Here is a 102,953-nt window from a genome sequence, read left to right on the forward strand (position 1 = left end):
ATTTGGTTAGGGGTAAGGGTTCTGTTCGGGGTTCGGGTTTCGAGTTCGTGTTCCGGGTTCGGGTTCGGGTGTCGGGGTTCCGGGTTGCGATGTTTCCGGTGTTCGGGTTTCCCGGGTATTTAGGGGTTCGGGTTTCGGGTTTCGTGTTGGGGTTCGGGTAGGTTGGGTTAGGGTTCGGGTTCGGGCCGGGTTCGGTCGGGTTCGGGGTTCGGGTACGGGTTCGGGTTCGCGGTTCGGGTTGGGTTCGGGTTCTGGTTCGGGTTCGGGTTCGGGTATCGGGGGTCGGGTTCGGGTTGCGGGGTCGGGTTCGGGTTTCGGGTTCGGGTTCGGGGTTCGGGATTCGGGGTTTCGGTTTCGAGGGGTCGAGGTTCGGGGTTCGGGGTTAGGGTTCAGGGTTCGGGTTTAGGGTTCGGGTTTCGGTTCGGGTTTCGGTTTCGGGTTGTCGGGTTTTCGGGTGCGGGTTCGGTTTCGGGTTTCGGGTTCCGGGTGCGGGTTCGGGTTAGGGTTCGGGTTCGGGGTCGGGTTTCCGGGTCGGGTTCGCGGGAGGATTCGGGGTTTCGGGTTCGGGTTCGGGGTTCGGGGTCGGGTTATCAGGGTTTCCAGGGTTCGGGTTCGGATTCGGTTCGGGATTCGTGTTCGGTTCGCGGGTTCGGGTTCTGGGTTCGGGTCTGGGTTCGGTAGGGTAGGGGTCGGGTTCGGGGTGGGTTCAGGGTTCGGGTTCGTGGTTCGGGTCGGTTACGGGTTAGGGTATCAGAGGATTCAGGGATTCGGGTTCGGGTTCGGGTTAGGTTCGGGTTCGAGGTTCGGGTTTGGGTTGGTGGTTTAGGGCGCGGGTTCGGGGTCGGGTTCGGGTTTCGAGGTTCGGTTCAGGGTTCGGGTTTCGGGTTCGGTTCGGGTTCGGGTCGGAGGGTCGGGATCGGGGTCAGGGTTCGGGTCGGGGTTGGGTTCGGGTTCAGATTTATGGTTCGGTTCAGGGTTCGGGTTCGGGTTTCGGGTTGCGGGTTCGGGTTCGTGGTTCGGTTCGGGTTCGGGTTCGGTTTCGGGTTCGGGTTGGGTATCGGTTCGTTTGGGTTCCGGTTCGGGTTCGGGTTCGGTTCGGGTTCGGGTTCGGTTTCGGGTTGACTTAGGGTTCCGGGGTCTGGAGGTAGGGTTCGGGTTAGGGTTCGGTTTCGGGTTCGGGTTGAGGTTCGGGGTCGGGTCGGTTTGGGTTCAAGGGTTCGTTCGGGTGGGTTCGTGTTCGGGTTGAGGGTTTCAGGGTTCGGTTCGAGGTGGGTTCTGTTCGATCGGGTTTCGGTTAGGGTTCGGGTTCGGGTGTCAGGGTTCGGATTCGGGGTTGTCGGGTGTCGGGTTCGGGATTCGAGTTCGCGTTCGGTGTTCGGGTTAGTGAGTTGTCGGGTATTAGGTTCGGGTTTAGGGTTTAGGGTTTATTGGTTTCGGTTCGTTCGGGTTCGGGGTTCGGGTTCGGGTTCGGGTTGTGCGGTGTGGGTTGGGGTTGGGTTGGGGTTGGGGTTCGGAGTATGGGGTGTCGGTTCGGGTGCGGGTATCGGGTTCGGTTCGGGTTCGGGTTGGGGGTTGGGAGGTTGGGGTTGGGGTTGCCCGAACCGAAACCCTAACCCGAACCCGAACACGAACCAAAGCCCGAACCCGAACACAAACCCGAAACCGATAACCCTAACACTACCCATAGCCCGAACCGAACACAGAAACATAACCCTAACCCTAACCCTAACCCTAACCCTAACCCGAACCCTAACCCGAACCCTAACCCTAAACCCTAACCCTAACCCTAATCCCGAACCCTAAACCCTAACCCTAACCCGAACCCTAACCTAACCCGAACCCGAACCCCGAACCCTGAACCCGAACCCCGAACCCAACCCTAACCCCGACCCTAACCCCTAACCCTAAACCTAACACGAACCCCTAACCCCTAACCCTAACCCTAACCCCGAACCCTAACCCACCCTAAACCCTAAACCCAACCCTAAACTAACCCTAACCCTAACCCTAACCCTAACCCGAACCCTAACCCTAACCCTAACCCTAAACCCCCCCTAACCCTAACCCTAACCCTAACCCTCTAACCCTAACCCTCTAACCCTAACCCTCTAACCCTAACCCTAACCCTCTAACCCTAACCCTCTAACCCTAACCCACTAACCCTAACCGTAACCTCGAACCCTAACCCTAACCCTAACCCCCCTCAACCCTAACCCTAACCCTAACCCCTAACCCTAACCCCTAACCCAACCCCTAACCCTAACCCCTAACCCCAACCCCAACCCCAACCCCAACCCTAACCCCTAACCCTAACCCCTAACCCTAACCCCTAACCCTAACCCCTAACCCCTAACCCTAACCCCTAACCCCTAACCCCTAACCATAACCCTAACCCCGAACCCGAACCCGAACCCGAACCCCGAACCCGAACCCGAACCCGAACCCAAACCCTAAACCCTAAACCCTAAACCCTAAACCCGAACCCGAACCCTAACCCGAACCCTAAACCTAACCCGAACCCTAACCCGAACCCGAACCCGAACGCTAACCCGAACCCGAACCCGAACCCGAACCCGAACCCGAACCCTAACCCGAACCCGAACCCTAACCCGAACCCTAACCCTAACCCGAACCCTAACCCTAACCCGAACCCGAACCCTAACCCGAACCCGAACCCGAACCCTAACCCGAACCCGAACCCGAACCCTAACCCGAACCCGAACCCGAACCCTAACCCGAACCCTAACCCTAAGCCCGAACCCTAAGTCTAACCCGAACCCGAACCCTAACCCGAACCCGAACCCGAACCCGAACCCGAACCCTTAACTCGAACCCGAACCCGAACCCGAACCCCGAACCCGAACCCCGAACCCGAACCGGAACCCCGAACCCGAACCCCGAACCCGAACCCCTAACCCTAACCCTAAATCTAACCCTAAATCTAACCCCTAACCCCAACCCCTACCCCGACCCCTGAACCCCGGACCCCGACCCCGGACCCCGAACCCCAACCCGAACCGAACCGAACCCTAACCCGAACCTAACCCGAACCCGGACCCGAACCCAGGCCCTAAACCTAACCTAACCCTAACCCGAACTCTAACCCCTAACCCGAACCCTGAACCCGCACCCCCAACCCGAACCCTAACCCGAACCCTATCCCCTAACTCTACTCCTACCCCTACCCCCTAGCCCTAGCCCTACCCCCTAGCACTAGCCCCTAGCCCTGAACCCAAACCCCGAACCCGAACCCATCCGAAGCCGAACCCGAAACCGAACCCGAACCCCTAACCCTACCCCGAACCCCAACCCTAAACCCAACCCCCACCCCCACCCCCACCCTCACCCCTCAGCCTCACCCCTAACCCTAAACCCTAACCCCAACCCGAACCCTAACCCCGAACCCTAAACCTGAACCCTAACCCCGAACCCGAACCCCTAACCCCGAACCTTTACCCCTAACCCCGAACCTGATCCCAAACCCAAACCCGAACCGAATCTGAACCCTAACACGAAATTCCCCTTCTTCTTTTTTCTCTAAGTCCTCTGTGGTCTGTGTTGGTTCTAAAACTGATTTACTTCAGCTCCAAGTACTCCAATTGGACACAGGAATTTGAACGCCCTCATGTAATATCCTAAGTTCCCTTCCTACCGTTTCCCATATCCTTACATCTAACGTTTCTAATGTAAGAAACCAATCACAATGTGTCTCAATAGTCTGAAAAAGCTCCAAAAGCTGTCTTTCACTTGTTTTTGCACCCCCTTTTTTAAGGACTTGTCCTAACAAACAAATGTAAGGACTACAGTTTCCTGCAATTACCTTATTTCCCATGTTACCCTGTAAATACCTGAGAGAGGGAACGTATCCGCAGGATTTCTTTAGCGTGGCCACGCAAAATTCCTCCCTTCTTCTCAGGGCTCCACAGCACTTCCAGTGAACAAAAATTCCGCTGTCGTCACGGTCCTTCATTCCTCGTGCCCGCCTGTCTGCCCCACGTTGGGCCCCACTTGCTGACACCAGCTCAGCAGGATGGGGCTGAAGAACAGGCGCTGTGGGACTTGAGGAAAAAAGTTAACACAAAACAAGACACAGAGACATTTATCTGAAGTAAAGGTGGGAACCGGGGAACTCAAGGTCTCAGGGACCAAGAGCACTGCCTTAAGAAACCACACTGCTTTTATTGTGTTTTTTTAGGGTTATGTCACGTGAGAAGGAGGTTGTAGGTGCAGGATATGGGGAGGGGGTAAATTATTTTAAAAGTCACATAGCCAGTTGCTGATTAAGCTTTTACTCTGACCTTTAGGCATTTAACAATCATTGGCATATGAGGAAGCATATCTATGCATCTAGAGAATCACCATTGTGCTTCTGCCTATCTGCGGCAACCCTAGATTTGCTAATGCAAATCCAGCTAAGGACCCCTCATAAAGCCCTTGGGGCTATGGGGCTCCTTTTATTCTTAAGAGGACCTATCGTGCTGTGCAAACGGTGTGCCAATCTGCACAGGTCCGGCGTGCCTAGACCAACGCATTGTCCTCATTCAGCTGACCCTATGAATAACATGCCTTTAGGTCTTTGTTCTTAAGCATAAGCCATTCACCATCACAGCGACTGTTTTTCAAGCAGGAAGATGGAGTAAAGTAAAGCAGGACAAGATAGAGTTTTCAGCAAAGACGCTAAGACAATATTGTAGACACGTCTCTCGACAACTAAACAAACCGCCCCGCCCCGCCCGGGAACCAGGCTGCCCATCCACCCACAATGCTGAAGGGACACACCTGTGCCCTCGGCCTGACCGGAGGCGTCTTGGAGCCGAGAGACCCGGGTGCCCAGAAAACAACCCCAAAGCTCTGGGTGCTGGGTGTGGCTTCCGCCCAACGCATCGTGCACGCTCCCCACTCGGAGCCTGGACAAACCGCCTGGGAGCTGCGCCTGGGGCCGGAAGGGCCTCTGGCGCCGTCTGGTGGACACCTTCTCTCACAGCAACACTCAGGCGTTCCTCCCGTCTCTGGCTCAGCTGACCCCAGGGCTGCTTTGGACTTGGGCAAGACGCTGGCACGATTTCTTCACCCCACCCCCACCCCGCCCCCGACCCACCCCACCCCCGCTTGCTTTCCGTCCCAAGAAGTGCCCAGCCAAGTGGCCTAAGTCTTTCTCTCTCTCAAGGATTTCAGAGCCCTCAGGCCAACCTGCCCCCAGGCCACTCCTTTCAAAGACGCAGCCCCTCCCGACCCACCAGGTCCTGACAGCCTTCTTCCTTTGTCATAGGGTCCTGCCCTTCTGTCTTTAGGAACAGCGCGGTGTGTGGAGGGAACCGTGGACTTCACCTTCACTGGCGCCCTGGTATGCCTGCCTTCCTACAGCACAGCCTTGTTGGTTTCCTGCGCGCTCGCTGGCTGGCTTTCCGCCCCCGCCCTTCTCTCTCTCTCTCTCACAATCTTTCTCATTTTATTGACCCCACCTGAAGCGTGTTTGGCTTGTCTGCCCTTTCAGCGGTTTTCACGCCAGGGGGGTGCCCCACCCCACCCCCAAAGACAAGGAGGGCCCTTGGACCCAGGGGGCCAGGAGGGATCTCCGCGGGAGCTTTCTTTCCATCCACCTACCAGCCCCAGTTCACGCGACCTGGCTGTGTCGAGCCGGCCTTCCTACCGGGTGTTTACCCAGGGGTGTGGGGGGAGAAACAGGCTCCCAAGGAAAGCAAACGATGGCGTTTCGGGAGACCACTTGAGACAAGAGGCCCAGCGATGGGCCCAGCTGCTCCCCCAAATAGGAGCCTTTTACCACCTTCCACGCACCACCTGCACGCCCTTGATCTGGATCCCAAAGCCAGGGTCAGTGCAGGGTTTCAAAGGGACCAGCTCAACAACAGACCCGACCCAGCAGGCCCAGATACATCCCAACAATAACACCTCTGAAACATGGGCAAGAGGCCTGAGGCGACTTTTCTCCCACCACCAGCTCCACAGAGGGCAGCAGGCGGCGGAACCAAGGATCCCCCTCACGCCTCAGGAGAGAAGGGCCAGGCCAGTCTCCTCGGTGGGACCAAGGCCCATCTATCCCAGTGGCCATGCGTAGGTATGCTGAGACCAGCTCAGCAGGATGGGGCTGAAGAACGGGTGCTGTGGAACTTAAGGAAATAACCCAAAACAAAATGCCAACACAAAACAAAACACAGAGATGGTAAAGGTGGGAACCCGGGGGACTCAAGGTCTCCGGGACCAAGAGCCCCGCCTCAAGAAACCACACCGCTTTTACTTCACTCTTTTGATGAGATCACATGAGGAGGGGCTATGGGTGGGTAGTCAAACAAGAAGATTGGAAAAACATGTCTCGAGACAGTGGCTGATCAAGAAGATTGGAAAAACATGTCTCACGACATCTCCCCCTTTTTGTTTTTACAGGAGGACAAAAACAGATCCCGCAACTTCCTTTCTTCACTACTTCCCGAATCGCTTGCTTCCCACATCTGTAGACAGAACGCAAGTCCAAGTTAAGTCTCACGTAGAACTCCTCGGGCTTCTGCCGTGTGTAGACTGACCAGCTTCCAGGGGTGGCCAGAGCAGGGCTTAGCGTTCTCTGGCGATGACGACGGGAGTCCCTGGAACTTGACCCTGAGGGGATTCTCGAGATGCTGCACAGCCTCCCAGGTGTCCATGTCAGCCGCGGATGCAGACTTCATGACTGTGGTGTGGCAGCGGAGGGTGGTTCCACAGGGTAATAACTGTAACCTTTATAGCAGTTGGGGTTCTATGCGACCCTTAAGTTACAAATGTTAATCAATAGCCACATCAAAGAATGTATCAAAGCCCATATTCTCAATCCCCACCCCCGAGTTGGAGACTCTAACTGTGGGAAAGGGGGCGACGACCACTCTAACTTCTTCCTGCTGAAAAGGGGCGTCACTGGGGAGAACAGTTAGGTATCCACTCATGGGATGGTCAAGTGGGCCTTGATACATGACTTTGGATACCCCTTCTATCAACATTTAAACATTGATAGCTCTTAATCAAAGCTTTACATTTGACTGACATACACTACCATTTTGCTAAAATGTGAGGGATTGCTGAGCAGCTATGTTGTGAGCCACATGGGAAGTCCTCCATTGCCATGTGAACTGAGGCTTTAACCTCTTACAAAATATGTCTCTCTAAAAGAGGAGTTGGACTCTGGAACAATAAGAAAGGCTTGGAGAAAAGAGAATGGATTCCCAGTCACAACTCAAAGATTGTGTAAAAATTTTGTAGCCAGCTTGCCAGAAACATGAATGTGGCCCAGGGTTGGAGAGAAGGACTGAAAAGTGGCTCCATATTCAGGAGGAAGTCAATAGGCTGTCTTCCTACATTTAGAGTCACTTAAGACTCCTAAGTGGTGATGAGGACAGGAGCCACTATGGAAACATCCCATCAGTCCTGACCCTGGGCCCGAGGGGTCCACCCCAGAGACCTTCCTCTTCAGGGGCGGCCCCTCTTCCAGTGATCTCTGAGTCTTGGGGCATTCCCTCTTTTCCACAGAGGAAACAGGCTCCGGACATAGGTCTCTGCCCTAGTCCTCTCACCTTGGAAACTCCCAGGTTGACTCCCTGTAGCGCCGTAACTAGAGCCTCAGCCTCTTCTCTGTCTCTTTTCTTGTTCTCCTTTCATTCTTCCTGTCCCCGATTATAACATATTTGAGTTGCTACTCTGAGGAGGTGCTCCAGGCTCTGATCAGGGCCAAAAGCCAATTTTTTGGAGCTTTCTCCATATATCTGGCACTGATTGAGCTATGAATTTATCCTTAAGAATTATTTGGCCCTCCATTGTTTCTGGGTTCCTTGGTAAATGTTTTCTCAATGCCTTGCTGAGTCTTTCTAAGAACGTTGATGGACTCTCTTGTTCCCCTAGTAAACCTCCAATAGTTTTTAATGGGATTTACTCATGAGGCTTTTAATCCCTCAACTACACAAGTAATAAAATGATTTCTATACCAGTTGTGGTTATCTCCCTCATCAACAAACCAACTGGGATCACTCATAGAAACCACTTGACACCCTGTGGGGAATTTTGTTCTATCTCTTCTAATATATCTCTATCTTGGTTCCCGGCAGCACTAGTGACTAGAGCCCAGACATGGACATGCACGCGTGGCCATCCACAGATGAATGGATTCAGAGGCAGCGGTCCCTGTACACAATGGCATACGACTCAGTCAGGAACCAGAACAGTATATGCCACCTGCCACCACAGTGATGGAATGAGAAACGCTCATAGGAAGGGACATATGCCTGAAAGAGAAGGACGCATACCTTTGGCTACCCCTTCTGACTGGCATTTAAGCCATGACACATATGAACCTTTCAACAGAAAAGTAACTCCAGGACTGGATAACAGACTTGAGGGTGCCAGAGTGGAGGGTGAGCACGTGGGAAGGTCTGGGATTTGTGGGGTGAGAGATGCAAAGCCTTGCCCATGGGGTGGGTAAGCCATGAGGTCCTGCGCTAGAGCACAGGCAACTAACTGTGTCTGACCCCTTGTTTTGGAGCAAGTTGGAGGATAAAGGGAGAGAAAGGTTTTGTATATACACGTTCCACTAAATCTCGCTGCTGTTAAAGAGACAGAGCACCGTAAATCATCTCTGACGGTAATCAAGCATGATAAGAAATTCCAACCCAAAAGGACCAGCTCAGCGTTCCCCAGGGAAGGGGTCTGGGTCCAGAGTCTGGCTTCTCAAGAAAAGAAGGGAAAAAAAAAAACATAAACAGGCAACCTGACTCTGTTGAACCTGTCAAGATTTCTTTGCAGTGTGACATCCAACCTGACGTAATGACCTATGTTGTATGAATTTCTTTCTATATTCACCCTTTTATTTTTTTTACATACCTGTTTATTTTTCTCAACCCACCTGGGGCAAACAGATACTGTCTGGCCAGTACTTGAATCCATGCCACTGCTGTTACTACCTCAGGCTCTTATTTAACCCCTTCCTCCACCACAGGGATAATGTCACAAATTCTTATTATATCCTTCTCTCTCGATTCCCTTAGCTACACTGTAGAAATTTGTATCTGTGTGTATTGACATCTTTCTCAATTGAGCTCATTCTTTGCAATATCTGTTTTTATTTATAAATTTATTTGGGTGCCACCTTTGACACTGGGATGTTGTCTGGCCAGGGTTGGACCTCCCAATGCAGATCTGACCACAGCCACAGCAGTGACAAGACAGACTCCTAAGAAAGGCAGCCATGAGGGATCTCCCTGAGAGCTTTCTTGGTATCAAAGAACCCTGCTTCATCGGACCTGATTTCTGTCAGGCCTCCATTCCCTCCAACCTCTGGAGAAAAAACAAGCAATCGGATCCCACTGACTCTGTCAAGATTTCGTACCACTGTGACTCCCAACCAGGCTGCAAATCCACATCAAATGCTGAAGGACACCTGTGTCCCCTGCTTGACATGAGGCATCATTGAGCAGAGAGACCCAGGTGCCCATAAAATACCCCAAAACACTGGGTTCTTGCTGGGGTTTCCACCAATCACATCATCGACCCCAACTCTGAGCTTGGCCATGGAGCAATGGAGCTGCACGAGGGTCCAGAATATACTCTGGCGCCATCTTGTGGACTCTGCTCTAACAGCAACTCCCAGGCTCAGCTGACCCTCCGGGGCTTCATTGGCCTTGGGCAATATGCTGGTTGGATTTCCTTCCTCTGCCTTTTTTCTATACGTGGTAGTGCCCCACAAAGTGGGCTTTTCTCTCAAAACCTTTCAGAGCACTGAGGCCAAGCTACCTCGCCAGGCAGTTCAAAGACTCAGGTCCCCACCCATCACGTCATGACAGCCTTCATCAACTTTTCATGTGTTCATGCACTTATGTATTTATGAATGTAGGTGTGTATATATGTAAATGTTGATTTATTTTCTTATATTTCCTACTTTGATTCATTCATACATGTCTCTCCTTTTCCTTCATTATTCTTTCTCTTTCATTCCTTCTTTCTGCTTTTCTTCCTTTTTTTCTTACTTTATTAAACCTACCTGAAACATATGTGACTTGTCAGCCCATCGACGGATTTCAAGCCTCAGAAGATTCTAAACATACCGCAGGGACAAAGACAGATCCTTTACCCAGGGGCCCAGGAGGGATCTCTGGAAGAGTTTTCTTTATATCAATCTATCAGACTTGATTCACCAGATCTGGCTTTTCATCAGGTCTTCATACTGTAAGGCGAATGCAGAGAAAAAGAGAAAAAGCCAGGTGTTCAGACAAAGAGAAGGAAATTTGTTAGAGGGAAAGGAGAGGGTGACTGACCCTGGGAAGAGCCAGTCCCCCTACTTCTGCCATGGCTTTCTTATACCCCATGGAAGGGAAATTGGTTCCCTGAAATGGGGGGGTGAAGGTTAGTTGATCTTTCACCTGCAGCTGGACTCTGGTGGTCTCGTAATCTTGAGAAAGCTGGAGGTGTGTGGTGTCCCACGGGAGGGGTGGTCTCGTCGTCTTGGGAAAGCCAGAGGTGTGTGGTGTCCCATGGGAGGGGGGTCTCGCAGTCTTGGCAAAGGCTGCACCCGTGGTGAAAACAGGCAGAGAGGTGCTCGGTCCCGCGGGTCGGCAGAAAGAGCCATTGTAACAATGACCCCGTGTAGCCCCTCACACATACCAGGTTTATTCAGGAGACCTCTGGAGAGAAAAAGCCCAGGGAGGAGCACAGCTTCTCCCCAGAAGATCACCATTTCACCACCTTCCATTCACCAGGTCCCAAACCCCAGTCAGGCGGGGGGTTCAAATTACCTGCTCAACAGCTGATACCACTCAACAGCAAATAAGACAACAATCCAATTGAAAAATGGGCAGAAGACATAAATAGAAATGTATCCAAACAAGACATACACATGGCCAACTAGCCCATGAAAAAATGTTCACCATCCCTCATTGTTGGAGAAATGCAAACCCAAACTACTGTGGGGGACCCCTCACACCGGTCAGAATGGCCATCATTAGTAAGTCTACAAATAACAAATGCTGGAGAGAATGTGGAGAAAGGGTACCCTCCTACACTGTCGGTGGGAATGTAAATTGCTACAACCACCATGGAAAACAGTATATAGGCACCTCAGAAAACTAAATATAGAAGGACACTTTGACCCAGCAAACCCAGCATTGGGCATGTAGCTGGACAAAACATTCCTTGAAAAAGACACATGCACCCCTGTATTCCTTGCAGCACTATTCACAATAGCCAAGAAATGGAAACAACCAAACATCCGAGAGATGAATGGATTAAGAAGAGGTGGTACATATACACAATGGAATACTACTCAGCCATAAAAAAGAACACAATCATGCCATATGCAGCAGCAACATGGATGGAAAAGGGGCATTCATCCTCAGTGAAATAAGTCAGAAGGAGAAAAACAAATACCATGTGATATCACTTATATCTAAAATCTAACAAATAGCAAAAATAAACCTTTTCATAGAAAAGAAACCCATGGAATTGAAGAACAGACTTGTCAAAGGGGAGGGGGAGGGAGTGGGGATGACTGGGAGTTGGGGGTTCATAGATGCCAACTATGGCGTCTGGAGCAGGTAAGCCATGAGATCCTGCTGCATAGCACAGGCAGTGCTATCTAGCCACCTGTGATGGAACATGATGGAGGATAAATGGACAAAAAGGATGTGTGGATGGAGATGTCAGCCTGGGTCACTTGGCTGTGGGGGAGACATTGACAGAGCACTGCAAGTCAACTACAATGGGAAAGGAATCATTAAAAAAAAAAAAAAAAACCACAATTACCAGCTGAGGGCTCACTAGAGACGGTATCTGGGTCCAGCCTCCTGCCTCTCGAGAAAAAACAACAGGCCAGGAGTTCCCTTGGTGGTGCAGTGGTTAACGAACCCGACTAGGAACCATGAGGTTGCGGGTTCGATCCCTGCCCTTGCTCAGTGGGTTAACGATCCGGCATTGCCATGAGCTGTGGTGTAGGTCGCAGACCCGTCTCGGATCCCGCGTTGCTGTGGCTCTGGCGTAGGCCTGGGGCTACAGCTCCGATTCAACCCCTAGCCTGGGAACCTCCATATGCCGCGGGAGTGGCCCAAAGAAATAGCAAAAAGACAAAAAAGAAAACAAACAAAAAAACCAGGCCATCTGACCCCACTGAACCTGTCAAGATTTCTCACTGCTCTGACACACCACCAGGCTGCAAATCCACATCAAATGTTGAATGAAACATTCCTGTGTCCTCTGCCTGACCTGAGGCATCTTGGGCCAGACGGAAAACAATCCCAAATTTCTGGGTGCTGCTGAGGCTTCCGACAAATGCATCATCATCCGCATCTCTGAGCCTGGACCCCGCTGCCTTGGAGCTGCACGTGCGTCCGCAGGAAGGTACTCTGGCGCTGTCTTGTGGACATCGGCCCTAACAGCAGCTCTCGTGCCTGCCTTCCTCCTGTCTGCTCAGCTCTCCTGGGGGCTGCACTGGAGTTGGGCAGGCCTGCGGCTTTCCGTTGAGACTTCCTCTCCCTCTGAACGCCATGAAGTGCCCTAGGAAGTGGGGGATTTCTCGCTCAAAACCTCTCCGGGCACTCAGTCCAACTTACCCAAGGCTATTGTGTGAGTCCCCTCTGCTGTAACCCTAACCCCACCCACTATGCTGTGGAAGCCTTATTTCTTCCTTCACATAATAATCACCTGAAGTGATTATCTCTGGTGTATGAGTTTATTAATTTCTTACATCTGTATTGATTTATTCTCTGATTTATTTTTCTGGACCCACTTGTGGCATGCAGATATTGTCTGGCCAGGAACTGAATCCACCCCAGGGCTGTTACCACCCCAGGCTTGTACACAAAACCCTCTGCCACCACAAGCATCATGGCCTTTTTCATGGTTTTCTCTGTCAATTCACTTAGCTACTATGTAGGGATATCTATATGTATGTACTGACTTCATCAATTTATCACCTTCTTCAAAATATTTACTTTTCTTGATTCATTTATTTGGGTGCCACCTGCAACATCAGGGAGTTGCCCAGTCAGGGTTTGATCTCCCCATGCAGCTCTCACCATAGCCACAGCTGTGACAGGGACAGACTCTTAAGGAAGCCAGCCACGAGGGAACTCCCTGAGAGCTTTCTTGGTATTAATCAACCCTGCTTAATTCATCAGACCTGGGTTCGGTCAGGCCTCCTTCCCTGGCGCAGTCACTGAAAAGGGAGACTCGTGTGGGAAGGCAAGAAAGACATTTCACTGGGTCTCATGGGCAGAAAAAGCACAGGGATTAGCACAACCACCCACCACAATGCCACCGAAGTCCACCGTCCATTCATCAGCACCAGCCTCTATCCAGAGAGCTAAACCCTTGGCAGTCAGGGGCTTGAAAATGGACAGTTCATGATTCAAAACAGAGGCTGTGTGGGTTCTGGCTCCCGCCCTGGAGGAACACAAGGCACTCTGAAACCCAGCGGATGCCTCAAGCATTATAAACCCACTACCACCTGGCCAGACAGCAAATGCACATTAAATGCTGAAAGGACAGCTGTGTGCTCTGCCTGACATGAGGCGTCTTAGAGCAGAGAGTCCCAGATGCCTGGAAAACAACCCCAGATCTCTGGGTGCTGGCTGGGGTTTCCCACAAACACATCATCAACCCCAACGCTGCGCTCCGACATGCAGCCTTGGAGCTTGCCCATGGGTCTGGAAAGTACCCGGGCGCCATCTTGTGGTCATCTGCGCTAACAGCAACTCTCAGGTGTTCGTCCTCCCTCTGGCTGAGCAGCCCCCGGGGACAGCTTTGGCCTTGGGCAACACACTGGTTGGTCGGCCTTCCTCCGCTTTCTTGAAATATCAAGAAAGTGGGCTATTTCTCGCTCAAAGGCTTTCAGAGCCCTGAGGCCACCCTACCCGATGCCACAGCTTTTAAACACTCAGCTCCCGACCCATCATGTGCTGACAGCCTTCTTCAATTTTTCATATATTCACGCAGGTATGTGTTTTTGAATATATTTGTTTACATGTGTAATTACTGATTTATTTTCTTACCTTTCCAACTATTATTCATTAGTTCATATGACCTTTTTTTCTACCCTTCTTACATTCTTTCTCTTTCTTTTTTTCTCTTTCACTCTTACTTTATTTATTTATTTATTTATTTTCTTTTTAGGGCCACACTCGCTGCATATGGAGATTCCCGGGCTGGGGGTCTAATCAGAGCTGTAGCTGCTGGCCTACACTAGAGCCACAGCAATGCCAGACCTGAGCCAAGTCTGCAACCTACACCACAGCTCACAGCAATGCCGGATCCTTGACCCACTGAGCAAGGCCAGGGATTGAACCCACAACCTCATGGCTCCTAGTTGGATTCGTTTCTGCTGTACCACGATGGGAACTCCTCACTCTTACTTTATTGACCCAACTGGAAGTGTGCGTGAATTGTCTGCCCACTAATGGATTTCAAGCCACAGAAGTGCCCAAACCCAGCACAGGGACAAAGATAGAGCCTTTACCCAGGGAGCCAGGTGGGATCTCCAGGAGCTTTCTTTATTTCAAACTGCCGGCCTTAATTCACCAGACCTGGCTTTCTACCAGGTGTTTGCACCAGGTGTATATAGAGAAAAAAATGAGGCTCTTGTGGGAGAAAAAAAGAAGGGAGTTACAGGAGACCTCTTGAGAGAAAAAGCCCAATGATGAGCACAGCTTCTCCCCAAAAATGTCACCGTTTTGCCAACTTTCCATTCCCCAGTCTCAGGCTCTTTACACAGATCCCAAACCCCAGCTCAGGCTGGGGTTTCAAAATTCCCAGCTCAACATCTGATACAACTTAACAGCCACAAAATCAATAACCCAATTTTTAAAATGGGCAAAAGACATGAATAGACACTTCTCCAAACATGGTATAGGGATAGCCAACCAGCAAGAGGAAAAAAAATGCTCACCATCCTTCATTATTAGAGAAATGCAACCCAAACTCAAACCGAAACCAGAAACAGAACAATAACCCAAGGCTGAAGCCAACCTCGAAGCTCAAACAGAAATGAGACCCTGAACCAGAAAACCATACCAAGCCCGATCTAGAACCAAATCCCTAACCCTAACACAAACCCTAACCGATAACCCTAACACTAACCCATAGCCCTAACCCTAACCCATAAACATAACCCTTACTCTAACCCTAAGACTAACTCTCACGCTAAGCCTAACCCTCACCCTCAACTTTACCATCAACCTCACCCTAACCTTAACCCTTAACCCTAACCCTAACCCTTAACCCTAACCCTCTAACCCTAACCCCTAACCCTAACCGTAACCCCTAACCCTAACCCTCCCCTATACCCAGACCCATACCCTAACCCTAACCCTAGCCCTCCCTTTCTGAAATCAGATGCAGTGATTACATAATTTCTCTACACACATAATTGAAGTATAATTGCGTGCTTGTGTTTATCTATGCAGTTTTAGTTACAATAGAGAATTAAAGATAAATGTGTATTAATGAAATAACACATAATTTAACAAGTAACTTGACTTCAATTACACTAAGAAATCAAGTGTTTTCTCAAATTTTCCCTCAGTGTAGATTTAAGAAATAACAAATAACATTCAATACAATGCAATCTTTATTTTTAATGTCTTAAAATGAAGATAAATCAGTTACTTTGGGTATAATTTGAATCATTGTGGTGACAGCAATCCTGGTACATTTGCTGGCAATTCAGAAACTCTGGGACAGGAGGTTCAGTTTTCAAAATGTCAGAGAATTTTTGGTGAGGTTCTGAATACCTGTGAGAACAAGCTTTCCTAAAACCACATGTTTGTTATAACCCACAAAATAGAACGTGTCCTAAAGACATGCAGAAATAACTTGTGTTGGAAGTAGATGAGTCATTTTGCAGCTGCCCCTGAACATGGCCTGATTGGAACACTCGTGCGAGAGAAGTTCAAGGGCAGAGGGACCTCGGTGCAGCCCTCTAGGACATTAAATCCTAAGACCCCATAAATGCAACATTTCTTGGCTTGGCTACTGTAACAAATACAGCACACAGGGCTGCTTAAGCAACAGACCTTTATTTCTCACAGCCTTGGAGGCTGGAAGTACCAGGTCAAGGTGTCAGCAGGGCTGGGCCCCTGGAGGTCTCTCTCCTTGACGTGTAGATGTCTTCCCTGCGTCCTCATACGGTCGTCCCTCTGTGTGTGTCTGTCACCTGACCTCCTCTTTCTACAAGAATAGTAGCCACATTGGATTATAGCCCACCATAGTGACTTCATTTCATTCTAATCACCTCTTTTTTTTTAAATTTTTTTCCTTTTTAGGGCCACACTTGTGCCATATGGAAATTCCCAGGCTAGGGGTCGAAATGGAGCGGCAGCTGCTGGCCTATACCACAGCCACAGCAACACCAGATCCAAGCTGCATCTGTGACCTATACTGCAGCTTGTGGCAACCCCAGATACTTAACTCACTGACTGAGGCCCAGGATCAAACCTACATCCTCATGGATACTAGTCAGGTTCATAACCCACTGAGCCTCAGTGGTAACTCCGATTAATTACCTCTTTAAAGACCCACTCTCCACACTTAGTCCCATTCTGAGGTCCTGGGGGGTCAGGACTCAACGTGTAAATGTTGAAGACAAAATGCAGCCCTCAGCCACGCCCATAACACAAGACTGCCTGTCTTTCCTGGCCCAGAGATGTTACACCCCCGAGGACAGGAGGTGGGGCAGGTGGCCTCACAGCGCTGCCTGAAATCAGTTTGGGTGGAGCCAGGACAGTTCTGAACTTGGGCCTTGTTCATCCTCCAACAGCATGAAAACCACTGCCCCTGAACAGGAGCCCAGGGAGGCAAGCCATCTGCAGTTCTGGTGAAAATGGTGAACACAAAAGTGTGTCACTTTTTCCCCCTGTTTTTTGGCCACCCCACGGCATATGCAATTCCCAGGCCAGGGATCAGATTCAAGCCACAGTTGTGACCTATGCCACAGCTGCTGAAATGCTGGATCCTTTAACCCACTGTGCCAGGCCAGAGATTGAACCTGCATCCTGGTGTTGCAGAGACACTGCCGATACTGTTGTACCACAGCAGGAACTCCTATGTCACTTTTTATTTTTATTTTTTTCGTCTTTTTGCCTTTTCTACGACTGCTCCCGCGGCATATGGAGGTTCCCAGGCTATGGGTCGAATCGGAGCCATAGCCACCAGCCTACGCCAGAGCCACAGCAACGCGGGATCCGAGCCGCGTCTGCGACCTACACCACAGCTCACGGCAACGCCGGATCCTTAACCCACTGAGCAAGGGCAGGGACCGAACCCGCAGCCTCATGGTTCCCAGTGGGATTCGTTAACCACTGCACCACGACGGGAACTCCACCTATGTCACGTTTTTAACACAAGTAGTTCATTTCAGATTTCATCAACAGGAAAGGAAAGTCAGGGCAGATTGGGTTGCGACGGCCACTCTGTCCAGGACTGGGGATGTTCCCCAGAGCAAACCCTGTGACTCCTTCCTGGTGGGTACGCTTTCTCAGAGTGGCCAGAGCTGCTTTTTTTTTTTCACTCCAGTTGTTGCAGGTCTTCATCAAACCTTAGAAACTGTTTATACCTCTCTGTTAACAGAGTGTCTATCTGTCTGTAGATTTTATTTCTTGTTTCTTTTTATGGCCACATCTGTGCATGTGGAAGTTCCCAGGCTAGGAGCTGAATCAGAGCTGCATCTGTGACCTATGCCACAGCTTGTGGCAATGCTGGTCCCTTAACCTACTGAGCATGGCCAGGGATCAAACCTGCATCCTCACCAACACTATGCCAGGTTCTTAACCCACAGAGCCACAATGGGAACAGTCTGTACATTTTACTATTAATACAGGGTATTCTGCCTGACGACCTGATCTGCCCCACCCCACCCCCAGTAAATACCTTTCTATGGCACTGACATTTGGCAAAGTCATTAAAGGCACAGGAGTGAGAGAGCCAGGTTCTGGCCACTAGACCACTTGGGAACTCCTAAAGGCATTTTTTTTTCTTTTGTCTTTTCTATGGCCACACTCATGGCATATGGAAATTCCCAGGCTAGGGGTCGAATCAGAGCTGCAGCCGCCGGCCTACACCAGAGCCACAGCAACGCAGGATCTGAGCCACGTCTGCAACCTACACCACAGCTCACAGCAACGCTGGATCCTTAACCCACTGAGCGAGGCCAGGGATCGAACCCACAACCTAATGGTTCCTAGTCGGATTCGTTAACCACTGAGCCACGACGGGCATTTTAATGTTTATGTATTCTTAGTTACTTATTTGAAACTAAAAACCAGTTTGATAAACATTTCTGCATACCACACCCCTCGACACACACACATTTGCAGGTATACATCTTCAGAAAACGCAAAGTAATCTATAGTGACAGGAAGGAGATCTGAGTTTGCCTGGATGGGGGAGAATGGGAGGAAAGTTCTAGGAATGAGGGTATTGATGGAATAAAAAATCATATTTTAAGGCAAGACAAGTGATGAGGGAATGTTCACATATTGAGGTCCGGGGATGTCCTTCTGGCTTATACATGAGGAAACTTGATGTCACGTCCGTGTGTGGCCTCTCAAGCATACATTGTATATTTGCTTTCATTTTTTTTTTTTTCTTTTGTCCTCTTGGGCCGCTCCTGCAGCACATGGAGGCCCCCAGGCTAGGGGTCGAATCGGAGCTGCAGCCACCGGCCCACACCAGAGCCACAGCAACGCGGGATCCGAGCTGCGCCCGCAACCTACACCACAGCTCACGGCACTGAGCACTGAGCAAGGGCAGGGACCGAACCCGCGACCCCATGGTTCCCAGTTGGATTCGTCAACCACTGCGCCACGACGGGAACTCCTATATTTGCTTTAATTACGTTTTTAAGAGAGAGGAGTTAGGGTTAGGGTCGACTGGAAGTAAAGAATGTTAAACACTAAAGAATAAACCCTTCCTTCCTGGGCCGGTGCTTGCCCTTCAATGATAAGACTCACTTCCAAGTGTCAAGGCCATACTGACGTGTTGCGCATGCACTGGTTTGTGGGCTTTCAGAAATGTATCTCTGATTAGTTTACTGTTCTTTGTCCTGACAAGATATAAAACTGATGAAAACCATGCTTCGCCAGGGCAGTTTCTCAGATTAATCCAGGAGACTGTCTTCTGGGCTACAGTCCTCATTTTGGCTCAACTAAAACGCCTCTCTGTTCTTATTATAGATTGTTTATTGATCATTTTCATTGACACAAGAAAAATGTAAACAAACTTTTCCTCTGCCCTTCGGCCTCCTCCCTCCACGAGTGTGCATTATGCATCTGAATTATGTATTTTTTTTTTGGTCTTTTCTAGGGTCGCACACACAGCATATGGAGGTTCCCAGGCTAGGGGTCTAATTGGAGCACCAGAGCCACAGCAATGCCAGATCCAAGCCGCGTCTGCGACCTATAGCACAGCTCACGACAATGCCAGATCTTTAACCCAGTGAGCGAGGCCAGGGATTGAACCCTCAACCTCATGGTTCCTAGCTGAAATGTATTAACATAACCTCCCTGCTGGAAGAAATAACTGCTCAGCCACAAAGATCTTGGGTTTTTTCCCTTCTGGTGACAGCCATGTAACTCCTTAGAAAATAGCATTCCTTTCTCAGCCCTGTAAGGGGTTGCAGTGACCCACCACTCACCTTGTATGTGAAGCCATGTTTGGTGGACTTTATGGACAATGCCGCTTTGTCATTTCCTTTAAAGATAATGACTGGTGCAGAACAGACTAAGTCAGATAACCTGGGGAGATGCTGGGCCACACCTAAAGGAGGTTCTTAGCTTAAGTAGTTTCTTATGACATGATTAATGTCACTAGCTATACTGTTATGTTACTTAGATTCTGCCTATCTTATAATATTGCCGTTTCTTGCATTGCCAGATTTGTGACTGAGTCCTCCATAAAAATAATGATGAGGAAGTACCTGAAACAGGTGACCAAATACATTTTGTTCTCTAAGATTGCAACATCGTAAGAATTCCCGTGGTGGCTCAGTGGAAATGAATCCGACTAGTATCTATGAGGCTGCAGGTTGGATCCCTGGCCTTGCTCAGTGGGTTAAGGACCCGGTGTTGCCATGAGCTGTGGTGTAGGTTGCAAACGCGGCTCAGATCCCTCGTTGCTGTGGCTCTGGGGTAGACTTGGCAGATTCAGCTCTGATTAAACCCCTAGCCTGGGAACCTTCATATGCCGCGGGTGCAGCCCTAGAAAATGCAAAAAGATTAAAAAAAGAAAGAAAGGAAGGAAGGAAGGAAGAAGGAAAGAAGGAAAGAAAGAAAGAAAAGGAAAGAAATAAATGTTATCCTTAAAGTTTTATGGTCATGGTAAATAAAAGAAAATTGTAATTATCTATTTATAAGCATGGACATGCTGAATGATCAATGAGGCTCTTAGGCATCAGTGTGCATTGCACTGGAATAACATTCTCTGAGTGATGTGGAATGAAAGAAAATTGCGGTGGGGGGGCAGGAAGTTGGTCAAAGGCGCTATGTCCTGTGTGAGTCCAACCGAACGACGTGTTGGGGAGGGCGGATTATAGAAACACTAAGAGGATGGTGTTGCCAGGGGCTGGGGGTGTGGAATGGACAGAACGGAGCACAGAAGATTTTTAGGGCCGTGAAATACCCTGTATGATACTGTAACTCTGGATACAGGACACTACGCATTTGTCCAAATTTATATATATTGACTTGATCTACACACACACACACACTAACCCTATTATATTGGGATATACATACCTCCCGATAATGCACAGCCCAGGAGAAAACTAACCTAGGAGTTCCCGTCGTGGTGCAGTGGAAACGACTCTGACTAGGAACCATGAGGTTGTGGGTTCGATCCCTGGCCACGCTCAGTGGGTTAAGTATCTGGTGTTGCCGTGAGCTGTGGTGTAGGTCGCAGATGCGGCTCGGATCTGCTGTGGCTGTGGCTGTGGCTGTGGCGTAGGCCAGAAGCTGTAGCTCCGATTGGACCCCTAGCTTGGGAACCTCCATATGCCACGAGTGCGGCCCTAAAAAGCAAAAAAGAAAAAAAAAAGAAGAAGAAGAAGAAGAAAGAAAGAATCTTAATTCCTGGAAGCCCTAACAAGGGTTTAGGTCTTGATTTCCAAAATATACAAACAGCTCATATAACTCAATATCAAAAAACAAACAACACAATCAAAAAATGGGCAAAAGCCAAAGAACACATACAAATGGTCAACAGGCACATGAAAAGAGGTGCTCAACATTGCTAGTTATTAGAGAAATGCAAATCAAAACTACAACGAGGTATCACCTCACACCAGTCAGAATGGCCATCATCCAAAAAAACCGCAAATAATAAATTCTGGAGAGGATGTGGAGAGAAGGGAACCCTTCTACACCTTATGGACAAAATCACTAGGAATAAATTTAACCAAGGCCAGGGAAGACCTGCACACTGAAAACTCTAAGACATTGATAAAGAAATTGAAGGAGTGCCCATTATAGCTCAGCAGTAACGAACCCAACTAATATCCATGAAGATGCAGGTTCGATCCCTGGCCTCATTCAGTGGGTAAGGATCCAGCACGTTGTCATAAGCTGTGCTGTAGGTCACAGATGTGGCTCAGTTCCTGCATTGCTGTGGCTTGTCATGGAGACTGAAAGCTGCAGTTCTAATTCACCCCCTGGCCTGGGAACCTCCATATGCTATAGGAACTGCCCTAAAAAGCAAAAGAAAGAAGGGGGGAAGGGAGAGAGAAAGAGAGAGAGATAGGAAAGAGAGAGGGAAAGAGAGAGAGAGAGAGAGAAAGAAAGAAAGAGAAAGAAAGAGAGAAAGAAAAAAAGACAAAAGAGAAAGAAAGAAGAAAAGAAAGAAAAGAAAGAAAGAAGAAAAGAAAGAAAGAAAGAAAGAAAGGAAAAGAAAGAAAGAAAGAAAGAAAGAAAGAAAGAAAAGGAAAGAAAGAAAGAAAGAAAGAAAGAAATTGAAGACACAAATAAAAACATATCCTATGCTCATGGAAAAGAAGAATAAATATTGTTAAAATGTGCACCCTACCCAAAACAACATAAATATTCATGCAAACCCTATCAAAATTCCAATGGCATTTTTCACAGAAACAGAACAAGCAATCCTAATACTTGTGTGGAACTACAAAGGACCGCACATAGCCAAGGCAACCCTGAGGAGGGAGAACACTCTCGAAACCGGGAGAAAAGGGGCGAGGAAAGAGAATAAATATTGGGCGGGCCAGTCTTCACTGGGGCCAGAGGGATTCGAAACAACAGATATCCAGGCCCCATCTCTGGGGACCCTGCTTCCACAGGTCTGGACTGTGTCAAAGCCCAGGGCCAGCACTTTTAAACATCTGTCCAGGTGACCTGGCAAGCATCCAGAAGACACTGAGTTAAAGAAGGTGATGGGTCCATGTGAGCATAGTGGGAGAAAGGGCTGTCCCCTTGACCAGAACTCCTTGGGCTTCTGGGGACAGGAGGGCCTCAAATTTGCAATCCCGCTCATGCGGCCACGTTGTTTTGTCACAGACGACCTCATTACACGTTATTTCTCCTCCATGCTTGGAGTTTTGTGTATACGTGGATATATCATCTATGGATTTCATCTCATGTCAGCAAAAGGGACTACACAATGCTTGTTATAAACAGATGCCTAAGTGAATGACAAGCTCTGAGTGCTCAGAGGACACAGGACAAGGGTCTGTGACAGACTCAGGGCCAGCTGGAGGCAAATGAGGGGCAGGGTGACAAGCAACGCCGTGGTGACCAATCTGGAAAGGTTGAGCCGGGGGGCTGGTGGAGGTGGGAGGTGGAAGTCAGTGCTGAAGAGGAGTCCCTAGGGCCAGGTAGGGGCTGAATCCCTGGGTCATGCAGGCGGGGAAGGGCCCGTCCTGCAGAATGCCATCAGCCACCAGGTGGCAGCATGGGACAGAAGAGGGACCAGGACACCTGCGCTGTTTTGGGGGTACTCTGGTTAGATGATACAGCCCACTTTCTCCATTATAGCCTTGCACTGCCCCCCGCCCCCGGACCCTAAACTTCCCTGGACTGGACTGACAACAGAAGGAAGCCCAGTCTCAGGCTGCAACCCCTCCTCACTTTGTGCAGCCACATGGCAATCCCACCAGGCCCCAGGGACGGCCCAGGGCCTCACCCTCAGTCACTCTCAGGCCCTTCCTCCATCCCCTGAAGGCTGCTGCCCACTTCAGGCTTCATGTGGCCCTCGGCCCATCTGCCAACACCTATATCTACAGGCCCGAGGAAGCCCTCCACCTCTCGGCACCCAGCCCTGCCGCAGGGCAGAACTTCAGGCTGTCTCAGGGCTCAGAGCCCAGTGCCAGCCCACAAAGCACATTGAGAAGAGGTCCCACCCCAAAAGAACGAGCCTGCCACCCTCAGCTACAAGCCAAGCAAGGCCAGAGGCCCTCCCCTCCCGACCAGGCTCAAATCACCCCTTTACCTAGGTCCTCTCACCCCAAATGGTTTGCCAACCACCCCTCACACAGCACCCCAGGCCTCTTGCAGTTGGCACCCACTGCTAGGCTGGGGGTAAGAACACACCCTCAGCTTCCCTACCTGTGCTCTCACTGGCCAGGCCCTGTTGGGCAGGTCGGGCCCGCCCCCAGGACAGGTGCGTGTGAAGCATAAAGCCGGCCCAGGCAGCTCCGGAGGAACCTCCACAGTCCACCATGAAGGGGAGCAGCACTTTCCTGCTGGTGGCCCTCGGCTTGCTTTGCACCAGTGGTGAGTCTGTGCACCGATAGGTGCTTGCAGCACATTTAGGGGCGGGAGGGGACCGGCCAGCGAAGCTCGAAACTCGGGCACTGGGCCGTGAAATGACTGGTGCCCCCCTTCCCAGGCACTCCGAGCAGAGAGGCAGGCAATGATCCTGGTGCCCTTCTGACCCCAGTCCCCATGCGACCCCACCCCGACCCCGGAACAAGCCCAACTGGTCCCAACCCCACGCCAGCTCTGACCTCTGTCCCAGCCCCAGTGTCACCACCAAGCCCAGCCCAGGCTGACCCTGATCCCAAGCCAAGCCCCGGGTCAGCCAGCCTCCTGCGGAGGAGAAATTCCCATGCATCAGGGGCTTGGCTTTCCTTCCTCAGTGACCCCGGGGAACCCGGGGTGGAAAGAGGCAGCTGAGGTCAGGGTGACGGGTGGGGTCTGCAGGCAGGCGGAGTTGGGGGATGTTGTGGAGGAAGCTCTGGGGGCAGGTGAAGTGGGCACTGATGGGGAAGGCCTGGAGACCCCTGAGGTTGGAGCACTGGGTCTGGGGTTGGGGTTGAAAAGGAGCCCTTCTGTCCTGATCTAACCCCCATCCCCCAATACAGGACTGGCCACAGGGGAGGACAACAATGAGTTTTTCATGGACTTCCTGCAAACGCTGCTGGTGGGGTCCACAGAGGATCTCTATGAGGGGCCCCTGGGCAAGTACGACGTCAATGCAGATGCCAAGGCAGCGCTGACAGAGCTCAAGTCCTGCATAGATGGCCTGCAGCCTGTGCACAAGGCGGAGCTGGTCAAGCTGCTGGTACCGTGGGCAGGGGGGCACCCCATTCCCGAGAGGCCTATAGCCCTAGCAGGACACACAGCCCTACTCTTCAGGGCCTCCGCCAAATGCCATAGCCCCTCGTGACCCACGCAGTGCAGCAACCCCATTCCCCGCCACCCCACAGACACCCTGAGCTGCCTCAGGAGCAGAGGTGGGCATTCCAGGCCCCACACCTGCAGAGCAGCCCTCTGCCTCCCCCTGCTGCACATACGTGCCCACACACGTGTACAAAGCAGCATGCAAACACACAAGTGCACACTGCTTCCCCAGCTGCTAGGCGAGGGCTGCCTGCAATGTCCTGGAGCCCGCTGTCCCCCAGAGGCAGGCCTGGGCCTGTTTGCCTAATGGAGCTGTGGCTCTGTAGTGACTGAGCACTGGGCATGGGACCCCCAGCCTCTTGGCCCACACATGTCTGCCTTCCAGGTGCAAGTGCTGGGCAGTCAGGACGACGCCTAGTGGACCCCAGTCGTGGCTCCAAGTAGCCACAGGACCAGCTACACAAGCGGCCATGGCGACGCCACCTCTACCACTTCCCGAGGCATGAATTTATCCTCAAGCCACTCATCCAATAAAGCCTCCTGTAGTCCAGGCTCTGGCTCCTCTCTCTCCCCACCCTCAGGGACACAACTCCACACTCACACAGACTCACATACGTAGGGTCGTGTGAGCGGAGCACACACGTACAAGTAACCCCACGTAGACAGCAGGCCCACCAACAGAAATCCAGGCAGACGCCCTTGTAGGCAGGTGGACAAAGCAAGACAGATGGACAGGGAGGTGTGTGGTTGCAGGGAGGCATCAGGACACGAGAAGGTCACGGAGGCAGCAGTGGGAGGGAGGGGCAGGGACACAGAGCAGGGAGGCATTAGCACCCCTAAAGAGGAGGCAGCCAGGGCTGAGGGAAGGGTCTGGGCATGGGCGCGCTGAGTCTGAAGGCTACCCTTTGTAGACAATAAATGTGCACAATATACCCATGACTTGGGGCCGAGGGGTTGAGAAGTCGCCAAGGAAAGAGGCAGAACCCCAGCGGAAGCCCCTCGAGGAATTTGCTGATGAGGACACTCGGGGTCCAACAGAGTGGGCGCAGCCAGCGTGGTGCAGAAGGGAGCACAGGGCTGGAGAAAAGTCCCTCAGGAAAGCGTCAATTCCCACTCCCCAGCCAGCACAACCCCACAGCGATCCCCAACATCCAGAGCCTTCCTGCACCTGAGCCTCCACCAGAGGCAGGGCTGAGTCAGCTCTGCCCCAGTGACTTTCACTCCTTGGCCTCTCTGGCTGTGGGCCCCGAGGCCTCACTGTCCCCAGTCCATCCACGCCCCTGTCCCGCACACTAGCTGTCCCCTTCCTGCCATCCACACCTCTGTCCCACACACTGCAATAAGGAGCAAAGCAAAGTCCCAGGGCCCGAGCCATGCACAGCAAGGGTGGGGGCCTTTGGGCTGAGGCCATTGTCTCCATCACACAGACGGTGATCTAGAACCTACCATCCCAAAGAGAACATTCTAGAGCTCAGGGACCCCTCCCCAATTCTCGAAGCCCCCGAGGAGAGAGGAGAGAGAGGGAGAGGGCTTCCTCTCCATGTTCCTTTTCTGGAACTCCCTGGCACCGAGGCCGGTGTGACGGGACTGCCTCTGAAAAGTCCCGGTCCATAGCCTGTTCTGGGCACCGCTCCTGGACCAGACAGGTGAGAGCCCCTCCAGAGCGGCCCCATCCCCGCCCAGGGCACAGTCTTATCCAGGAAGTTGCCCACCTTTCCCACCACTCTTGGCCAAGCACACCCAAGGTCTTCTGAGCAGGAGGAACCAGCCCAGACCCCCTTAGATTCATGGCGGGTGGTCCGTGAGTGCTGAAAGTGACAGCATTCGCGGCCTTGTAAGTGAGGGTGGATGATCCTACTGCTGGCGGTCGGTGTGGCAGAGCCAACTCACTGCTCTCAAATCCAGGCCCCAACTCGAGATCCCACTGAGGAGGCTACAGCCTGCAGTTCTGCCCATCGCAGGGGGTGGGGGGGTAAAGGCAGGGATGGGGGTGGCGGGCTCAGGCCTCCCAGCACCTGGTCACTCTCCCATCCATGGACAGAGCCGGTCATGGCCGAGGAGGTATGGGTGGGCACCTGGAGACCCCATCGCCCCCGGGGGCCCATCATGGCCCTCTACAGCAGCCCTGGACCCAAGTACCTGATTCCACCCACCACGGGTAAGCGCTTGGGAGCCTGGGGTGTGGAGGGGCAGAGAGGGGGCAGGAGCTCCGCCCCTGAGGTGGGTCTGAGGTGGGTCTGAGGTGGGCCTGAAGGGGGCTGGGGCTCATCTCTGACCCCCAGCCCATCAGTGCCTCTGGCGTCAACGGGGGTGGGGGGAGAAGCACAGTCTGGCTGCAGGCTGCTCAGAGCCTCTGCCCCACAGGCTTTGTCAAGCACACGCCCACCAAGCTGCGTGCACCAGCCTACAGCTTCCGAGGGGCCCCCATGCTCCTGGCAGAGAACTGCTCCCCAGGGCCCCGCTACAGCGTGAACCCCAAGATACTGAGGACTGGCAAGGACCTCAGCCCCGCCTACTCCATCCTGGGGCGCTACGGCACTAAGGCCACACTGACCCCCGGCCCTGGTGAGGGACCCTGGCCCCCAGCCCCAGCCGCCACCCTGGTAACCACCACAGCCCTGGGAGGCGAGCGTGTGAGGCACGCAGCTGTCCTCGGCCCCCCGACCCATCTTTCTCCTCATGAAGGGTTCCAGCAGGCCTGAGTGAGGGGACTGGGCCCCAGTGCAGCCCCTGAGACCCTAATGCCCACCTCTGACCTGGGCTCTTCTCGGCCCACATCAGACTCACCCTCCCTCCTCAAAAGCGGCCCCCGTCCCCCTACTCTGCAGCCAGCATTTCCGTCCTGGACACCCCCTGAACAATCCCAGTCACCACCCACTGGGTCCCAGAGGCCCCACACCCGCACCGTCAGGAGGTCCTCCTCGAGCTGCCTGAGCAGGACCCAGCGTCTGTGCGGATGGTCCTCGCCCTCCCAGCGCCCACTCCGTTCCTCCCCCACCACCCCAGGCGACTACTTCCCAGAGAGATCTACCAAGCACGTGTTCGATGCAGCACCCAGCCACTCCATTTCCGCCCGAACCAAGACCTTCCGAGTGGACAGCACCCCAGGTCTGAAGCAGCCCTGACGGCCCGTGGCTGACCAGGTTGGGGAGCCCGGGTAGGGCCGGTGAGGGGGGCCAGACTGCTGGCCAGCCTCCTGGAGGTGGAAAGCCCAGGGACGAAGCCAGTGGAGATGCTGGGCACAGGACTCTGCCCAGCCTGAGTCTCCACGCTCGTGCCCTCGACAGGCCCCGCTGCCTACATGCTGCCCATGGTGATGGGGCCCCACACTGTCGGCAAGGTCTCCCAGCCCTCCTTCTCCATCAAGGGCCGCAGCAAGCTGGGCAGCTTCAGCGATGACCTGCACAAGGCAAGGGTCGCCCAGCTGGGGTAGAGCATGGCTAACCACCCCCCGCCCCGCCCCCGAGAGATGGCCCATCTGGCCCCTTCCCCCAGAACCTCGGACCCACCAGCCAGACCCCCATCCTCCTGAAGGCCAGCAGCTCTTCATCCCCTGGGAGCCACAGGTCTGGCCCCACCCTACCCCCACCGGGTTACATTCCAGCCGTGGGGAGGGGCAGACAAGGGACCAAGAGGCCGCGGCTCATGCATAGAGATGGATAGTGCTGAGGAGCGAAGAGCAGGGAAGGGGTTCTGGGCACTGCTTAAAGGGCAAAGAGCAGTCTTAGGTAGGGCTGCATTCAGGAAGAAGCTGAGGAGAAAAAGAAGCTGTGACATGTTTCGGGGAGGAAGGTTCTTGCTGCAGAAACAGCCATTGTAAATGCCCTGAGGTGCCCAGGACCTGGAGAGACTGGTAAGCTGGAATCATAGCACTGCTGAGCTCACCCAGCCCAGCCCATGGCCCTTGAGTCCCACAGGACAGGGTTCCCAGCTGGGAAAAGGACAAGCCTGGAGCTGGCACAGACCGGGGCGTCACTGCCACGGTGAGGCTGAAGGGAGGGTGACGTCTCACACAGAGAAGGGGTCCTTCAGCCCTGGGGTGCTGTTCCACAGCATGGCCATCATTTGGAGATAGAAGAGGCCCCTGACACACAGACACACAGCGACTTGGCGCCCGAAAGCCACGGTCTGATGCTGGCTCCTGCCCTCTGTGTTCCCACACCCTGGCAGGCCGAGCCTATCTGAGCCTCTTTCACCTCCCAGACCCCAGGTCCTGCAGCCTACCGTCAGACCGATGTCCAAGTGACTAAATTCAAGGCTCCACAGTACACCATGGCTGCGCGGGTGGAGCCCCCAGGCGACAAGACCCTCAAGCCAGGACCAGGAGCCCACAGCCCTGAAAAGGTCTGGCAAGAGCACGGCCCAGTGGGGTAGGGGTGACATGGCCCAGAGAGGGTGGTGTGGGGAAGGGCCTGTGAGCAGGCAAGGGTCATGGTGTCCAGGCACCCTCAGAACACTGTGCATTCTAGCTGCAGCCCTTTCCTCAGCTGGCAGGGCCCCCTGTCCCCAGTGTCCGCCAAGACTAGTGCTGCTGAGGGCTCACCACATACCAAGCCCTGTGGTCAAGCCTGGCAGTGTGGACTTCCTGCTGGTCACTTTGGTCCCGGGCTTAGGAGGTATTGCCCCAGTGAGGGCAGAGCCTGCAGGGGGACGGGGGTGTCAGGTCCTCACAGCCTCTCCTCTCCCAGGTGACCGTGACCAAGCCCTGCGCCCCCATCGTCACCTTTGGCATCAAGCATTCTGACTACATGACACCCCTGGTCGTGGATGTGGAATAGTCCCGGCCCCGCTCCACCAGTCACCCTGAGCCTCTGCATGTCATGTTCCCCCAACAGCAGATTCCCGGGGCTGAGGGCTCTGGGTGCCTCCTCCACCAGCCGGGCTGCAGCTGGCCTGGCCCTGCAGGGCAGAGCACACTTGTTTGGACAGTTGTGACCAGTTATTTTTTCTATGCTACCTTCCCTTTTGCTAAACTTGTTTCCTGCTGAGCCTGGATATGCAATAAAATCTGATTCCATTAGTAATGGGTGTCTCTTGGGGGATCACCAAGATTTTCCAGAAAGGGGCCCCCATAGGCTACCACCGACCCGTGTCCGGCCCCTCCTAGCTTCCAGGGCCTGGGTTCTGACAAGAGAGGAGGGCTCAGGAGCCTCAGACACTGCCCTTAGGATTCTGCCTTGAGCCCTGCCCTCTACGTGGCTCTATCTGTCCCCTCCCATGTGATGTCCCAGTGCGGCTCTCTCTCCCCTGCTGAGAGTCCCTCCCCTGGAATCTAGAACAGCGTCTGGGACCATCCCAAATGGAGATGCGACGTGACTCGTGAGGCCAGGCCATGTGACACACACAGAGCTCCCACCTGGGTACCCCCTTCTCTTTGCTCACCTTGACACCAGGAACCATGTCGTGAGGAAGCTGAACACATGATAAGACAGTGAACATGGCTGGGCCCCCAGCTCACACCAGCGGTGACCTGCAGATCTGTGACTGAGCCTTCACGTGATGGCAGCACCAGCCTCTCACCTCTGAGAGGAAGCCTTATCATAAAGCAGAGACAACTGTCCCCACTGCGCCTGTCTCAAACTCCAGCAGCGACCATGAGACATAAATTACTACTGCAGGGGTTCCTGCCGTGCCTCAACGGTTAACAAACCCGACTAGCATCCAAGAGGATGCAAGTTCCATCTCTGGCCTCGCTCCGTGGATTAAGGATCCGGCGTTGCCATGGGCTGTGGTGTAGGTTGCAGACGTGGCTTGGACCTGGTGTTGCTGTGGCGTAGGCCCACAGCTGTAGCCGATTCAACCCTGAGCCTGGGAACTTCCAATGTACCACAGGTGTGGCCCCAAAAAGACAAACCAAAAAAAATTTTACTTCCGCAATTTCAAGTGACTGAATCTGAAAGTGACAGTATACGTCAGATGCTGCGTGAAGCACAGGAGGCTATGGACAAGGAAGGGGTGACGAGCTGGGATGAAGGGCATTTCCAGAGGGTGCTCGGGAGTCCGAGGCTAGCTCTCAACGGAGTCCAACCTTCAAACCAGCGCTAGGCAGGTGGCCCTGTCACCCCTGTGGGACTTTAGTCACGAAAAGGCAGTGACGCCACCTTCCCCAACTTAGTCACAGAAACCTGGGGAGAAAAAGGTCCGGCAGCAGGACGTAGTGAGTCCACGCCTGCCCCCCGCCCCCCGCCCCAGGGGATGAGTAAGGACGGGAGCAGGGCCCGAGAGAAGGGGAAAGAAGCCACGTGGAGACCACCGTGCCCAGGGCAAGGCTGTGGACCAAGGTCAGTTCCAGACAAAACTCTCGGAGGCCCTGAAGGAAATGCAAACACCAAAGACTATGTGTTTACTTAATCGAGAATCTGTTTATTCCAAGTTTTTACGACCAAATGCCTTGTCCTTGACTTGGGGCCCCCCCTCGGCACAGAGGACCCCAAGGCCTCTTCTGTTTTAGTCTGAAGGGCCACTTAGCAAACCCCACTTATCCACAGGAGGAGGTGCTGAGTGCACAGGGCTGAGCAGAAGGGTGCAGGCCCCACAGAAAACCCTGCCGACATGGTGGCAGCAGCATTCAGGAACTCAGCCTAATGCAACAAAAAAGTAAACCAGACAGAAACAAAAACCCAAACCCCAAAATAGCTGGAAGAGCTGCCAAGAGCCATGGAAATGAAGTGGGGAGGCAGAGGTGGGGACCCAAGGAAAGAACACAGCAACCAGAGGTCTCGGAGGGGGCAGAGCACTTCTTGAGACAGTCATTCTGAAAGGCAAATCCTCAATTCCTGGTCTGCACTGGCAAGACAAGTGGGCACAGCAGGTAAGAGCATCCTGGGGGGAGCAGCAGCCATGGCTGAGCCATATTCTCAGGAAGCCAGGTTAGCAGGCCCAGAACAGGCGGCTGCCACACTCAGGTCTGATGTGTCTGCAGTGCCTGTGGTGACCCGATGGAAACACGACACGGCAGCAGCTGCTGAGCTTCATGAACAGTGGGCACATCCCTGTGACAAATTTCAACATGAGATGAGCTGACGGCTGAGCCGAAGCCATGGAGGCAAGGAAGCGGACCTCACCGAGTGAGAAACAAGCACACACTGGAGGGATGGAGGCAGTAAGAACAGAGCGCTCGGAAATGAGAAGGTAGCACGCTCCCCTTCCAGAAGGCTGAGGCCCAGCCAGGCACAGTGGAAAAGAGAAGGGCATTATGGTGGGTGTGAGACAAGCCAGGCCTGCTCGGTGGAGAACAAAGGAGAGAGAGAGGAGGAGCAGGAGCAGCAGGGCCAGAAGGTGAGGTGCCCAGGGCCAGAGACCAGAGCAGGGTGGGGTGGCAGGAGCCCGAGAGGCGCAGGCTGTGGCTGACATACGACCACATGTGTATGCGTGAAGATGGCCGGTGAGCCGGTAGCCCTCAGAGAGTGAAGGGGAGTGACCAGGAAGACAGAGAACTGGAACAAAAGACAGGAAGGACAGAGCTGATGACTCGTTTCTTACAGGTGTCTTCATGGGAAGACACTGAGATCTCACAGCGGGGTAGAAAGACCCATTGGTGTGGAAGAAACTGCAGTTCACTTCGTGTGAGCAGGAGACTGACCAGTGGGCACTGAGGGCCCACGGAGAGATGGGCAGATACTGTAGGTGGAAGGGCCAGACTTGGTGGAAACTGTCCGCGGACCCTCAAAAAGCGACCTACAGATCCTATGAAAAGCCGTTACCTGGAAGCCTCCAGGCTGTACCCACAGAGGCCCCTGCTCACACCCTGCCTGGCTCTGACATGCCAGATGAGCCTGTTTCTAGAGATCTGGGCTCCTGGAAACGTGCCTCGGTGCTGGACAGACCCTGAATCCTGAGAAAAGGTCAGTTTCTGCTCCCGGACACAGGGAGACCAGGAGGACCTGGGCCCGCGTCTTCAGCCAATGCTACAGTTCACTTCTCCACGCACAGCCACTGCCCTTCCCTGAGGGTCGGGCTCCAGCCATGGGGTTGGACGGCAGGCAGACACCTCTCGGCAGGACCCTTGACTCTTGCTGGTCCACCAGTACCCGGCAGCCCTGGCCAGGAGCAACAGCCATCTCTGGTTCAAGGACTCTTGGCTGAAAGTGACAGCAATGATTCGAGGTTTACAGTCACACCCCTTCCTGTGTCGGCTCTGGGCACCTCGAATACCAGACGTGGCCTTATCCAGACCAAGACCAAGCAGAGAAGCCTCAATACGTCAGAACCCTGAGGGCTGGGGGAAGGGCTGCTGGTCACAGGTGGTCACGTCCAGGATTCCCAGCTGCTCTGCTCCAACCTGGCTCTGCTAGGGCTTCTAGCACCCAAGATGGCAGAGGAAGCTGGGCCTTGGTTACCCAATGGGGATGGGCCCCTTGCACACATGGGACCACCTAACATGAGCTTACTGGGTCAGAGGCTCCCAGCCACACAGGAAAAAGATTCCTAAGCCAGGCTCATCACTTCGAAGGGGTATTTTGTAGCTAGGTCTTCTGGAGCCCAGGACACAAGGCAGAGGAAGACCCTGGTTGTCCCAGGTACCTACAGAAACCAGCTCCCACCGGCTCACGTCCTTGCCCTTGACAGGAGGTAGGAGAGGATGAAGAAGACCACGATCAGGCCCATGGCCACACCACAGAGAAGCTTCCGGTTGTCTCGCCCAGATCTCGCCATTGTGGAAAAGCGCTTCACACTCCCCGTGAGGAGGCCCGTCACACTCGTGAAATCCGAGTCCTAAGGGAGGAATCCTAGCACGGTCACACGGGGCAGCAACTCCACAGTACACACACACGTGGGGGGTGGGGAGGTGCCTGCAGGGCAGGTAACGGGGGGCCGAGAACACCGCAGACCCTTACCATGCCGTCCAGGTACCGGTTCTGGTCTTCCACGTCCCTATCAATGTCCAAGGCCAGCTGCTCAGGACACAGAGGGGACAGGGTCAGGCCAGGACAAAAATAAGGGACTGTTCCTAACCCCCCACAGCATCAGCAGAGGTCAGGAGATCCAAATGTCACCTGGGCCAGCACAGGTGAGTGCTGCCATGTACGGGACAAAGAGAGAACTATCTGGACCCCTTCCAGGCCTCTACCCTCCCTCTGACGCCCTCCTCCAGAAGGCCCGATGGAGGTGAAAGGAGAGGACCACCACTGACCGACTTGAGCCTGGTGACCTTGGAGGCCAAGGTGTCTGCCATCCGCTTGTTCTCCCGGTCTAGAATCTCCTCCACAGCGCCGGGGCTCTGAGCTGTGAGAAGAGACAGAGAGGGGGTGAGAGTGTGCACCCACCCACAAGCACCCTCTTGGCCTCTGCCCTCAGGGCTCTCACTCCAATTCCATCTGGTCCAGGGGGACTGGGCTTTCCTGTGTCTGCTGAACAGGTCCTGCCCTAACCCAGGGTCCAAAGCGTGAACTTCACACACGAGACAGCCGCGTGAAGGACAGCCTGCGAGAGCACTTGTTCTGTGTAGGCATCCAAGCCCGGATGGGTGGGCAGCACCTTCTGCTACTCTGTGGCAAAACCTGTACCATCCCCTCTGGATGGACTGGTATGTCAGCCCAGATGTCACCAGCGACGTAGAGGGGACCTCTTCTCAGAGAAAACCAGTAAACTCTGGCAAGGACTTAGGAAAAAGTCATGAACAGAAGCTGAGGTCGATCTCACCAGCAGGGCAGAGATCTGCTCAGCTCTGCATCCTACACAGAGCCTTACACAACACCCAGAGCAGTGGTTGCTGAGACCTGGCCCAGGACAGGGGCTGGGACTTATGACTTGACTTGGTATAACCATCCTATCAAGTGGATGAGAACTGCCTCCCCAAGTTCACAGGCCAGATTTGCCGTGGGCCAGATGTCTCAGGGAGGGTCATCTAATAGGATCACAGCCCTAGAAATCATGGATGTGTAAAGATCCCATGAGGTGTTAGCATCCTGCCAACCAGCGGAAACAAGCATCAGCATCCCACTTCGCAGATAAGAACAGGGGTTCCCAGAGGGCAAGTGGGCCACTCCCAGCCCCAGACCGTACGAGGCCTTCTTGGGCCATCACGCGCAGCCCTCACTCCTTGGGGCTGGCCTCCGGAACAGTGGACCAGCCCGTCTGGCTGAGGTCCCGTGCAGAACAGTCTCACGAGGGCGGAAGGGGTGGGGAGAGCGGACATCCGGACCCCGCAGCTTCACCGAGAAGCCGGGCAAGACCGCCCGAGGGCCTCACCCACGCCGCCCTGGCTCCGCCTGTTCTCAGTGTCTGCCGGCCAAAGCCACCCAGAGAGGCGGGGGCGGGCGAAAGCGACTCCTGCAGGCAGCGGCATCGGTTCCAGCACCGCCGCCACCTGCCTCCGCGCCCCAGTGCTCACCCCGAGCCCAGTCCGCCATCGCGCCCAGCACGGACCCGCAGAGCTACAGCCTCCCGGGATGTGGCGCAGCCGTCGGGGAGGGACTTCCCGTCCCGCCCCTTCCGCCCGGGGCCCTCCAACTTCCGGCCGAGCGGGAGAGCGGGCGGGACGGAAAAGAACTGACGTTTCCTCCACCGCCTGCCTTGTGAACAGGGCAGCTGGTTCGCTCCTGGGACTGCTGGAAGGTTATCGTCTTTAATAGCATTATGGTGCCGACAGACAATTCCGCAGCCATTCCTGCCGAAGGCGGTGTCAAATCCTAACTGGAAAGAGCTCACGGCCCTTTCTCAGGCGAGAGAGGCTCCTCGCAGCGACACGGCCCGGGGTCCGAGGCCCGCCCGGCTGCGGTGCGGTTAAGGCGAGGACTCGGTGTGAAGCACCCTCCAGATGCTGCCGGCGGGATAAAGAGGGGATCAGTGCCTGGAACAAGCGAGCGCTGCAGAAGTCTCAGGGATGAAGCACTTGAAAGAAAACGGGAAACCAGGAAGAAGAGTGGGAGCGTGAGGGGAGTTAGGGGCAGGAGGAGCCGGTGCTGCGACCTTGCACCCGGGCACTGACAAGGGGCCTGGCACAAAATAGATGCTCAACAAAGGCTTGTTGCGCAGTGGGTGGAGTATATGTTATTCACCCACTGTAATGGAGCATTCACTCTGTGTCGTTTAGTGCTGACAACCCACCGAAATGGGACCTTTTATCATCTCTGCTTTTCAAAAGAGGGAACTGGGTCCAGGCCAGAAGATGTGTCTGCTTACACAGCCAGGAAGTCCCTGCACATGATCAGGCTCTGCCTTCATCCTGACCTGGACCTTCCCTCCCCACTCTCCCCTGTCTCTCAGCCCCAACAATGATCTCTTTCTCTCTCCTACAACGGCCATTCCCACCTTTACTCTGCCGGCTCCTTCGGCCTTGAATGAACTTCCCCCAGGTCCCTTCCTGGCTCACTTCTTCCTCTGGTCTCAGCAAAAGCGACACTTATTCAAATCCCCTTGCAGCCCATCGGGCCCCTTTTTCAATCACAGCACTATGACTGCTTAAAGTCTTCCCGTTTTCCCGTTTTTGTTTTCACCTCTGCAATATAAGCCCCACGGAGGCAGGGACCTGTGGGTTCTGTTCACCCACATCCTGGTTCCTTGCATGCTGTAGGCCCTCAAACGCCTGCTTAATAAACAAAGTGGTCCCGGGGCTGCAAAGTCCTTTCCACTTCGTCTTTCCTCGGAACATCTCATTCGTTCTGTACATCAAGAGGGGTGTAGTGTGGGTGTAATAGCGGGGTGAGAAGCTAAGGCCCTCTCCCGCAGGGAATTCCGGCTCAAGAAGCAAGGGTCACTGCTCGGAGCCGGAGCGATTCAGGCCCGTGGTCGGATAACCACTGAGTCGGACACTGAAAGCCAACGTGACTGGACATCAAAGCCTTTAAATTCCCGAGGGCTCTTCTAGGCCTCTCCACTTTAAGGCGCGCGCAGCCCGGGCCCCCGCCCCGCGCGGCGCCGCGCGCAGCCCGGGCCCCCGCCCCGCGCGGCGCCGCGCGCAGCCCGGGCCCCCGCCCCGCGCGGCGCCGCGCGCAGCCCGGGCCCCCGCCCCGCGCGGCGCCGCGCGCAGCCCGGGCCCCCGCCCCGCGCGGCGCCGCGCGCAGCCCGGGCCCCCGCCCCGCGCGGCGCCGCGCGCATGCCCCTTCCCGGCCTCCCCCGCGCGCCGAGCTAGGGCGGGGCGGGCCGTCTGGGGCCCAGAGCCTTGGAGCGAGGTACCTTCCGCTTCCTTGGGCCGGGGTCCCGGGAGCGCCATGGAGCCTCGGGCGGTAGTGGCTGCTATAGAGACGGGGGAGGAGGACGTGGTTATGGAGGCTCTGCGCGCCTACAACCGGGAGGTGAGCGGGAGCTATGGACGTGGGACGCGCAGGGAGGAGGTGGGGCTGGGTGGGTCCCGCGCGCGTGGCCGGCGGGGAGGGCGTGAGTGGTGAGCGTGGCGGAAGGCTGAGGGTGTTAGCGAGCACGGCGGGGAGGGGCACCGAGTCTTTGAAGAGTTGCTGGGGGTGCCGTGGGGAAAGGGAGCCCTGTCTATTCAGAGCGGTGTCTGCGGCCTTGGAGCTCGGATTCTGCTTCGGTGGACCTGTGCCTCCTAATCTTCTGGGTCTGTTTGCAGAACTCCCAGAGCTTCACGTTTGACGATGCCCAACAGGAGGACAGGAAGGTGGGTGCTTATCAAGGGTAAAGGGGCAGGGACGGGTAGCCCAGGTAGAGGGGCCTGATGGAACCGCTCTATTCCCCTGCCCACAGAGACTGGCGGAGCTGCTGGTCTCAGTCCTGGAGCAGGGCTTGTCACCCTCCCGCCGAGTCATCTGGCTGCAGAGCATCCGCATCCTGTCGAGGGACCGCAGCTGCCTGGACTCGTTCACCAGCCGCCGGAGCCTGCAAGCGCTTGCCTGCTATGCTGGCATCTCTGCTTCGAAGGGGTCGTGTCCTGAGACTCTGGACATGGATGTTGTGCTCGAGTCCCTTAAGTGCCTGTGCAACCTCGTGCTGAGCAGCTCCGTGGCACAGGTGCTCGCCGCAGAGGCGGGGCTAGTGGTGAGGCTCGCAGAGCGAGTGAGACTGTACCGCCAGAGCAGCTTCCCGCATGACGTCCAGTTCTTTGACTTGCGCCTCCTCTTCTTGCTAACGGCGCTTCGCACTGATGTGCGCAGGCAGCTGTTTGAGGAGCTGCAGGGAGTGCACCTGCTGACCGAGGCACTGGAGCTGACACTGGGAATGACCCCTGGAGAGGGACCCCCGGAACTCCTTCCTTCCCAGGAGACCGAACGGGCCATGGAGATCCTCAAAGTGCTTTTCAACATCACCTTCGACTCCATCAAGAGGGAGGTGGATGAGGTGAGGGCTGGCCTCAGCCTTCTGTTGGGCTTAACAACTAGGATGCTTCCGGGACCTGCCTTTCTGCCGGGTACCCTCAAGTTTCTGGGTGTTGGACCAGGAGGACATCTGCACAGCAGCGCTTGTCAGGAGGAGGCAGGGAGGTGCCCGTTCCGTATAAGGGCATCGAGGAATCAGAGCGCGTATCTGGCTCTTGCAACACCAGGAGTGCTGTGTGGTGTGGGGGCAGGCTGTAGGAGATTCTTCGGGGGCGGGGGGGGGGGGGCGCGAGAGCACAGAGTGACTTCATCCCAAAGGGACCTGTTGATGTCGCTAACCAGGAGAGTGCTCTTAAGGTCACATAAGTGAGGCTGAGCAGCCAGGTGTGGTGAAGGAGATGCATGGCCTGCATGAGGTCTGGCCGTGGGCCAGGCAGTAGATGTTCAACAGGCAGCAGTGGGGGTGAGTGGCACTTTCTCTCACAGGCACCCCTTTCTCTTTGGTCAGGAAGACACTGTACTTTACCGGCACCTGGGGACCCTGCTGCGGCACTGTGTGATGGTCACTGCTGCTGGAGACCGCACAGAGGAGTTCCACGGGTGAGGGTGGTGCCTGTTGGGCACACCGGGGCGGGCGTCTGCTCTCAGGTCTATATGGTGGTTTCCAGCCCTAGAGAGTCTTCATCCAAATGGGTGGGACCAGGCATTGGTGTGTTTCCACAGAGCTGCAGCACTTAGAACACACAGCTAGGAGAAGAACTGTGAGCTCAGGACAGAATGTGCCACTGGACCTTGAACACTGTGGTATCCATAGAGCAGTGTGGTTGTCACTTTCATTTTCTGTGACCTATGCCTGGGCGGGTCCCAATTTGGACTACCTGTTGTTTCAACCCAGGTGTGTGGGAGGTGGGACGTCTGCAAGGAGGGCCTCCCTCTGCTGTGGTACTTGGTGTTACTCAGGCCCCTGATACTGGTTCGGGTCATGTGTGATCCCAGCAGGTGGCAACAAGAGTTGCGCCTGTGCTGGGGGCCTGGGTTTACCCAGCCCTCCTTTCCATGTGTCCCCAGCCACACAGTGAACCTCCTGGGGAACTTGCCCCTCAAGTGTCTGGATGTCCTTCTCACCCTGGAGCCACACGAAGGCTCCCTGGAGTTCCTGGGAGTGAACATGGATGTGATTCATGCCCTCCTCAGTTTCCTGGAGAAGCGTCTGCACCAGGTGGGCAGGAGGCCCTGCTATGGCTCTGGCCCAGGCTTTCCCAGGCAGCTGTGGGCACTGCTTTTGTGCAGTCTGCACTGGTAAGGGGAGATCAGCTCCCCAGTGGGATTCAGGCAATGCCTCCAGCTGCTCCAAGGTCCAGCCAGGCAGGAAGCCAGACAGAATGTCCTCCTTGAAATGTAGGCAGACTGTGACACAAACAGAAGCAGGTTTTCAGAGACTAGCAAAGTATTTGTTTTTAGGTCTCTTTGTGGATCTTCTTGAGTGGGACCAAGAAGCCGCTGGTCCCTGCTTGTGATGCTAGACTCGCAGTGTCGCTCTACACAAGCAGCTCTTGGTGATGAGCAGCGGCTGTCCTTTGGTCTCTCTAAAGGGACCCACAGGATCTTCCAGGCAGAGGCTCCCTGACTCCTGCGGCCGCACCGTAGAACGCGAACTAGCCCTTCTGGGAGTTTGCAGATGTCATGCGAACTACAGAGCCTGACAGACTCTGATTCCGTAGAGCTCTGTTTGTGTGCTCATGCTACGTTAGCAGCTTTCAACGCCCTGTTTTCCCCACAGCTCTGGTTTAAGGGTGGGGAAGTTAGACTCAAGTTGAGTGATTTTCCCCAAGTCACAGGGCATGTGGATGGCCTCTTGAGTTAGTGTCCATGCCTGTCCCTTTCAAAGCTCACACAGACACCCACTGCCCGTTCTTGGCCCCGAGCACCTGTGGCCAGGACCATCTGATGCAGGTGTGTCACCCCCCTGGCTTGAGTCAGGTGGGGCACAGTCCTGGTGACAGACTCCTCTGCAGACGCACAGGCTGAAGGAGAGCGTGGCCCCTGTGCTGAGCGTGCTGACGGAGTGTGCCCGCATGCACCGCCCTGCCAGGAAGTTCCTAAAGGCCCAGGTATGAGGCAGAGGGGCTGTGGCCATGCCCTGGTCAGAGACCCTGGCCACTCCAGGCCCAGCCTCAGGGGCAGCTGCCTTTCCAGGTGCTGCCCCCGCTGCGGGATGTGAGAACCCGGCCGGAGGTGGGGGAGTTGTTGCGGAACAAGCTGGTTCGCCTCATGACGCACTTGGACACCGACGTGAAGAGGGTGGCCGCCGAGTTCCTCTTCGTCTTGTGCTCTGAAAGCGGTGAGTAGGCGCCAGCCCCTCACCTGCCACCCTCTAGCCCTTCCCCAGCCACGTTTGCACACTGACCTCTGTCCTGCCCCTTAGTGCCCCGATTCATCAAGTACACAGGCTACGGGAATGCCGCCGGCCTCCTGGCTGCTAGGGGCCTCATGGCAGGGGGTCGGCCTGAGGGCCAGTACTCAGAGGATGAGGACACAGACACAGACGAGTACAAGGAAGCCAAGGCCAGGTGCGTGTCCCCACATCCTTGGGCTCCTCTCCCTCAGACCCTGGCCCTGGTCCCACCCCAACTTGGACCTGCAGGATGGGCAGGACAGGTCGACACAGTTAAGACCTTTCGGAATCAGACCCCTGTTCTGAAGGGACAGATATCCTGACATGGGGGTGTTCTGTCAAGAACACAGAGGCTGAAGGGCACCGAGCAGTCTGGGGGGCCGGGCTGACCAGAGGGCAGGAGTCGGTTACCTGCTGCCCCCGGAGGGAAATCTCTTCCGCAGTTGCCTTCTTTTCCGCACCAGGAAGATGGGTTTCCTGCTGTTCGAGTCCCAGGTGGGAAGATACGGGCCTCCACCCACCCCATGCAGCCCTCTCTCCTGCCGGGAGAGTCAGCGCTGCTTCCCCACGCCCCTCTCTTGTGAAACAGCATAAACCCCGTGACTGGGAGGGTGGAGGAGAAGCCACCCAACCCCATGGAGGGCATGACAGAGGAGCAGAAGGAGCATGAGGCCATGAAGCTGGTGAACATGTTTGACAAGCTTTCCAGGTACGTGGCGTGGCAGGGAGGAACACCTGGCTGGGACAAAGGAGAACGGACCCACGTCCTGTCTTGTGACCCTCAGGAGGCGGGATCAGATCCTGGCAAGGCTGCATCACTCTCTGACATCACCTGTCCTGGAGGACATTCTCCGGTGAAGGGTTAGGGTCGAGATCAGTATTATGTTCACTTTATACTCAGGAAAACCGAGGCCCGAAGCAATTGCCTAAGGTCCCAAAGCTTAGGTAGCCGTTGGGATTCAGACCTGATTGACAGAGTTCCCACCCAGGCTTCCCCAGTAAACAGGAGCAGCTTGGTGGAGCAGAATGTCAGAGTTAAGGATGAGCAGGACCCCTGCCTCACCCACCAGGCCCCTGCCCCAGCCCTACCATGCCTTACCCCCAACCCCCGCCCCCCCCCCCCCCACAGGCACAGAGTCATCCAGCCCATGGGGATGAGTCCCCGGGGTCAGCTCACATCCCTGCAGGATGCCATGTGTGAGACCATGGAGGGGCAGCTCTCCTCGGACCCTGACTCGGACCCTGACTGAGAACGGCCACTCTTCTGCTCTTCAGAACTGGTGCTGCCTCCACGGATGCCCTTGGGGCTGGGACCTGCGGAAGCCACATCCATCCCTCCCTCCAGCTTGGAGACCCTTTTCCCTCTCCTCCAAAAGTTGTGCTTACGATTTGCCTTTGGTCCGTTTCCTCCTCTCTAGGATTGCGAGGGTCTTGTCGCGCTCTAACTCTAAGTGGTGTCTTTTCGGTACCTGAGGGCAGGGCTTCACTGAAGGCAAAACCCAGCGTTTGTGAGAGTGGGCGCTGAGAATGGGCGCATGCAGACACAAGCACGTCCACGGTTGTCATGCCGGCCCAGAGCTGGTGCTGGGCAAGTGCCACGTTGGGAAAGACCCTGCTGGAACTTCATGTGCTGATGTCAGAAATCTACTTCCCGTGTACGCTCGGCTGTTTTTGTGCCTGCTGAGTGCAGGGCTCGTAGCCTCTTGTATTCTCGGTCCCGGCTCAGTGCCCAGGTTCTCACGGGCTGTGACGAATTTTGACCCTTCCTGCTGGCTTAGACTATAAATACATGAAGGAAAATGTCCCCCCTTGAAACCATAAGTCTAAATTTCTATCTTGCACCACAGAGCTCCATGGAAACATCATTCTGGAATAAAGAGTTCCAGGCAAGAACGTGCACGCGCGTGTGTATGTGTGTGTGTGTGTGCGCACGCACACGCGCGCATGTGTGAATATACGTGCAAAATATCAAGTAAAGGCATGGAAAGTGGAACTAGAATTCACACATTTCTTAGAACTGAGCACTCTTCCCAGATGAGCTCGTGGGTCTTGCTCTCGGAGGAGTGAGGCCTCCAGGTCTCATGAGGAGTCTGGAGAGTTCAGTCTGCTCCAAGGGGTCCGATGGGGAGACAAGATGCCAGGAAGGAGGGAACACTGGGAGCAGGAGCCGGGCCTGGGGGCAGCCCCAGAAGGGCCTGCACTAAAGCAGGGAAGATCACAGTAGGTTCAGCCCAAACAGCAGTGTGGCCCGAGCGCAGGTCAGGGAGCCCAGCGGGTGACCAGGAGCACCCCCAGTTTCCAGGTGTCTTGAAGGTTAATTTTAGCCGCATTATTGGAAGGCAGCCTGATGGGGGAGAGTGGTGACAGACAGAGCAGCTAGAATGGTCTGGAAGAGATGAGTTTCTGGGGCAGAGGTTAATATGAAAGGCAGCAGGGTAGAATGAACAGGATGGGATGACCTTCAGGAGGGGAGCTGGGCGCCCTGGAGGCCCATGGACTTGACCTGGAAGAGGGCACTCTGCCCGTCTTGGATGAATCCAGGAACGAGTGTTCTCAGTCCTCAGGCTGTCCCGTAGAAGAGAAACACCCCCATGCTCCCCTTTGCACACTGTCATCACTTGCGTTCCCTTTGAGGAAACAAAAATGAAGACGTGCCCACTTTCTATATTAAAATTTATTTCATGCCAGAAAGGACAAACTTAAAAATGAACCTACTAAACAGACCAACGTGCTAGAAAACCCAAGCACATTACCTGGGCCCCAGGCACACACCTGGGTTGTGCCTGGGTCTTTCCAGTGGACAGATGCTGAGCCCGCCCTTCAGATAGAGTCCAGTCTGGGGTTCCAGTCCGTCTCTGAGTTCAAGAAGGATCACCGTCAGAAGAAAGCTTTTGGCATTAAAAGCTTCAGCAGAGTGAAGAGTCAGGCCAGGCAGCTCTTTTGCCCTATGCCTGGGTGACCCAAATGCACAGAGCATACAACCTAGAAGGACACTCCAGGGGCCACCTCAAGTTGCATGTTCTGGTTCAGCCAAAATTTGTAAATGTGCCCAAGCTGTTCTTCAGACACAAGGCGTTGTTGGAAGAGGGCAGTGACTCCCACGTAACCACTTCTGGTACAGCCCTCCTATTTGTCCCAACCATCAAACTGGAACACAAAGGAGAGAGGAAATCAGTTACCTGAAAGCACACCTGGGCAGATCTCAGAGCCTTGAATTGAACTCCTCTATCTGCAAATATTGCTGATCGACCAAATCAAGACAATGCCAACAGGACTGGGTGGCTAAAGGAAGGGCCTTGGTTACATGCTCATCTAGTGCTGGCCTGTGTGCTCAAGAATGTTCTCTGTTTGGAAGAGTAACCCAACTTAGACTGCAATTCATCCCCTAGTGTTTACTCTTGGATAGCAACTTTTTTTAAAGAGTTTCCCTGGTGGCACAGTGGGTTAAGGATCCGGTGTTGTCACTGCAGTGGCGCAGGTTTGATCCATGGCTCAGGAACTTAGGCATACCATGGGCATGGTCAAAAACAAAACAAAATAAACCCCTAAAAGCATAACCCACTTTATACAAATTTCTGTGGAACTAGAAAAAAGCGGCACAGGTCTCATCCTATAGGGCTAATTCCAAAAGTCCATAGAAGCCACCTGAGTTGTCCCGCTGTCACATGGAAGCGGGAAGGCAGGCCAGGGGGTCTGGCCGAGGTCTCTACCGCCCTGTGAGTGAGGCATCTCTGCTGTTCCTCTTGAGAGGTAACATGTAAGCTTGTGTCAGCTGGACTCTCTGCTTCCACTAAGTGACCCAGCAAGGTGACTGGTATTTGAAGGTCTTTATTTCTTCCACATAATGCGATGAGAAATGGCACCAGCCTACATCTTACCTCTAAGAGCCAAGCCCTGAAAGGCAATGATGTCTAACACTGTGAAAACAGTAACTGCCAAGTCTTGTATCCTCACAAAGCCTCGTATTCGTCTCGCTTTGGTTCAACATGGTAAGAAATCAGGCTGTGACCAGAGGCTGGGGCTTTTGGCAATGGAAGTGAGGACAGGGCTGACCCAAGGCCCTGAGCCAGTCACAGCCAAAGGGTGGAGGGTTCGCAAGGCAGCAAGAACACACAGCACTCTGGTGAGGTCCACGGTGGGCAGTGTTATACCTGGCTGTAATCGGCCACAATCCTCCTTGAGACAACTGAACGTCAAAGGCTTAATGCTGCCTCCTGTAGAAGATAACCCCTCACGTCAAGGCTACACATGCTAAATGATTCGCGTGGGAAATCCTCTTCCACACCTTCACTCACTGACGGGTTTGACGTCTATGGAGATCAGAGCTCTTTGGCTTTCTACCCTTGGCAGATGATAATAAGTCAACTGCTCTCACACTGATTCTCTTCTAAAAGCATCAGCCTCACAGGTTCAGAGAACTTCAGAATCCCATCTTAGCCTGGAGTTGTTTGGTGCTCCTTTAGTTTATGGTAAAAAAGACAGCTGAAGGGTGATGACGACAGAACAACAGCCACATCTGCCCGGACCCTTGTCCCCGCTCTGGCACACAGAGCAGGCACAAAGCGTCCGTTTCTTCATCTCTTCACCTCATCACAGCACCTCGTTCACAAGCACAGAGGTGGAAGATGGACCAGACAGTGCCTGATACAGGGTTACCAGCTATGTGACCTATTACTGTGGCTCCATCCCAGGTGGACCGACCCCGCAGCAGAGGAAACGGCCCTCCTGTGACTGCTCAGCAATCCGTACCTTTCCAGTCTCCTGCTGGATGAGGTCCTGCATCTCCTCGGTCCAGCCCAGAAGCTCCACCAGCCTTTTCACACCATGAACCAAGTCCCCCAGCTGGACCACATCCCTGCCCCGAGGATGCCTCGCCAAGGTCCCCACCAAGTCCCGGTTGATGAGCAGTCGGGGCACTGAGCTCCGCACAGCCTCAGACAAGCTGGCAAAAGGTTCCACCTGAAAAAGTGCCCACACGTGAGTAGCACAGTGCCCACCCCCGGGCCCTCAGGATGTTTCTGCCACAGCCCCTGAGGCCTTGGAGGTCTGTGCTATGACTGATAGTGAGACCATGGATTCAAAGAAGGCCCAACACTCTTTCTACTTCTTCAGTGATGCTCCCTTGCTCTCTCCTCCCGAGCCACCCTCTCATCCGCACTCATCTTTCTACTCCTACACCTCCTGGCTCCTGCCCGCCTCCCTGCTGAAGTTGGTCTGGGCTCAGCTCCAGCGACTACACCTCGTCTTCCTGTCCCCTCCCAGCCACACGCATCTCCTCCCAGCTCACTACTGACACAACAGCTCGTCTGTCTGTTCTCGCTCCCTGAGAGCAAGGGCCTGGTCCGTAGGAGAGGGGCCCACTGGGGTTCCTGACATACCCACCAGAACAGAGCCTGGCACAGCGCTGGCTGGGCCTCTGGCTGGCTGGGGCCCCGAGCACAGGTCTTTCTGGCCCCTGTCCCCTTGGTGCCTACATCCAGTCAGAGACAGCCCATTTCTGGGTCTCATCATGCCCTTTGGGAGCTTCCCGAGCTTCAGATCCAGATGCATCCCCCAGGCACCCCCCATGCAGACTCCTCCTCACTAGCAAATGCCCTGAACCCTCACAGAAGAGACAGACACCTCCCTTTTCTGTCCTGAGTGACTCCAGCCTCCAAATCCAGCCATCCGCTCTCCTTGCCATGTCCCACGGCTGCACAATCGGACTGCACTCAGCCTCCCAGGCACCTGCTCACCTCAGCCCCTGGTCCCGAGAACGACTGGCTACATCCCTAGTCTCACTGCTTCCACACAAACTCTGTCTGCGTGATGCAACCTGGAAGGCCTTCATCAGCCTCACATCTCCCGCGCCCCTGCCCTGACATGTTGGGGTCACCTCCAAAGCGGAGCAGCCTCCCTCTGCCCCGTTCTCCTGCCCAGGCTGCTGCTCCCTAGGCCCAGGACAGCCCTTCCTCACACAGCGAGTCCACTCATCTGACAAGGCAGGGCCCCCGTGTCCCACCAGCCCCGCCTGCTTTGCCCCGGCCTGCCAGCCTCCTCCCCACGTGCCTGTGCACCACTGGGCCTGCTGACAAACCTCCAGGGAGGTCCCGAGGATGAGCAGCAGATCTGCCATGGGGAAGTCAGCCAGATGCAGCAAGAACCTCGGGGGCAGCGGCTCCCCAAAGAACACGATGTCGGGCTTCACGACGCCAGCACAGACCCGGCAGCGCGGCACGCTGTCCACCATCACGTCGGCCTGGGGCGACAGGGGGAGAGCGGGCCCGAGGAAGCCGTCACAACACACCTTAAGGGGAAAAGGGAAAACTCACACAGGCAGACCAGCTGGGACAGTAGTACAGTGGAGCCCCTTACGTGGCGAACCCAGATTCAGCAATTACCGGCATCTTTCCGGTTTTATTTCACATAACCCGCCAGAGCTGGGGAGGCTGCCGTATTTGAAAGCAGATCCTGGAGTCACACGACGTCTGGCACATGGATCGCTAAGCCCTGCACCTGGGGGCTCATCACAGATACTCAGGTGCTGAGGAAACACAGCTGACCTTGAACAGCACAGGAGCTGGGGCACCAACCTTCTGCGCAGTCACGAATCTGCACAAACTGGGTTATGAGCGGCTCCTCCACGCGTGCGTGTTCAGCCAACCGTGGATCAGGTAGCTCGGGTGCCCCGCCTTGTGTCTTTTTAGGTCCTCACCCGCAGCAGACGGAGGCTCCCGGGCAAGGGGTCCAATCGTAGCTGCAGCTGCCAGCCCATGCCACAGCCACAGCCACACAGGATCCGAGCCACATCTGTTAACCCACTGAGCAAGGCCAGGGATCAAACCCGCATCCTCACACACACTAGTCAGGTTCATTACGGGAACTCCATGGAGTGCCTATTTATTGAAAAACATCGGCATCTAAGTGGACCCACACAGTTCAAATCCATGTTCAAAGGTCAGCTGTCCTGATTACATACTCCTCAGAAGTACTCTTTAGGTATCTGCTCTACAACAGGCATGTTTCAATGAAAATGATGGTTTAAAATTGGTCCCTTATTTCAGCTGAAATGATCATGATATCATCTTAGCCCTGGAAGACATTCAGTTTGACTTCAACTCACTGGCTGGAGTTAAGAGTAACATTTTCTGCAGAACTCCTCCTTGCAGGCCAAAGCGAAGTGGATACAAGCCATAGCATTACCTGCGACATCGGGATTGACGCTTGGGCTGGACATAGAGGAGGAAACTAAGGGAGAAGTTTTAGTTTGTCCTGCTAAGATAAACCTTTACAGTTCACTGGATTTTTTGCAGGCTGAACCCTGTAAGCACCGGCCAGAAATAACAGACAAAAGAGATGGACTCTTCAGAGACTTCAGATATTATCAGATACAGATTAAAAACTACGTTATGTTTTCTTTTGTCTTTTTGCTATTTCTTTGGGCCACTCCTGCGGCATATGGAGGTTCCCAGGCTAGGGGTCTAATCGGGGCTGTAGCCACCGGCCTACACCACAGTCACAGCAACGCCAGATCCGAGCCGTGTCTGCAACCTACACCACAGCTCACGGCAACGCCGGATCGTTAACCCACTGAGCAAGGGCAGGGACCGAACCCGCAACCCCATGGTTCCTAGTCGGATTCGTTAACCACTGCACCACGACAGGAACTCCCTGTTATGTTTAAGTTTTTAAAGAGACAGGTTTGAAATATCTATTGGAGATAGAAAGCCATATAAAATAACGTAGTGGGTTTGAAAAAGAACCTGATAAGGAGTTCCTGTCATGGCACAGAGGAAACAAATCCGACTACGAACCATGAGGTTGCGGGTTCAATCCCTGGCCTCCCCCAGTGGGTTAAGGATCCAGCATTGTCGTGAGCTGTGGTGTGGGTCACAGACACGGCTTGGATCCTGTGTTGCTATGGCTGTGGGGTAGACCAGCAGCTGTAGCTCCGACTGGACCCCTAGCCTGGGAACCTCCATATGCCATGGGTGCGGCCCTAAAAAACGAAAAGAAAAGAAAAGAAAAAGAACCTGATAGGACTTCCAGTAATAAAAAGTAGAATACTGAAAATTAAAGCTTAGTGAAGGGCTTCACCCTCTATGACAGAATGGAATATTGATAAACTGGAAAGTAGATCAGGAGAAAGACTCAGAATGCAGCACAAAGGGGAGCAAGGTGGGACAAAGAGAAGCGTGGCCAAGGGCTGTGGGCAGAGCGTGAGATGTTCTCAGAGACGTTTAACCCGAGGTCCACAGAGGACAGGAGGTGGGTGGAGCATTCACTGTCTGAAGGCATCATGACTGAGAATTTTTAGCAAACATGAAACATCAAACCACAGATTCAGAAAGCTCTACAAATCTAAAGCAGAATAAATAAAAGGAAATCCATATGGAGACACGCCACATTAAAAGTGCAAAACTCCCAAGACAAAGAGAAAAAAATTTTTAATTTGTAGACAATAGATAGCAACAAACTGAATCTCAAGTTTATATGGAGAGCAAAAGACTCAGAATGGACAACACAGGAGTTCCCGTCGTGGCGCAGTGGTTAACGAATCCGACTAGGAACCATGAGGTTGCGGGTTCGGTCCCTGCCCTTGCTCAGTGTGTTAACGATCCGGCGTTGCCGTGAGCTGTGGTGTAGGTTGCAGACACGGCTCAGATCCCGAGTTGCTGTGGCTCTGGCATAGGCCGGTGGCTACAGCTCCGATTCAACCCCTAGCCTGGGAACCTCCATATGCCGCGGGAGCGGTCCAAGAAATAGCAACAACAACAATAACAACAACAAAAGACAAAAGAAAAAAAAAAAAGAATGGACAACACAATACGGAAGGAGATGATCCAAGAAAGAAAAATATAGTAAGTCAAACTCCATTATAAGTAAAAGACAATGTCAAGAGGATGAGATAACAAGTCACAGAGTGGGAGAAAATATTTACGAAAGATGTATCTGATAAAGGACTATTATCCAAAATACACAAAGAATTTGTTTTAGCCCACATCCTTGGCATATGGAAGTTCCCACCTGGGCCACAGCAGTGACAATGCTGGATCCTTAACCTGCTAGGCTTCCAGGAAATTCCACAAAGAACTCTTAAAACTCAACAATAAGGAGTTCCCATCGTGGCACAGTGATTAACGAATCCGACTAGGAACCACGAGGTTGCAGGTTTGGTCCCTGGCCTTGCTCAGTGGGTTAAAGATCCGGTATTGCCCTGAGCTGTGGTGCAGGTCGCAGACACGGCTCAGATCCCGCGTTGCTGTGGCTCTGGCTAGGCCGGTGGCTACAGCTCTGATTAGACCCTTAGCCTGGGAACCTCCATGTGCCGCGGGAGAGGCCCAAGAAATGGCAAAAAGACAAAAAAAAAAAAACTCAACAATAAGAAAATGAACAACCCAGTTAAAAAATTGGCCCAAGACCTCACTAAAGAAGATATACAGATGGCAAATGAGAATATGAAACAAGTTCACCATCATGTATCACTAGGAAACTGTAAATTAAAACAACGAGATACCAGTACACACCTACTAGAAAGGCCAAAATCAGAACGCTGACAGCACCACGTGTTGATGAGGATGTGGAGAAGGAGGACTCACATTCCCTGCTGGTGGGAATGCAAAACGGGGCAGCCACTTTGGAAGACACAAACATAAGCATACTCTTACCCCGAGATCCAGCAATCATGCACCTTGGCATTGACCCCAAGCAGCCAAAAACTCAGGTCCACATACAAACCCGCATATGGATGTTTAGAGCAACTTTATTCATAACTGCCAAAACTTGGAAGCGATCAAGAGCTCCCTCAGTAAGTGAATGGACAAACAAACGGTTCCATCTAGACAACAGACTATCACTCACCCTTTAAAATAAAAGCGCTATCGGGCCATGAAAAGACACGGAGGGGCCTTAAATACACGATGCTAAGTCAGAGAAGCCAATGAGCAAAAGGCAGCACACCGTATGATTCCAACTCTACGACATTCTGGAAGGGCAAAAGTATGGAGAAAGTAAAAAGATCAGGGGTTACCAGGGGTTGGGGCAGGAAGGGGAGATGACTGACTGATTGGTGGGTGCAGTGTTTTCCTTTGGGGTGATGAAAATACTTTGGAATTAGAGGTGGTGGTTGCACAACTCTGAACATATTAAGTACCAATGAACTGTACACTTTAAAAATGTTAACTTCAGGCAGTTCCTATTGTGGCTCCGTGGGTTAAGAACCCGACTAGTATCCAGGAGGATGCAGGTTCGATTCCTGGCCTTGCTCAGTAGGTTAAGGATCTGGGCTGGTGTTGCCGAGAGCTGCAGCATAGGTCACAGATGTGGCTTGGATCTGGAGCTGGAGCCGCAGCTCCAACTGAACCCCTAGCCTGGGATCTTCCATGTACCACAGGTGTGGCCCTAAAAAAAAAAAGGTTAATTTTATGTTATGTGATTTTCACTTCAATAAAAAAATAAAACACAGGATCCTGCGCCACATCGATATTTCAGAGTTTCAACTTGCTTTAGGATTTTCTATTCTATCCTACTCGACTTCAGAAAACTCGTTCTACTCACAAACACTCACAGAGGTACACAGGGATGTAAGCAGGGACTATCACTGGCTTCTGGCTTGTTCAATGGCTGCACCCAGAGCATGCGGAGATTCCTAAGCCAGGGACTGAATCCAAGCCACAGCTGCAGCAACACTGGATCCTTTAGCCCACTGTGCTGGGCAGGGGATAAAATCCATGCCTCCACAGCAACCTAAGCGGCTGCAGTTGGATTCTTAACCCACTGCACCACAGCAGGAACTCCTACTATATTATTTTTAATAGTAAAAATCACAAATATCATGAATATCCCCAAACAGGTAAAGGACTAAATTAAATGCTCTCTAGTGACCAAGAACCGTAAGCAGAGCTGCAGTTACTGGCACAGGATAGTCATGAAACTGCTCTGCAACAAAGCAAACTGTACAGTGTTAATCCTAATGATCCCGTTACCGAAAAAGAATGTAAATGTATGTGGGTGTAGGTGCACAGAAATTTGCATGTGTGCTACTATACACACACGTTTCTGTTTTTCAGGCCTGGATCACGACACAGCACACAGCCAAAAGCTGACTACGGGAACTAGTTGAAGGGAGGTTCATTTTTCCCTACACATTTCTATACTGCCTTAATTTTTTTCCCATCTGCAAAGATCCTATTGCCCAGTCAGGTTATATTTATAGGTACCAGGAGTTAGGACCTGAGCATTTTTCAAAAATTGAAGTGTAACTGATTTACAACATTGTGGGTTTGTTTTTTTTTTCTTGGTCTTTCATCTTTTTACAGCTGCACCCATGGCATATGGAGGTTCCCAGGCTAGGGGTTGAATCGGAGCTATAGCTGCTGGCCTACACCACTGCCACAGCAACATGGGATCCGAGCCGTGTCTGTGACCTACCACAGCTCACGGCAACACCAGATCCTTAACCCACTCAGCAAGGCCAGGAATCAAACCTTTGTCCTCATGGATGCTAGTCAGATTCATTTCTGCTAAGCCATGACGGGAACTCCCAACATTGTGTTAGTTTCAGGTATAGAGCAAAGTGATTCGGTTCTACATACGTGTGTGTGTGTGTGTGTGTGTGTGTATCCTTTTTTGGATCCTCTTGCACTATAAGCTATTACAAGATATCGAACACAGTTCTCAGTGCTATACAGTTATTGTTTACATTGCCTTAATTTTTTATAAACACATGTTACTTTTCTAATGCAAAAGCACAGAAAAATATTTTCACGGTATTACCGTTCTGTTGTCCTTCTGACATGTGCGTATAAACTACTTCCCCATATTACTCGCAATGAGAAGTGCAGAAGGGAGAGAACCGTCAGTGTCACAACTCACCCAGAAGTCCTCCCCTGGGAAGGGTCTTCGGCAAACGGTGCAGGTGGCAGAGGCAAAGGATCCATGAGCTTCAACCAGCTTTGAGGCAGGGATGCCAGACGCTGGAATCCAAACCAAAGCTAAGTGCTGCTGTCTCTGGGGTGGGCGCACAAGCCCCTTAGCATAACCTCTGGGCTCGGGAGGCCCCCCAGGAGGAGTCAGCCCTCAGGGGAAGCCTGATGTCCCTGGCTCTATCACCTACTGATGACACCCCACTGATCAGAACGAGCACAGGGATGAGGCTTTGATGTGAAGCCAAAGCAGAGTTAAAACAAAGCCTGTGAAAACAGTACACAAACAGGTGAAGTTTTACATCCAACACCAACGAGACCGTTTTCAACTCTACAGACACCAGTAAACGTGAGAAAATAATATAGACTTCCAAAAACTGTGGAAAAACAGACAGGAGGTAACATACCAGGAACGTTATGTAACCACTAGCAGCTTCTGAAAGGCCGCGGGTCCTGGCTGCAGCGGTTTCCCGCCAACCCCGTAACTCTGCGTATGACAAAGCTCAAAGCCAGATTTCCCGCAAGGCCAGCCCTGCTGCGTCCCTGGGGGGGGGGGTGGGGTGGTCACTGCTGCCTACGTGGCTCCAAGCTGTAGAGTCTTTCAAGCAAATAAACTTTCCTGAGGTCAGGAAAACCCCTTTCTTCAAATCACAAGACATTTGCAGCCCACTGAGCTGCTGCTAACTTGCTCAGAGCTGACTGTTAGCACCAGTCAGTATCACTGCATGCATGAAAAAGGCCCAACAACGGCCTCTCTGGGGTACACGGCCAGAGGTCGGTACGACCCATGAATCACTGGTTGTGGCTGCCTTCCAGTCCAAAAATCAGCGCATACCATGTTTGATGATATTAAGCAGTTATGAGTGATTTCTTTGTGTGATAACAATATTGCGGTTGTGTTTTAAAGGCCTTTATCTTCAGCAAAAATATCAATTGCTGAATTTATAGATTAAGTTTATAAAGGGAGGGGCGTGCTTCAAAACAGTCAGGGGTGAGAGAGGAGGAGGGTCGGGCACAGACTGTACGAAGACTGGCCGTGATGAGGTGAGAAGGTACGGTGATGAGGACATGAGGGTTCGTCACGTTCTTCTCTGTGTTTTACCTGCGCAAACGTTTCCATAATGAAAATTTAGAAAAATACATCATCGGATCAGATCAGCAAAACTAGAAGCTCCCACTGTGACCTTCAGTTCCATCCAAAGATCAAAGCTCAGAAAGTGGGTCCACCAATGAGGTTCCAACAGTGACACTTAAAACACCAAGGACATTTCTCTTGGGGATAAAGGCACAACTTTTTTGGCTCAAAATCAGCCACAAGGACGGAGAATAAGCACGAGGCCTCAGCCCTCCTAGAAATGGGCCCCTGAGCCCTCCTGCAGGAGCAGAGGGTGTGGGACAAAGGGAGGCCTCACCTCTCTCAAGCCCGTCGATGTTCTGGGTGTAGAGCCGCAGGAGCAGCCCCTTGTCATGCAGCAGGCGGAGGAAGTAGTGAGCAGTGTTAGGCCTATAGTTCCCAGGGTACAGCTCCTTGGCGAAAGTGAAAAACGGCTTGGGATTGTGGAAGAAAAATGAGAGCTCAAAAATGGCCTCGGGGTAGGGGAGGTCGTAGCTTTGGAGGGTGCTGTAGTAGCCAGTCCCTGGAGATCTGCAGAGAGAAGTGAGAGGCGCTGAGCCCTTCCGGAGAGAACAGGGAGGTGGAGCAAGCCATGGGTAGCTGGGGGGCCAGGCGGGGGCACAGGGATGCTTGGGCACCTGAAGTCTGGAATGCCGCTGGGCGTGCTGATGCCGGCCCCTACCATGACCACCACCCGCCGGCAGGCTCTGGTTTTAATCAGCTCAGCTATGTCCTGCAGGAGAAGCTGCTTCTTACTGTTGCCTCCACTTCCACAGACACCTGAGGCACCGGGAGAAAAAGATATGGACCTCCTTCCACCTGTAATACTGACAGAAAAAGGAGAGTGGCCAGGTAACCAATGATAATCAAGCTCACGCTAGCAAGAATGAGCAGACCCACCTCCCCACCCGCAGTACTGAGAATGACCACACACTTCCCTGCTGCCCCCAAAAGACCACCTTCCGTATCATGGGATAAAGCAGAAACTCCCAAATTAAGATGAATTGGGGAGCAAAGTTTTCAGGTTAATGGGAACTGTGCAAATAATTTCACAATTCTCGTTATCAAAGGCTCGTGCTAAAGGCTTAGGCTAGAGCCAGGAGCATCCCTTTGTGAGGGCTCTGGGGACACGCTCTGCAGAGCCATACCCCCTAACATACCTGGAATATGACAAAGACTTAGTGACATTTAAAGGGAGTTAAAAGTCTCAGACTTTACACCAAAAATATCATCAGGATGAAAAGCGGATTCAAGAGATCATTCCAGAAAGAAACATTCATATCCTGACAGCGAGGGATTCAAACTGCTGCAGAGACCTCATCTTCCACATTCACAGCCATTCAGGATGCTGCTCATATTACACAGCAGCCAAACAAATCACACATCCCAGGCAAGGCAGTGGGCAGACCGCAGCTCTCGGTCTCTTGCAAAATTCTAGGCTTTTCAGGTCACCTCCAGAAGCAAGGAGCTGAGACACTTCACAAGGTTAACTGTTAGGAGCATGAGATGCTCTCCCACAAGAAAAAAAGAGCAAGGTACACGGTACCCAAGTCATAGGCTTCAGGGAGGCATCAGGGCTCAAGGCTCAGGAAAGCACCAAGAAGAGGACAACAGAGACAAACAGCACAGAGCCTGGAGACAGTACCTGAAGACCTGCTGAAGCGAGTCTGCAACCACGGGGCCCAGAGAGCTAGAGCCTCGCGTGGGCCAAAAGGCCTTCTAGGTGTTTGATCGGCTCTTGGGGCCCTTGCTCGGCCACCAGCTGAGCTGGACAAGTTCTTCCGGTCCTGGAACCACGCTGGCAACTTGCCCAGAGTTCACGACACCAACCCCACTGCACAGGGCACCTTCCTCAGACCCCAAAGACCGGCAGCCACCACACCTATCTTCCAGGAGACCCACCTCCAGGACATCAGACCTCAGTATGAACCCCTGAACCCCGACAGGAAAAGAGATTAAACCAGCTGAACTGACACTCTCCCCAAGTGACTGATCAATCTAAAGAGAAGACAGACATAAACACAGGAAACAGAGTATTTCAGAGTATTTCTTTTACTCTTGTGTGATACAGGCAGGAAATAAACACCCTGAAAGCACATCTTCCATACACGTGAGGACAATTCAGTTTATCTTCCAGGAGTGTGATCCTAACTCCCTCTTGTTTGCTCTTTGTCTTTGGTTTTTCTTTGGCTCCTCAAAATCTGCACAGGCCGACCTGCTTACATGCTGCTGCTGAGGTTTCCCTGGCACCCTCTGCCCCTGATGGCACCCTGATATCTCAGCACAACATTCCACTCCAATGACCCTCTCACAGACCCCTTCCTTCCCTGGTTTTGTATACACCCTAAACCCAGCTCCTTCTGCCCGAAAAGACCTTTCTCCACCTCAGCATGTCCAAAATCTCCCAGCGTCAAGGCCACCTCCTTCGTGAAGCCCCTGCTGAACCCACTGAGAAGTCACCTCGCCCTCCTCTGAAAGGTGACGTACTGGCCCCTCCCCCTTTTAGAGGCCTGTCACCCCTTCCCCTCCTGTGGTGATTCTGCACAGCTGCCTCTCACATGCTACTCTGGGGTCAGTGACAGCGCAACTCAGGGGCTTACTGGCTGCTCAGTGCACTTGTGATGCCTCTCCTGCCACACGAAGCGTCATCCTGGTTCTCTAAGGGCCACAGAAAGGTGTGCGATGAGAAAGAGGAACGTGGGAAGGGAAGGCAGGGCGGAGGCATCAAAAAGAGAGTCAGGAGTTCCCGTCGTGCCTTAATGAATCTGACTAGGAACCATGAGGTTGTGGGTTCGATCCCTGGCCTCGCTCAGTGGGTTAAGGCTCTGGCGTTACAGTGAGCTGTGGTATAGATCGCAGACGTGGCTCGGATCCCGCATTGCTGTGGCTGTGGTGTAGGCCAGCAGCTACAGCTCGGATTAGACCCCTAGCCTGGGAACCTCCCTATGCCGTGAAAGCAGCCCCAGAAAAGCAAAAAGACAAAAAAAAAAAAAAGTCAGAGCCCTAACTCAGTCTGTCTCAGGTCCCTCAAGCACCCTGCACCTCAGCTGCTGAAGCCAAAAACAAAGGAGCCAGAGATTACTAGGGTCTTTAGAAAAAAAGTCTGTTGCTGTATACCTCCCAGCAGAAAGTACAGGAAATACACACGCAAGGAAAACAACGCTTCCCCCCTTCCCCATGCACTTGCGGAGATGCCCAGAGATTCTGAAGAAAGTTCTTCTGCATCAAAGATTTGTGTAAAAGCACCTGTCACGGCAGCTCTTCTGAGTGCAAGGCAATGACATCTCCAGAGCGAGTCTTCCGACGAAAACCAGGCAGTTAGTAGGAAAGAGAACGCTCTGGTTCCAACTAGAGCTGTTAAACGCCCCACTTCACCCATTCGCCTACGGTCCTCACCCCAGCATTTGCCGAGCTCCTCCCAAGTGCAGCTATTACGAGAAATACGAAAGGAATGAGAGGGAAGTTGCGGTACTGTGCTTTATAATAAATACATATATGGATTTTTGTCCCAGCACACTTAGAATTTCCTAAGAGCGTCTTTTGTTTCAACATTTGGTCCTTTGCCCTCAGTTCCTAAAACTGTTTCAGAGTCATGAAGGTGAAAGGGGTGTCCTGTTATTCATAACAAGCCTCTTACAACTGCACTGAGCTTACGGTGATGAGGTGACTACTCAAAGTCCCATAACAATGGTGGTATGGTTGCTAGGAAACCAACCACGGATAGAGGGTTGGAGCCTCCACGAAAGCCCAAAAGAAGGGGTTTCCAAGCTCTTCCAGGCTGGTGAGCCAGAAAGCTTCCACATGCCAGGCTCCAAACTCCTCAGCGACAGAAGCACCTGTGTTTGGAACACTTCCAACCTCCACCTTGTGCATCTCTTCATCTGGCTGCTCATTCATATGCTTTAAAATCTTTTGTAGTAAGACAGGGACCCAGTAAGCAAACCAGTTTCTTTGAACTGCTCTAGCAGATTAATCCAAACAGAGGAGGGGGTCATGGGAACCCCCAAGTGGTCAGAGGCACAGGGGACAACATGGTGTGGCATATGAAGTGGGGACTATCTTGCAGGACTAAGCCCTTGACCTGTGGAATCTGATGCCATCTCTAGGTTGACAGAATCAGAGTCAAGTTGAATTTGACACCCAGTCAATGTCTGCAGAAAATTGGAGAGCTGCTTGCTTGTGCTGGGGGAAAAAAAACCATGTTGGAGTTCCCGTCATGGCTCAGCGGTAACAAATCCAACTAGCATCCATGAGGACGTAGGTTCAATCTCTGACTTCTTCGCTCAGTGGGTTAAGGATCCAACATTGCCATGAGCTGTGGTGTAAGCTGCAGACGCGGTTCAGATCCAGCGTTGTTGTGGCTGTGATGTAGGTTGGCAGCTACTCCAATTTGACCCCAGCCTGGGAACTTCCATAAGCCACAGGAATGGCCCTAAAAAGACAAAAAAAAAAAAAAAATCCCATGTTGTGGAAGCTTTTACCATGGTTAAGTGCCTGTTGAGTGTAAGGCATCAGGGCACTCGACATGTACTTGACGTGGATTTATGTACATAAGTAAAATGTTTGTACCTGAAAAACACATGAACAGGATTTTACCAGAAGTCTACACTATACCAAAGGTGTGTGACTTATAGTATATGCTACACGGAATGAGATTTACTAGGAGTAGGGGTATCCTGAGGACCAAGCATGGATGCTGCCTGGAAAAGGGAAACAAAGGATGATTTCACAGAAGAGCCCCAAAATAAAAACTCAAAAGGCCAAAATTCCAAACTGCAGACAGTCTGTGCAAAGCGTTCCTCACTGGCACGCCCGGGTCTCCTGTTCTGGCAGTGAGTGGCGGCAAGGGTCTACTGAATGACAGTGGCTTCGGGAGCAGCACCTGGGAGACCAGGTCCCTCTTCAGGCATGTCCCACCTATGAGGCAACCATTTGTCTGGCTCCTGCCCCATCCTTGCTCCTAAAACAGAATCTGGAAGATAATGAATCAAAAGTTTCTTGATTGAAGAAAAGACCCCTCTTTGGTTATCTCTTTATTAAACTCTACAATATTTTTGGTAGTTGTGCCAGAAGACCTTAAATGAACATACCATTGTATTTACTTAAATATTTGTCTATTATTGGGCATTTAAGTTAATTTCCTAACAACTCTTATTAACAGTCATGGGCCTTAAGACTTTCATTTGTAGGTTCAGTTCCTAGGCAAGGGTTCCAAAGTGTGCCATCACCATGCAGAAGGCTATGAGCACATGCTGGTGGGAGGTTAACTGCACGACCTTTATGGGGACAATAAAAATGCAGGCACAGTAGTTCCACTACTAGAAATGCATCCCAAAAGTGAAGTACAAACAAGGTTATTCAATACAGCATTATTTGCAATAACTAAAGATTAGAAACTATTTCAACATGAGAATGGTTGAAGCACAAAACATCTACATGATAGAATTCTACAGATTAGTTTGAAAGACTGACAGCGCATTTATGTTTGGAATGGAAATAACTCCAAGATATGTTAAAGGGGCAAGGTACAGAATAGATGCTAACAAAAAGAGGGCAGGGTGTCAAGAATGAACGTGTAAGTGCTGCTTATACACGCCCGAACACCCATGGGAGAAAACGAGAAACCGAGAAACCTACGCCATAGGTGCCCCCAGAACACCCTTCAGTGCCCGAGAGCAGGGACTTGCCACTCTCAGGTTCTTCGACCTTCGGGCCGACCAGACAGGGGAAGCCTGACTCTCCCGCTCGTCTCGGGGTGGGGGGAGTGGGGGGGGGGGGTAGGTCTCCGCCCAGGGTACCCCTGCCCCGACCCACCCAGCCGCCGCCACCGGGAACGAACCGAGGCCGGCGGGTCCAGGCACAGAAGCCTCCCAGGCTCCAGAGCCTCGGGGCAGCAACAGATGAACGACACCACAGCGCCATGTTCCTCCGCAGCACGCTGCGTCCTGGGACCAAAGGTCACGTCCGCGCCCCGCCCCCCGAGCGCGCGCCCGCCCCCCCGAGCGCGCGCCCCACCCCCCATCACCCTTACTCTTATCTTGGCGCTCTCTTTCCCGGCTCTCGCAGCCCAGGTGGACGTGGGTGCAATGTGGGGCCTGTTTCCTAGTCTGCAGAGCTCCCGCCTCTTGTTCCGGAGACCAAACCAGGAGCTTCCATTTCTCTACCTTACTCCTACCTTTTTCAATTGAGACGGCGATAATTAACACTTTGGAAGCGCTTCCTATGGTCAGGCATCATATTTACACTTAATCTTCGCAAGACACTTCTAGGAAGGTATTGATGTTATCATCCCCACTTAAGACGAGAATATTGGGTCACAAAGGCCGAGGCCGCACAGCCAGTCGGTGACCGGGTCGACCCAGGCGCCTGTACGCTTCAACCTCTCAGCGGCACGGCCAGCCGCGGGGGAAATCCAGGACAAACCCTCGGTCTTAAACCAAGAGGCGCGGTTACTATGACAACCAGAGCGCGCCCCGGGTCGTGTACAAAGTTCCCGGCCTGCCCCGCGCGACGCGGCGCCGGAAGTGAGTGAGCACTTCCGGCGGCCATTCCGGCGGCCAGACATCTCTGCGGTAGCGCTGTCCCGGAGGCTTCTTGTCGTCATGAAGGACGTACCTGGCTTCTTACAGCAGAGCCAAAGCTCTGGGCCCGGCCAGGCCGCCGTGTGGCACCGTCTGGAGGAGCTCTACACAAAGAAGTGAGCGCGGAGCCTGGCTCCCCCACCCGGGATAGGAGGGGGAGACGGGGGAGGCCGGGACATCGATGGACTGAAGGCGCTCAGACCCGTGTGGGGAGAGTGGGGACAGGCTGGACTGAGGAGGTGTGCTGAGGAAGCCGGCAGGCAGGGCCGAGGAGCAAGAGGGGTAATAACCCACGAGGACTGAGGTCAGAGGGTTCACTGGGGTTCACTGCTTTCCAGACCAAGGGTCTGTGACTGAAGTGTCAGAACTCCCCTTCCTTGTTGTCTTACGAAAAGGGGGGGTCAGGGCTGGCCTGTGATTTTAGGTCTTGATTCCAGTTGAATAAGCAAAACACCCTTTCAGGGTCAGGCAGCCATACATTTTAGATGACATCCTGGTGTTTTATACTTAGCGTTGTCATAGTGTGACTGTATTTGTGGTTATCTTTCTCAACTGTCTGGAGCAGATAAACCAGAGGCCAGTGGCCTTTTTCCCCCTCTTTTGATTCTGCCTTTGGTTACACGCTGGGGTGCATCTACTTCTCCCCTTGCCATGGTTCCTACTTTTCATTGCATTTCATACTGAGCTTTATGTCCTAGAGAAATCTCAGAGTTGGGGTCTGTTTAGAAACCGGCTGCATTTCAGAACAATTAAATTATCAGTTACTAAGTCCGAATCTCTTTTTAAGTGAATAAATTGCTAGCGTTGGGTTAGCAGTGTTCCACAAGAAGATACACCTCTTGTACAGCCTTCCCATTAACAGCCCTACCTTTAGCATAGTGCCTTTTACATAGTATTCAAGATGTGTTGTGATGATGCTCAGCAGCCCTTTGCTCTTAGCAATTTTTGAAAGCCAGTGAGCCAATGACTGCTTGTGTTGTATAGCACTCTGTATTTTTCTTTCTTTTCTTTTTGGGGTTTTAGGGCCACACCCACAGCATATGGAGGTTGCCAGGCTAGGGGTCGAATTGGAGCTGTAGCCGCTGGACTATGCCACAGCCACAGCAACGTGAGATCCGAGCCACATCTGCAGCCTATACCTCAGCTCATGGCAACACAGATCCTAACCAACTGAGTGAGGCCAGGGATCGAACCTGCGTCCATATCGATACTGGTCAGATTGGTTTCTGCTGGGTCACAGAGGGAACTCCCACACTTTGTATTTTTCAAAGCTTTTTATTTGTATCCTTAAAAATTAGTGTTTGGTTTCAAATGTGCCGTGTTGTTCCAGAGGTTTTCTGTATTAGCACATTCAGTCCTTCATCCTGTTCACAGACGAGGACACCGAAGCTTAGTTTAAGCTCCTTCCCTTAGATACTTAACTAATAGGTAGAAAAGCCAGGATTTCAGCCTAGATATGTATGATTGGGAAATCCTTGTTTCCAGTCGAATCTCACAGTAATCCTTTGAGGTAGGAAAGATTCTCCACTTATAGCAAAGAAAACTGAGTGGTAGATCAGTGATCTAAGTGATCTAAAGTGATCTCAGAGTGACCTAACCATTGAGTATCTGAGCCAGGAAAAAAATTCAGCGTTATTAGCACCTGCTTTAGCATTCTTCTGTTACATGGTGGAGACTGGCTAATCTTTGCTATTTGATAGGACCGTCAAGGGTGAAGATGTCTGTGACTGGATGCTGGGTTATAGGTCTCAGAAGCCTTGTGTTTTTCAGGTTGTGGCATCAGCTGACACTTCAGGTGCTTGATTTTGTGCAGGACCCGTGCTTTGCCCAAGGAGATGGTCTCATTAAGGTAAATAATTGGCCATGCTAGGTCAGAGTATATAAATGTGCTCACGTACTTTTAAAATAATGGGTGGGGAGTTCCCTGGTGACCTAGCAATTAAGGATCCAGCGTTGTCACAGCTGTGGCATGGGTTCGATCCCTGGCCCAAGAACTTCCACATGCTGCAGGCATGGCCAAAAAAAAAAAAAAAAAAATCAGTGGGCTTTACAATAATAATATATAACCCTGTTCAGTAATCACTTTATGCCGGTTAATTATTCTCAGTGCTTTACTCATTTATTCATTTACCTCTTGTACAAACATTGGGAGGTAAGTACTGCTGCTGTCCTATTGTTTTGCTGTAGAGGCAGACACCGGGAGATGAGAGACTTGCCGTAGATCACAGCTAATAAGTGACAGAAGAGGATTCAAACACAGACATTCTGGCTTCTTCTCAAATCCCAACCTCAAATGCTGTTTCTTAGCGTGCCCCGTATCTTACTCTTTATAGACTTTTCTTTAACTGTGGAAAACTGTTAGAACGGCCATCACGCCTCTTCCCTCTCCCCCACTGACTACTTGTTTGCTGGAACACTTTGTCCTGGGCAGTGTGACAGTGTGCTTCACTTGGGGGCAGAGAGGCTCGGAGGGGATGCTCTTGGTATCCTACTGCCTTTGTAGTAGAGCACTTTTAGAATTTTGTCAGCAGAAAAACACACTCTGCCCCAGCCTTTCCCAGATGCCCTGGCACCACCCCCTGCCCAGTCCCCAGATTTGTTCACTGGTAGCCTATGCTTCGAAGTCTTTGCTGAGCTCTTTCTCTTTGATGCCTTTCTCTCGGACTCTGAATGAGAAATTTACACCTGAATTGGAACTGAAAGCTGGTTTGTAATGATTGTTTGAGTTACTTGCCCTGCATGTGTTACTTTGTGCGCTCACCGTGAAGCTCACCACCTTATTACCCCACCACCTGGGCTTCTAAGGGTTGCTTTGGTTTATATCCATCAGTTTGACAGTTTGCTGCTCAAAGGAACTTGTAGTCATCCTGGAGATTTTGCTGGGCGTGTTGTCTTCTGGAATGTTTGGGAAATTGATAAATTAGAGCTGTCTTAATATTTGTTCCCTAAGATTCTGTGTCGTAATGATAGATAATTGACAGTTGTTCATCTCTGTTCTTTGCTTTCTTGTCTTTAAATCACTTTCTGCTCATAGCAGGATATTTCCGCAGCTTTATGGTAACATGACACTTGTTTAGGTCAACAGATTTAAGTTTACTATTTAAACTTAACATAAACCTTTAAAAATCGAACAAAATTGCCTTCAAAAATTGTTGTGACCCAGCCCTCATCACTTTCAGTTAGGTAGTGTTGACGAAAATTTAATTAACTATCAAGAAGGGAAAAGAGAATTTTATTCAAGCCAAACTGAGGATTATAACTCAGGAGACAGACTCTCAGAAAGCTCAGAGAACTGTTGTACATGTTGTGACAGACCAAGCCCCAGTCAAAGGCGCAGTCATGTACTTTTTTTTTCTCTTTAGGACCATACCTGCGGCACATGGAGGATCCCAGGCTAGGGGTCAAATTGGAGCTGTAGCCTCTGGCCTACACTACAGCCACAGCAAGGTGAGATCCAGGCCACATCTGTGACCTACACCATAGCTCAGGGCAACGCCAGATCCTTAACCCACTGATTGAGGCCCAGGGTCGAACCTGTGTGCTCATGGATGCTAGTGAGATTGGTTTCTGCTGAGCTACGACGGGAACTCCCTATCATGTACATTTTGAGACAGTAGTTCATCAAAATGGCATACTGATATTTTATATAAGGTATATCAAGGATTCGTAATCCAGTTAAACTCTCACAAAGAGAGCAGCAAGTCACCATGACCCCCTACAGTGCTGGAAGTTACATTGTCAGATAAAAAGGGGAAAAAAACGGATCTTTGAGGTGGTGCAGGCACTCCCCCATCTCTGAAAGAGTGAATGGTTAGGGCCCATGCACTGTGGGAGGGAGGGAGGGAGGAGGCCCGAAGAAGGGTTTAATGTATAATTTTTCTTGTCCTGCCTTAAAATATAAATCTTTGTTTTTAATATATTTTAACTTTAAAGTTTATGTAGTTTTAAGTTTTAATATAAATTTTAGTTCGTCAATAGTGTTCACAAATTTGCAGTCACCAGAAATAATTTTGACTTTCTAGACATGGTGGACTTTTTGCCTTAGAGGGCTTCTATTCTTAAGGTAATTTCATAAATTATAATAGATGTCAGAAAAGTTGAAACATTCCATCTTAATGATGATGTTTCAAATAGTCCTCTGTAAAGAAAAAGCCATTTTATTAGGATGGTGCTTTGCTGGGTTCTTGATTTAAATGTCTAACTGGCTGCTACAGGGACAGATGGCAGGATTTTCCTTTTTTCTGCCTGAGCATATGTATTCACCACATTTCCTCTCCCGGAGACTCTTCCATCTTTCTGCTTTCGTGTCCCCGAGGAACTTGGACGCTCCTTATCCAAAGTCAGCCTCGTCCGGAGGCTCTGTCTCCCAGCTTTGCCCATACCAAGCACTTCCTGTGTCTGCTCAGTTGCCCAGCCATAAGCTCAGAGGCCATAGTCAGCTCCCCTTCTCTGTGCCGCCCACACCTGAGCAAGTCTGGCTCAGGTACCTGCAGATCTCTCTCAGACCCTCTGCCCGTCCTCACCACCATTGCTCACTCACACTCTTTTTTTTTTTCTTTTTTGTCTTTTTCTAGGGCCACACCTGAGGCATGTGGAGGTTCCCGGGCTAGGGATCCAATCGAAGCTGTAGCCGCCAGCCTACGCCAGAGCCACAGCCACAGCAACACGAGATCCAAACCGCATCTACAACCTACAGCACAGCTCACGGCAACACCAGATCCTCAACTCACTGAGCAAGTGAGGCCAGGGACTGAACCCAAAACCTCATGGTTCCTAGCCGGATTCATTAACCACTGAGCCACAACAGGAACTCCCATTGCTTGCTCACACTCCTTTCTTGACAACTAGTAGCCTCAACTAGTCTGTCTCCCTCAGTCTTTTCCCTTGCTGTCCTCTCTGCCTCCAGTCAGGTTTCTGAGAAAAAGGTGTGGTTGTGTGTCTACTGGTTTAGCCTTGACTTTAGGACAGAGACCAAGCCCCAGTGCCCCCCACTCTGTTTCCTTCAGAAGTACTTCTAAAACATAATGCAATTTTTACTTCAGCACTTTTGCACATGTTCGTTCTCTCAACTGCCCCCTCTCCCACATCAAATTTGTCCTCTTCATTCCTTAAACTCAACTATCCTCATTTCAGAAATAGCCTTTGAAAGGTCTCCTATTGGCTAATCGAGCCATGTGCTTTTTTCCCTTGCTTTTCTTTTTTTTTTTTGAGGTCTGCACCCACAGCTTATGGAAGTTCCCAAGCCAGGGATTGAATCAGAGCTGCAGCTGCCGGCCTGCACCACAGCCACAGCAATGCCAGATCTAAGCTGCATCCAAGACCTATGCCATAGCTCACAGCAACGCCGGATCCTCAACCCATATCCAGGGGATGTGGGCCAGGGATCACACCTGTATCCTCATGGGTGCTGGTCGGGTTCGTTACTGCTGAGCCACTCGGAGACTCTTTCCTTGCTTTTGAATTCGGTGTTGTCATCCCTGTGTCTACAAGTCTCTTTTCTCTACTAGGCCAGAGCTATTATCTAACTTGTTCTATGTCTCTTGTGCCCAGCAAAGAGGCCGAGTAAGTGCTCAGGTGTTTGCTGAATGGCTCATATGTTTGGTTGGGACATAATTAGCCTGCCAACTTCTAACTTCTCAGGTAGTGAACCTTTCACGTTCATAGTCTGTCTGTCTTAGACTATGGATGAATGGAGGATTGGTTTAGGAGAGTCTCAAGGCAGGGTTCTAATTCCAACGGTCAGGGGAAAGAAAGCCCATAGAAACAAAAACCCAGCTTCAGCAACTTATTGGTGATTATTTATGTGAACTTAATAAGCCCCGGTGTGGCCCTCGTATCATTCAGCAAACATTTATGCAGTGCTGCTACATGATGGCATCACTATATTGTTTGAAGTCTTGATTTTGCCAAATGAAAAGCGTCCTGTAATTACCTTCCTTGTTTTGGTTTCACAGCTTTACGAAAACTTCATCAGTGAATTTGAACACAGGTAAAGTCTTTTGTCAGTTTTTGGTTTTAAAAATGGATACATTGATATTTGTTGATATTCAAAGGGTGGCGGTTTTTCTTTCAGGGTGAACCCTCTATCTCTGGTAGAAATCATTCTTCATGTAGTTAGACAGATGACTGGTGAGTCTCACTTTTCTCCTAAGGGAGGGGGTCTACCTGGTAATTAAAATGATCTTGAAGTATAAATTAATTGAGCTTCTGTGTTTTGATAGAAAATATCAGATTCTAAGTTTCATACTTTGAGGTCTAACCCTAAAGGTTATCCCACCTGAAAATGTCCTGGTTGCTAGAAACCAATCTGTGAAAATACTCTGCTGGTGGTTCTTCTGACTTTGTCCTCATTTCTAGATCCTAATGTGGCTCTTACTTTTCTGGAAAAGACTCGTGAGAAGGTAAATGTGAAGTTGGCAGAATATGTGGGACGTGTAGCTTGCGTCTGGTCACTGTGCACACCTCTAGAGACCACGCCTCTAATGTGTCTCGGGCGTGCAGGTCAAGCCAGTGAACGGGTGCCTGGCGTTAGCCTGCTGCCTACACCTCTGAGACGCCCATGTTTCTGATGCCTTTAGGTGAAGAGCAGTGATGAGGCAGTGATCCTGTGCAAAACTGCAATTGGAGCTCTGAAATTAAATATCGGGGACCTGCAAGTTACGAAGGTGAGATCGAGTAGTATTTATCATTGTTTTAAACTGTGGGGGGGGGGGAGTCCTAATTTTCTCTTTAACTGTTTATTTTTAAATAACTTTAAGTTACAGGAAAGTTGCAAAAGTAGCGCAAAGAACTCTGCTGTACACTTAGCTCAGATTCCCATTGTTAATATTTCACCACATCGCCCCGTCAGTCTGTGTAGTTTTGGGTTTTTTTTTCAAAACCATTCGAGAATAAGTTGCTAATGTGATGCCTGTTACCCATAAGCAGAGAGTTCTCCCCTGTGTGACCATGGCACGTCCATACAGCAGGAACCCACACAGCTCCAACTGGTCCACAGCACATGGGTTCCCACAGCTCACCTCTGACAAGCCACAAGCTGCTCCCACACCTCTCTGCTTTCTGATCGTTGTGGAAGTTTTCTGCTGTGTTCATGCCTTTCTGCCTTTGACTTTAGTGTAGTTTGGGGACAGGTGTGGATATGTGCACATACTCAGCCCACCTTATTTAAAAAGACTTACGTGTGTTTATTTTTGGTTTGGTTTGGTGGGTTTTTGATAACCATAATATTAAAGAATATTTGAGGGTAAGTGTTCATGTTCTTACCGCCCTAAAAAAGTTACTTTGTATTGCTTCTTATTGCTTCTCTGCATTAGCCTGCCTGTGTATTTATTGTATTTTGTTTTGAAATCCTTAAGGCATCCTGAAAGCTGTCAAATACTATAAAGCATGTGCCCGCGCCCCTGGCTGGTTTAGGAATAGTTTAGCATGGATGCTCCTGGGCCCCTCAGACCCTTTCCTCCCGCAGCAGTGCTATGCTGGTGTTTCTTGTGTGCACACACTTCCTGGACTTCACCAAGTGGGAGAGGGAATACCTCTAAAGGACATGTGGTAGTGTTTTCATCTGCTGGCTTGTTGTTGGGTTTGAGAGTTGTCATGCTGATGTAACCAGTTCACCCTTATTGAAGGGATTCAGGTGATTTTTCCATCACAAACAATGCTGCTGTCGGCACTTCTATGCCCAGTTCCCGGTGTACATGGTCAGAACCTCCAGGAAACTGCCTGGAGGTGAGACTACAGGTGTCAGGTGTGTGCTCTCCACCTTCACCAGATGTTGCCAGATGTTTCTTTGCGGTGGCTCCTGCAGTGCCGTATCTCCAACCCTTGGTGTTGTCATCCTGTTGAGCACTTGCCCGTCTGTTGAGATGACGTGGTATCTTACTGAGGTTTCGTCTGCCTTTCTGGGGCGACTGCTGGTGCAAGGAATATGTCTCCACTTCTGTAAAATGCCTGTTAGTGTCTTTTCTTTTGCGTGTTTTTCTGTGTTGCATGTCTTCTGTTGATTTGTAAGAGGTCTTTATTTAGCCTTGGTCGTGTGCCCTGCTGGGTTCGATGTGCTTTAAATTTTCTCTCACACTCTGTAGCTTGTCTCCGTTCCTTTACTTTTTTTTTTTGTCTTTTGTCTTTTTTTGTTGTTGTTGTTGTTGCTATTTCTTGGGCCGCTCCCGCGGCATATGGAGGTTCCCAGGCTAGGGGTTGAATCGGAGCTGTAGCCACCGGCCTACGCCAGAGCCACGGCAACGCGGGGTCCGAGCCGCGTCTGCAACCTACACCACAGCTCACGGCAACGCCGGATCGTTAACCCACGGAGCAAGGGCAGGGACCGAACCCGCAACCTCATGGTTCCTAGTCGGATTCGTTAACCACTGCGCCACGACGGGAACTCCCTCCTTTACATTTTGACGAACTGAAACATTCCATTTTTGTGTCAGGTTTATCAGTCGTGGCCTATGCTTTTCATCTTGTCATGTGTCATTTGAAACATGTTTCCAGTTAAAAAGAAAGGCAGTCTTGCTTCCTGTTTGTAGGAAACAATTGAAGACGTGGAGGAAATGCTCAGCAGCCTCCCCGGTGTGACGTCCGTTCACAGCCGTTTCTACGACCTCTCCAGCAAATACTACCAGACCATCGGGAACCACGCTTCCTACTACAAAGACGCTCTGCGGTTTCTCGGCTGCGTAGACATCAAGGATCTGCCAGGTAACGTGGCCGTTAAAGCCCATGTCGCACGAGCTGCTTGCTGACACAGTGTAGCAGCTGTGAGGTGCTCGAGGCAGCAGGTCTGAGAAGTCACTCAGGGATGCCCATTTCTTTTAGAAGAAAGGCCATGCTTTGAGGTGGGAAGAGTCGTTTAAGCTTAGACTCTGCCTGGTGCTCGCCTTCACTGTTTAATTCAGGTGAAAGTGAGGCTTCCGCTTCAGAGCCCCTTGCTGTTCCTTCTCCAGGTCCTTACTGTTGCCTGGGTCAGAGGGCTCTGTGAGACATGCAGAGATGTGAGTGCCTTAACCCCCTGCAGGGCAGAGGGCTTGGCGAGATCCTGAACCTGCAACTCTTGCCCTGAAAACTGCACCGCTAGACCTAGGGGAATAAATTACAAAACCTTTCAAGGATTCGAGGGTGGAAAGAAAAGTGACCCGGGACTTTTTGGAAAAGTGCAAGGAATATGCTTTTAGAAAAGATATTTTAGCCTATTTCAGCATATCTTCGATGTTTTTCACAGTGTACTATTGAAGCTAAGGGGAACAACAACTAAAATTGTTGGTGCAGTTTTAATTGCTGCATCTCGAGAAGAATATATTGGCAAAAGCACCTAATGGGGTTCCCGTTGTGGTTCAGTGGGTTATGAACCTGACTTGTATCCATGAGGATACAGGTTCAATCCCTGGCCTCACTCAGTGGGTTAAGGATCTGGTGTTGCTGTGAGATGTGGTGTGGGTCGCAGATGCGGCTCAGATCCCAAGTTGCTGTGGCTGTGGTGTAGGCTGTCAGCTGCAGCTCTGATTCGACCCCTAGCCCAGGAATTTCCATATGCTGCTTGCAGACGCAGCCCTGAAAAAAAAAAAAAAGGAACTAATGTCAAGAGAATAAGGAAACAGAAGGTAGGTTAATTCAAGTCAAAGAGGCTAAATTTGGCAACGCTGAGGTGAATAAGAGGGGGTCTGCTTCCCACCACAGGCCAGGAATGTGAGGAGCTTGCTCCTCCAGGCAGGAGGCGGGCCAAAAACAGAGGCAGGTCCGCAGATAGTTGGGTAAAAATAGGTAATGATTGCCTTTCCCGCAAAAGCCATGTATGTGGGGCTAGGCATGAGGACTCTGAGTCAGTCCCGAACTTTCAAGGGGGGTAACCAGTGTGAGGGCTTTGTAATACAGCCGGTGCAAAGAATGATTTCTGGGCTGTGTACGTGAGGTGTCCAAAGCTGAACGGGACTGGTTCTCATCGCTGGGGTGTAACTGGAGGCGTGTTTTTCCTCAGTGTCTGAGCAGCAGGAGAGAGCTTTCACACTGGGACTAGCAGGACTTCTCGGCGAGGGAGTTTTTAACTTTGGAGAACTCGTAAGTGACCCCGGGGTCCAGATTCCTCCACAGAGGGGAGACTGCGACTTTTTGTCAGCTAACCGAATCCATCCTCCAGCTCATGCACCCTGTGCTGGAGTCGCTGAGGGACACCGACCGGCAGTGGCTGATCGACACCCTTTATGCCTTTAACAGCGGCAACGTAGAGCGATTCCAGACTCTGAAGACCGCCTGGGGCCAGCAGGTCAGTCCGGGAGGGCTGGCTGAGCACCCTAGAGCTGTGCATCCTCATGTCCAGTCACTGAGCACTGGGAGCCCCGGGAGATGGGAGACTGAGGTCACCCTGCCCTCGTAGAGCAGACAGTTAAGTAGCCGATGAGTTACCATCGTGATGCTCAGGGCGATAGACAGAGCTTCACCTGTGCTGGGTGGAAGGAAGTCACCAGAGGCTTCCTCGAGGAAGGACTGCTCTGTGCGTGACCTTAGTAGCGAGTGGAAATTAGCTAGTGAAGAGTATGGGGAGAGCATGTTCAGCAGAGGAGGAGGAAGCTTTCAGTGTGTTGTCGAACTGAGGCAGGGCACGTGCAGTGGGTGAGTGATGGAGCGGAGACGTCACTGGGCGGGGAGGGGGGTCAGTGTGGGGGAGGAGTGGTCGGAGGGAGGGAGGGGGCCACTGTGGGGGGGAGTGGTGTGGAGGGAGGATTCAGCAGGGAGAGGGCGCTGGGAGAGGGAAGGAGCCTGTGAGGAATAGGAATTAGGGAGGAGAGTCCTTAACAAGGACTTGAACTGTAACAGTAAGTTTATTCTTTTTAAATGCAAGTATTAGAAGCAAATATTACTACAATGTTGATAGGAATTATGGTTGTATTACTGCGTTTGTACTTTTCTGGAACTTTCCATCTTTTCAAAGTTCAAGATAACATTGCAGGATTCACACATAACAGCACAGAGTAGAAAATAATGAGCTGGGAAGAGGCAGAAAGCACATGCAGCCAAACTAACAAGGCTGGCGTGTTACTGTCTCCAGAGGGGAGAAAAAAGGTGCCTCTCAAAAGAAAAATGGCTCACCGTGGAGGCCTAGAGAAAAGGAGGGCGCTCAGAAGTGCCTGCGGGGGAGGGCCCTCCCGATGACCTTGACTTATCCACGGCCTGTGGCCGAAGGGTCCCTGTCAGGGCTGCCTGTGTCAGACCCTTGAGTAAAGGAAGCCACTCTGCACAGTTTTGTTCTGTGCTCGGCAAGTAACTCCTTGATCCACTTGTAAGGAGCCTGTACAGGTTGTGCAGAAGGCCTATCCTGCTTCTCGTGGCAGTGCTCCTTTATGTGACAGTGAAAAACGCGCTTTCAGTTCAGAACAAGTCTCTGGACTTTAAGAAGGATGTTCCTCAGGCCCCACTGACACCGAGCTGATGGAATAGGCAGCACGCCCCAACCCTTAGAGCAGCAGCTGTGCCCTCCCTGCCCTTCCTTGTAGCAAGAACCCTTTTGAACACCTCTGTCACCCTGTCGTCCTGTCCCCTGGTGTTTGTGATGATAGCACAGGTTTACCTTGTCTTGGAAACTTCTAGGCCTTCAGCTAAGCACTCTTCTCATGATTTCCTGAGAAAAGTAAAGTTCAAATCACTCGAAGCTAATAATGAGCCTCAATGATCTAAAGTGTAAAATGTTTGGGCCAGCCCAGTTTCTTTTTGTTCAGTTGACTGTTCTAGAAAGAGTTTTAAAGCCCAGATTAGGTAACTCGTGTCTTTTTACTTTACAGCCTGATTTAGCAGCCAACGAAGCCCAACTTCTGAGGAAAATTCAGTTGCTGTGCCTCATGGAGGTAAGCAAGACCCAGGAGCTACTTTGTGCTCTGAGACTCTGCAGGTGAGGCCGTGGGGTCCCACGTATTTCAGCCCTGCCCCCTCTGCTGCCTTTCTTCTTCCTCTGCTACCACTTGCTTTTTAAAGTTTGTATCTGGGCCTCAGCCTCAGAGATGTGTTCTCTGACCATCTGTACTAAAGGAGCTGTCGCTTCGTTGAACTTACCGTTCTCTGTCTGCATGCTCATCTGTCTTTCCCCATTGGAATTTAAGCTTCTTGAGAAAAGGGTCCCGTGTTTCTGGCTCTCGATGGTATCGCCAGCTCCGTGTACAGCCCTGGCACATGGCAGCCTCAAGTGATGAATAGTGATTATTGTAGAAAGCTACCGTAGGAGTTCCCGTTGTGGCTCCGCAGTAATGAACCCGACTGGTACCCATGAGCACGTGGGTTTGATCCCTGGCCTCACTCAGTGGGTTAAGAATCTGGCGTTGCTGTGGCTGTGGTGTAGGCCAGCAGCTACAGCTCTGGTTCCTCTAGCCTGGGAACCTCCATATGCCACAGGTGTGGTCCTAAAAAGACCAACATAAAAAAAGAAAGAAAAAACTACTGTATACAGGTATTTCGTCTTCTTATCTAGGAATTGACATCTTGCTAATATTAAAATTTTAGTATGTGGGGTACTGATAAGATCTATATTTTCAAAGCAAGTATTGGCAAAAACATCCTTATCAATCAGTTCCCTGACAATATTAAAAAAATACTTAATTAACAGAAATTTTTTTCAGATGACTTTCACACGACCTGCCAATCATAGACAACTCACTTTTGAAGAAATTGCCAAAAGTGCCAAAATCACCGTGAATGAGGTATATTCTTAGACGTGGGGTATTGTAGCAGCAAGGCTGCTGGGATCAGGCTGGAGGGCTCAGGACCCTAACCCTAGACTCAGAACACAAACAGAAACAACCTTGCTCCCCTCGTGTTCTAGAACCGGTGGGGTCCACTGCTGTGGACGTGGGGGCCTCAGGGTGTCTTACACAAGCCCCTCTGCACAGGTGGAGTTGCTGGTGATGAAAGCCCTCTCAGTGGGACTGGTGAAAGGCAGTATTGATGAAGTGGATAAGCGGGTTCACATGACCTGGGTGCAGCCCCGCGTGTTGGATTTGCAACAGGTGATGTTCCTGAAGTGCATAATTGAGCTTTGTGGGTGTTTTTGGATTGGATCTGTGCTATCTTAGTTTCATTTGGGTGGAAGCCATTTAGGAAGAAGGCATTGTTAGACGAGAGTTCAGAGAATGAATTACCGCTGTAGGGACTAAGGGCTTTTCAAAGAACCTAATTTAATGCAAGCTTGGGGTTTGAACCCTGCATTTAAAGATTATTGTGACAATAGTGCTGGTTGTACTGGTGATGCCTTCTAATCTTAAAATTGGTACTCCGATCGAATATGTTCCTGAGTCTGTGATTTGAGCTCAAATCCATCTTGTTCGTGTTTGCCGGAAATTTAATCCTGTGGATTTCCCCCGTTCTTGCCTGTTTTCTTTCATGATAAGCATTGATTGGGATAATCCCATCTCACACACCCTTCTCCCCCAGCTCTAATGGCCTTTCTGTTCGTGCTCCCCCAAGAATTAGCTGGAAATTCAGGACTGCCCCATCGGGGCCTCTGCCTGCCAAGTGCCTTAACACCATGTGGGTCCGGTTTGCACGCAGATCAGGGGCATGAAGGACCGCCTGGAGTTCTGGTGCACCGACGTGAAGAGCATGGAGATGCTGGTGGAGCACCAGGCCCACGACATCCTCACCTAGGCCTCTGCCTGCACTTGGCTGCGGAGAGACGTTTCGCCGCCGACGAACCTGGCGGCTGAGGAGATCTGCATTTAATTGGGGTGGGGGCTGGGACTCAGTTTGGACTAGGGACTGTTCTCTCTGTGGAAACAGGCCTATCACTGACGGGGGCGCCCAGCCACAGGCAGAAGCCTCCTTGGTGGATGTCACTGGAGCCTGCAGTGGCGAGGCCCCACTGGGGCTCCAGCAATGTGGCAGGCAGGTGCGTGGGTGCCCCTGCACTCCAGGGTTGCTCTCTGTTGCGTCCACCCTTGTGAACATCTTTTCCAGTGTGGTTTGACGGTGTTTCTATAATAAATGCCTTGCTCTGTTCTCCTGGTGGTTCTGTTTCCTTAGATGGTCAGGCATCTGCCTACAGTGATCAAAAGCAGGGATGGAACCCAGGGAAGGCTTAGTGGGGATTTGGCCTGTGTTCTCCCCTCCCTCTTCTCCAAGAACACAGGAGCCAGGGCAGGGCTAGTGCGGAGGGCGGTGGGCACAACAGCCGTGGAAGCAAGTCCTGTCTTTATTGTTGCTCAGGGAGATGTGGTATCTGGTCCCTCTGACAGGTGTCCACCCTGTCACCACCGAGCCAGCAGCTCGTGTGGCCCAAGAGCCCTGGTGCTGGGTGTCTGGGGGGGGGGGGGGGGGGAGGGGGGCGCACATGCACACAGAATCACCAGGTGAACCTTAGAAGTAAGGAAGCTTTAATCCCGTCTCCAGTCTGCCTGGAGCAGTGACGGTGGAGCCTTCATGCTGCGGAGCTTCTCTTGTAGTGATCCAGGTGGGACAGGACCCAGCCGGCAGGGATCAGGAAGCTCAGGAACGTCACCGAGAGCCCGATGGCCTGCTCCTGGGTCGAGGAACCCCACATGAGTCTACTGGGCCCAAGCTGACCGCCTGTCCCCAGGTCCCAACCAGAGCGGACGTGGAGTGAGGCTGCCCCGCCCCACGGCTCCCATCAACCCCTTAGCCCAGCCGTGTTTGTTCCATCTGCCCCAGACAGACCTCTGGGTGTCAGGCGGAGAAGGCCCGTGAGGTGTGAGCAATGGCCTCTGCAGCCATGAGGGAGGACCTCCTGTGCAGAGACCAGGGTGAGCAGCCTTGGGCTCCAGCTTCTGGGGTGGGACTCTTATCACAGCCCCGCCCCCTGCCGCAGAGCCTGGCCTGTGCCTTGACTTTAGGCTCCTTCCCGCCAGGCCATGTGCCCCTTCTAGTGCTGTGGACACGGGCAAGTCAGGTGTGCTATTATTAAGCTGCTTGGAGCAAGTACAGGAGGACGCGTTCTCTGAGCGGCAGTCCTGTGGGCTGCCGGGGTGGGATTCCCTGCTGGGCTGTGCACCTGTACGCAGAGGTCCCCCCAGGACCCTGTACCCTCGGTGGCTGCACCAAGCTCTGAAGCACCAGCTCTGCTTCACTGGCCTTGTTTCGGTATAGCCCAGACCTGCAAGTGAGTCCAACGGGTTGGAGACCCGTCCTTTTTCAGACTTTCACTCCCATGGGTTTGAGAGCAGTGTTGGTCTAGGACAGAGCTAGTCCTATGACCTTGGGAAGATGACCTTGTAGACCTTGGCTTATACTCGCTGAAAAAAGATAGTTGTTGAGCTTGCCTAGAGCCCCAGAATCACAGGTTTGCAGGTTCTCCTGTGCACTCACTGACCCTCAGAGCAGCCCGCCCTTCCCCTCCAACAGGTGGTGAAGCTCAAGTACACCAAGTGCCCTGACTTCAACCATTAGTACCTGTCGTTGGCCAGATGGCAAGTGGGGTCCTGAGGGCTGAGCCCCCACCCCTGACCCACTCTGTGGGCTGCTTTGAGAGGCTGGCTTGCAGGCAATGGCTGCAGGGACCCCTCTCCTGGACTTGGGACCCTGATCTGGCAGAGGGGCTGAGACCCACTATAAGCAGGCCTGAGAGGGCACCCCTCTCCCCTCCTGTGTCTCGCCCCAAAGCCACCTCATCTTGAGAACATCTGGGTACTGTCCACTTCCCCTGCCCCTGCCAAGCCGCCCCAGCCCCAGCCCCAGCCCCAGCCCCAGCCCCTGCTGCTTTGGAGGGACCTACCGTCGGAGAAGTGGGTGTTCTGGCTGGCTTGGCATAGATGTGTGCCTTGGGGACCACCCAGCCCCCCAAGGGGGCTTGCAGCAGCCGGACAGTGGGGGCCAGCCTCAGCATGGTGGTCGGGCCGAGCTCCTCCCTAGTCCAGTGAAATTCCGAATGTCCGCTCACTGTGTCCTTTGCTGGTTTGGCTGTTGGGGCTTTTTATAGCTCGAGGAGACAGCTGCAGCTGTCCCCTCCTGTCACAGGGATTGGCAGGAGGAAGCCTGCTTGGAACTGGGAGAGAGGGGGGCCTCAGACCAGCAGCCTCCATGCCCAGGCCCTGCTGTGGACCGTGAGGGGCTTGGAGCCCCTTGCAATGCAGGGAGGAAAGGGGCTCTATAAAGGAGCAGGACCAGCAAGGTCAGGTTTGGGTGGACAAGAGGGGAAAGTGACATAATTTGAGGGCAGCACCACGTAGAGCTGCTTTCAAACTGCACCTCAGGAGCTCCTGCCTGAGTGGCCCAGCATCCTCCACCTTAACTGCAGGGCTGCCTGCTCCATCCTGGGCACAGCCCATGGAGGTCTGAGCGACCTCTGCCTCGCGTGGTGGGCTGTGGAGGAGGTTCAGCAGACACTACGAGGGTCTGCTCCAGGCCACAGGCAGGCAAAGGCACCAGGGACTGGTGTGCTGGATCAGGATGTGGCACCAGCCCTGCCTGCACGCCTCTCACTTGCGCAGGGGACGGCTGCTCATTCCTTCCCACGTGGCCCCGTGCTAGTCGTTTGTTGTCCTGTCCTCCAGGAGACATCCACACCTTCCTTCTGCTGTGAAGACCCTGCTGCTAATTTCCCTGAGAGAATGGGAGTTACCAGAGGAGCCCGCTACCCCACCTCATCACTGCCCTGGAGAGCAGTGGGCCTGCTGTGCCACCCAGACAGCCTGTGCCCTGCGCCCTCAGACCCCTCCTGCCAGACGCCAGAGGCAAGTCCCAGTGTCTTCTGTTCTCTCCTGGGTCGCTGGATGCTAAACCCCTGCTTCTCCCACCTTGTCCAGACCCGGCCTTACCTCTGGTGACTGCAGGACCTTTGCAGTCTCCACACAGCAGCCCGGGCACGCCTTCCAGAACACTCGGGTCTTGGCACTGCCTCTGCCCGGCACGCCAATACGCCCCCAAGACCTGAGTGGTCCGATACCGCTTGCCTCGCCCCTCACCTGCTCCCCTACACCTAGTACAGGCTTCCTCCCTTGTCCCAGACGCACCGCACTCCGCCGTGTGCTGGTGCCTTAGCCTGGGAGACTTCCCTGGTGTCTTCATGGTTTTCAGATCACTCAGGACCTGATCAAATGACATCACCTCAGACGTGTCTTGTCACTGGCACGTCAGCCCCACGAGGGCAGGGACCCCACCATGGAGTTGTTAGGGCCGAGAGCAGGTTTCGGTCACTGTTGGATGGATGGAGGGCGAGGTGAACAGTGGACAGCTGGGCAACCACGAGGGTGAGAGCACCTTCAGGTCTGTGCCAGGCACCGGTTAGACTGGAGAGCTGCAGAGTCAGTCAGAGCCAACAGGAAACTGTAGGATCACACGCCACCGTCAGAATGGCTCCAGAGGCTCTCAGTGACAGTGATGGAGGCACAACCTGCAGGGTGCTTGCCAGCGGTCTCCGGACCGGATCAGCGTGCCTGCAAGCCCGGGAGCCAGGCGGCCCCGGGACATCTGAGCTCCAGATTCGGCCACGGTCTCCTTCCTCCCAAGAGGCCGTCACCCCCAGCCGGTCTGCGTACAAACGGCGAGCCGGGGATGTGACCGAGTTCCACGAGGAGCACCATTCCCCTTGGTCTTCCCCGGAAGCCATGCTTGCTGTACATGGGAATTCACCACCGGGCTCCCTGCCCGGCCTCCCAGGGCCCAGCCTGCCTGGCCTCCTGTGACTTGGTTTCCCAGGAAGGAGCCGCGGCCCGGGAGGCCCGAGGAGGGAGTGTGTCCTGAATGTTATCTCCAGCAGCGCTGGGGCCCCGAGGCCAGCCTCGGGCTGTGGGGGGCTCTGCCCTCCTCGGGAATAATCCCTTCCGCCTGAACCTTTAATTATAGCTTCAGGGTGCAGGTGGGGATAAGGCTGTGGGTCAAAGGATCAAAGGATCTATCTCCCAACCTGTGGTGTTCCTTCCTTCACAGACAAGACCTCCTGCCCCGCCACCCAGCCCGGCTCTGAAGGAGGCCTCTTTCTCCACCCTTCCTGGGCGGGCACTTAAGTGGCTGGGGAGGGGGTGGTAGCAGAGGGCCCACTGTGCTCCGGGAGGCCGCTTCAGGCTTCTGAGCAAGTCCTGGCCAGCCCAGCAGGGATGGGTGAAGCCCCCGGTGAGGCCCAGGCCAGGGGAGTGGGGGGCTGCCTTCCAGGGAAAGAGACCTCCCAGGCGGCTGCTCAGCCTGGGCGGCCACACCGGCTCCAGCCCCTCCCGTCCTCCCGCAGGCCTTGGGCCCTTTCCAAGCAAACCTGCTCTCTCTGCTCCCAAAGCTTCTGTGGCAGGAAACTTCAGGCCTCACCTAACTGGGTTTATGGTCCCCAGAACCAGTTGTTCAAACAAAACTCTGCAGACCCCCGCTGTCCCTACCCACACCAAGGTTGCTGGAAGTGGGGAGCCTGCCCACCTGAGGCCATGCGAGCCCCTGCAGAGGGCAGCCCTGTGTCCTAGACTTGCCTCCCTCACTGGAGTCTGCCTTTCCCTGGAAGGAAAATGCTATGCCCCATGGAGAAAGGGGTGGCAGCCAAGCGGTGGTCACAGTGACCCAGGAAGTGAAAGGGAGGGGTGCGGGGAGGGGATGAGGAGAGGGAGCAGGGCCCAGGGCTCCGTTCTGGCCTGTCCTGGACAGAAGCACCCTCCTTCATCCTCAGTACATATCTCTTGGCCCAGACACATGGCACCACCCTGTGTCCACACTCGGAACCACAGAAGCCGTTGAAAGAGGGCCACTGACCATGGGGCGCAGCCCTTGGGGCAGAGGTTCTTCGCATCAAGAACCCAAAAATATGCATATGAGTGCAGGCATTGGCATCTCGTTCTTATTGCATTGGACGCCTATTTTCATCACATAAACCAGAGGTTCTCAAAGTGTCTCTGGACTAGCAGCAGCATCTGGGGACTTGTTAGAATCAGCTAGAGACTGCGGTGGCCCCAGTCGTCTGTTGTGAGAAGCTCCCCAACCCAGGGAATTCTGAGGCACAAGCCAGCCTGAGAACCATTTTCATGTCAAATTAAAACTTCAGGCTTCATAACTTCATTCAAAACTAAATGGCCGCTTCCAGAAAAATTGAAATCTCACCCCGGCTGCAAAACTCAGCCCTGTCCTCTAATCTACAAAAACACACTTCCGCTAGGTATTTCTTAGGGTTCGCAGAGTTTACTGACACCGGGGCTCGTGGGCAGAGAATCGGTGAGAGGCCTGCTGCCCCTTCCTCACCCCTCTGTGCTGCACTCCCCTCCTCTGCAGTTCAGCTTCTACCCAGGCCCGCTTCACGTGGGACATGCTCAGAGAACCTCCAGTGCCAGGCAGCCGTCACAGCATTGCCACAGCACAGTGGTTTTTGTTGGTGTGATGGTTAATTCTAGGTGTCGGCTTGGCTGGGCCATGATACCCAATATTCGGTCAAATGTTATTTGGTGTCTGTGAGGGTGTTTCTAGGGGAGGCTAATGTTTGAATTGGTGGGTTGGTGAAGCATGTTGCCCTCCAAAGGTGGGTGGACTGAGTCCCCACTGGACAACTGGGTAGCACAAAAGCTGCCTCCGCCGCCGCCATGACGGAGAGGACCCCTCCTGCCCCCTGTTCCGTCTGGGACCCGGGTCTCGTCTTGCCTCAGGTTCAGCCCAAACCGCGGCTGCTGTGGGTTCCAGCCTGCGGCTCTGGGGATGGAGCTGTACCATCAGATGTCCTGAGCCCAGCTCACCAGCTGCAGGTCTTGGGACTTGGCCTCCACCGTCACTAAGCCAATTCCTTATACTAAATCTTTCTCTCTAGCATGGTAGTCCTATTTCTCTGGAGAACCTGCACCAATACAATGGTATGGTACTCTTGGCACAATCAGTGAGCCAATACTGATATATCGACATTAAGTAAATAAACTCCATACTTTGTTAAGATTTCCTCAGTTTCCTCTCATGTCCTTTCCTATTCCAGGATGCCATCCAGGACCCCGCATGACAGTCATCACATCTCCTTAAGGCTCCCCTGAGCTGTGACAGTTTCTCAGGCTTTCTTTGTCTCTGATTACCCGGACAAGGTTGGTTGGTTTGTTTCTTGCCCACACTTGTGGCACATGGAAGTTCCTGGGCCAGGGATCGAACCCACGGCACAGCAGCGACTGGAACCGCTATAGTGACAACTCAGGATCCTTCACCCGCTGTACCACTAGGGAACTCCAGCCTGGACACTTAGCTTTTCAGGTATGTCACAGAGGACGCCTTGATTCCAACTGGTCTTCTGTTTTTCTCAGGATTACCTAGTGTTACAGGGTTTGGGAGGGTGACCGCAGAAGCAAAGGGCCCTTCCCATCGCTTCATATCAAGGACACAGACGATCGATATGGCTTATCACTGGGATGCTCAGTTTGACCCCCTCGCTGGGGGGGTGGCCAGTTTTTTCCATTATAAAGTCTCTCTTTTTCCCCCCTTTCCGTACCGCACTGTGGGAGAAGGCCCCCATGCACAGCCTGCACTTGCGGAGGGCAGGCCAAGCTCCTTGGGGTGGAGCGTCTGCAGAGATTATTTGGAATTCTTTTACACCGGAGATTTGTCTTCCTTTAGGTATTATTTTTATTCATTATTTACGTACTCATTTATTATTTAGTCAGTTATTTTTATCAGTATGGACTCATGGGTGTTTGTTTCATACCTTGCATTATAAGCAATACTACTTTATTTTGTTGCTCCAGTGTTTCCAGGTTTGGTGCTGGGAGTTCTTTCTTTTGGCTCCTGTGTGCCTTTGGCCTACCTTTTCATTGTAGAGTTTGGTTTGGGGGGTCTTTTTTGGAACACTTTCTAACTTGCTGGCACTATAAAATGCTCCTACCATATATTTTCCGCCTCAGTCCTAAAATAAGCCAAGGAACCCTGGTCACCTTTCTAGGGTGACCAGCCCTAGAAACCAAGATCTGGGCACCAAGTGGACACATGACGTCAGGCACCTGTCGTAGAGCCTTTCAGCACAGACTGGACACTAACGTGTGGAAATGCAGTGGGTATCACAAAGGAATCTCACTGTATTACAAACGCATGAAACCGTCTCAGGGAAGGGCTGGTGGGACATTGCTGACCTAAGTAACTTTGGAAATGAGTGGAGCCTGTAAGAATAAAGGCAAAGAAACTTCGAATGTGTACTGTGCTCCTGAAGCTCCCTGGTGGCGAGTGGATTAAGGATCCAGCAGGGTCACTTCAGTGGCATGGGTTTGATCCCTGGCCTGGGAACTTCTGCATGCCAGGGACTGCACTCTCGTTTATAAAGTAGTGTCCTGGAGTCCCCGTTGTGGCTCAGTGGGTGAAGAATCTAACTAAAATCCATGAGGACTTGGGTTCATCCCTGCCCTTGCTCAGTGTGTTAAGGACTTGGTGTTGCCATGAGGTTTGGCCACAGACATGGCTCAGATCCGGCATTGCTGTGGCTGTGGTGGAGGCCGGCACATGCAGCTCTGATTCGACCCTAGCCTGGGAACCTTCATATGCTGCAGGTGCAGCCCTAATAAGAAAAAAAAAAGGTAGTTTCTTATGGAGGAGTGTGTGCATATGTTTATACTTAATTTTACATAAAGATGTAATTTAGAGATAAAATGTATATATGAGCATATATACATAAAACTCCTGCATGTGGGGACAGAAAGACGTTCAGCAGGACGCATGAATGAGTGTTGTGGCCAGGACTGCAAGAAAGAGCCCAGCCTCTTTGTTCCCAGCTTCCTGACACTTGGCTAAACTACATTTCCCATCTTCCCTGCTGTTAGGATGGATTACATGACTCTGAACAGAAATGACGTGCACAAATTCCTGATCTCAATATAAAAATGCTCATGCATCAGGTTGTTTCCCAGAGCACTCTCTATAGCAGAGGGAAATGGGAATAGTCCAGTTTTTATTAACAGGTCCTGGTTAAATCCCTTGTACATCTGTACAATGGGCAACTACGATGAAGGTAAAAAGAATGGGATATATTTATATACACTAACATGAAAAGATGTCTAAAACACAATGGTTTTTAAACGAACAAACCAGTTAAAAAGCAACATATAATATCCCCACAATGAAGCAATGAAAAGGGACAGACTAAGGGACTGAGAGCCACACGGCTGGGTCTCACACACGTTGTGCTGAGTGGAAGAGCCCAGATGCAAAACTGCATACTCTCTCAGGAGGTGTGAGTCAAAGCCAGCCCGTGTCTGGTTTTTGGAATGTCTGTGACTAAAAATGCATTTTTTTTTTACATTTTAAAGGATTGTGTAAGAAGAAGAAAAAAAAAGGCTATGTGAAAAAACACATTTTATTATTTTATTTTATTTTATTTTGCTTTTTTTTAGGGCCGCACCCACAGCATATGGAGATTCCCAGGCTGGGGGTCTAATCAGAACTAAAGCTGCCAGCCTACACCACAGCTACAGCAATTCCAGATCCAGACCACGTCTGCAAACTACACCACAGCTCACAGCAGTGCCAGAGTCTTGAGCCACTGAGGGAGGCCAGGGATCGAACCTGCTGAGCCACGAGGGGAACTCTGAAAAAACACATTTTCGAATTAAAAATAATAATACGGCATATGAAAACTTGTAGGACACAAACTCATGCCTTGAAGGAAATTTATGGTTTTAAGTATATACATTACAAAAGAAGAAAAACTGAAAACAAATGATCCAGGCATTCCTCTCAAGAATTTAGGTGAAAAAAGCAGCAAATCAAATGCCAAGAAAGTAGAAGTAATAAAATAATAAACATGAGTACAAAAATTAATAAAAATAGAAAATAAATACAGACTAGATAGGATTAACAAAGCGAAAAATTGAAAAAAAATTCTTTAAAAAAATTGAGACACTCCAGATGTAACTGTTCAAGAAGAGAGGATACAAACAACCAATTCAAGAATGAAAAAGAATGAATATAGGAGTTCCCGTCGTGGTGCAGTGGTTAACGAATCTGACTAGGAACCATGAGGTTGCAGGTTCGGTCCCTGCCCTTGCTCAGTGGGTTAAGGATCCGGTGTTACCGTGAGCTGTGGTGTAGGTTGCAGACACGGCTTGGATCTCACGTTGCTGTAGCTCTGGCGTAGGCCGGAGGCTACAGCTCCGATCTGACCCCTAGCCTGGGAATCTCCATATGCCGAGGGAGCGGCCCAAGAAATAGCAAAAAGACAAAAAAAAGAATGAATATAGATACAAAAATTCTCAAAAATATTAGTAAACCAATTTTTAAAAAAATAAAATACCACATGCAGATGGCCAAAAAACACATGAAAAGATGCTCAACATTGCTAATTATTAGAGAAATGCAAATCAAAACTACAATGAGGTCTCACCTCACACCAGTCAGAATGGCCATCATCAAAAATTTACAGGAATTCCCATCATGGCTCAGCGGCTACGAACCCGACTAGGATCCATGAGAATGCAGGTTCAATCCCTGGCCTCCCTCAGTGGATTAAGGATCAGGCGTTGCTATGAGCTGTGGTGTGAGTCACAGAAGTGGCTCGGATCCTGTGTGGCTGTGGCTCTGGTGTAGGCCAGCAGCTGCAGCTCTGATTTCACCCCTGGCGTGGGAACCTCCATATGCCGCGGGTACGGCTGTAAAAAGAAAAAAATATCTACAGACAGTAAATGCTGGAGAGGGTGTGGAGAAAAGGAAACCCTCCTACACTTGGTGGGAATGTAGCTGGTGCAGCCACTGCAGAGAACCGCGCGGGGGAATACGGAGGGTGACTTTAAAACTAAACACACTCCTGCGTGTATATCCGGACGAAATTATAACTCAGAAAGATACATGGGAGTGCCTATTGCGGCTCAGCAGGTTAAGAACGCATCATGGTGTCCATGAGGACGCGGGTCTGGTGCCTGTCCACGCTCAGCGGGTTAAGGATCTGGCGTTGCCACAAGCTCTGGCATAGGTCGCAGATGGGGCTCATATCGGACATGTGGCTGTGATGTAGGCTGGCAAGCCGCAGCTCTGATTCAGCCCCTAGCCCAGGAACTTCCATGTGCTACGGGTGTGGCCGCAAAAAGGAAAAAAAAAGGGTACATGAACCCGTCTGTTCACAGCAGCACTATTCACAGTAGCCAAGATCAGGAAACAACCTACAACGTCCATCCACAGATGATGATTAGATGATGACAGACAGACAGAGATACGCAGACAGGGATGCGGATGTGGGTCTATAGAGGCACACAATGGAATACTACTCAGACATAAACAAGAACAAAATAGGCAATTTGCAGCAACATGGATGCAGCTAGAGATTCTCATGCTAAGTGAAGCAAGTCAGAAAGAGAAAGACAAATACCACATGATATCATTTATACATGGAATCTAAACTATAGCACAAATGGACCGATCTACAAAACAGAAACAGACTCATGGACATGGAGTACAGACTTGTGGTTGCCAAAGGGGAGAGAGAGGGAGTGGGATGGACTGGGAGTTTGGGGTTAATAGATGCAAACTATTATGTTTAGAATGGATGGTGGGGCCTCTGTGGGGTTTCTGTGGGGCCTCTGTGGTGCTGTGAGGTCTTAGCAGGGTCCTGTGGTATCTCTGTGGGGCCTCTGTGGGGTCTCTGCGGGGCCTCTGTGGGGTCTCTGTGGAGCTGTGGGGCCCCCATCCTCCCCTTCTCAATCCTTTCCCCTGCCTTTCCATCAGCTGAATTGAGTCTGTCTCTACATTTGGGCAGCATGTGGCCCCTTGCCCAGGCCCACCCAGTCTGGGCCATGACTAGTCCCCTTGGGCTCAGCCCCTTCCTCTGGCAGCAGAGCTCAGACCCCTCTCTCACCCACACAGCCACCTCAGCTCCTGGGTCCTGCAGAGGCCATCCCCCTCCAGACCTCAGCATGGTGGCCCCTCGTGCCAGGCTCCTCATTTGCACACAGCCCCCAGCCCACCTGCCCCCCTCCCTGTCTCTGCTCCCTGCTCTGCTCTGCCCTTGGCTCGGCCAGCTCGACGGTGGGTCACTAAATATCCTCTTCACATTCTGTCTCCCGACAAGGTGCAGCTCCTTCCAGGAAGGAGCCTTGGCTCACGTCCTCAGCACCGGGTCTTCAGGTGCTGTGTCCTCCAGCAAAACTGTGAGCAGCACCTGTGCAGGGCAGGTAATTTCACTGTGGTAAAGTACACATAGCAGAAAATGCTTCATTTTAACAGTTTTTTTTTTTTTTTGGTCTTTTTTGCTATTTCTTGGGCCGCTCCCGCGGCATATGGAGGTTCCCAGGCTAGGGGTCGAATCGGAGCTGCGGCCACCAGCCTACGCCAGAGCCACAGCAACGCAGGATCCGAGCCGCGTCTGCAACCTACACCCCAGCTCACGGCAACACCGGATCGTTAACCCACTGAGCAAGGGCAGGGACCGAACCCGCAACCTCATGGTTCCTAGTCGGATTCGTTAACCACTGCGCCACGACGAGAACTCCCTTATTTTAACAGTTTTGAAGTGTAGGATTCAGCAGCACAAATTACCTTCACAATGTTGTCAAACAGCCACTACTATTTCCAGAGCCCTCTCATCACCAGGACGGCCCTGCATCCACCAGGCAGCAGCCACCCCCCACCCCCCGCCCTGTCCCTCGTGACTTCTTGAATCGACTTCCTGTCTCTAGGCATGTGCCTGTGCTGTTTATTTCACATAAGTGAAATCACTCAATATTTGTTCTTCTGTGTCTGGCTTATTTCATTTGGCACGTTTCCACTGTGCTTCCTTATAGCCTGTGTCCGAATTTCATTCTATCTTGTGGCTGAATAATATTCCATTGTGTGTATAGACTATATTTGGTGCATCTGTCATCTCTTGATGGACACTGCGTTTGTTTCCATCTTTTGGCTACTGAATAATGCTGCTATGAACATGTGTGTATAAGTATCTCTTTGAGTCCCTGTTTTCAATTCTCTCGGGTCTTTTGAGAAAACACCAAACTATTTTCAATAGGGCTCCACTATTTTACATTCCCACCAGCGCTGCACAAGGATTCCAGCTTCTCCAAACCTCACCAGCACTTGGGTTTGCTTGTTGGTTTTCTTTTTCGTTCGTTCTTTCTTTTTCTTTCTTTCTTTCTTTTTTTTTTTTTTTTTTTTTTTTTTTTTTAAGGGCTGCAGCAGCAGCATATGGAAGTTTGCAGGCTGGGGGTCGAATCAGAGCTGCTGCTGCCGGCCTACACCACAGCCACAGCAATTCAGGGTCTAAGCCAGTCTGCAACCTACACCACAGCTCACGGCAATGTGAGATCCTTAACCCACTGAGAGGCCAGGAACCGAATCCCAGTCCTCATGGGTAGTGGTCGGCCTTGTTGCTGCTGAGCCACACGGGGACTCCTCCATTTTCTTCTTTTTAGCTAAAAATCAGCCTGGCAGATGTGAAGTGCTGTCTCACTGGGGTTTTCAATTGCATTCTTTCAGTGACTAATGATTTGGGACGTCTTTTCATGGGTCATTTGTAACCCTTCTTTGGAGAAATTTCTATTCAAATACTTGCCTACTTTTTAATTGGGTTTTTGCTTTTTTATTTTGGGGCCATTTGGGATTAATTATAGGTATTAATCTCTTTCAAATATATGATTTGCAAATATTTTCTCCCATCCTATGTGTTGTCTTTTCACACTCTTGATAGTGTCTTTTGATGCACAAAATTTTTAATTTTTTTGTGTTCAAATTTTTCAATTAAAATTTTTAATTTTGATTCAGTCAATTTTTTTTCTTTTGCTGCTCATGTTTTGGCTAAGAATTCGTTGCCAAATCTGAGAGCATGAAGCTCTTCCCCAAGGCTTTTCCCCAAGAGGGAAAATTTAGTTTTTTGGTTTTGGTTTTTTTTTTGTCTTTTTTGTTGTTGTTGTTGTTATTGTTGTTGTTGTTGTTGTTGTTGTTGCTATTTCTTGGGCCGCTCCCGCGGCATATGGAGGTTCCCAGGCTAGGGGTCGAATTGGAGCTGTAGCCACCGGCCTACGCCAGAGCCACAGCAACGCGGGATCCGAGCCGCGTCTGCAGCCTACACCACAGCTCACGGCAACGCCGGATCATTAACCCACTGAGCAAGGGCAGGGACCGAACCCGCAACCTCATGGTTCCTAGTCAGATTCGTTAACCACTGCGCCACGACGGGAACTCCGAAAATTTAGTTTTAGCTCCTAAATTTAGGTCTTTGGTCCATTTTTATTTTGTTTTATTTTTTTTTTTTTTTTTGCGTGTGGTGTGAGCTAGGGGTCCAACTTCCTTTACGCATGATTTTAAGTGCTTTAAACTATCTTTACTTGTATCAGCTTTAAGTTCATAGCCCTAGGAAGTCCAGATGAAACAGATGAAGACGTTGGGCCCAGGGAAGTCACAGTGGCCAGTGAATTGCAGAACCAGGAATTAGGTTTGCATCGGAACCCCCTGGAGACCATGTCCCAGGTAAGAGGATGAGAGTGGAGGGAGGCTGTCTCGGGCAGGTGTCGGAGGCCTCTGGGGAGTAACGTTGGAGCAGAGGAGGGAGGAGTGATGTCCACACATAAGCCCAACTGTGGCCCCGTCCTGGGAGAGGAGGACACTCACAGTGGGTGTGCCAGGCAGGGGTGAGCCAGCAGACAACAGGCAGAGTGTAATCTGTGGGCAGAGGCGGGGCCGTGGGGCCTCCTGGAGCACAAGGTCGGACAAAGGTCCTTCACTGACCTGTTACAGGAGCCAGGTCCTGGGAGGGGCTCCCCCAGGGCAGCAGCACCCCCACAAGAAGGGCTTAGTGCAGCCTCGTGTGCCACCTGAATCCCAGCACTTGCCAGGCTGCCTGTCCCCTTGGCCCTGAGCCTCCTGCGAAGGTGGATAGTACCTCTTACTATCTTTGAGGCAACAAGGTGGGGTCAGGTCCCTGAAGCTAGGGGTCCAGGCCACCTTTAGAAGGAGGAGCCCACCCGTGACCCTCCACCAGGCCTGCCCATGAGGGCTCCAGGTATAAGACACCCCCCGAGCAGACACCGGCAGGGACCTGGGGGTCCAGCAAGAGTAGGGGCAGCCCTTCTCTCCTCTTGGGGGGTGCTGTGGCCAAACGCTTGGACACCATGGCTGGTGGGAGGCAAGCCACCAGCTGCCAGCAAGACAGTGCTTTGTTCAGCCTTGAGGGACTTTAGGGTTCATTGAAGCCCAAGTTCTGAGACATGCGGCAGGTACCCAGGAACCCCTACTCTCCAAAGGTGGCAGTGGTCGATTCTGGATAGTCCTGATAAGACTTTATGGGCCCTGTTGTCCCGCGGTTGGACCGCACATCTCAAGGTCCTGCTAACAGCCCTTCCTGGCTAAACAGAGGCCTGGTTTCCAGCCTGTCTGGGGAGAGCACCTGAGCTAATCATTAATCGCATCATCCACGCAGGACTTTCTTTGTCTTCGTTTTGTTTTCAGTGTGGTGAACCATAGAGAACACACCTTGCTCCATCTTGCCCGGGTCCAAGCACACAGCTCAGGGCCGAGGAGCACAGTCACGTGGTTGTGCCACCATCACCTCCATCCACTTCCAGAACTTTCCATCTTCCCAAATTGACACTCTGCCCCCACGGACCACTCCCTCCCACCCCCTCCCCGGCCCTGCCCCTGCACCTGCTTCCTGTCTCTGTGGAGCTGGCTCCTCCAGGGCCCTCACGCGCGCGTGGGATCACACAGCCTTGGTCCTTCGCCGACGGACTTACTCCGCTGAGCGTTAGTGTCCTCAAGCTTCATCCACGTTGCAGCATGAACTTCCTTCTTCTGAAGGGTGAATGATTCCTGTTTGTCTGCCTTTAAAAACCAGTGCAGGAGTTCCCGTCGTGGCGCAGTGGCTAACGAATCCGACTAGGAACCATGAGGTGGCGGGTTCGGTCCCTGCCCTTGCTCAGCGGGTTAATGATCCGGCGTTGCCGTGAGCTGTGGTGTAGGCTGCAGACGCAGCTCGGATCCCGCGTTGCTGTGGCTCTGGCGTAGGCCGGTGGCTACAGCTCCAATTCGACCCCTAGCCTGGGAACCTCCATATGCCGCGGGAGCGGCCCAAAGAAATAGCAAAGACAAAAATAAAATAAAATAAAATAAAATAAAAACCAGTGCAAGCCTTTCTCTCTTTGGTTGCTTTGCCAGACCGCCCGGCATCTTAGGGTCCCAACCAAGAAGCATTTGGCCAGCAGGCTCCGGGGGAGGGGCACCTGTCTGGCTCTCTGAAGAGAAAGAAAAGGCCATTCCTAGACAAGCTGTGGACGCCAGGGCTCAGGGCGCTTGGTCCACTCTTTATGGGAGACAGAGTGGCAGAGGGCCTTGCTGGGAGCACGGGTGTCAGAAACGAGTCTGAGAGCAGGTCGGGACGTCAGTTACGACCGCCTGAGCCACGTGGGACAGAAGCCCACGGGGCAGGGGTGCTCACCAGGCAAGGGCTCGGGGGGTGGTGAGGGCGTCCCAGGCCAGGCTGCTCTCCCTCCTGCTCCTCTGGCCTCAGTACGCAGTTTCCATCCTCACGTGCATGTCATTCCCGGACCTCCAGGCCCAGGTCCCCATCCACCCAGGACAAAGGCGAAGGATGCCAGGAGCCCAAAGCTGTGCCAGCTCCGCCCGTGCTCTTCACCCAGAGCGCCGTGGCTTCCGCTGAGCTCACCCGGAAGCCTTCCTCTTCCCTCTCGTTGGCCAAGACTGTGTCCCGCAGTCAGCTCCTGGGTAACCAAGCTTTACAGGAAGGCACTTACCCAACCCTCGCAGGGAAGAAGGGCAGAACAGTCTTGGGCCGACAGCTCGCAGGGCCTGTCACCTCCAGTTCCATTTGGGACCCCCAGGCTCCAGGGGTAACCTGAGTTGGAAGGAGCACTGAGAGGGTTATGAAGGTGTGGGGAGGTGGGGCTTTGGCGCTGCCCCTCAAGGGGAAAGTTGTCAAAGGAGAGAGACACCGGGCCAGCAGGAGTGATGTGGGCATCAGGGTGTTGGGGGGCCGAGTCAGGGTGGAGGGGGAGCGGGGGAGTGGAGGGAACAAAGCTGCTACGGAGCAGGGGGCGCTGCAGACAAGGGAGTGAGGGAGACGAAGAGGGGCTGCTTTAGCCACCGCCCTGCCCTGGCACTCCAGGCAGAAGGAGAAATAGCTAGAGAGTTTCTTCAAGGGGAACATTCCAGCAAATGCTCGCACCGGCCGCTGGAGGAGCCGAAGCCCAGAGCGACTATATTTTGAGACTTCCAGCACCGCCTTGATGATTTCTGGATGCGGCTGTGGGCCCAGAGCCGTGAGGCTGTTCAGATTAAGGTGGGTTCCGTTGGGGGAGCCATAGCTACGGAAGGGAATCACTGCGTGTACTCCTGAAACTGGCACAGCATGGTTCATCAACTATGCTTTAATTTAAAAAAAGGAACACACCCCCTAAAAAAAGAAGTTTAAAAAAAAAAAAAAGGTCGTTCAATGCTTCTTAGCAGAGTCATAGAGATGTTCGGCCATCACCACAGTCAATTCTAGAACATTCCATCTTCCAAAAAGAAGCCCCACCCATTAGTAGTCACCCCCGTTCCCCCTCCTCCCAGCCCCCAGCAACCTCTAACCCACTTTATATCTCCGTGGACTTACCTGTTCTGGACATTTCACCTGAATGGATTTGGGCAGTGTTTTCCTTGTGGGTATGGCTTCTTTCATGAGACTAAGGCTTCCAGGGCTCGTGCGTGTTGTAACGTGTCAGAGCGTCCTTCCTCTTCCTGGCTGAGCGATACTCTGCAACCCCTTCTGTTTGTACATTGACACCTAGTGTTTTGGCACTTCGGGGCTATGCTGAGCTCCAGGGCACGTTTGTGTATAAGTGTGTAGGGGTACGCTGTCTTTGCTGCCCTGGGGCAGATTCCTCAGAATTCTTCTCTGGGTCACACGGAGCCCCAGGTTCCAAGCCGCCGTGCCACGTGACAGTCCCACCAGCAGCAGGGGAGCCTTTCCATTTCTCCACATCCTCACCAATACCTGCTGGAGCCGTCCTGCCGGGTGGGAAGCAGTATCACATTATGTTGCCTTTTTTTTTTTTTTTTTTTTTTGAGCAGTTTTAGGTTTATAGAAAATTTCCCCAGAAAGTACAGAGAGTTGTTATGTCCCCTGCAATGTCCCTATCGCTAACACCATGCATTCGTGTGGAACATTCGTTACAGCTGATAAACCCATGTTAATTTTTTTTTGTCTTTTTTTGAGAGCCGCACCCAGCATATGGAAGGAAGTTCGCGGGCTTAACCCACAGAGCAGGCTGGGATTCAAGCCTGCGTCCTCACAGATAATAGTCGTGTTTGCTGCCTCTGAGCCATGACGGGGACCCCCCAAACCCATGTTGTGAACCGAAATCCATCGTTTACGTCAGGACTCACTCTCGGTGTTGTACATGCTGTGGGTTTGGACAAATGCGACTGTCACACATCCACCATGATACTCTCGCAGGGAGCAGTTTCACCGCCACAAGGACCCCCCAGATTCCACCTGCTCATCCTTGCCTCTCCCAACCCCTGGCAACCACTGACTTTGTGCTCTCTGCCTTTTCCAGAATGTCATGGAGTTAGAGTCCTACCATATGTGGCATTGTCAGACTGGCTTCTTTCACTGCCCGCTGTGCATTCAAGGGTCTTCCACGTCTTCCACGGCCTGAGAGCTCATTTCTTCTTATCACTGATGAATGTTCCATTGCACGGATGCACCAGAGCTGCCTTATCCATTCACGTATTGAAGAACATCTGCGTCCAAGTTTTAGCAAGTATGAAGAAGGTTGCTATAAATATGCGTGTTTTTGTGTAAAGTAAAGTTTTCGGCTCATTTGGGTAAACACCTAGGAGGGCAATTGCCGGGTCGGCAGGTAAGCCAATGTTCGGCCTTGGCGGAATCCACCAAGCTGTCTTCCACAGAGGTCGCACCATTCTGCATTCCTCCAGCAATGAATGAGAGTGTTGCCATTGCTTCGGGCCTCCCTGGGGTTTGGTGCTGTCAATGGTCTGGGCCGCAGTCGCACCGGCAGGTGTACCCTGGTGTCCCACTGTTTAATGTCGCGTTTCCCTGATGACACATGGTGCTGAGCCTCTTTTCCTATGATATTTTCCAGCTGCATATCTTCTTTGGTGAGATGCCAGATCATTTGACCATTTTTTAACCAGACTGTTTGTTTTCTTATTGTCGAGTCTGGAAAGCTCTTCCTATATTTCGGATAACTGTCCTTTATCATATATGTCTTTTGCAAACTTTTCTCTCAGCCCGTGGCTTGTCTTTTCTTTCTCTAACAGTGTCTTTTGCAGTGCAGAAGTTTTTAATTTTAACTGACTCAAATGTATCCATTTCTTCCCATGGATCATACCTTTGGCATGGTGGCTAAAACATCATTGCCCAAAACACCAAGCTCACCTAGATTTTCTCCTATGTTTCTCTTCTAAAACTTGTATTCTTTCGCATTTCACGTTTGGGTATATGATCCATTTCAAGTTCAGTTTTGTGAAAGGAGTGAGGTCTTTGTCCAGATTAGTTTTCCCAGGCGGACGCCCAGTAAGTAGCTTCCGTGCCATTTGTTGAAAAAGGCTCTCCCTCGCCTTTCCTGTCGTATGGCCTTTGCTCCTTTGCCAAGGATGACTTGGCTCTATTTGTGTGGGTCTGTGTCAGGGCTCTGTTCTGCTCCACCGAGGTATCCGTCCAGTCTCTTGCCAGCCCCACACTGTCTTGGTCACTGTAGCTTTCCAGAAAGTGTGGGAACCAGGTCGTGTCCATCCCCCGACTTTGTTCTCATTCACGGTCCTGCTGGCTGTTCTGGCCTGTTCAGCATCAGGGTGTAGGTATCCACACGATAACCTGCCTGGATGTTGGCTGGGATTACATTGACTCTATAGACCAACCTGGCAAGGACCGATGTCGCCAAAATATTGAGTCTTGCTGTGCGTGGAACATGGACTGTCTCGCCCACAGCCTGATTTCTTTCGTGTGTTTCCTCGTACAGATCTTGCCCATTCTTCCCTGCATCTCTACCTATGCATTTCGCCTTTTGGGGAACTAATGTGAAAGATAGGCTTTCATCTGAAATTCCACTTGTTGGGGTTCCCATTGTAGCTCAGTGGTAATGAACCCAATCGGTATCCAGGAAGATGTGGGTTTGATCCTTGGCCTCGTTCAGTGGGTTAAGGATCTGGCGTTGCAGTGAGCTGTGGTGTAAGTCACAGACGAGGCTCAGATCTGGCATTGCTGTGGCTGTGGGGCAGGCCAGCAGCTGCAGATCCAATGTGCCCCGTAGACTGGGGACTTCCATATGCCATGGGTGTGCCCCTAAAAAGCAAAAAAAAAAAAAAAAGAAAGAAAGATTCAAAGTCACGCCTTTGGAAGTGGCTCTGCTGAGCAGCTAAGCTGAGTGCCTTATGGGCAAGAAATCCAGAGTGGGTGGTACTGCGTGCACGCTGGCTCCCTGTCCCGCCCTCCTGGCTGGTTCCCTACCTTCCCCTCTTGCCCAACCCTCCAGCCATGCCTCCAACTCTCAACCCCCTCTCCTCATCCCCAGCTGCCACACCTCACGGCAACATTTCCTGGAGACGCTGGCTCCTGTTATTGAAGCCTTTTCCAGAGCTGTTATCAGCAGGTGCTGAGAGATTGCGAGGGCACAGAGTCCATTCCAGGAGGGTCCATCTTAGGAAATGAGGAGGACCTTGCCTCTCACATCACAGGCCTCAGGACATTGCCCCATGCTGGTTGTGGCAGGACAGGTGCAGCGCCACTCTCAGCCTCAGCTCCCTGAGCCCCAGTGCTGCCGTTCTGACAAAAGGAAAAGACTATTCTGAGCAGAAGTTCATGGTCAGCAGTGTCAGTACTGGGAGTGGGGGGAGTAGAACCAGAATTGCAGTAGGGTTAGAAACTGGGGCATTCTTGGTGCCCCGAGAAAACAGCTTCCTAGCGAAGTGTCACGACAGACGTGGGTGATGATACCAACCAATGCCTAGAGTGTGTCAGGCACATGCCTTACAGCTTCACTCCTCTCAGCCAGTGACACTGAAGTGCCGACACCATGCCACTCTGCAGATGAGGAAACAGAGGCACAGAGAGGTTAAGTAACTTGTCCAAGGTCACCCAGCTATCAGATGGTGGGGCCAGGATTTGATCCCAGACAGTCTCGTTTAGGAGAAGGCTCTCTTCTGTCTAAAATGACAGTAAAAGGGAGACAGGTCCATTGTAGAGAACTTGCTTTCAAGAACTCACACTGTGGAGAGAGAAAATTGAATGTGCATTTAAGAGAAACACGGCAGTGGCCTGTGTGGGATGTCTGACGGTGCGCCTCTCAAGGCTCAGTGAGGGGACAAGCGAGGACGACAGAGGGCCTGCAGAAGTGGGGCTGTGGCCTAGGGGCCCCTCGATGTCCACCAAGTGTACAGGGCTAGATTCCGTGCACGGCCAAGTTCAGCTGGGACCCTACACAGGGCTCATGGCAGTTGCCCCTCTGGCAGCTGAGGCCAGACTGCCTGGGGCTTGTCTCCAGGGCCCTAACTCCAAGGAGACCCTGCCCGCTCCCCTGCTTTGCTGGGTACTGCCCACAGCATGGTCTGGAGTGGAGGTCTCGTCCCTGCTCTGGGCCTGGCCCAGGTGGAGCTGCCGCAACACACCAAGCAGGTGCACTGGCGGAACAAGTGAGATTTGTTCATGTTCCTTAAACAGAACTAAGTGCCCCTCTGGCCAGGATGGTGTCCCTCTAGGCTCTCCCCTCGCGACCCTGCTCTGTGCCCCAGAGGCTCCTGGTGGAGGGCAGTCCGCAGGAGTTTAGGGAGCAGGAGGGAGCAAGGAGGCTACCATGGCATAGGCGTGAGCCTGGACAAACAGAACCAGCCTGAGCCCTCCTCAGGGAGGTGGGGGGGGGGGGGGGGTCTGTCGGTCTTAAATAGAAACAGAACGCATAGGTAGAATAGGCACCTCTGTGGACCCCTCCTGCCCAGGACGGTGGGTTCCCCTGCCCCGCCCCCCACCAAGAGCAGCTCTGACTCTGATGGATGCAGGACTGAACTGATGGGGCCAGAAAGGTAGCGGAGATGCCAGAGCCCCGTTCTTGCAGACACCCTCTCACAGACACGCTGTCACACAGGCGCTCTCCGAAATACTGTGTCCCTTCCCTGTGGCTGCTTAGCCAGTTAGGACAAACTCGGTGGCTTAAAACAACACACATTTATTCTCTTATACTTCTGGGGGTCAGAGGTCCAAAGTGGGTCTCACAGGGCTGAGATCCAGGTATTGGCTCGGCTATGCTCCCTCTGGGGGCTGCAGGGAGAATGGCGGCCTTTCCCAGCAGCACTTCAGCTTCCAGGGCTGCCTTCCACGGCAGGCGGCCCCTTCCTCTACATTCAAAGCCGACAGCCTAGCATCCTGCTGTGCCACGCTGCCTTCTTCTGTGCCAAACCTCCCTCTGTCTCCATCCTGTGACCCTCATGATGAGATTTAATAATAACAGTCCAGGATCACCTCTCCTGAATTTAACCTCATCTGCAAAGCCCCTTTTGGCTTAGGAGTGGACATGCACAGGTTTCAGGGGTTAGGACCCGATATCTCCGGGGGATACTAGTTAGCCTCCCACGGGTACAAACACAGCATTAAGGTGGTCACACAGACAGACGCAGAGGTACACACACCCCCACTTTTCACACAGGAAGACAGCAGAAGCCCACACTGATGGGCTCTCACGTGGCCCCCATCAGCCACACGCACTCCTCACATCCAAACCTCTTCCCCTCACTCGGCTCGAGCCTGGCTCAGAAGGCCACAGAGCTCTTCCCTGTCCCATGATCTCCCGGCTCCTTGGTGACAGCCTTCCTCTCCCTGATGACACCGTGAGGTCCTCCTTTGTCTCGGGTTCTCCCTCACCCCCGCCTTCAGAATTTAGCCTGTCTTGAGGACTTGTTAAGGTTAAGGTCGTGTTCTGAACCACCATCTCCTCCACGCTGTCGACCTTGCTCACGGCCACGCTTCAGTGCCACACCCCACGGGTTCTCAGAGAATGTGACCTGAATAAAGTAACAGTAGGAAATCAAAGGTCACTGAGCAGAGCTCTTAAAAGCTGGCTATATGCTCGTGCCACAGCACCTGAGTTTGGGAGCTCGGTGACCATCGCTGACTGTCGGAAGGGCATCTGAGTGTTGGCTGAGCTAGAACACCTGGGTCTGGGGCATGGACGGAGCGGGACAATCCCCTAGGACTTGACTCCAGTTAGCCTGGGGAGAGTCACCTCTCTGATCCCCACCTCTGCCCCTGAGTGCTAGACCCAGGGGCCAGACTCTGTGGACCAGCCAGAGGCCTCTTGCTCCAGGTGAGTGCTGGCTTTCAGGGGAGTCACTTGGGAATCGGCTGGTGTCAGCCCCCAGGTCCTCTGCCTCACCCTGCTGACCCCATGGGCCTTCACACCCCTTAGACACAGCCCTCCCCCGTGGCCCTCAGGCTCAGGCTTCTAGGGACTCCATGCTCTCGGAGGGATCTGTGCGGCCTCAGGCCCTCAGGCCCTCAGACTGACCCCACTCAGGGGTGCAATGTGCATGGGTGTCCTGGGGAATCCAGGAACTCAGTCTGGGCCAGGGAGTGAGTCCAGCTCCCTGCTGAGGCCAGCTCTGCTCCAGGCTCCTGCGGAAGAGAAAGGGGGGAAGGAAAGGAAAGGGAGGAAAGGGGAGCCTTTACAAGACTCTTTTGGACATCTTACCTGGGAGGCTTGACTTGGAACGAGGAGGGAGGTGCGGAGCAGGATGGCGCCCCCTAGCGCTTAAGTCACCGGCGGCCAGTGCCCGCCCGGGAGTGGCCCCACTTCACCACCAAACCGCGATGCAGGCAGCGCCAAAGCCTTGGAACGCCGCGGAGCAAAGCCCCCGATCGGGGTCCTAGAGGGGAAGACGACCCTCCCCGTAGAGCGCTACCCAGCTTTGGCCTGGAGCCATCTGGTGAGCTGGGAGCTCGTCTAAGCCCCTGCCCATCGCGGGCTCCCTGCGCCGGGGTCGGAGTGGCGGGGAGGGGCCGAGGTCACCGGGGAGTGTCACGCGTGCTAACCTCGTGCGCGGTTCCCAGCATGGAACCCCTAGCTGCTGCCGCCCGCGAGCTGCTCTTGGTTGCGCTGGAGGACCTGAGCCAGGAACAGCTGAAGCGCTTTTGCCACAAGCTGCGCGACGCGCCACTGGATGGCCGCAGCATCCCTCGGGGGCGGCTGGAGGGCTCGGACGCTGTGGACCTTGCAGAGCAGCTGATCCATTTCTACGGGCCGCAGCTCGCACTAGAGGTGGCGCGAAAGACCCTGAAAAGGGCAGACGTGCGCGACGTGGCGGCACAGCTCAAGGAGCAACAGCTGCAGAGTAAGCACGGGGTGGGGGAGTCGCTGGGGTCGCTGCCCCTCGATTCCCTAGCCCCTGAGCAGAGAGTCCTGGCCACCGGCCTCCCTTCTTCCGCTTCCCCCAGAAAAGCCCCGGCGCGGCCTCCAGCCTTCGTTCACAAACTCTGGGCCCTAGGGCTCCGATCCCGCGGGTGGCCCCGGACAGCTGATTGCGCCCTCCCCACACCGCACAAGCGGCGGGGCCTTATCGCAGTTCTCCCTTTCAGGGCTCGGCCCCAGATCCTCAGCGCTGCTCTCCGCGTCCGGTAGGTTTCTGCCACAGGGAGGCGCAGGCCCCGAGCTGCCCAGGTTTTGAGCCAAGGGCTTGGAGTGCCCTCGAAGTCGCTCGGAGCCTCCCAGCAGCTGGTCCCTGGGAGGAGCGCAGATGGGAAGGCCGGTGGGGGGAGGAGGTGGCTGTGGTTCAACAGGGGCGGCTGAGACCTGCGCCCGGCGGGGAGGACCGCAGGCTGCAAGAGTCGGCTGACACAGCCCCACCCTCGACCCCCTGTTCCCCCCTCCTCTGTCCGGCCCCTCCCTGCCCCCAGAGTACAAGAAGAAATACCGAGAGCACGTGCTGCGGCAGCACGCCAAGGTGAAGGAGAGGAACGCCCGCTCGGTGAAAATCAGCAAGCGCTTCACCAAGGTGCTCATTGCGCCCGAGACTCTGGAGCACCGGACTCTGGGGCCGGCGGAGGAGCTGGAGCCAGAGCGCGCTCGACGCTCAGACACTCACACCTTCAACCGCCTCTTCGGCCGCGACGCGGAGGGCCAGAGACCTCTGACCGTGGTGCTGCAGGGCCCGGCGGGCATCGGCAAGACCATGGCCGCTAAGAAAATCCTGTACGACTGGGCGGCGGGCAAGCTGTACCACGGCCAGGTGGACTTCGCCTTCTTCATGCCGTGCCGCGAGCTTCTAGAGCGATCGGGCACGTGCAGCCTGGCCGACCTGATCTTGGAACAGTGCACCGACCGCAGCGCGCCGGTGCCGCAGATACTAGCGCAGGCCGAGCGGCTGCTTTTCATTCTGGACGGTGTGGAGGAACTGCCGGCGCCGGGGCCCTCTGAGGCCGTGCCCTGCACAGACCCCCTGGAGGCCGCCAGCGGCGCGCGGGTACTGGGCGGCCTGCTGAGCAAGGTGCTGCTGCCCGCAGCCCGCCTGCTGGTGACCACGCGCGCTGCCGCCCCCGGGAGGCTGCAGGGTCGCCTGTGCTCCCCGCAGTGCGCCGAGGTGTGCGGCTTCTCGGACAAGGACAAGAAAAAGTACTTCTACAAGTTCTTTCGCGACGAGCGGCGGGCAGAGCAAGCCTACCGCTTCGTGAAGGAGAACGAGACGCTGTTCTCTCTGTGCTTCGTGCCCTTCGTGTGCTGGATCGTGTGCACCGTTCTGCGCCAGCAGCTGGAGCTCGGCCAGGACCTGTCGCGCACCTCCAAGACCACCACGGCCGTGTACCTGCTTTTCGTCGCCAGCTTCCTGAGCTCGGCGCCCGCGGCCGACGGGCCCCAGCTGCAGGACGAGCTGCGCAAGCTGTGCCGCCTGGCCTGCGAAGGCGTCCTCGGGCGCAGGGCGCAATTCTCCCAGAAGGACTTGGAAGGACTGGAGCTTCTCCACTCCCAAGTCCAGACGCCGTTTCTCAGCAAGAAGGAGCTGCCAGGCGTGCTGGAGACCGAGGTCACCTACCAGTTCATCGACCAGAGCTTCCAGGAATTCTTCGCGGCGCTGTCCTACCTGCTGGAAGACGAAGGCTCTCCCAGGGCACCCGCTGGCGGCGTAGGTGCACTTCTGCGGGGGGACGCGGAGCTGCGCTGCCACCTCGCGCTCACTACGCGCTTCCTCTTCGGACTGCTGAGTGCCGAGAGGATGCGCGACATCGAGCGCCACCTAGGCTGCTCAGTTTCCAAGCGCGTGAAGCAGGATGTCCTGAGGTGGGTGCAGGAACAGGGCCAGGGCTGCCCTAGGGCGGGGCCAGAAGGGACCAAAGAGACCCAAGCGCTCCAGGGAGCTGAGGAGCCAGAGGAGGAGGAGGAGGACGAGGAACTCAGCTACCCGCTGGAACTGCTCTACCGCCTATACGAGACGCAGGAGGAAGCCTTTGTGCGCCAGGCCCTGCGGGGCCTCCCGGAGCTTGCCCTGGAGCAAGTGCACTTCAGCAGAATGGACCTGGCAGTCCTGAGCTACTGTATTCGGTGCTGCCCGGTGGGACAGGCACTGCGGCTGGACAGCTGCAGACTGGCCATTAGACAAGAGAAGAAAAAGAAGAGCCTGGTGAAGCGGCTGCAGGGCAGCCTAGGCGGCAGCGCGTGAGTCTCCAGGGCAGGGCTGCCCTCTTTTGCAGGTCCTGGGGGGGCGGGGGGCGGGGGCATGTGTGCCAGTGCATGCCTATGCACCTGGGTGTTCATCTGGGCCTGGGAGTGTGTCCAGACCTACGCCTGCTCCCTCAAAGAGAGGCATAACTTCAGGGCTGATTTTCCCCACCTCCTTGGGAGGCAGCTCCCAGTGTCCATCTTCTTCCCCAGCGTGTCCTCGCCCTGCCCACCTGCAGCATCCACATCCAAGGCAGACCTCCTACGGCTACCCCTGCCGCGATGCTTTCTCGTACCAAGTTCTGGCATACACCATGCCCACTGTGCCTGGAGCCTTTGCACCTGCTGTTCCCTCCAACCAGAACACTGTTCACTGCCTACCCGCAAAGCCTCTCCAGACTCTCCCCGCTGGCCTGAAACCATTTTGTCCTTAGAAGTGCCCCACTGACCGCTCTGTGCCCTGACCTCTGCCCATGCCTCTCTCCTCCACCGGACCCTCAGCTCCTCGAGGGCAAAGCTCATGCCATTGCTCCTACACACGTAATTCCAACTTGGCACCTGACCCAGGTGCTCAGCATCTGTCGGGAATGGCAGCACGTTGACAGGGGTTGGGGCTGGGGTGCCTGTTGCCGGTGCAAGGACAGGCCCACGTCGGGTATGCAGGTGACATGCCCCCACTGGACTCGCATGGACAGCTTCGGTGGGGAGTCACAGATGAGGGGGTTCACTCTGGGCTTGGGATGAAGAGGGAGGAGGGGGTCCAGGCTCAGCTCGGGGGTGAGGGCAGAAGCAGCTTCGACACCTCAGGACCCTGGGGAGGAGTCCTTCACAGGAGGGAGGGATTGGGAGGGCCGTTGGGGCCTTCACCTGCCTTTCTCTTTTAGTAGCTCTCGAGCCACTGTGAGCAAACCCCTGGGCTCCCCTCTCCGTCCACTCTGCGAGGCCATGGTAGACCAGCAGTGCGGTCTGAGCAGCCTGACGTGAGTGAACGCGCCCTCAGCCCTTCCCCTGGAAGGGACACAGTCCCTGGGCCAGAACAGAGGTGTGGCCTGTCTGAGGATGGCTAAAGGGACAGGCTGAGAACCTGCGGCCTCTGGCGTCCCATCCTGGGGGACCGCAGGCTCTGCCCACACAGGACAAAGGAGGGAAGCGGGGATGAGGGCGGGGGCCCTGTCAGCAGCTTAGGGGTGAGGACAGAGGGTCCACCCCGGTTGGAGTGGGAAGGAAGTACAGCTAAGCATTCTGGGGGACGAAAAGGAAGGCCGGCCTGGATGGCCTTCCAGGGAAGGCCGCTAAATGCTGCTGGAAACCGCGGGTCCCTCTGGACCCTTGGCAGCAGTTGTGGGCGGAGTTCAGGGGGCGGGCTGGGCCGGTCTGCCGGCTCGGTGCTCTTGGGCAGGCCCATCTGTCGGAGCCTCCGCGTCCTCTCACGGGAAATGGCGCCCATCGCTTCCACCTCGGAAGGGGGACGTGAGCATCGACGAGGCAGTGCTTAGTGTGGGATCTTTCCAGTCGCACAAAGGAAGTGAGCACAAAGGAAGAAATGCGTGGGGACCGGCTCTGATGGAGCATGGGGCCACATCGACGGTGACGTGGTAGCTTAGGCGGGGGTAGACATCAGGAGCCAAAACGGTGACCAGCCCCCTTGGCGCATGGATTCCGCTGCTGCCCTGAATGCAGGAAGGTGTTCTTCACCGCGTTATTTATCCTGGCAGGAAACCTAGAAACAACACAGTGCCCACCTGCTAGGGACTGGCTAGCTAAGTTAGCCGGGCACTCGATGGAGTGTCACGTGCGGCTAGAAATCTGGAGAGTGAGGTGTGTCATCAGCTCATCCGAAAGCTCTGGAGAATGTTCTGAGGGGAAAGGAGAGAGCGGTCCGGCGGGGGCACACACAGTCCTGCTCCCCAGGGACGCCCCTGGGGACAAAGGGTAGGAGAAGCTCTGTGGGGCCAGAGAGGCAGGTGCGAGCCAACACACCTGGGAACTGACCCTCAGCCCCCAGGGGTGGGCAGTTTGCACAACACCAGGCAGCACGGGAGCTGAAGGGCTGCAGACAGACCCACGTGCCCTCTTGACCACAGGCTGTCCCACTGCAAACTCCCTGACTCCGTCTGCGGAGACCTCTCTGAGGCCCTGAGGAAGGCCCCCGCCCTGACGGAGCTGGGCCTCCTCCACAACGGGCTTAACGAGGCCGGCCTGCGTGCGCTGAGCGAGGGCCTGGCCTGGCCGGAGTGCCAGGTGCAGACACTCAGGTGAGGCCCGGCCTGGAGGCACCAGGGGAGGGATGGGGGCGCCCAAAGCAGCTCCTGAGGTCAACCCTCCCTAGGATGCAGCAGCCTGGCCTCCAAGGAGTGCCCCAGTACGTGGCTGGCCTGCTCCAGCACAGCCCAGCCCTGGCCACCCTGGATCTCAGTGGCTGCCAGCTGTCAGAGCGCATGGTGACCTACTTGTGTGCTGCCCTACGGTACCCAGGATGCCGCCTGCAAACCCTCAGGTGGAGGCAGGGGCGGGAAGAGTGCCGGGAATACAGCCTCTCAACTCTGGGGGGTGGGTGCCAGGGCTTCTCCCAGACCCTAAAATGGAGCCCCTCTGCAGGCCCTCCTGCGTGACCCCGCTGAAACTCGGCCCCTGGAGACCCGCCCTCCAAATCCCTGCCTCGAGCATCTTTTGTCTGATGCCCACGGCCACCGTCTGGACCACACCCTTTCACTCCCCTGAGGGCTGGCCCTTCATCCCTGCCGCCTCCCCCCAGCCTCTGACAGCCCCCTGACTGGCCACCTCCTGTCCTTAGGCGCCTCCAGCACAACCCAGGCAACAGCCCCATCACTGCTCCTGTCACTGCCTCCCTGAGCCCTGGCGCCCTCCCTGCTACCAACCCCCTGCTTCCCTCCTCCATACACGCTGCAGGCTAACCTCCGTGGAGCTGAGCGAGCGGTCACTGCAGGAGCTGCGGGCTGTGGGGACAGCCAGGCCGGGACTGGTCATCACACACGAAGCACTGGGCAGCCGCCCCAAGCCTCCCGAAGGATTCGACAGTGCCCTCTGAGGCCCCGAAGGCCAGAACCTGGGAGGGCTCCATTCGGCCCAGTGGAGGAGCCTTCCCGTGCTTGGGGCCAGAGGAAGCTGCCCTGCTCTGGGCAACTCTCTTGAGCCTGAGGGGCCCTGGACAGGCAGGAGGACACCCTGACAGATAAGGCCCCTCCCTGGTTCTGGACAGGCCCTGGGACACAGCCTGCCCTCACACTCTGGGGCCAGGTCCCGTCTCCGTCTTCCACTCCTGGGAACTCCTCCTCCCTTAACCCCACTGCTGCTCCCCCCACCTTCCTCTCCTGGGACCCTTCGGCCCCCTCAGTGCAGGCGCTCCCTGCACCCCCAGCAACTGGAGTGATGCTGAGAGCTCCCAGGAACTGAGCGCCTACCGCGTGTTGGCCTTTGCCTGGGGACTTAGCCCAGAATGACCCATTCATCTAGTCTGTCCCCATCCGTGGCCCCACAGCGGCTCCCGGCCCTGGTTGATCAGGCAGGGGCTGACCGTTGACTGAAGGTAGGCAGCTCACCGTCCTCCTCAGGAATTTCGGTCTTGGCGTTCGGAGCAAGGCCACCACGAGGCTGTGTAGTCCAAGCCCAGAGATGTCCACTCACTGTCTGAGGGCTTCAGGAAGAGAGACCAGAGGCGAGTGGAG

The 102,953-nt window shown here is 53.2% G+C and overlaps 8 protein-coding genes and 2 long non-coding RNA genes across 35 annotated transcripts in view; 5 read left to right on the top strand and 5 right to left on the bottom strand.

Moving 5' to 3' along the window:
- Positions 1–6,202: 6,202 nt before the first annotated feature.
- On the bottom strand, positions 6,203–10,811 carry LOC125123898 (uncharacterized). Its single transcript, XR_007134235.1, has 3 exons — positions 10,392–10,811; positions 10,013–10,195; positions 6,203–6,758 (listed from the first exon to the last, which is right to left on the bottom strand). It is a non-coding gene; the product is annotated as an uncharacterized LOC125123898 (long non-coding RNA).
- Positions 10,812–23,657: 12,846 nt separating this feature from the next.
- SCGB1C1 (secretoglobin family 1C member 1) lies at positions 23,658–25,122 on the top strand. Its single transcript, XM_047774066.1, has 3 exons — positions 23,658–23,729; positions 24,320–24,519; positions 24,964–25,122. Exons 1-3 carry the CDS (start codon positions 23,675–23,677, stop codon positions 24,994–24,996), a joined length of 288 nt encoding a protein of 95 aa, XP_047630022.1. The 5' UTR covers positions 23,658–23,674; the 3' UTR covers positions 24,997–25,122.
- Positions 25,123–26,102: 980 nt separating this feature from the next.
- ODF3 (outer dense fiber of sperm tails 3) lies at positions 26,103–29,598 on the top strand. 2 transcript variants are annotated; one of them, XM_047774067.1, is made up of 7 exons: positions 26,103–26,224; positions 26,620–26,736; positions 26,943–27,143; positions 27,585–27,686; positions 27,866–27,987; positions 28,782–28,922; positions 29,267–29,598. In XM_047774067.1, exons 2-7 carry the CDS (start codon positions 26,628–26,630, stop codon positions 29,354–29,356), a joined length of 765 nt encoding a protein of 254 aa, XP_047630023.1. In that variant the 5' UTR covers positions 26,103–26,224; positions 26,620–26,627; the 3' UTR covers positions 29,357–29,598. The 2 variants fall into 2 exon arrangements, with proteins under 2 accessions (XP_047630023.1, XP_047630024.1); XM_047774068.1 differs by lacking the exons at positions 26,103–26,224; positions 28,782–28,922 and having other exon boundaries at positions 26,626–26,736; positions 29,267–29,356.
- Positions 29,599–30,920: 1,322 nt separating this feature from the next.
- On the bottom strand, positions 30,921–35,030 carry BET1L (Bet1 golgi vesicular membrane trafficking protein like). 3 transcript variants are annotated; one of them, XM_047774765.1, is made up of 4 exons: positions 34,912–35,030; positions 33,712–33,803; positions 33,416–33,472; positions 30,921–33,293 (listed from the first exon to the last, which is right to left on the bottom strand). In XM_047774765.1, exons 1-4 carry the CDS (start codon positions 34,928–34,930, stop codon positions 33,126–33,128), a joined length of 336 nt encoding a protein of 111 aa, XP_047630721.1. In that variant the 5' UTR covers positions 34,931–35,030; the 3' UTR covers positions 30,921–33,125. The 3 variants fall into 3 exon arrangements, with proteins under 3 accessions (XP_047630721.1, XP_047630719.1, XP_047630722.1); XM_047774763.1 differs by lacking the exon at positions 34,912–35,030 and adding an exon at positions 34,584–34,905; XM_047774766.1 differs by lacking the exon at positions 34,912–35,030 and adding an exon at positions 34,584–34,905 and having other exon boundaries at positions 33,179–33,307.
- Positions 35,031–36,615: 1,585 nt separating this feature from the next.
- On the top strand, positions 36,616–42,080 carry RIC8A (RIC8 guanine nucleotide exchange factor A). Of its 6 annotated transcripts, XM_047774772.1 has the most exons (11): positions 36,616–36,814; positions 37,090–37,137; positions 37,224–37,814; positions 38,301–38,392; positions 38,861–39,011; positions 39,808–39,903; positions 39,977–40,133; positions 40,218–40,362; positions 40,777–40,896; positions 40,973–41,048; positions 41,317–41,383. In XM_047774772.1, exons 1-10 carry the CDS (start codon positions 36,731–36,733, stop codon positions 41,043–41,045), a joined length of 1,557 nt encoding a protein of 518 aa, XP_047630728.1. In that variant the 5' UTR covers positions 36,616–36,730; the 3' UTR covers positions 41,046–41,048; positions 41,317–41,383. The 6 variants fall into 6 exon arrangements, with proteins under 6 accessions (XP_047630728.1, XP_047630723.1, XP_047630727.1 ...); XM_047774767.1 differs by having other exon boundaries at positions 40,777–41,048; positions 41,317–42,080; XM_047774771.1 differs by lacking the exon at positions 41,317–41,383 and having other exon boundaries at positions 40,973–41,291.
- Positions 42,081–42,843: 763 nt separating this feature from the next.
- Positions 42,844–59,665, bottom strand: SIRT3 (sirtuin 3). Of its 17 annotated transcripts, none has more exons than XM_047774778.1 (7): positions 59,380–59,665; positions 53,843–54,031; positions 53,503–53,735; positions 52,041–52,141; positions 46,264–46,425; positions 44,937–45,146; positions 42,844–43,334 (listed from the first exon to the last, which is right to left on the bottom strand). In XM_047774778.1, the coding sequence occupies exons 2-7, from the start codon at positions 53,887–53,889 to the stop codon at positions 43,314–43,316; spliced, it is 774 nt and encodes a 257-aa protein (XP_047630734.1). In that variant the 5' UTR covers positions 53,890–54,031; positions 59,380–59,665; the 3' UTR covers positions 42,844–43,313. The 17 variants fall into 17 exon arrangements, with proteins under 17 accessions (XP_047630734.1, XP_047630738.1, XP_047630733.1 ...); XM_047774782.1 differs by having other exon boundaries at positions 53,843–53,984; positions 59,236–59,434; XM_047774777.1 differs by lacking the exon at positions 59,380–59,665 and adding an exon at positions 59,236–59,321.
- Positions 59,666–59,717: 52 nt separating this feature from the next.
- Positions 59,718–73,756, top strand: PSMD13 (proteasome 26S subunit, non-ATPase 13). Its single transcript, XM_047774773.1, has 13 exons — positions 59,718–59,901; positions 61,556–61,634; positions 65,740–65,774; positions 65,859–65,914; positions 66,143–66,186; positions 66,364–66,450; positions 68,311–68,482; positions 69,756–69,835; positions 69,915–70,040; positions 71,554–71,616; positions 72,382–72,462; positions 72,652–72,768; positions 73,310–73,756. Exons 1-13 carry the CDS (start codon positions 59,807–59,809, stop codon positions 73,403–73,405), a joined length of 1,131 nt encoding a protein of 376 aa, XP_047630729.1. The 5' UTR covers positions 59,718–59,806; the 3' UTR covers positions 73,406–73,756.
- Positions 73,757–74,113: 357 nt separating this feature from the next.
- LOC125124752 (cytochrome c oxidase subunit 8B, mitochondrial) lies at positions 74,114–75,675 on the bottom strand. Its single transcript, XM_047774793.1, has 2 exons — positions 75,486–75,675; positions 74,114–74,276 (listed from the first exon to the last, which is right to left on the bottom strand). Exons 1-2 carry the CDS (start codon positions 75,594–75,596, stop codon positions 74,175–74,177), a joined length of 213 nt encoding a protein of 70 aa, XP_047630749.1. The 5' UTR covers positions 75,597–75,675; the 3' UTR covers positions 74,114–74,174.
- Positions 75,676–94,775: 19,100 nt separating this feature from the next.
- On the bottom strand, positions 94,776–97,434 carry LOC125124754 (uncharacterized). Its single transcript, XR_007134307.1, has 2 exons — positions 96,310–97,434; positions 94,776–95,623 (listed from the first exon to the last, which is right to left on the bottom strand). It is a non-coding gene; the product is annotated as an uncharacterized LOC125124754 (long non-coding RNA).
- NLRP6 (NLR family pyrin domain containing 6) overlaps positions 96,646–102,953 on the top strand; it is a 6,403-nt gene continuing 95 nt past the window's right edge. The window contains exons 1-7 of one of the 2 annotated variants that reach the window (XM_047774795.1): positions 96,646–96,949; positions 97,194–97,232; positions 97,512–99,264; positions 100,152–100,247; positions 101,352–101,522; positions 101,597–101,764; positions 102,178–102,953. The exon at positions 102,178–102,953 is cut by the window's right edge and continues 95 nt beyond it. In XM_047774795.1, the coding sequence (XP_047630751.1) occupies positions 96,670–96,949; positions 97,194–97,232; positions 97,512–99,264; positions 100,152–100,247; positions 101,352–101,522; positions 101,597–101,764; positions 102,178–102,316 (2,646 nt within the window). In that variant the 5' untranslated portion in view covers positions 96,646–96,669 and the 3' untranslated portion in view covers positions 102,317–102,953. The remainder of the gene's footprint in view (positions 96,950–97,193; positions 97,233–97,511; positions 99,265–100,151; positions 100,248–101,351; positions 101,523–101,596; positions 101,765–102,177) is intronic. The other variant, XM_047774794.1, reaches the window with a different exon arrangement.

Source organism: Phacochoerus africanus, chromosome 4 (assembly GCF_016906955.1).
Source record: "Phacochoerus africanus isolate WHEZ1 chromosome 4, ROS_Pafr_v1, whole genome shotgun sequence".
Taxonomy (NCBI): Eukaryota; Metazoa; Chordata; class Mammalia; order Artiodactyla; family Suidae; genus Phacochoerus; species Phacochoerus africanus.

Excerpts from the sequence above, each read along its gene's own strand:
- BET1L (XM_047774763.1), bottom strand. The coding sequence starts at position 34,716 with ATGTCCGCTCTCCCCACCCCTTCCGCCCTCGTGAGACTGTTCTGCACG. Across the intron at positions 33,804-34,583 it reads TGATGGCCCAAGAAGGCCTC|CTCAGAGCCCCGGCGCTGTG; the intron begins GTACGGTCTGGG and ends CTCTTCTCACAG. Across the intron at positions 33,294-33,415 it reads ACCGGTACCTGGACGGCATG|GACTCGGATTTCACGAGTGT; the intron begins GTAAGGGTCTGC and ends TTCCTCCCTTAG.
- LOC125124752 (XM_047774793.1), bottom strand. The coding sequence starts at position 75,596 with ATGCTGAGGCTGGCCCCCACTGTCCGGCTGCTGCAAGCCCCCTTGGGG. Across the intron at positions 74,277-75,485 it reads GAACACCCACTTCTCCGACG|GAGCAGGCCATCGGGCTCTC; the intron begins GTAGGTCCCTCC and ends TCCTCGACCCAG.
- ODF3 (XM_047774067.1), top strand. The coding sequence starts at position 26,628 with ATGGCCGAGGAGGTATGGGTGGGCACCTGGAGACCCCATCGCCCCCGG. Across the intron at positions 27,144-27,584 it reads CACACTGACCCCCGGCCCTG|GCGACTACTTCCCAGAGAGA; the intron begins GTGAGGGACCCT and ends CCACCACCCCAG. Across the intron at positions 27,988-28,781 it reads TCAGCGATGACCTGCACAAG|ACCCCAGGTCCTGCAGCCTA; the intron begins GCAAGGGTCGCC and ends TTCACCTCCCAG.
- PSMD13 (XM_047774773.1), top strand. The coding sequence starts at position 59,807 with ATGAAGGACGTACCTGGCTTCTTACAGCAGAGCCAAAGCTCTGGGCCC. Across the intron at positions 68,483-69,755 it reads AGACATCAAGGATCTGCCAG|TGTCTGAGCAGCAGGAGAGA; the intron begins GTAACGTGGCCG and ends GTTTTTCCTCAG. Across the intron at positions 72,769-73,309 it reads GCGTGTTGGATTTGCAACAG|ATCAGGGGCATGAAGGACCG; the intron begins GTGATGTTCCTG and ends GTTTGCACGCAG.
- RIC8A (XM_047774767.1), top strand. The coding sequence starts at position 36,731 with ATGGAGCCTCGGGCGGTAGTGGCTGCTATAGAGACGGGGGAGGAGGAC. Across the intron at positions 37,815-38,300 it reads TCAAGAGGGAGGTGGATGAG|GAAGACACTGTACTTTACCG; the intron begins GTGAGGGCTGGC and ends CTCTTTGGTCAG. Across the intron at positions 40,363-40,776 it reads TACAAGGAAGCCAAGGCCAG|CATAAACCCCGTGACTGGGA; the intron begins GTGCGTGTCCCC and ends CTTGTGAAACAG.
- SIRT3 (XM_047774775.1), bottom strand. The coding sequence starts at position 59,126 with ATGGCGCTGTGGTGTCGTTCATCTGTTGCTGCCCCGAGGCTCTGGAGC. Across the intron at positions 54,032-59,043 it reads GCCTGGACCCGCCGGCCTCG|TATTACAGGTGGAAGGAGGT; the intron begins GTTCGTTCCCGG and ends TTTTTCTGTCAG. Across the intron at positions 46,426-52,040 it reads TCCCAGGGGAGGACTTCTGG|GCCGACGTGATGGTGGACAG; the intron begins GTGAGTTGTGAC and ends CTGTCGCCCCAG.
- SCGB1C1 (XM_047774066.1), top strand. The coding sequence starts at position 23,675 with ATGAAGGGGAGCAGCACTTTCCTGCTGGTGGCCCTCGGCTTGCTTTGC. Across the intron at positions 23,730-24,319 it reads CGGCTTGCTTTGCACCAGTG|GACTGGCCACAGGGGAGGAC; the intron begins GTGAGTCTGTGC and ends CCCCCAATACAG. Across the intron at positions 24,520-24,963 it reads CGGAGCTGGTCAAGCTGCTG|GTGCAAGTGCTGGGCAGTCA; the intron begins GTACCGTGGGCA and ends TCTGCCTTCCAG.